The sequence below is a fragment of the Zonotrichia leucophrys genome, chromosome 7 (genome assembly GCF_028769735.1).
Source record: "Zonotrichia leucophrys gambelii isolate GWCS_2022_RI chromosome 7, RI_Zleu_2.0, whole genome shotgun sequence".
NCBI lineage: Eukaryota > Metazoa > Chordata > Aves > Passeriformes > Passerellidae > Zonotrichia > Zonotrichia leucophrys.
The window spans coordinates 36,450,254-36,590,879 of record NC_088177.1 but is presented as its reverse complement, the minus strand read 5'-3'; the positions used below and the strand labels follow the sequence as shown (position 1 = coordinate 36,590,879).

Sequence of the window (140,626 nt, the reverse complement as noted above, 5' to 3'; positions counted from 1 at the left end):
GCCTCTGGAAAAGCCCAGACACTGCCGGCTGTGGGTCAGCCAGAAAATAGGTTTTTTTCCTGGCTTATGTGCCCAGAGGATTGAAAAATGCTATTTGTGGCCATCTCCCGCCTTTTCTATTAAAATTAAAGCTTGAGTGCTGCTCAGGGCTTTATGGAAAACCATCAGGAAAGCACATGCAGCAGGAATGAGGAGGGAAGCAGGCAGTGTCCTTCTGGTGCTTCACTCCTGTTTCCATTTCCCCTCACATTTGTGAGGCAGGAGCCTCCAAGGCTGGAATCCAGCATAGGGATGCAGGGACAGGTCCCCATCACAGCCACCCCGTGGGACACATGGGCCAAGCCCTTGCTCTGAAGGAGACGTGCCAGCACGGGCAGTTATTCCAGACCAGGCTCCATAAAAGCAATTCCAGCTTTATTTCCTCGTGCATGAGCAGGTTCCCTCTGCCCTTTGGCCTCCCACAGAGTTTGCATTTTTATGGTAAATCTTAAAAAAAAAAAAAACAAACAGTTGCACAACCTCAAGCAAGGGCCCCCAGCTGGCTCAGGGATGGCGTGGCTGGTTATCCATACAGAGGCTGTGGACAATTCCTGGATGGACGGGTGGAGGATGGACACAGAGCCACACAGGCTTTCCCACCACTCATGGAGCCACTCTCCACGATGGATTGGGGGCCAGCAGTGGGGATATTTTGGCTCAGAGGTCCCCAGTTTGTGCACACTGCAGGTTCATGGTGGGTGTGTGTGACCGTGTTCACAGGGGTTTTTGGATGAGGGAAGAGATGAGGATCTGACTCCATGTTTCAAAGGCTGATTTATTATTTTATGATATATATTACATTAAAACTATACTAAGAGAATAGAAGAAAAAGTTTCATCAGAAGGCTAGCTAAGAATAGAATAGCAAAGAATGATAACAAAGGTTTGTGGCTCTGCTCTCTGTCCCAGCCAGCTGACTGTGATTGGCCATTAATTAGAAACATCCAAGATGGGCCAATCACAGATCCACCTGTTGCATTCCACAGCAGCAGATAATCCATGTTTACATTTTGTTCCTGAGGCCTCTCAGCTTCTCAGGAGGAAAAAAATCTTTAAAAGAAGATTTTCCATAAAAGATGTCTGCGACAGGTGCGCTTCCGCAGGATCACGGAATCAGTGATGTTGGAAAAGGCCTTGAGTCCCACCATGAATGATCACCACCATGTTCACCAATAAACCACGTCCCCAAGTGCCACATCTGCTCCTTTTCTGAACCCCTCCAAGGAATGGTGACTCCATTCCAGGCCCTGCATGATCCCTGCGTGCATCCCCCATGTAGGAAGTAGGGAAGAGGCAAAGCCCAGGGTGGAGAAATCCAAGCAGCTGGAGCAGAGGGGAAAAAAAAAAATCTGCCCTTTTCCAACCTGACTGCTCTTGTATTTGTTTATTAAACACAGGTCTGGGGAGGAAATGCCTTGCTCTGGTGACAGGCCACGTTTCCAGGGTTATCCCAGAGCACAAGGCAGCACAGGAGCCATTTGTCACCCCCATAATTAGGGAGAGCACGTGTGCAGATGGGCATTAAGTGACATTGACATGCTGTGATGTCCTCCTAACCAAATGAAGGGCTTTCCCTGCCACCCTCCTCAGCACCTTGCAGCAGGCAGGGCTGTGCTCACAGTCCTGCATCAGGCCACCAGGTTTATGGAATTTGCCTTCCCTGCTTCTCATCACAGGGAATTTATGAAATTCGCCTTCCCTGCTTCTCATCGCGTGCCAGAGCGTCCTCCCAGAGGTAAATTTAAGAACAACCCCCCTCCACCACCCAGGTTTCCTTGGGTTTGCTCACAGCTCAAATCCCAGGCCGGGATGCGGGGCAGGGACTGGGCATGGGACGGTCACAGAGCATTCCCGGCTTCCTCAAACCACCTTCCATGGAATGCTCCGCCTCCCCTTCCCCTCCTCCCCCTTCAAAAAAAAAAAAAAAAAAAAAAATCCAGCCACTCCCAGCTCCTCCACAGCCATTTCCCAGGTTCCCAGACTTAACTGTCGAGGCTGCAGACACATTTATTATCTTTTTTTTTTGCCATGCCATCTGGCATTTGTGTATCAGAAGAAGATTATATCTGTGTCAAACAGGGGGGAAAAATATCTCTCCCTGTAACAGTTGTAGAAGCAAGGGGGAGAAAAAAAAACACTTAAAAAAAAATTAAATCTCGTGGACCATATGGAAGACTCTTTCTTAAGTGATCTATCTTGAGCACTTAGGAGGTGTCACAGCCAATGTGCAGCTCCTGGGTTCGCTGGGAGAGAGGAGCAGGGTGGCAGAGCCTGGAATAGCCTGGGAAGGTGAATTATCCCCCTCTCCTGTCCCGGGATGGAGAGAGGAGAGGGAACAAAGCGGGACAGCTTGCAGCATGCCGGGTGAATCAGAGCAATGCCCTTTCTTTGCCTTTCGGGCTTTTATCAGCGGCGCGTCTTGCGAAAGCGAGAGGTGTGAACCCGCCGTGGAGCCCGGCCAGGCTCGCCGTGCCTGCTCCGCGCCTCCCCGGGCCGGCAGCGTGGAAAATTACCGGCTTCTCCTGCCGGGGCTGCCACACTGGGCCGGGGAACCGAGCCTGGCACGGCCCGGTGGGCACCGAGAGCGGCCGGCGCTGCCACCGCGTCCCGGGGTGTGCGGGTGGCACCGGGATGTGCCGTGGGCACCGGGATGTGCTGTGGGCACCGGGATGTGCTGTGGGCACCGGGATGTGCCATGGGGACCAGGATGTGCCAGGGGGACTGGGATGTGCCATGGACACTGGGATGTGCCCAGGGGTACCAGGATGTGCCGTCGGCACGGGGATGTGCTGTGGGCACTGGGATGTGCCATGGACACCGGGATGTGCCCATGGGCACCGGGATGTGCCGTGGGCACCGGGATGTGGCAGGGGTACCAGGATGTGTCGTGGGGCACCAGGATGTGCCATGGGGCACTGGGATGTGCCATGGACACTGGGATGTGCTGTGGGCACCGGGATGTGCCGGGGGCACTGGGATGTGTCCAGGGAAACCGGGATGTGCCCAGGGGGACCAGGATGTGCCCAGTGACACCGGGACTTGCCGAGGGCACCGGGATGTGCCCAGGGACACCAGGATGTGCCCCTGGCTGGGCAGGGTGGGCACGGCCCCTCCTGGCTTGGCAAGGTGGCTCCGCGGTCACCTCCTCACCCAGAGCATCCTCTGCAGCGCTCCGGCTCCATCTCCAGCCGGGAGAGCACAGGGAGGTGAAGCGCTGCCAGCAGCGCCCAGGAAAAGCCCTGCTGGGAAGGTGGCAGTGCCAGCAGGGCGTGGGCAGCTCCTCCTGTCCCAGGCCGGGGCTGGCAGCGCCTCCTCGGTGCCCCGATGGGAGCGGGGCTGGGAAAGCGGCTCCAGCCACGCCCTGGCAAAGCAAACGGGCCCGGAGCGGCACAGGCAGCCCGGCCCCATCCTGCTGGGACTCACGGTAAACAAAGGAAATACCACAAAATCAAACAGCATCACTGCCCAGGGCACAGCCAGCCAGTTTTCCCTCTCGGGAAAGGCTCCTGGCCTCTTCCCTTTTTCCCCCCTTCTGCATTTGGTGCTGTTAACTCTGGGAACAAGTTCAGCCCAGTATTTATTGCAGTCCGTGCCCCCCAGAAGTGCCCCTGGGTTTTGGCAGTGCCAGCCAGAGCCATTCCCTCATTCCCTCCGTGCTGCCATGGCCGGGGCAGATGTTTGCTGATGTGGGAGCGAAGCCCCAGCTGCTCCCAACTCTCCCTGCTGCCAAAGTTGATGCCGTGGAGTTATTTTTACCAGCAAAGCCAGCTGTGGTCAGGGCTCTTTGGGCAGCTGCCCAGCCCTGGGGGTGAGGAGCACCAAACCCCACTGTTCCAGCATCCCACCCCGTGCCAGGTACCATCCCTCTGCCCCCCACATCAGCATCCCTGCAGGGCATCCCACGGGGCAGGGCTGCCCCCAGAGCTGCTGTCCCTGCCCATCCCACTGCAAACACCCACGGTGGCAGCTCTGCCCTGGGCCCTGTGCCACTGACAACAGCCTGAGTCATTCAGGATGTCTCGTTGGGGCTTGACAGTGGCTCCCCGGATTTTGGGGAGAGGTGGAAAGCAGCCAAGGGGCAGAGAGGCAGCTGAACAGCAGTAGCAGGGTCATTTGGAGGGCTCCAGCCTCCTCTGCTCTGTGCCAGGAGCCCCACACTGAAGGGTATCCCCAGCCCAGCCCTCCGTTGCCCCTGTGCTTACAGGCACACAGAAAAAAAAATTCCATCAATGTCTTTTCCTTGTAAAAACCCTTTTGGAAATGCAGAATAAGTATGAAAGTCCTGGGCAAAAATTTCCATCGATGACTTTTCCTTGTAAAAACCCTTTTGGTAAATGCAGAATGAGTGTGAATGTCCTGCTACCAAGCCAAGGCTGGTTGTGATCCATGCTGCACCCAGGGAGAGAAGATCCCTGCTGGGGTGCACCCTGTTAAAGCTGCTCCCTGCAGGCCTGGGGCTGAGCAAGGGGCTGGCTTAGCAAAGCTGGTAAGAAAACACTCAAAAACAACTTTTTAGAAAACGGGTCCCAGCAGAAATGTTCCTGAGGTGGCTTTGTGGCTTGCTTGTTTAGGCTTCTCCATCCTCCCCAAGGGTGCACCTGGAGCCTGCTCCACGCTCCAAACCCTCCTCTTCAGGGTCACTTGGAAAGCTCTTACTGTGGAGAGCAGGACACTCATTCCTGCCTTGAATCCTCTCCAGATTCACCCATTCCTCTCTTTGGTTGCCTTCACGAAAATTTCGGACATTTCCCATCCCCAGTTTGCTCTGGCAGCCCCAGCAGTGAGTCCCCTGCCTTTCTTCACCCAGATTCTCCTTTTCCCACCTGGCCTCTCATTAGAAAAGCCCTCTCCTCTGGAAAATCCCAAGCTCAACAATCCCTGACTCCATCTCCAGAGGATTTCCTGCAACTCTGGAGGTTTGGGCAGGAGATCTCCTTCCCCACCAGCATCCTTGCTCTGCATTGGAGCTCCCCATCCTGCACAGCCAGGCCTGTGAGCTGCTGTTCTGCAGGAAAAGAAGGGGATGAGGGAAATGAAGAGGGATGAGGGGAGGATGGATGTCAGCTCTGAGTGGAAATGAGAGCTGGCAGTCGCTGAGGATCACAGCTCTTTTTCTGTTATCTGTTTCATTAGGTTTTATTTCTGTTCCAGGAAAACTGGGGGGAAAAAAATGTATCTGAAGTCAAACAAAACATTTTCTTTTGCTAAAAGGGAAGGATTTCATCTCTGCCTCAGCATTAGAATAATTTCCATTTCAAAAATGGGCTGTGATTTTGAAATGAAAAATTGAGACCATCCCATCCCCAAAGGCTGAAATGGGATGTTTTGACAGACCTTTCCTTTTTTTTTTTCTTTTTTTTTCTTGTCACCTCTAGGGCTCTTTTGCCTGGAATCAATATATCCCTGTAGTGAGCTCTGCATTTGACAAGCAGCAACTTTTCACCAGCTAAACATCCCCTTAAATCTCCATCAGAGCAGGACAAGGTGCAGAGGTGCAGGGTCCTTGCTGAAGTCCCTCTGCCCTTGGATGCAGCTTCCTCCATCCCCGCCATCTCCTCGGGGATGTCACCTGGCAATCCCCACAACTCATTAGCACTTAATACACAGCGAGAGGAGCTGGTACCTATCCCTCCCACCCAAAACAATCTCCCAATGTTTGGAAATAAACGGCAGAAATATGTCCCAGCAGGTGTTACCTCTTCAATGTTGTCTTGTTTGCAGCCAGCCACAAGACAACATTCCCACAACACCAGAGGTAAGCAGATGGCACTTATTAATTTACATCGTAAATACGCTCTAATGTGCGCACGGAGAAGCCGCTGCTGCGGGAGGCAGCCCTACCTGGCTCATACGGAACATCACAGCCCCGGCAGCTCACCTGAGAGGGGAACAGCGGTGCTGTGTCCCTGCCCTGGTTCTCCATGGAGCCTTTCCCAGTGGAACCGGAGCGGTTCCGCGGCATCCAGGGCCATCTGCACCCCCCCTTCCCCACAGCTGTCGGTACCCGCCCGCCCCAGGCGCCAAAGCGCAGAAAATTACACCCAAAGTTATTAGAGGCGGCAAGACTGCAGGCAGCATGCACACAGCATATGTCCCAGAGTAAACAGATTGCGTGGAACTTTCCGGAACGTGCCGAGGGCCCCGGCGGTGCCGCTCTTCCCAAGACACGGGGAGGGGGACGCGTGTGTGCTCCCACAGCTCACAGCCCTGCTGACCACCCCACTGCCAGCAGGAATGGGGAGCTGGAAGACCATGGAAGGGGCTCTCTCTGGGCCAGGCCACCTGGCACCCCCAGTAATGATCGGGGCTGGATGGAGAATTAGCGACGCAGATGGGTTCGCACTAAAATAGCTCCGTCCCATCTCCCCCCCTCCCAGCCCTCCCCTCCTCTCTTCTGCAAAGCAACACAGGCGAAAATTGGTGAGTTTTTAATTTTTTCGAGGTTGTTTTTTTTTTTTTTTTTTTTAATTCTGGAAAGAGGCTCAAGTAAATGGGCAGCAAAAGGAGCCCAACATCAATGAGAGATTTAAAAGATGTTCCTTTTTTTGCTGAAGGTGGGGGAGCACCAGCCCTCCCTTCTTGCTGGGGTCACTGTGGCTGCAAAGGGCTGTGGCACGGGACAAGGAGGGACACCTCAAGAACTGCAGTGCAGCCTCCAACTCCAACCTGCCAAGAGCATCCAGCCTGCCTGTAAATCCCTGTCTGTGCTGCCTAATGATCCCAAACCCAGCTGCCACCCATCCTGCTTGGAGACCTTGGCAGTGTTGCTCAGAGGCCTTGTCCCCAGTGTCACCTGTGTTCAGCAGTGGCTGCGAGCACTGAGAGTAAAAACCCAAGCAGACACATCAGGAGGCTGGGATAAAAGGTCCAGGGCATCACACCATCCCTGCAGGATTTAAAACCACCATGCCATCAGATCTGAGCCCCACAGCTGGCGCAGCACCCTGTGCTCTCCTGCAGAGCCCACGGCGAGGGCTGGATTCAGGGAACATCACCCACACTGCAGAGTCTGCACTGGGGAGAGGAAATTCACTCCAGCTGCCAGCTCTGCCTGATAAGACAATCTCCTTTCATCTCTTATTGCCTCTCACTCCACCCCTTCATTCTTTATTTTCTCTTTGGGTTGCACCCAAGGGCCCGTGCTGCCCTGGGTGCCCTGCGTCACACTGACGTCAGGGAGGCAGCCAGGGCCACGATCATGGGGCTTCTTTCACAACCTGCCTGCCCTGGGGGCTCCCATTAATCAAGATCCGAAGATAACAGCCCTGCAGAACGACTGCCAGCAGTCCCAAGGGAGCCCACACTGGTTTTTCCCAACAGCTGCCCTGGCAGAGCAGGAACAGGGCAAAGTGCTGGGAAAGGAGGCTGGAAAAGGGCAGGAACAGGGCTGGAGGGGCTCCAGGTGTGGCAGCACTGGGCTTGGAGAACCCTGGTCCAATGAAAGGTGTCCCTGTCCATGGCAGGGGTGCAAAATGGGATGAGCTTTAAGGTCCCTTCCAACCCAAACTCCTCTGTGATTGCTCCAGGGTTGGCACAGGACCTTCTGCATCCACCCTGGGACAAAAAAGTAATGGATTTGGCCACAGGCCTCTGGCTCGGGCAGTCCTTCTTGTTTATCCATCCCATCCTGCTGGCTCAACACTCGGCTGTGGATATTGAGCATCAGCCCTGTCAGGAGACATCTGAGTTATCTCATGGTAGTGAGGGGAACAAGTCTTCAGTTTTTCAATTTTCCCTTCTTCTCGGAGATCTTTACAAAAGAGAAGGGGAAAAAAATCTCTGAGAGTTTCCCAGCCCTACCTCCTTCTCCTTCATGCCTGCTCCTGGAAAACAAGGATTACCTTAGCTGCTGGATTTCTCTTGCTCAAGGATGGTTATTTGCATGGCTTTGTGTGCTAAAGCCCTGGTTTTGGGAAGAGGGCATGAATTTAGGGCTCATTTCAAGCCACAGCCCTCATTTTCAGAATGTGACCCCTCCTTCCTGCATAATGAAAATCCATTCCTTGTCTTGGGGAGGGTTCATTATAGGCAGAGGAGACCAGTGTGGTTTGCACATGGAAAAGAATTACTATGAGACACTTCTTAAAACATTTCTTTTAATTGATGTGCTCCCAGTCTCCTGCTTGCTGGTGGGTAATTAAGTCAATTAACAAGCATCTGTTTATTTATTTCCCTCATTGATGGATGCAAGCAGTTTGGGTAGCAGTTTGTAACAAGGGCCCGCTGCAGCTTGCCCGCCCGATCCATGAATATTCAGGCAATCTCTGCACTCCATCTTCAGGACCTGCTCCTCCACCTCCAGGAACCTGGGAACGAGATCCAGGCTGGGCAGGGATGGCACAGACTGTCAGCTGGGACTGGGATCCTGCCCTTGGTCGGACAGGGCTTGGAGCAACCTGCTTTGGTGGAAGGTGTCCCTGCCCATGGCAATGGGTGGAACCAGATGGGCTTTATGGTCTCTCCCATCCCAAAGCAGTCTGTAATTCCGTGATTCTAAATCCCCTTCGAATCTGCATTTTGGCAAAAGTCCCTCGGACACTCTCAAAGTCCTCTTGGGGGTGTTTTTGCATCCCTCCTGCAGACCAAGGCTTCAGCATCCTTCAGAAGGCGTTTGAGGGCAGCTTGTGGAGGCTGGAAACAGCACCCACCAAGCCTCAGCCCATAGGGAGATGTCAGATGTCTATCTTGGGACCATCCAGGTGGAACTCCACCAAGCCCTCTGACCCTCCTGAACCTTTTTGGGGTCACCAGAGCACCCTGTCCCCATGTCCTCTGTGAAACACCAAAGGGCCAGCTGTTCCCACGTGGAGCAAACAACTCCCAGCGCTGCCTTCAAAGAGTTCCTTAATCACAGGCAGCACAATTAAGGAGGCCTGGGAGCCAGAGAAAAAGGGATTAGCAGGCTCTGGGCAGAGCGTTCATCGCGGCAGCAGTTCTGCAGGGGCGCATCTGCTGCTGACTCCTCTGCTCTGCTCTGCTGCAGACGCACCGGTTTTATTGCCGTGTCAGCATCGGGGATGTTTACTCCCTCCTGCGCTGGTTTTCCCACCAGCTGGGGGGAAAGGGATGCTCCCAGCCCGGGGAATTGCCATCAGCACCTCGGGGGAGGCTCCACCAAAAGCGGTCGTGGGGCTCCCCGCGCCCTGTGCCCGGGAGAAGGGAGGGCGAGGCTCCCAAGCATCCTTTCAAAATTCCTCGGGTTTGGTAAATTAATTAGTTTAAATGAGCTCGATTTAGCGCTAGCTCGTTGCAGCTCTGCTGGAAGGCTGCGCCTTCCCCTCTCCTGCTCTTCAAATTGAGAGTTTTGGGGTTTTACAGGAAAAATCATCGGGGCTGGGAGTGAAGTCAGGCATGGAAAAAAACAGGGAGGGAAGGAGGGAAGGAGGAGGGAAGGAAGGAAGGAGGAAGGAAGGAAGGAAAGGAAGGAAGGAAGGAAGGAAGGAAGTGGCGGAAGGAAGGAAGGAAGTGGCGGAAGGAAGGAAGGGAAGGAAGGAAGTGGCGGAAGGAAGGAAGGAAGTGGCGGAAGGAAGGAAGGAAGTGGCGGAAGGAAGGAAGGAAGGAAGGAAGGAAGCGGAAGGAAGGAAGGAAGGAAGGAAGGAAGTGGCGGAAGGAAGGAAGGAAGGAAGGAAGGAAGGAAGGAAGGGGAAGGAAGGAAGGAAGAGGAGGAAGGAAGGAAGGCGGAAGGAAGGAAGTGGCGGAAGAGGAAGGGGAAGGAAGGAAGGGAGGAAGGAGGAAGGAAGGAAGGAAGGAAGGAAGGAAGGAAGGAAGGAAGGAAGGAAGGAAGGAAGGAAGGAAGGAAGGAAGGAAGGAAGGAAGGAAATTTGCCATCCAGTTTTGAGACAACTCAAAAAAGTCCAACAAGAACCCCAGGAAAACTCTCCAATTTACAACAGAGCAGGAGGCATCATAATAAAAATAATAATAAGAGTAATGATAATTGGATGAAAGTTTGCTCTAATGAACTGGCTGCAGCCCAAAGCTGCTTAATAGCAGCTCAGTTTCTGTGTGACAGCTCAGTGAAGGCGTTGGAGAAATTCACATCCCGTGGCTCTGTTGATAAATAAAAGATCCCTTCATGGCAGTGCAGAGCTGGGACCTTTTTTCCACCCCAGAGAAGCCAACTTGGTCATTGATGCCCCTGGATCCCTGGCCAGGTTGGAGAGAGCTTGGAGCAACCCAGGTGGAATGGGACGGGCTTTGAGGTCCCTTGCCACCCAAACCAGTGTGGGATTCCAAAATTCCACAATAACTGCACACTCCAAGCCCCCCTTTAACTCTTTTTGGAGTCTCCTGAAGACAACTGATGGAGACATCATTTTCCCAGGCAGATGAAATTATCTGCTGCTTTCTCCCGAGGAAATAATTTCTATTCTGCACCTTTTCCTTAATCCCACACCATTTCAGAGATGGTTGATTTATAGATTTTGGAGGCTCTCTTTTCTCCAGAAGGGAAATGGCCCAGGCACATCCAGCCCTGGCTGAGGTTTCCTCTCCATGTCCCCCATGGATGCAGGGCTGAGGTCGTGGAGGAGCTCCAACAGCACCTGGGACTCCAAAGATGGCATGGAGGAGGCACATCCTGACCAAAGAAAGGGATGCTTGAGCTGAATTCCAGGAAGGAGAAGGAAAAACAAAAAAGGATTTGGGGTTTGGGGGCCTTTCCAGGAGAGAAACAAGCCCAAACCAACCAACCAAACCAAACCAACAAACAAAAAGCCTGCTCCTCCAGACAAAACAAATAACTTTTTAAACTCCATTCTCCTCCCACAAAAAAACCCCAAACTCTAGCCCCCTCAAAATACAAAGAAACAAGCAAAAAAAAAAAAATTAAAAGCAAACAGTCAAATCGCCCCCAAGAAACCCAGCCCTCCCAAAAAAAAAAAAATTAAAAACCAACACCTCCAAAAATAAATCCCCTGAAAATGTCCCTAAACAAACCCACACTCAAAAAAAAAACCCTCCAAAAAAAGAAACAAAAAAAAAACCAAAACAAAACACAAAAAAAACCCCAAAACCCTAGAAACAAACAAACAAACAAAAAAATGAAACCAGACCCCACCCCAAAACCCCCTCAAAAATGAAAACAAATCCTTCAGAACCACCCCCCCCCCTCCAAAAAAGAATTCATTTCCTGCATCTCCCCCTAGAAGGAACTCGGGGAAGGGTTGGGGGGGCTAAAACTAAAAAATAAAAATAATTGAAACTCCTAATTAAGCTGGAGGCAGCAGCACAACAGACAACAGGGTCTCCATGCCTGGGGTTTGGGGTAGGTTAGGGGTACAATCCTACAGGAAACTCATCCTGCTGCTTCCTCAGCTCCTGCCACGGCTCTGGGCCAAACTCACATTCCCGTGGGGACAGGGGGACACCTTTGGGACTAACTGGGAATCATAAAATCATGGAATAGTTTAGTAGTTTAGCTTGGAAAGGATCTTAAGCCATCATGTTGTCCAACCCCCTGCCATGGGGAGGCACAGCTTCCATTATCCCAGGTGGTTCCAACCCCATCCAACCTGGCCAGGGATGCAGAGTCCACAGCCTGGGCTTGCTCCCCGTTTCCTTGGTGCCCAGAAATTCTCTCACAGAAAGTGTGGACTTTCCCCTTGAATCAGCACTACCGTGGGCTTTCCTCTCTCAGAGAATCTCCCCAGATCTGCTACTGCTGCTCAAGGTGCTGAGGCTGGACTGGTAAAGCCCCTGAGCTTGGAAAGGGGAGAGCAGAACTGTCGGCTTCCAGGGTACAACAAACAGAGATTCCTCCGGTATTCAGGAGAAAAAAATGATATTGAAAACGCCCCATGTCAGAGCAGAACTTCCAGAACAGCCCTTGCAGTGACTCTGGCACGGATGGGGGGTGGGAGCATCATCCTCACAAGGTTCTGAGATTCTGAGATCCTGTCTCCTCTTACCTCTGCACTTGTGGGGAGGGAGCTCCCAGCACTCCTTCCTTCTCCTGCAGCTGGGAGCAGGTGCTGATGCATCTCTTTGCTGCACTGGCTGCTCCAAGCTCCCTCCTCATCCTCAGGGATGAGCTTCGTGTCTGGCTGCAGCCTTCAGTGCTTCAGGGCTGGATCACAGGATCAGAGAATCCCAGAATGGTTTGGCTTGGGAGAGACCTTAAATCCCATCTCCTTCCAACCCCCTTCCACTGTCCCAGGTGGAGTGTGAGGCTGCCATGGTCCTCCCTCACACAAGTCCCTGTAAATGGCTGAGGGATGGAGCAGCCAGCGCTCAGGGAGAAAGGGAAACCCTCCCAGGACTGCTGCCTGGAGAGGGGCAGCCACACAATGCAGGGATGACAATAAACCCATAAATCAGCCCAGGGAAAGCAGGGAGCATAAACACCCCGATCATCCCTGAATACACAGGGAAGTGGACTCATAAGCAGAGGCAGGAGTTTTAATAAATACCCATTCCTGGGGAAACCCCGCCTCTGGCACCAGCAGAGTGGAACTGGTGGGATGTCTGCTCCAGAGAGGAGATGGAGCCTGTGACCCCCCTGCCTGGCGCTGGGGATGTGGCTAACGTGGCTTGGAGCACCCTGGCATAGAGGGAGGTGTCCCTGCCTATGCCAGGGGGTGGAACTGTGTGGTCTTTAGAGGCCCTTCCAACCCAAACCATTCCATGTGCAAACAGCTCCTGGAGCTGTGCCCACTTCCACTGCCCTCCCTCCACCCCGTGCTGGATTTAAACCAAAGCAGCATCTGAAATGATTGCCCTGAACCTCCCTCCCAGCTGCCGGCTACATTTTCTGGGCCACAAGCCCCTGTCAACCCATTCCCTGAAGGATGCAAGGAAACGTTCAGATGTGATGTGGCAGCCTTTCCTTCCTTTGTTACGGGCAGCGCTTCCTCAGGGATGAGCCCCGTATTTATGCCCTCGGCTAGAGGATGCTCAAGCAGCTTCCAGCTCCAGGGGACAGGCAGCATCTGACTCCATCCTCCATCATCCCTGACTCTTCAAAATGCCCCATCCCTCCAAAGCAACCTGCAGGGGACCAGGCCTGGGGTGAACTCCAGCCCCGACGGCCACAGAGGCAGCTCTTCCCCTGCAGCTTTCTGCTTGCTTAAGCACAGCTTCTGCTATTAAATTCAGAAAAGCAATAACATCCCCAGCAATAGATGCCACTCACGATAGCTCAGGGAGCAGATAAGGCTCCCAGGAATGTGTTATTCCTGTTCAAAGTCTTGGTCACGGTGACCTCCGCAGATACTTTCAACTCAAGCTGGTTTAAATTTGGTTCTTTGTCATTGCATCCACTTTTAAAGGAAACTTTCAGTGATCCTAAGCTCTGCTCATATCTGCTGTGCTCTGGTTTCTTTCTTCATTTAATGGGGCAAAGACTAGTTAATTAAAAAAATAAAAATCTCCATCTCCCAGCTGACAGGCTGCCCTTGGCTCTGGAGCAATCGAGCCCCCCACCCCTCTCCTCCTCCCTCCTCCCAGGAGATGGAAACCAGCCCTTGGATGGGATTTGTTGGCACCTTACAGGGATCCAGTCAATTTAAAGAAAAAAAATTAAAAAATAAAGAAGCAGAGTCAGTTTGCTCCCCACTGAACCCCAAAGCTGGGGAATGTTCCTGCTTTAGGATGCAACACAGTCCCACAGCATTCCCACGCTGCATCCCTGGCCCAGGAGATGGGACCTGCACCTCTCCCACTGCTTCCACTGAGGTGTCCATCCCCAGCAGGAGATGCAGGCAGCTCCAGCCCCAACCCTGCTGCCCACACCTCTGCTTCAGGCTCCTGAGGTGCAGATAGGAATAAAACTGGGTTTTTTTCCCAAAAACGGCTCCTTCCTCCCCTCGGATGGCATGGCCTGTTTGGCACCCCCACATCTCCTCCCAGCCAGGACCAGGCTGGCAGAGACCAGAACAGCCAAAGCCAGCTGGAGAGAGAGAGGGGCAGGGTGCTTTCATGGAGCCCCACATGGAAAAGCTCCCCTGTCCCTGTCCCCACACCATTTTCAATGCAGAAGCTGCAGGCACACACGGCTGCATCCCAAACCCGTCCGTGTAATCACAGATCCAGGGTTTCTTCTGGGCTCCCACTCATTTAATCATCCTCTCTCATCTGCCTCTAATACCCTGAGCTCTGTCAGAGGGCAGAAACGCAGCCCTTCCATCCAGAAGGACAAGAGTTCCCTGCAACAGCTGCTATATTTAACAGAAAAAAAAAAAAATACACTGGGTTGCCATGGCAACCCTAGCTTCTAAAAATAGCCCTGCCATATCCAGCACAGCCGAGAGAGAGCACAGGCAGTGCTGACGGAAGCTGCTTTCCCCGGGCGCTGGGGAATGCAAGGAAACTTTTATTCCTCGCTGGAATCGCCACGGAGCAAACCCCGTAACCAAAAACCCAAAAAAAAATAAAAAAATCACACGAGCCTTTGCTAATTAAAGCGTGGTGTGAAGGATCCCCTCTTCCCTCGGCTCAGGGACTGATCCCTGCAGTTTCTGGGATCAGAAGGGTGAAGGTGGGTGAGGATGGAATGATGGTGCTGGATGTGGTTGGTTTTCCTGCTGGTGCCGAGGCTCAGAGTGCCCAAGTGCCCACGGCTGACCAGCAGAGCTGCCAGGGTCAGGCTGGCTTTGGGCACCCTCAGGGAGCACCCAAATGACCTGCAGAGAGCCGTGGTGGGGATGCACAGCTTTCCAAATGGCCTTTGTCCCCATTCCACCAACAAAACCACTTCTCTGGGCATTGAATCAGGAGCATCCTGCTTCCCCACTGGAACACAGACCCTGCCACCAAAACAGCAGGAGCCAGCCGAGCATCCCAGCATCCCCTGAAACCTGATTAGCAAGGCTGGGTGGTCACAGCCTGCCTGGGAACAGCAGTGGCTTCCCGCTGCACTCCAAGCCTGCAGCCATGTCCCTAATTCTCCTTGGCATTTCTGGTTCTGCATGGAGGGCACACCCCTGACAGACAGCGCTGCTGCCCAGCGCTGATCCCGGCTGGGAGGGTGGCACTGCCCTCCCCACGCTCTCCCCAACCAGCCCTGGCTGCCAGGAACCCTTGAGCACGGAGGTGGAGGGCTGAGTGCCTGCTGGAGGAGGCACGGCACTGCTTGACTCCTGCTCTGCTCCCGGGAGGAAGGGCTCTTCAGGAGGAAAACACTTGAGCTGGCTGTAGCTCTCAGTGTGTGTGTGTGTGTGTGAGTGTTCTTTCTTTTTCTTTCTCCCCCACTTAAGAAAAAAACAGATTGCCAGACCTGATGGGAGCCCAGGGCAATCCAGTGCAATATTTCCTCTATTTCGTGGTTGGTACCAACAGCCTCAGAGCAGGGTCCAGAGGATGCTCAGGGAGCCAGGCTGGGAGAGCTGGGGGTGCTCGCCTGGAGAGGAGAAGGCTCCAGGGAGAGCTCAGAGTCCCTAAAGGGGCTCCAGGAGAGCTGGAGAGGGGCTGGGGACAAGGGGTGGAGGGACAGGACACAGGGAATGGCTCCCACTGCCAGAGGGCAGGGATGGATGGGATTTTGGAATTAGGAATTGTTCCCTGTGAGGGTGGGCAGGCCCTGGCACTGGTGTGGTGTGACCAAACACCAGCAGCAGCTCTGGTTGAGGGGCTCTTTTGACTCATCTCCCAGACAAGGGGCCGCGTGGACGTTGCCTCCCCTCTGTGCCAAGGGGAATGCCAAAGACACTGGAGGGGCCCTGCTGGAGCACTTCAGTTCTGTTTGCTTCATCCCTCTTCATCCTGACCCAGTTCCTGGCCAATCCCTGCTGGCCCTGAGCTCCCTGCAGAGAGGACAAAACACGGGATGTTCTCTGGCTCCCTCCACCACCCTGATGTCCTGCTGCAGCTCCTGCTCAGCACCTTCCCCCAGCCTCTGGAAGCAGAGCACACTTGTCCTCCTCTGTTTTATGTCATTCCTGGCCCACTTTTACACCTGTCCTGGATTCCCTTCCCCCCTGCAGGGCCTGGAGGGGTGTTTGGCTGTGTCAGCATCACAGCAGCACCTCCTTGTCTGCCACAAGGGCAGCGAATTCGTGCCCATATAAATCCTTACACTTGTGAAACCGTGTGAAAGGAAAGCCTTTAAATGGTGAATAAACTCCCAAAGTGGCCACATGGAAAAGGGAGTGGGTGAGATTTACATGGTGTGAGGGCAGGGGGTGCACTGGGAGCATGGAGAGAGGGATGTTTGCTGCTCTGCTTTTAGAGCAGGGCAGGGAGGGAAGAGCACAGAGCCTGTTGCTGCTAATGGTGCTTGTGTTCAGAGCCTAAACTCAGGTCATGGGGAGATGATTTGGAAGGAAATTCTTTAGTATAAGGGCAGTGAGGCTCTAGCACAGGGTGTCCATGGAAGCTGTGGCTGCCCCTGGATCCCTGGAAGTGTCCAAGGCCAGGCTGGATGGGGCTTGGAGCAGCCTGGGATAGTGGAAGGTGTCCCTGCCCACGTCGGGGGGTGAAACTCGATGAGTTTAAGGTCCCTCCCACCCCAATCCCATTCTGGGATTCCATGAAACAGGTTTCACCAGGGCATCCTTCCCTCACCAGGAGAGTTTCCACCGCTCAGCAAGGCCAGACCAGGTGCAGAGCTAACAGCAGCCTGCATGTCCAGGCCCAGCCACGCTGTGCTCATGGTCAGGTGGGTGCTTTCCCAAGGAAAGCTGGCTCCTGAGGGCTCTGTCCCAGCCCCAAGCTGCTGCCTCAGCCACAGGAATGCAGCAACAGCCCTGCACAAGCCCACACCGACCCGTGCAGCTCGTGGCCCACACGTGGGCTGCGCTCTGAAAGTGAAATGTGAGAGAGGTCATGCAAGGTGCTCAAGGCTTGCAGGGGATGAGGCAGGACAAACACAGTGAGATGATTAATTTTATGTGGATCTGGATGGATTTACCTCAAAGGTTTGCTGGGACCCTTGGGAGAAACTTTGTGGGTGGAACATTCCCGGCCCCAGAACGGATGAGACGCATCACAGGAGAGCCAGAGCAGCAGCACAGCCAGGCAATGACTCCAGACAGGAGGTGACATCCCAGAATTCAGAAAACCATAGCAGGACATTCCTGTTTCATCAGGAATCCATGGAGAACCCACATTACATGCCAAAGGACACCGTAGGTACATTCAATCTGCTGGAAATTATGATTTTTTTACTCCACTGCTGGCCCAGACCATAGAATCCCAGAGTGGTTTGGTTTGAAAGGACCTCAAAACTCAACCAGTTCCACCCCCTGACATTCCAGTGACACCTTCCACTATCCCAGGATGCTCCAAGCCCCATCCAGCCTGGCCCTGGACACTTTCAGGGATCCAGGGCAGCCACAGCTTCTGTGGGCACCCTGTGCCAGGGCCTCAGGGAAGCTTGTCCAGCCTTTCTTCCAGCAAAACCTGATTCAACCACACTGAATTTATCCTCGGGTTTCCTTTCTTTGCTCCAAGTCTAGCTGGGTCTCTCTCCAGGAGCCAGGAATTAGGTAGCACAGCTATTCCAAAGTAAATTGCCCTACAATTTCTTTTCCATAGCAAGAGGGTTGTTTTCTTAGGGCAAACCGCTTTTATCCTTGAGGAAAAATGTCAGCAGGAGGAATAGCCAGGGAAAACTCGGCCATGCTGCTGTCCTGGAGTTACTATCAAGTAAAAAAAATTCTAGAGTTTCCCCTCTACAGTTTTTGTGGCCAAGTCCTTTAACTTTTCCCCAGCTCAGCTGAGGATGTCAGAGCTGGGGTTCCCTATAAATACTCTCAGCCTGGGCTGGGGAGAGCAAACCAAAAGGGCACAGGAACCGTGGAGCTGCTCCAGCCAGGGAGAAACGTCTGTAATTAATGTAGTGGGAAAATTACACGTTTATATGGCCCCCCCAAACACAAGAGCAGACATCCATTTCCTGCAGGGCTGTGGACGCCTGCCAGCCCACAAATAAATCACAAAACCACAAAGCCAACAAGGAGGGGAAAAAAAGGGGAATTATCACAGAGGATGCAGCAGCCTTTTGTACCAGGAAAATCACCAGGGTCTCCACCAGACATCTATTGTTTATCAATAATATTCCCTGATGCTTTTTCAGGCAGAACAGAGATTTTGCAAACTCCAAAGGCACAGCCAAAGGGTGGCTTGGGGGATGCATTGACCTGCCCCAGAGGCTTTTGTGGGACCAAACCCAAACAAACCCACAGCAAACCTGGTATTAAATAGGCTTTGGCATGGCTGAAAAGATGGAATAAACCCAAAGCTGCCGACTTTCCTCCAGGAAGAGGGTGTCTGGAGGGCAGGGATGGAGCACTCAATGGTCTGGCAGCACCTCCAGAGGGATCACATCCAGTGATGCTGGAGATTAGGAATAAGAGAACAAACAATTTCAGTGAGGACTTGCAGCCCTACTCCCACGCATTTTCCCTCCCCTTGGCTGTCCCCATGGAGGTTTAATGGCCTGGGCTCCCACTTCACAGCACCCTGGGGTCACTGAGAGCCTCCCCAGTGCCTTCCAGCTGCCTTGGCTCCAGCAGGGGATCATGGCAGCAGCTTTGCAGCTTCCCCTGTGAAGCTGGGCTGTGTCAGCACCGGGACACTGGGGGAGAAGCTCCATCAGTGGGGTTCTGAAGGGCAGCTCCTGTTTTCTGGGCTTGTGAATGAACCATGGTGGGTGCCATGCTTGCCAGGATATATTGTGGCTACAGAAACCCTGGCAAACGCATCAGCACTCCCAAATGGGGTTTGTTTTTTTTTTCCACTCTGAGTTGAAGCGCTTTAGGGGGCACCCAAAACCATCCTGTGCTGCTCACAGAGAAGCTTCCCCACCACCTCCTTCCCAGCCACAGGAATCTCACGGATGGCAAGGGACCCTAAAGGCCATCCAGTTCCAGCTGGGCTGGGTTGCTCCCAGCCCCTTCCCACCAGCATGAGGTGGGTTTATCTCCCCAGACCTCCTGATTTCACTGCCTGGCCACCAGACCTACACCAGAACCAGAGGTCCCACTACCAGGCACAGCTGTGAAGAAATTCCTCCCCTATTCCAGACATGCCCATCCCAAATCCCCACCCTACAATGGGGAAACACAGGTGGCACTAAGCAAAGGCAGGGAATAGAGCAAAAAGCAAAATGCAGCTCAGGCACTTCAGCTTTTCCTTTCCGAAAAGGAAAAGGAAAAGGAAAAGGAAAAGGAAAAGGAAAAGGAAAAGGAAAAGGAAAAGGAAAAGGAAAAGGAAAAGGAAAAGGAAAAGGAAGGAAAAGAAAGGAAAAGAGAAAAGAAAGGAAAAGAAAGGAAAGGAGAAGAGAAGAGAAGAGAAGAGAAGAGAAGAGAAGAGAAGAGAAGAGAAGAGAAGAGAAGAGAAGAGAAAGAGAAGAGAAGAGAAGAGAAGAGAAGAGAAAGAGAAAGAAAGAAGAGAAGAGAAGAGAAGAGAAGAGAAGAGAAGAGAAGAGAAGAGAAGAGAAGAGAAGAGAAGAGAAGAGAAGAGAAGAGAAAGAAAAGAAAAAGAAAAGAAAAGAGAAGAAAAGAAAAGAAAAGAAAAGAAAAGAAAAGAAAAGAAAAGAAAAGAAAAGAAAAGAAAAGAAAAGAAAAGAAAAGAAAAGAAAAGAAAAGAAAAGAAAGAGAGAAAAGAGAGAAAAATTGTATTTATTCACACACACAACAGTGAAACATTCGTTTAGGAGAAAATCTCACTGATTCTTGGCAGTTATTCCAGACACAGGGAGAACAGCAGCCCTTAATGTCTGCCTGCTCCTCAGTGATTTGTGCTTTTGTGCTTTGAGCGACGTTCCCAGTTCTGATAAAGGCATTAGTGCATTTCTTGGGCTGAATTATAAATTATGAGATGCAAAGCCCTCTATTTATGCACTTCAGTGCTGAGAACTTACATGCAAAACAAGACACTCAAGCTCTCCAAGTTCCCACAGCAGCTCTCTCCACTCTGCACAGAGAAAGCACCCAAATCATTTGGCTGTGTTTATGAGGGACACATTTCAGGGAGCTCCAGGAGCAGGCTCTGGGCAATGGAATTCTTGTCTGACCCATGGGAGCTCCAGGAGCAGGCTCTGGGCAATGGAATTCTTGTCTGACCCATGGGAGCTCCAGGAGCAGGCTCTGGGCAATGGAATTCTTGTCTGGCACCCATGGGAGCTCCAGGAGCAGGCTCTGGGCAATGGAATTCTTGTCTGGCACCCATGGGAGCTCCAGGAGCAGGCTCTGGGCAATGGAATTCTTGTCTGACCCATGAGAGCTCCAGGAACAGGCACTGGGTAATGGAATTCTTGTCTGACCCATGGGAGCTCCAGAAGCAGGTTCTGGCAATGGAATTCTTGTCTGACCCATGGGAGCTCCAGGAGCAGGCTCTGGGCAATGGAATTCTTGTCTGGCACCCATGGGAGCTCCAGGAGCAGGCTCTGGGCAATGGAATTCTTGTCTGGCACCCATGGGAGCTCCAGGAGCAGGCTCTGGGCAATGGAATTCTTGTCTGGCACCCATGGGAGCTCCAGGAGCAGGCTCTGGGCAATGGAATTCTTGTCTGACCCATGGGAGCTCCAGGAACAGGCTCTGGGCAATGGAATTCTTGTCTGGCACCCATGGGAGCTCCAGGAGCAGGCTCTGGGCAATGGAATTCTTGTCTGACCCATGGGAGCTCCAGGAGCAGGCTCTGGGCAATGGAATTCTTGTCTGACCCATGGGAGCTCCAGGAGCAGGCTCTGGGCAATGGAATTCTTGTCTGGCACCCATGGGAGCTCCAGGAGCAGGTTCTGGGCAATGGAATTCTTGTCTGACACACAACACCTGAGCCTGCTGTGTCTCAGACCATTGCCCTGAATTCTTGCTGCTCCTCTCCATTTTCCCAGCCACGATCCGATCCCGGGGGAAATTCCACGTTCCCTGCAGCTTCTTCCAGTGCCCAACAATGTCTCAGGAGAACAGCAGCCTTTTTTGTGCTGCTACCCTCTGGGATCTGAAGGATACCCCTGAACTTTAGCCTGGCCCTTGCCCCTGAGTCTTTGATCCAAGGAAGCCTCTGGACACGTTCCCCTGGCTTCGCTGGGGAATTCAGCACTGCAGTATCTTGCATTGCAGATTATTTTTAGGGATGATCCAATTGATAAAAATAAGAAAGGAGCTGGAGAATCTTTGCTGGAGCTGACTGTGAGATGCTGTGGCTTACCAAAGCCTCGTGGCCAGAGTGGGGTTCCTGATCCAAGAGCACATCCCAGAACAGGTCAAGGTTCATCCGCAGGGCTCGATGGCCCAGTTGTGCTCCCACCAGCACCCAACAGACAAAAAACAGGGATCACCACAGATAAACACAGATACCTGCATGCCAAAATACCCAAATCACGTCCAAATTTCCTTTCAAAGTTGAGGAAACACCACCCATAGCTGCCAAGGACATCCTAAGTAAGAGTGGCCAGCCAGACTGGTGATGCACTCCTGAATTTCACTGAAAGCCCTTAAAAATCATTATCAGATCCTTAATAAACTCAGCTGGGCTGTGCAGCCACAGCCCTCACTGTGTGGCTCTCAGCTGAAGAGAAGAGCAGAAAGCAGTGAGAGACCTCCCTGTGGCATATGCCCAGACTCCAGAAAATGTTTAGGGCGAAATTCCAGAGCACAGTAAAGGACAAAAACTGATTTTTTTTCTCTTTTCACTGATGTGAAGAAACTGATTGGTCAGTATTGCCTGGGGAAAGAAAGTAAAATAAAAAACAACACCCTTGAGAGATGACATGTCTAAACCAGTCACTTAGAGGTATTTATTTTTTTAAGAAGGGAATTTTTCCTTTTTTTTTTATGGTCAGGTTGATTATTGCCAACAGTATTTTAACATCTGCTGTGCCTGCTGACCTACCACATTTACCCTACTTACACTAATTAAACTTTAATTAAGCTTACTAGATGTTCATCTAACATCAAAAGTAAGGCAAAGGCTTTGCCAAGCAAAGGTCTTGGCGTGGCCGGGCAGTTTGGGTTTACATCATTTTATTTATACATTCATAAAAAAGGGGGAGGGATTTTAAGTGCAGGCCACTTCTGCCCTACTCACCTGACCCTTCCAACACCTGCTCTGCAGCTTTGTTCTGAATCAGCTCCATGAGGACTGGCACTTGTTGGGGTAACAGACACCTCCAGGGACTGACGAGTGTTTTGGGATGCTCCCATGAGTCCAGGCCCTCAGGCACCTCAGGTTTCTCCTCCCAGGCTGCCAATCAGGTCTTGTATTTCTGTTTCTTAAAAACAAACAAACAAACAAAAAACACCAAAAAAACCCAGAGAAAAAGCAAAAGGGCTTTCCTGCCATCCCACCCTGGCAGTGCAGGGGTGCAGTCTCTGCTCCGTGCACACACAGCTGTTTTCCAGTCAGCCTCACTCAAACAAGTCCAGCCAAATTTCCTGACAAGTCAGTTTTCCTCTCCTCTCTGCCTCCAAAATAAATCCCCTCACATCCCAGGAAAGGTGCTGCCACAGGCTTGGGAAGGGAGGGAGAGGCAGCATCAGGAGTTCCTTGTGACACCTGGATCACTGGTGTCACATTCCTCACCAGCCAGGGCTGCATTGGCCAGTGCGGATTAAAACAGATCCTAGCGCTCTCCTCAGCTCAAAAGATTCACATAATCCTTAAGGCTGGAAAAGACCTCAAAGATTTTGAGTCCAACTGTTAACCCAGCACTGCTTTTCACTAATTTCAGCAGGATCAGCTAGGAAAGCAAAAGCCAGCTGCACATGCACACTTGAAGGATCAGCAATCGGATTGTTGGTGCCCAGAATTGTCCTCTTGCATGGCTCACTCCATTCTCACCTTCAGCAAAATGGCTCTGCCTTTGATCCTGGGAAAGCCACTTATTTTAGAGCTATTCCTCTAAAATTGCTTGAGCAAGACTCCCCCTTTCCTTTCCTTTCCTTTCCTTTCCTTTCCTTTCCTTTCCTTTCCTTTCCTTTCCTTTCCTTTCCTTCCCTTCCCTTCCCTTCCCTTCCCTTCCCTTCCCTTCCCTTCCCTTCCCTTCCCTTCCCTTCCCTTCCCTTTCTTCTCTTTCTTTCTTTCTTCTCTTTCTTTCTTTCTTTCTTTCTTTCTTTCTTTCTTCCTTTCTTTCTTCCTTTCTTCCTTTCTTCCTTTCTTCCTTTCTTCCTTTCTTTTTCTTCTTCTTTCTTCTTCTTTCTTCTTCTTTCCTTTCTTTCTTTCTTTCTTTCTTTCTTTCTTTTCTTTCTTTCTTCTTTCTTTCTTTCTTTCTTCTTCTTTCTTCTTCCTTCCTTCCTTCCTCCTTCCTTCCTTCCTTCCTTCCTTCCTTCCTTCCTTCCTTCCTTCCTTCCTTCCTTCCTTCCTTCCTTCCTTCCTTCCTTCCTTCCTTCCTTCCTTCCTTCCTTCCTTCCTTCCTTCCCTTCCTTCCTTCCTTCCTTCCTTCCTTCCTTCCTTCCTTCCTTCCTTCCTTCCCTTCCTTCCTTCCTTCCTTCCCTCCTTCCTTCCTTCCTTCCTTCCGCCACTTCCTTCCTTCCGCCACTTCCTTCCGCCACTTCCTTCCTTCCGCCACTTCCTTCCTTCTTTCACAAGCAGGAACTTCAAAAAGAAGGTTTTTTGAAAAGGATATTTTGGCAACAAACCTTTCAGTTTAGTGCTTGGCAGGCACCAAGCATTTAAGCTTTGAAAAATAAAAATTTGTTCAGGGCTTTGGAGTTTTGATGTTCTTTTGGCCTTTCTAAATGAAAGCGCAGGTTGGTGCTGTGAGTGGGGAGGTTCTCACACACACATACACAAAAAAACCCTCAACCCTCAAGGACTTCCAGTGATGTCTGCATAAAAAGGTCTGAATCCAAGTCCAAATTCCCAGGAGGACCACACATGGATTCATGGAGTGATTTCCCCTGAATGACAGCTCCCAGGTAGCATTGAAGGGTGTTGGAATCATGGAATGGTTTGGAAAGGACCTTAAAACTCTTCCCTGCCATGGGCAGGGACACCTTCCACTGGACCAGGCTGCTCCAAACCCTGTCCAGCCTGGCCTGGGACACTCCCAGGGATGCAGAGGGTGTAAGGGAATTCATTGTTCCAAACAATAACAATTTGTGGTGTTTTATTTTCAGCCCATCCAAGGGGAGATGCTCCTGGTGAGCGTTCTGTGCACGAACAGGGACTCCCAGTGAGACATCCTGTCCATCAGCTGTGCCTAGCAATGGAAACTCTCTGTGCAGGAATCAGATGGGTGCCCGTGCCACAAAGGCCTGGGCAAACAGGTGCCCTGAGCACACAGCCTGGAGCCAATGCCCCTGTTACCCCTCGGTGTACAGAACAGAGTAAGAACCTCTTTAAAACCACATCCTGCATCTCTCTCAGCAGCCCTGCAAAACCTGCTGCGAGCTTCCTTTCCTGGGATCCTGGAATGGCTTTGCTTCCAAACTCATTTGCTTCGTTGGACGAAAAAAAAAAAAAATAAGAAGAGAAAAGCACAGAGGTAACAAGAGAAACGGAGCATTTGGCAAATGTGCATTGAACTTCACACAACAAACTCATTAGTTCAGGCGGCCCCGTCTCTATGGCAACCAAACAGCACAAAAACAAGGCATTAACACCTAAATGTATTAGTGGGCAAGTGCTTAGCTTTTATCATTCCAGGGGTGAATTCCCCTCCGCAGCTCGCTGAGGTTCCCAAGGAAGACGATTCTGGTTCAAATGCCAACATAAACATCGGAACACCATTTACAGACAGCCGAGCCGGAGCTTTTCGTAGTTTCAATCACAGTTTGAAAAACAAACAACAAAACAAAACCGAGAAAAAGAGGCTCTATGTAGGGGAGTTACCCAATTTTCACTTTGCTTTGCGAAATTGTAAAAGGTTTGCAAGTCACGGGTGAGGGGCGAGAAATGTTTTCCATCCTATCCTAATAGCTCCGTGAGGATCTTCATCAGGAGGAGGAATGGGGGGCATAAACTGGTTCTCCCAAAATCATTTCCAAGTGCCCATTTATTTTAAATGGACATTATGAGCTCAAGGGAAATGTGTAACCCAGTCTCCACTGTGCCACAAGGCTCCAGGCCATGCCACAGGCTCTGTTTGGATTTGTTCCAGGAATACACAAGGGCTTGGGCATGAAGATGCTGGAAAGCCGCATTTCAATGTTTCCCATTTAAAGCATCTTCCCATTCCGAGGGCCCTGGGTGAATTCCAGCGGCCCCAAGAGTTCAGACCATGCTGGGACAGCTTGGAGAAGATATCAAGGTGTCAGCTCTCTCTCTGCAGGTCGGAGTGAGGCAGGAGAGCAAAGGATGTGTCCCAGCCCAAGGCACACCTGAAGCTGTGCTGGGGCTAACAATGCCCTCCACGTTTCCCTAAGTGCTCACTGAACTTCTTTTTTCATCTTTGCTCCAGAGTTTAGAACATCTTTCAGTAGGAATAAGGATCTGGCTTTCTTGGGGTGGATACTCTTAAAGAACCTAATCCTGGTCATTGTCAGAGAGAGGAAATCTCTGCCTAGGGAAGCTGTGGCTGCCCCTAGATCCCTGGCAGTGTCCCAGGCCAGGTTGGATGGAGCTTGGAGCACCCTGGGAGAATGGAAGGTGTCCTTGCCCATGGCAGGGGGTGGCACAGGATGAGCTTTGAGGTCCTTTTCAATCCAAAGCCATTTCCCCTTCCATCATGCACAGCTGTTTCCAGGTGAGAGGCACCTTGTCCTGGGGCTAATTCAGACCTAATCACTGAACATTCTGTGTCTCCACACAATGACAGCAAGGAGAACCCAGGCTACAGGCTCAGGAAAAACCTTTAGTGGGAAAAGCCATCAGCAGCAGCACCAACATCCATCCCGTGTCCTCAGGCAGCACCTCCTCCTGCAAGCACTGCCAGCATTTCAGCTGGCCAGGGCCCTGCTTCCCAAGCCCTTCAGGCAGGTTGCAAGAAAGCAAATTAACAGGTTGAAAGCCTGACAATTTTCCTCTGAAACAAGGTCGCTGAGGATCTCTCAAGTCCCTGGCTGGCTGGCTATCAGCTCAAAGGCATTTCAAGAACATTAGCACTGGTGCCAGAAATATCTGGGCTCATCCCTGCGGCAAAACAGCAGCAGGGAGGAGGATGGGATGTAATGGCAGTGTCTGAACAGGCAGAGGGATGGGGAAGCAGAGATGTTTGGGGGGTGTTTTTTGGGGTGCCTTCACCACTGGGAAGAGTAACAAAAGAGTTTTGAAGTCTGCTGTCAGCCAGAACTAACTCTGTCACCACGATGACCCCATGGTTCATAGCTGGACTCCAGGATCTTGGAGGTCTTTTCCCACCTTAGTGATTCCACATTTCCCTCTGGCAATAGATGTCAGCACACAGCAGCAAAGCCAACTCAAAATAAACCCTCAGCATGTCCAGTCCCCTACAAAAGGCACTACAAAAGTGCTTGCTGACATCATGCCCAGCTCACCAGTGGTTTTCCTCTACTGGAAATTTTGTTTGCAGTCTCCAGTCTCGCCTTACGGTCTTTTCAAAACGAGGGGCTTTGGGATTTACCAGTGAAATCATTGCTGTGGAACAAAATTCAGTAATCAGAACAACATTTAGCAATCAGAACAACATTCAGCAATTGTAACAAGAACCATACCTGCGAGCTTCAGTACAAACCCAGCTCCAGATGGACCTGGAATAAGATCTCTTATTCCAGAATAACAACCCTCTTTCACAGCGTTCACCATTTTATTTTTGGATTTGATGTCTAAATTAAGCATTTAGAGGCCTCCATGCTGAATCCTGGGGCTTTTTTCCCCAAAGCTCTCCTGGCTGACATACCCTTGGGTCGAGGTGGATGCTCTGCTCCTGGTCCATGTGAGCACAGACCAGCTCTGAGTGCTCTTGTCAAACACAGCAGCATTTCTGGGCACGGGGGCAATTGGGTTTGAGCTGAAAGAGGGCAAGTATTAGATGGGATATGGGGAATTAGGAATTGTTCTCTGTGAGGGTGGGCAGGCCCTGGCACAGGGTGCCCAGAGAAGCTGTGGCTGCCCCTGGATCCCTGGAAGTGCCCAAGGCCAAGTTAGACACTGGGGCTTGGAGCAGCCTGGGATAGTAGAAGGTGTCCCTGCCCATGGCAGGGGGTGGGATGAGATGAGCTTTAAAGGTTCCTTCCAACCAAACCATTCTGTGATCTGACCCCTAAAATTCACACCTCCACACATCTGTCCTGGTGGGCAAAGCCACCCTGGGACAGCTGCAGATCCCGGGAAGCAGCTTCTGGTCGTTGCTGCAGATTGTGAGCTGCAGATTGTGCAACAGCTCTGAGGAGCCACCCAGCAGGCCCTGCAGAGCTGGTGCCATGCTGAATGCATTAGCTGTGCTAGGAACAAATGAATGAACCAAAGCCAGCTCGGGTTTTGTGCTGGGGGCAGAGGAGCGCGGAGCGGCAGAGAGGCGGAGCGCGGTGACACCGCTGTCCCCAGCGTGACAGGCCAGCCTGGGTGCAGCCACACACGACCCAGAGGTGCCCAGATCCAGACCTGCAGGCTGTGGCTGCTGGAGCAGTGTTTATTTCAGCCCCGCTTCCCTCAGTGCATGCTCCCAGCAGGAGGGGATGTAAACTGGCTCAGCCGTGCCTGCCCAGCCCTCCATCCTCCGCCACGTGCCAAAACTCTTCTGCTCACACTCTGCGAGGTCACATTTATTGGCAGAGAGCTCGGCTCCTTCTCCCCTCTCCCTTCCCCCATGCTCCTGGTGAAATATGAAAACAGCCTGCCACCTGCCATTTGCCTGGCCTGCTTCTCTCCGTGTGCCAAAAATTAGCAACATACCCCAAAATGTAATTGGAAACACTGCACAGCACTGCAGGGGTCCCACTGCTGTTGCATAGAAGAGGCTTGACAAAAAGCCAATTTAATTTCTAGATTCCCCGGGCTGCGTGTAGCCGCTAAGTGAGGAGGTAAAAAAAAAAAAAAAAAAATTAGAAAAAAAAATCCCTTTTATCAGGCCAATTCCTATTAGTAGATTCAGATCTTTTAACAAGCCATGCCGGAGGAATCAGCGAGCTGTCACTGCCAGCAGATTTAGGGCATCATTTCTTGGAATTGGAGTCGTGTGGGAGGTCAGGAGTTAGAAGTCGGCATTCCCAAACTTCAGAGCCGGGAGCTGGGGTGTGCAGGGCAGAGCTGGAGGGGGCAGAGGATTCCTGAGGGCTGACATTAACCCCGGGAAGGAAAGTTCCCCGCTCCCCCTCCTCCCCAGCAGAACTTGCGCAAATCCCGGTGGGTCCCGGCAGGAGGGATCTGGAGATGCTCCCGCACCTCGGCGCTCAGGGCGGCTCTGAGAGCGGAGCACAGCACCACTGCTGCTGCTGCCAGCCCTGCAGAGCCAGCAGTTATCTCCTTTTTGCAGGAAAAGGGCAGGACAGGCGAGCAAGAAAATATAGGGCACCTCATTCACACCACGCCTTGGCAGAGAGCTCGGCCAGCAGATTTGTGAAACTGAAAAGCAACATTTCACCCCCAAAGAGCTGTTTACATTGTCAGGGTCGACTTGCCAGGCTTAGGAAAGAGCTGTGCCAAACTGGCTTATTATTATCTCCCTTCCCCAAAATACTCAGGGCCTGCTCCTTTGTTCTGGGATGTCTGTATCCATGGAGCTGTGCTGAAATCCATGTGCCTCGGGGGCACCTGTACACACAGACACAGAGAACTCAGCCACTCTGATAGCAATAAGGATGGATTTTGGGAAGGAGTTGTCCCTTGTGAGGGTGGGGAGGCCCTGGCACAGGGTGCCCAGAGAAGCTGTGGCTGTCCCTGGATCCCTGGAAGTGTCCAAGGCCAGGTTGAAACATCCTGGGCTGGTGGAAGGTGTCCGTGCCCATGGCAGGGGGTGGGTTGAGATGAGCTTTAAGGTCCCTTCCAACCCAAACCACCCTGGGATTCTGTGAAATTGGAACTAAAGCTTCACTGACCTCATGTTTCCCCTAGAATTGTGGTCCCTCCTCAACCTTATACCAAGGCTGTACAGCACACTCAGGAGATCCAAACAGGAACAATCCTTCCATCTGCTCTCAGGGAGAAAAGTGCTTAAACCCAAATCACAGCGCTATTAAATATCTCCCCACATCCTCTCTGGCCGGGTTCCTTGGAGAAGATGCACAGGGATGCTCGGATCGGGCACCCTGGGGACACTCAGGTGTGGCTGAAGGCCCAAACAGGACACTGGGACAATGGAATGCCTCTGGGGATGGAGTCTCCCAGCCCATCTCACAGAATCCCATCATTCTGAGTGGAAGGAACCCACCAGGCTCATGGAGTGCCACCCCTGGCCCTGCACAGGGCAGTGCCCAGAATCCCACCCTGTGCCTTAGAATGCCGTGTTTGGGACTGGGACACCCAAACCCCACCACGGATCTGCTGCCTGGCACTGTGGGCTGCCTTCATGTCGGCCTCAGAAGGGCAAGGCAAGAGGGAGCCCTGAGGAAATTCCACATTCCTCCTCATCAGGCTGATTACTGAATAGGCTTTAATAGATCAGGGAATGAAGAATTTGGTTAAGCCTAAATAACTGCTTTGAAATTCTTCAAAATTAGATTAGTTTTTTTTCTCTATAGCAAGCATGTTTTGGAATACTAGGGAGATGACCCCACGTTTCCAAACACTAAATTACAAAAAAAAGTCATCACAAAATCCACAGCTGCTCCCCATTTGCAATAAGCTGTATAAAACAAAATAAACCAATACATTTTGCTCCAAGAGACATGCATTAGGCACTGGCAGCTTGCTTCCCTCATTCCTCTATCCCCAAACACTTTGAATGGAAGGAGGGGGAAACCTTGAAGTGATACATATGTGAGAAGCCCTGAGAACAATAGCTGCTCCCAGTTGCCTCCAGAGCTGTTATTAAACTCGAGGTTCCCGTGCTAGAGGAGCACAGCTGGAGCAGCACCAGCACCAGGCTCTGAGAACACCAGCAAAAGTCATATTCCCACCTACAAATTCCTGGAAGTTTGCAGCCCAAAGAGCAAAACACCACAGATTGATGTGGGCAGGCTCAGAGGGATGGCATCCTCCAAGAGCAAAATATCAGCAGGCGAATCCTCAGATCAGGAGGGGCAGGATCCTGCTTGGAGCCCAACATCACCTTTATGTTTTTAAATGGAATTTTACTCACAATGAGGTGCAGTCAGTACAAAGAGGCTACAGTAGATTTGTCACACCACGGTGTCTGGAAGTAGCAGCTCAGTCCCTGGATGTGTCAAGCAGGGGAGTGCCACAGACAACTTTTATGAAAAATCTTTTTTTAGGATTTTTCCTCTTGAGAAGCTGAGAAGCCTCAGGAACTAAATGTAATCATTGATTATCTGCTGCTGTAGAATGCAACAAATGGATTTTTAATTGGCCCATCTTAGATGTTTGTAATTAATGGCCAATCACAGCCCAGCTGGCTCGGACAGAGAGCCGAGCCACAAACCTTTGTTATCATTCCTTCCTATTCTATTCTTAGCTAGCCTTCTGTTAAAACCTTTTCTTCTATTCTTTTAGTATAGTTTTAATGTAATATATATAATAAAATAATAAATCAAGCCTTCTGAAACATGGAGTCAGATCCTCATCTCCTCCCTCATCCAGGAACCCCTGTGAACATGGTCACAGGGGAGAAGCTGAGTGCTGCTCTTTGCAAGCAGCTCACAGCTCTTGCCCCTGCTGAAAATGAGGGGAAGACTTGGAGGGTGCATCGTGCTTCTCTGGACACCCACAGCTGCAAGTTTGTGCTGCTGTTCCCTCTGATTCCCTGGACACGGAGCAGGCCCATGGGAAATAATGCCATGGAAGTTTTCCCTGAGTTTAAAAGCTCAGAGATGCCTCTGAAGCACTGCCTTCAAATGAAGCCTTCACCAAGGGACGCTGTCAGGAAGAAGGAGCAGCCCAGTCCAAGAGAGCCTCGCCCCAGGCAAGAAACAGAGATGAGGAAAGAGCTGAGGGAGGACTAAACCACTCTGTTCAAAATCAGATCTTCAGGCATCAAGGACTCAGAAAAGCAGGTGAAGGAAGGTTTCAAAGGCTGCCTGAGACTCGTACACTTGTACCCCCTAGCAGGCTTCTGTGCCCACATTAATCTCTTTTCTGCAGAGGACACACAAAGAGGAGGTTTCAGACCTTACCTGAGTTATGCATCCAATACCTCTCCACTGCCACTGGATCCCAGTCCCTGATTCCCAGAGAGCCCTGATAAACCCCCAGCCCTGCATTAGGGACTCCAAGCTCAGCAGCAGGATCTCTCCATCCAGCACAGCAATATCCCCACTCCAAGATTTCCCTGAAGGCGCATTGCTCTGAGCCACCTCTCCTCCAGCCTGATGTTCCCAGAAAGGCTGAGGAAGGGACCTTAACATTCCAGCCATGGGCTGGGACACCTCCCACTATTCCAGGTTGCTCCAAACCCCATCCAGCCTGGCCTTGGACACTCCAGGGGAGCACAGGAGACTTCCCAGAAAGTTTCAGGTGTGAGGAAGCACCTGGGTTCTCCCCTGAGTGCTGGGATGCTAACACAGCTGCCCAGGAAACTTTTCATCCGGGCTGTTCTGGATTTGGGTCTTCTGCTGCTCCAGTGTGGCCTGTCAGACAGAGAGATCCAGGCTTGGCATCTGCCACTCTGCTGTTTGAAATTTAGAGTAGGGATAAAATGATCCCTCAGCATTCCTGCACAATGACAAAGGGCAGCTCTGCCCCCTCCCTCTCCCCAGGCTCTCAGAGGCAGTGGTTTGCAAACAGCCTGGTGACAACACTGCTGAGTAACACACAGGGTGTGAAGAGTCAATTCAGGATTTATTAAGAGAGGGTCCACAGGAGCTGGACGTGAATCCAGCTGCTGCACCTGACCTGGATCCAGCTGTCGCACCCTTCTAGGGGAAAAAGTCAACTGGAGCTTTCAGACCTTCCACAGGGAGACCAGGAACAAACACTCCAATGAAACAGGAGGATTTGTTGTCTCACAAAACCCCTCTCCCTGCCAGCTGTGCTCCAGCCCCTCAAGTGCATCCCATCCTTTGCTGCTAAGCACTTCCAAAAGCTCATTGCAGTCTGTGGTCATTCTAAAGGGGTCACCCAAGACCAGAACTGCCTGAAGCCAAGGTGTGAATAACAGAAATCAGCTGCCAGGACCAGGCTGTAAATCATCTGAGACCTCTGATGGAGCCCAAACAGGAAAATATTTTGACTTTTGCTGCTTGGGTTGGATCAAAAACATTTAAAGTGGCAAATGCAACATCTGCAGGGAGCTTCAGGAGAAATCCTTGGCACTGCAAGGAGTTCAGTTCTCTCAGGCAGAAATTCTTCCCTGCAGAGGTTGCCCAGAGAAGCTGTGGCTGCCCCTGGATCCCTGGAAGTGCCCAAGGCCAGGCTGGACATTAGGGCTTGGAGGACCTTGGAACAGTAAAAGATGTTCCTGCCCCTGGCAGGGAGTGGCCCAGGATGAGCTTTGAGGTCCCTTCCAACCCAAATCGTTCTGTGATTCTCTCATCTGGGTGGGATTTGATTCTGGACAAGGTCTGCAGGCAATGCTCCTCTTCTTCCCACTGCCCCCACTCCTGCAGCGGAGCTCTGACACCTGGAGAGGACTCTGTGCCTTCCCCAGTGAGTGTGCAGCACCTGGCACAGCACTTTCCCTAAGCTGGAAAACCTTCCTCTTGGAACTGTTCCGGAGAACCTGGAGTAGGGTGATGCTTCTGCTGATGCAGAAGGTGACCTTGAGAGGCTCAGAGCTGCCTTTAGGTACCACAAGTACCTGTGTCCTGCCACCCTAACCCTGCTGGAAGGCAAAAATCCCAGGAGCTGTGCTTCCAGCGAGAGCAAGAACCTTTTCACCCGGCATCCCAGCAAAGCTGCTTTCACAGGAACCCTCGCCAGGCCTTCTGCAACATTTCCTCCAGCCAGGCCTGTCCCCTGCCTTCCACAGGAAGGAACATTTTGTTCGAAGACAGCTAATGACCCATTTACATTTGCCTATAAAACCATGTTGGGTTGTTTGTCCCTCCCCTCCCGCCTCTCGGCTGCTGCCGCTGGCCTGTAGATCCTGTCAGGGCTAATTACGTTGGCTTTTCGGTGAAGGGAGTTTTCCCTCTTGCCATGTGTTTTCTGTTCAGGGCATAGCACAGTTTCAACAGGTTTTTGAAGCTGTTGTTGTTGTTGTTGTTCCTGACAAGAGCTGCAGTTATGAAACACATCCTCATGGCCCCGCCGAGTCCCCAGCCAAGGCAGAACCAGCTCCCTCTGACGCAGGAGCAAATTGAGACCATTTGGTACTGGGGGGCACTGGACATCTTATTCCATCTGCAAGGGAGCTGCGAGAAGCGCTGAGCTGCTCCTCCCTCCCCTTCCCTTTCAGCACACTCATTTATCCCTGCCAAAATGCAGTTTCCCTTCCAGTCTCCCCTCTTCCCTCATTTTCCACATGCTGTCAGGGTGGACACGGAAAACCACCTGCCCATCTCCCTCAGCAGGTACCTGGGACAATCCCTGAGCTCTGGGGACACAGTGCTGTCCTTCACACCCTTTGCCAGGGGAGAAACTCCTGGCACAGCAGAGCAGCCCAGGCCAAGGCGGGCAGGGAGCTGGAGCAGGATCCCAGGATGTGCTGCTGGAGCCGGGCTCTGCAGGAGAGCAGCCCAGGCAGGAGCTGGGCCCTGCCCTGCCAGCAGGGCTTTCTCCCCAGGCCGAGGGGCTCAGCCCAGGCTGATGGAGCTGGCCAGGCTCTCCCTTCTCCCCACACAGAGGGGCCCAGCCCAGGCTGATGGAGCTGGCCAGGCCCTCCCTTCTCCCCACACAGAGGGGCCCAGCCCAGGCTGCTGGGACTGGCCCAGAGCTCCCTTCTCCCCACACAGAGGGACCCAAAGCTCCCTTCTCCCCACACAGAGGGGCCCAGCCCAGGCTGATGGAGCTGGCCAGGCTCTCCCTTCTCCCCACACAGAGAGACCCAGCCCAGGCTGCTGGGACTGGCCCAGAGCTCCCTTCTCCCCACACAGAGGGGCCCAGCCCAGGCTGCTGGGACTGGCTTAGAGCTCCCTTCTCCCCACAAAGAGGGACCCAAAGCTCCCTTCTCCCCACACAGAGAGGCCCAGCCCAGGCTGCTGGGACTGGCCAGGAGCTCCCTTCTCCCCACACAGAAGGACCCAAAGCTCCCTTCTCCCTGCACAGAGAGACCCAGCCCAGGCTGCCAGGCTGGCCCAGAGCTCCCCTCTCCCCCAGGCCGCTCCCCAGGGTGGCAGCAGCTCGTTTGTCAGGAGAGGGGCCAGCAGCAGCCGGGAGGTGGCAGAGCTGGAGCCCAGCTGTGCTCCCGGCAGCCTCACCCGGCGCCATGGCCCCACAGGCCCCATGGAGGCCATGCAGGCCGCACAGGACATCCACAGGGCAGAGTGCACCTGACAGAGGAGGACAGAAAGGGACAGAAGGGATGCTCTGGGTGCAGCACAGTGCCAGCACAAACCACCCCACAGGCTGCAGAAGGTGACAAGGTAAACCAGCAGAGTCTCCTCGCTGCCCTGGCACAAGGGATGGCAGCACAGCTCCCTGCCATTTAGGGCATCCCAATGGCTGTCCCCGAAGAGAGGCTGCTCCCTGTGAGATTCCCTCCCAGCAGCTGGGGTCACAGTGGCCTTGTCCAGCCCTCAGCACTGCAGAGCTCTGAACTGCTCCTGGAGACCTGGACACCACAGAGTGACCCCAAGGAGCCCTTGCAGCCTATAGGAGGGCAGGCATTGCTGACGCTGGTTAGTGAGGAGATCCTGTTTTACCACACACACCATCCTGCCAATCTGGGAAATGAAGAGCCATCCACTCAAGGAATGGCAACAGCAGCACCCTCACACCTCTTGGCCTTGCCTGGAGAAGACACAAGTGCAAAGGCTGGGTTGTAAATCATCTTCACATGTTAATCCAATTGGTTTTGCCAGGGAAGAAGGGAAATAAGGCAGTACATATATCATGCTTTTAAACGCTGCATAATGGCTTCAGATTGAAAGGGAGTAACTTAAACTGGATTTTGGGGAGAAATTGTCCCCTGTGAGGGTGGTAAGTTACTGGCACTGCCCAGAGCAGTTGTGGCTGCCCCTGGATCCCTGGAAGCGCCCAAGGCCAGGTTGGATATTGAGGCTTGGGATAGTGGAAGGTATTCCTGCCCATGGCAAGGATGGAATGAGATGAGTTTTAAGGTCCTTCCCAATCCAAACCATTCTGTGGTTTCATGTTTCTATGACAAAGGGAGCTCCAGAAGCCCTCCCTTTTCAGGGAGGGTCTGAATCTGCCTGTTGCCATGGGTGGGAGCAGCTCTCCCTGGACAAAGCTCTCCAAGGATGCCCACTAGCGCAGCTGCCCTGCTCTCCCTCAGCCAGGAAGGCAGCCTGGTTTCAGTGGAAGGCTCATTAAGGAGGAGGAGGAGGAGGCAGAGTTAAGTGACAAAGCAATCAGGCTTATCAAGGTCCAGCTCAGGCTTTGGGAGGAAATGCAGCCGCCAGAGCACATGCCAATATTGTTAATGCCTTTTGAGGCTGCATCTGAGACTGGATTTGTTTTGGCAGCTGCAAAGCCTGATACAAAAACATGTCCTTGCTGCACAGAGAGGCAGAGAGAGCCAAGGCTGCTGAGCAGGGCAGCACAGGGATGCTCCAGCAGCAGAACCTGAGCCCCACCTGGCAGGAATCCACCTGGCTCCAGCCAATCCATTCACACCAACAGAGCAGCTGGACCCAGTTGTTTGTTTATTTGTTTGTTTGTTTGTTTGACACCTCCTTAGGGCTTCTTTTGATGAATCTCCAGAATGGTGGGGTTCGGATGCCACAGTGCCACGTGGCTGTCATCAAACCATGTCCTGCAGCAGTTCAGCAAGGTGTGATGGGTTCTCCTGAAGCCAAACCTTCCTTGCAGTTTCAGGATGGCTTCCTCAGCTGGGATTACCCCAAAACTCAGGAGGGGTCGAGCAGTTCAAACAGTTCCAAGAGCAAAAACTGGGAAGTGAGAGGTCTCTGTGTGTCAACAACCATGCAAGCGAGTTTTTCCCCCCTCTCCGGGCACTTCTTCCACAAAAACACGGGTTTAGAGGGCTAAAACCAGAACTAAGGGGGTCTCTCTCCTGGTTCATGGGCAGTGGGTGACAGTGACTCCTTGATTCATCAGTACAATGAGGGATTTGGGTAGATAACCACATCTGAAGCACATTTGCATCCTGCAGGCCCGAGAGGGATGGCTACAGCCCATGGGCCGTCAGCGATGGCATCCCAAAGGTGTCATCCTCAGCAGGATCGTGGATCACAGGATGCTTTGCATTGGAAAGGACCCGAACCACCCCTGATGCCACTTGAGGTCATTTCCTCTCCTCCTGTCCCTGTTTCCTGAGGGCAGAGCTGAGCCCCCTGGCTGTCCCCTCCTGTCAGGAGCTGTGCAGAGCCACAGGTTCCCCCCTGAGCCTCCTTTTCTCCAGGCTGAGCCCCTTTCCCAGCCGCTCCCCATCAGCTTTGAGCATCTCGGGATTTCTTATTTCAGCAGCGGAGCCGAGATCGCACCCACCGTGCTGCCATTGGTCGCTCTCTGCGCGCTCCCTCCGCTTTTCCTCCCGCCGCCCCCACTTCATTCCACATTTTTCACATTTCTGGGGATTGTTTTTCACCTCCCAGCGCTTTCTGGAGCGCGCCCAACAGAAATAAACGCAGCCTGACCATCGCTGGTGGGGCGAGGGGCAGGGGGTTACGCTCTCGGTAAATTTAGCCCCTCACTGACAGATTTATCTTCCCTAATCAGAACCAAGCGTAGTTGGCGAGGTTTGTTTTTGTAGACTGAACTTCCCCAAAGTCAGCGCGCACTCACCTCCCCCTCCCTCCCCAATTACATAAATGCTTTTAGTTAAGAGCTGATTTCCTGGAGTGTGTGCCAGCGCTCTCTCCAAGCAAACAAAGCAAAGAGACGCTGCAAAGAGCCCGCGTTTGGCATTGAAAAGGAAGATTATCCTCACAAAAGGTGAAGAATGAGCTGTCCAAGGGTCTCTTCCCCGTTTCTCCTCCTTCATTTGCGCACGGGGGATAAAGTACAGCTGGGGAGCACCTTCCCAGCCCGCAAACTCGGGTTTGCCCCGGCAGAGCGGGGTTTGGCCAGGAGCTCAAACACACCTCTCCTTCGGCACATCCATCAGTGCTCCATTTCCATCCGGCTGCCCGCTGCCGTCCTGTCCTCGCCCCGCGTTCCCAGGCTGGCACCAAGGCATCCATCCCGCCCTGCCGCAGCTCGGAGCAGCTGTGGCTGCCCCGTCCTCTCCCGGGAGCAGCTCGGAGGATGTGTGCCTGGAGAGACACTGTGGGCATCTTCCCTGACGGGGCTCCTCCTCTGCATCTCTCCACGGTCCCGCTTTAACATTCCCCTTTCCTTTGCCTTGCCGCCGCGCCACTAATTAAGAACATCCCTAGCACGTGCCAGCCTGGGATGTGCTGTAATGGCCATTTATTTTCTTCTTTTTCAGCTTAAACGATTGCTTTTACTGAGCTTTCCCAGCAATTAGGAGCTACGATGGATTTTGGGAAGGAATTCCTCCCTGTGAGTGTGGGCAGGCCCTGGCACAGGGTGCTCAGAGCAGCTGTGGCTGCCCCTGGATCCCTGGCAGTGCCCAAGGCCAGGTTGGATCCTGGGGCTTGGAGCAGCCTGGGATAGTGGAAGGTGTCCCTTCCAGTGGAATGAGATGACTTTTAAGGTCTTTCCCAATCCAAACCATTCTGTGGTTTCATGTTTGTATGACAAAGGGAGCTCCAGGAGCCCTCCCCTTTCAGGCAGGGTCTGGATCTGCCTGTCTCTGCCTCCTGCCATGGGTGGGAGCAGCTCTCCCTGGACAAAGCTCTCACAGGATGCCCACTCACAGCCCCAGCAGCCGGGAGAAGCCCCACACATCCCAGGGCACAGACAAATTTCCCCGGAGCCGGGTTTCCATGTAATACCATGAACACTTTCCCCCCACTGGTGCAATAAGGATGGATCCTTCTGTTCCCTGGTAGTTAAGTCAGCCCTGAGGCATTGCTGAAGCACCGCGAGCTGAGCTGGGCAGAAAGGAGAGAAATTCCCTCTGCTAAGAGAAATTGCAGGAGAGAGAGGCAGCAAGGCAGAGGGGAGAGGTGCACTGACACATTTGGTGGATGAGCACAGGCTGAGATGGACTCCCGACCCCGATATCACTGATCCACTTCTCCCCCACCTGGACACAGCTCCCCTCCTCCAGAGGGCGAGCCGGGAAAATAAATTCAGGTGGTTTTTTTTTTTTTTGTTTGGTTTTTTGTTTTTTTGTTTTTTTTTTTTTTTTGCTTCTCCTTCAGATGAAAATTCCCCTCATTTCCCCTCAAAAGCGAGCACACGTGGGACTATTTTTACCCAGGTTTATTTTTAGCTCCTCTTGCCTGCGTTGCCTCTCACATGGCTGCACGGGGAGGGGTGGCAGCGGCTGCAAGGACACGTTCTCCCTCTAGAGCACAGCAGGGCTGGGGGCAAACACGCCGGCAGTAATTACAGCACAGCCTCGTTAATCAGTCACCGCTCCCAGCCTCGCTCGGAGCGCAGCGAGCTCGCTGCCGTCCAACACTGCTGCCCCCAGTGCCAGGGATATCCGCACCAAACACATCCCCTTCCCGCTGGTGCTGCCCCAAGGGACCCTGCTGTCCCTCTCTCTGCCGGGCTCACGGGAAGGCAATGGGGGCTGGAGCAAGCAGGAAATCCTGGGAGCTGCCTGGGAGCAAAGCTGGCACAGCCACCAGCAGGGCAGGAACTGGGGCACTGCCCGGCCCCTCTGGGACAGAGCTTTGTGTGCCTGGCCCTGCCTTCAAAGGAAAGCCTGGCAGCTGGGAAAAGGGGGTTGGGATGCTCAGGAGCTGCTGTGGCCAGGGAGGAGGCTCTGGGTGCTGGCCCACAGGAGCCTGCAGGACGCTGAATGGGTTTGGTTGGGATCAGACACATACAAAGGGTTTCACTCTTCAGGGGAATTCACACACAGCCCGAGCCTCCTCGGTGCTTTTTCCCAGAGGGAATCCCTGCTGCCAGCAGCAGGACTAACCTGCCCCAGGGGCTGTGTGCTCACCCAGCACTGCGGGCATGGAGGGCAAAAGGGAGGCACAGGAGGCTGGATCCTGCTCAGGAGAGTCTCGTGTCCCACTGCTGCCTCTCTCTCACCCCGCCACAGCTTCCAGAGCATCTTCCCAAGGCCTCTGCTGGCTTCCAGAAGGGAAAGCACAGCCCTCTCCATGGCAGCAGCCCTCTCCATCCTGGATCACAGCATGCCACGGTGCCCACAGTGCCATGCTGCCTGTGCCAGGCTGCAGCAGGCACTGGCAGGTCCCCCGTTACCATGGCAATGCTGCCAAGGTTCACATCTTTTCCTGAATCCCAGTTTATCCTGCTGCTTTATTTCCTCCCCGCTCTCCACACCTCAGGAAGGGTCAGGGTGCAGCTCTGCCATCAGGTCACATTGCATGAAGTCCTTGCTCAGGAGTAACAGCCTTGGATCTCCTGCCAGCACAGAGGGAAATCAGGGAGCAGATACTGATAAATCCTCTGCTGTCTCTTCTCATTAGACTTAGTCACAGGGAAAAACCCAGAAGGTCTGAAACGTTTGTGTTAAGTGACAGGGATTTTTTTTCCTGGTCATTATTTTCAAAGAAAAGCTCCCTGTGCAGAGGGGACAGCTGTGGATGCAGATCCTTGTCACAGTGCTGGTCCCCCCACCCACATGGCCTTGCCCTGGGCATCCGGCCCATCCCAGTGTCCAGCAGCAGCCACCTGGGCAAGCAGGAACTTCATCTGGAACATCTCCCTGGGGCAACAGCCCCTCTCCAGCCATGTGCTGTTCCATGGAATCACAGAATCATCAGGGCTGCAGGAGACCTCCAAGATCCTTGAGCACCACCAAGGCCACCACCAAATCGTGTCACCAAGTGCCACATCCACACATCTTTCAGACATTTTCAGGGATGGGGACTCCACCAAGCTCTGGCCAGCCTGATCCAGTGCCTGACCACCCTTTTGGTGAAGGAATTTTCCCATCATCTCCAATCTAAACCTCCCCTGGCACAGCTTGAGGCGGTTCCCTCTCCTCCTGTCCCTGATCCCTGGAGCAGAGTCTGACCCCCCTCCAGCTGCCCCCTCCTGTCAGGAGTTGTGGAGAGTCAGAAGGTCCCCCCTGAGCCTCCTTTTCTCCTGGTGGCCTCCATCCAGCTTCTCCATAGCAACATCAAGACATTCACTATAGATCCCAAAACTGCCTCTGCTAAACACCACCTCTCCCTACCCCAGAGAAGCATTTCCAGGGAAAATCCTGGCTGCAGGATGCAGCAATGACAGCCACTCACCTTTAGCCGGTATTTCCAGGCTCTTTCCTACCTGACATTCTCCTATGTGCACCCAACTCCTTTTAGCTTGTGGTGTGACAGGAGAGGGAAGAGAGACCTACAGGAGCTCCAGGAGAGCTGGAGAGAGCCTTTGGACAAGGGCCTGGAGTGACAGCACAAGGGGGAATGGCTTCCCACTGAAAGAGGGCAGGGATAGATGGGATATTGGGAAAGAATTCCTCCCTGAACTAAACAGAGAGCTCAGTCACCTGGAGTGATCCCTTATCCACAAACTGAACCCCTTGGAGCAGATGAGCTGGGGCTTCGATTGCCATCCTGCCCTGCTCAGGGATTTTCTCCTCACCATCCTTGATTTACAGGAGTGGCACTTTGGCTGAGGATGCTGATGAGCTGAGCTTGGGACACGGTTCCAGGAAAGGCAAATCCATTTATCAAAGTGCTTACGGCTCCCAGTTCAAGACGGGTGAAGCACCAATAAATATCGAACAAAGCAAGGGAATCAGACTCCAAAGTAGCTTCATAAATAAAAGGCTATTAAAAAAAAATATATATCTGCAGATGCTCGTGCCAACCTCCCCAGAGTCCCAGCCCAGGTCTGAATCACTGAGAGGACCTAGCTGAGTCCTCCTGAGCCGACATCCCAGAGGAGAAAGGTCCAAGGCACATGGCAGGCTGCACAGACGGGTCAATGGGAAGGGAAGTGCTGTCTGGCAGAGGAACGAGCTGCTAATTTATTGAAATGCTTTGGAAAATAATTGAATTTGGAAGCCTTCAGCTGTCCTGGGTTTGTGCCTTGGTGCAGGACTGGAATTTCAAGAGATGGGACTTAAAAGGGAGTGGAAAAGCAAAGAGAGCTTTGAAGCTGGAGCAGGAGAGCACTCGATCAAACGCCAAACAAAGCGCAATTCCCAGCTCCCACTCCACTCCCATGGACAAGCAGTTAGGGAAAAAATCAGCCCTGTTTGTTTTCACTGAGGTGAGAAAACACCTCCAAACCTGGAAGCACCCTCTGCTCCTTCAGACAACTCCAGGGATGGGGAACACATCCAGCATGAAGAAAAACAAAGGGCAGAGAGCAGCCCCAGGAAGGGCTGAGGAGGGAATGAGCACAATTCCAGCCCCACCACCCCCAGGCCCTGCTCTGCCAGGGCTTCCCAGGCACTTGCACTGAGGCAAGGGCAGAGGATGGATGGGGTCACTGCTCCAGCAGCACAAAGAGGGGTTCAGAGCTCTTCCCACTGGAGCTGGCTGGCTTCCCTTGCTGCTCCCAGGGTCTGCTGACTGCCACCATCACCACCTTCCTCTTGGGCCATCTCCTGGAGGAAGGGTGTCACACGAAGCAAGAGCAATGGCCCTGCCTTGGAGGGCTCCTCTGAAAAGCAGCACATTGAGGGAAAATCTCCTTGGGGTCCTCTGGTGCCCAGTGGATGGGGCCATGCTTGTTCTGAGACAGAGCTCGTATTCAGGCTCTGCACACAACGGGCCATTCAGAGGCAGTGAAGGGACAGCAAACCCAGAAGTGATGGACAAAAAAAAGAGCATCTTTTCACACAATTTGCCTCAAGGAACTCCGTGTCATATGACATGGCCAAGGGCAGAGACTTGTGGGATCAAACAACTGCTGAGCCAGCCCTGGCTATTGGTATTGTTCAAACTGAAAAATAAATTATGTTAAAGATGGGGAAAACTCCCTGAGTGTAAGCAGCAGAAATCACTCAGGCTGTTGAAGGACTACGCTGAAGAAGACTTCCTAAGGACCTTTGCTGGGAACAGGTCCTTGGGAGAAGCCTGGATGAAGGTTGCAGGACATCCTGCAGCTTTCCCTGAGGTTCCTGGCAGCAGCTGCCAAGCCAGTAAAACCCCTTGGCTAGCCACAGTGGCAAACAGCCCTCTCACCACAAGGATTCTCTCCTTCCAGCCACTCCTGGGAGATTTTCCTTACACCTGGCTTGACCCTCCTCTTCATCTCTGCATGTGCCATGCAAGGAGCTGCATCCACTGATCAGACCATGGAACCATGGAGTATGGGTTGGGTTGGAAGGGACCTTGAAACTCACCTCATCCCACCCCCTGGAATAGGCAGGAACACCCTCCACTGTCCTGGCATGCTCCAAGCCCTGACACTTCCAGGGATGGAGATTCCACAGCCTCTCTGTGCACAAAGACTTGCCCTGGGAACTTGGAATAAAGCAGGTTGCTTCCCTTCTAAACTGCAGAGGGAGGGAAAGGTTTAGAGAAGAGGAAGAGCTGCTACAGTAGAACGTTGCCTCCAAAATATGCCAGCAAATATTTGCCAACAAAAGCCTCCAAACACCTTCAATTATTGAAGTTTCCCTATTAGCACTCACAGCATGTTAATTCTCCCCCTGGGTAGCGGTGATGCAGATGTGAGAGCACAGCCTGGGAAGGATTTGGGATGCTCTTGGAGCTTTCTTTGCTGGATTGAGCTACCCCAGCACATTCCCAGGCTGAGGCTTTTCGAGCTGCAGAGATGGGGAAGAGAGTGAGATAAGCCAACCCTGCAGCTCAGGTTTTTTGGTCTTCTGGTTTTTTTAAGCTGGTCAGATAAATGTTTTCAGAAGACACTTTAAAGGCACGGCTGCTCTCTCTGGGGAACCATCAGGCTGATTTCCTTTGGCCAGAGCACAGTCCCAGGGTCAGGCTGTCAGCTCTTATTAAGATTTGGATGTGTGTCACTGAATTGAAAGCACTTGGCTCTATTGCTGCTCATTAGATCACTTTATGATAAATCTAATCATTAGCCTACTCCACTGGCCCAGCTGAAGGTGATAAGGCTGCAGTCATCCCAGAGGAATCCAGACCAAATGGCATTCCCAGGAAAGGCAGCTCCATCACAGCCATGCCAGGTCTCCCTGCTCCCATGTCCCAGTGGGATGCAAATCTGGGTCCAATCCCCAGATTTGGACCTAGGAGGATGGGTTTGGGTAATTAAGGGTAATTAAAGTCTGGCTATGTGTCACTGCTTCACATCTCCTCCTGCTGAGCTCCAGCACTGCTCCTTGGGTATCACTGGGGACAGAGGTGAAAGCTTTCCCCTCTTTATTTAAGGCTCGTCCATGGATCAAGCTCCTTGTGCCTCCTCCTATGCCATAGCCAGGGGGTGGAACCCCACTGCAGGTGGTACCCACAGGTGTGACAGAGCCATCCCTGGGTGTCACAACAGGGTCTGGGCCGGTGGCTTTCTCCCTGGGCTGAAGGTTTGTCTGCTCCTCATGCTTTAACACATCCAGAGTAATGACTCACATCCCCTATCATCCACCATCATCATTTACAGAAACTGAGCAGCTCTTCAAACTCCTGTGACCACCTCCTCTGTGGGCACATGGGTGGGCAGAGAGGTCCAGAGCAGCAACAGTTCCCTGCTCCTCTCCTCAGGGCACCCAAGAGGACAGCCAGCCCTTTCCCAGGGCATGGGAGCACTCTGAGACCTCTGATGGTGGCAGATGTGGCAGCAGTGCCACAGCTCCCCAGCCCTCGGCTCCCATGGAATGCTTCCCATCTCCCTCTGGCTTCATGAGCTCATCAATTCATCAGAGGGAATTAAGCTGCCCCTGGCTCAGGCATCCTAGAGAAGCTGTTGGGAGTCATTTTTGCTTTTCTAGAGCAGGATGGGAAGGGCTTGGCACCATCAGGCCAGGCAGAGCCTCTGCCTGGAAATCTGCCAGGCCATGGCCAGGCCATGTGTGCTGGGAGCCTGTGCCACCTCTCCAGGCCTGGGCTGCACAGGCCCAGCTCCATGGATCCTGCTGGAGATTGGAGATGGAAAGTAAACACAAACAAGCCTATTCTCCAAGGAATTTAGGGAGCTGGAGCGGGAAGGGTCTTGCTGGGAAACGCAGAGCTGTGTTTTGAGCCACTCAGGGGCATTGGTGGCTCCCCAAAAGCCATCAGATCATCAGGTCCTTGCTGAAGGCGGCCAGAAGGCAGCTAAGCTGAATTTTCTCTCCAACAAGCTGGCTGAAGTTTCACACCCTGCATTAATTTACCCACAGTATTTTGGGAAGACCTTGGGATGGCAGCATGCATTCTGGGTGCAGCAGGATCCATCCCAGCAGAGAAGGCTCTCCAGGTGGAGCCAGAGGCTCTCTGGGATGCCGCAGCAGTTTCCCATGCCCAGGGCTGATGCCAGTCCCTGGTGGGGATGATGCCAGCCCCAGCACTCGTGCCTGTGCTGACACGGCAGCCCAGCACAGCCAGCCCAGGGCTGGTCCCAAACCACACACGGAGCTGCAGCCACAGACAGCAGGAGCAGCCTCTCCTCCCTCCCAGGCACACAGGGCTGCGAACGCAGTTCAAAGTTCTCCTCAGTACAAAAACGGGCTTTGAGGGTAATTTGTTGCAGCTTGAAAGCAGCTGAAGTTAATTACAGAGCAATGAAATATTGCACTTTAATATTGCTTCATTCCCCGTGCCTGGGCTGCCGTGGAACGCTGCTCCGTCCCCAGATCCAGACCTGAGCGCTCCCTCAGCTCCAGGTGACATCCCAGGTGAGCCAGGGAGAGGCAGGATATGGGATGTACCACTCTGTCACTGTTAAACCCAGGAGAGGCAGGCTGAGGGATGCACGGCCCTGTCCCAGGTAACCCAGAGAGGAGGCTAGGCCTGAGGAAGGGACTAATGCACGGCCCTGTCCCTGTTAAACCCAGGAGAGGCAGGCTGAGGGATGCACGGCCCTGTCCCTGTTAAACCCAGGAGAGGCAGGCTGAGGGATGCACGGCCCTCCACAGCTCAGGAGGAGGAGGATGGAGCAGGGGCTGCATCTGGGGGCCCCCAACACGCACAGGGCCGTTCAGTGCATGCCTAACCCGCACTCATGGAGCCTCCAGCCCCATTTGGGAGGCAGGGCTGTTCCCCCAGCCATTCCCAGGGCACCCTCCATGCCCCTGGGCCCTGCTGCTGCCTGCACCACGCTCAGCACGGGAAGCCCCTGGCTGCAGGCCAGCGCTGCCCAGGTGAGCTCCTGACTCACTCAGCTCCTGAGCTCCTGGAGCACCGTGGCCAAGGGCAGTGCAGGTGTCTGCATCCTCTGCAGGCCTGGGAAATGCTGCCGGGAGCACAGGCAGCAGCAGCCTGGTCCTGCCTGGAGCTCAGGCTGGCTCTGGCAGGCAGCCACATGAGCAGGAGTTGTCCTGCTGGCTGGTCAGCCCAGAGAAGGTGCCAAGTGTCCCTCTTGCCATGATGGTACTTGGGTGCTTTCTCCTGCTTGGAAATGACAGGGAATAAAGCAACAGGGCAAAGCACTTGCAAACAGAACCTGTGTAGCCCAGGCAAGGGACAGAGTTGGCCCAAGCATGGCCACAGCCACCACTACACGATACAGGGCACCTTAAAGCCAGAAGGGCAGGAATGCCAGGGTCCTTCTTAGTGCCAGCAGCCAAAACAGAGTTATAAGCACAGATCTGAGAGCCCTTTGCACACACTGAAAAGCCCTGGCCACCCCAGCCCACCCCACGGAGACTGCAGCCCCTTTCTCAGTGCAGGCTGCATTGCCATCTAATGGGATGTGCTGGGAAAGCCCCGAGCATCCCGCTGGAAACCAGCGACACCGGGGCCCTGGGGGCTCTGCAGGTGCCCGGGCCACCCCCCGCTCTGTGACACAAATCAGAGGGGCCAGGCAGGACTGAGAGAGAGCAGTTTGTGTGCCCAGAGCTGTGCCACGGAACAAGGCAGCTGCTCCTGACCCAGTGGTATCACCACCCACATCTGGCTGGGCACACCAGGAGAAGCTTTATTGGGTCTCAAAGTCATTTTCCCCTCGCTGCCTCCCACAGCTCATAAAAGCTCCTGCCAGCAGAGCCCGTTGAATATTAAGCTCCTTGAGGAAGCAGTTGTCCAGTTAAAGCTGCCTCCTTGCCAAAATGCTGCATGCAGGCAGACACTGAAAGGAAAACCAGCTCCACAGGGACTCCAGAGATGGATGTGGGATGGAAACCAGCATGGCTAGGAGAAACAGGGCTGGTTGTGCCAGGAAAGCCCAGGGACTGAGGCACTGTGCCAAACCCCCAGCACTGACCACAGCCTTCCACCCTGCTCCTCGCCATCACCACCTGGAGAGCAACACCTGTGTGACACCACGGGGACTGTGGGAGCAGCAAGGGCCCCATGTCCCAAATTACAGAACAAGTGCACTGCCAGGAGGGTCTGCTCACAGCCCTGCTCCTCCCTGCAGCACCAGCTCACAACCAGCCTGTGGCCAGGGAGCAGTTCTCTTGGCTGGCAACACCTCAGGGAGAAGTCAGAGGGGACTAGAGACCCCTCAGAGTCTGTGGCAGCTTTGGTTTCCCTTCCTCACTGAAGGTACAGTCCCTGCCCATACCAACCTGACTTCCAGGACTGCTTCAGCTGCTACTGAGGGCAATGTGAGCTCGATTTTTACCCACACCCAAAGATAAAAGTGGAAATTGATTTCATCAAGTACCTCCCTCCTTCAGCCTCGAGTCTCTCCTGTAAGCAAGAGAAACCAAAACCCAAAAAGCATTAAATGGAGTCTGTGTCCTAATGGCAAATCCCAGCCCAGTTTCTGACACCCTCACCTTTTGTGACATAAAATGAATCAACCTTGTCTCCCAAAGCACCCAGAGGTGAAGGGAGCTGCTGTGGACCCTGCCAGGGCTGCACAGGTCATGCCTGCTGTGTCTTAGCACCATTTTGTGCCTTTTTTTTTTTTTTTGCATGCATTAACTCCTTTCATACACCAGACACTCTCCTGCGAGCTTTGTATCGAAGCACTTGGTTCCTGAGAAAGAAATCTGTATCAATGTTTGGAGCAGCCACGTTCCTGTAGGCAGGAGAGGAAGCAGAAAAGAGCACACTGGTTAAACCCCATGCCCTGCCCTGCAGAGGGGCACTGCTGGGCCACCCTGGCACTGCACCACTGCCCCAGGAGCTGTTCCCAGGCGTGCTCCCTGCGCCAGGAGCAGGTGGAGGGATGAGGAGCGGTGCCTGCCTCTCCCAGAGGGAACCGCAGCGCCCGCCGCCAATTCCCGCCCCGGCTGCCTTTGAAGGTGCTCAGCTCTGAGCTAATTGAGACAAAGCTTTCTCAGGCATGGGGAACTGAAGCCTCATTTGTAGCTGCAGTTTTGGCTCGGGAGGGTGGGAGCACAGCAGGAGTGGTCCCATCAGATAGCAGCAGCCAGGCTGGGCTCCAGCCCCTGCACAGGAATCACAGACAGCGGGAGGCAACGCGCCGCGCTGGGCTCGCTGGGAATGAGCCTTTGGCAGAAAAATGGGCTTAGGGCTGGGAACCAGAGCAAGCTCCATGGCATCCTGCCACCCATGGTGCCAGGTATAAGAGCTCAGCAGGATCACAGGGAGAGACGTCATCAGATGGGATCAGTGTTGGCCGACACGGATGGGAGCTCCCAGGCACTCCCAAGGAGCTCTGGCCAGTATCACACAACCATGGAATGGTTGGAGCTGGGAGGCACCTTAAAGCTCTACTCCAATCCCCTGCCATGGGCAGGGACACCTTCCCCTATCCCAGGTTCCTCCAAGCCCCATCCAACCCGGCCTTGGGTACTTCCAGGGGCACCCACTGCTGCTTTAGCAAGCTCTGCCCTCCCTCATGATGTCCTCTCCTGTCACCCTCACATCAAATGCAGATCAACAGCCCAAGGAGGAGAGTCCATCCTTTCCCTTGATCTCCAGACCTCCTTTTTTCCCAAGCCCTCCCTGAACACAGATGGCTTCTGGGGTTCTCCATAAACACTCAGCTCACACTAAACCTGCACAGACACAGTTTTGGGAAGCAGCCCATCAGGTGATATTGTGCCATCCCATCTCCCCTCTGCTTTGGTTGCTTCCACTCACTTCTGCACAAAACTGATTCATTTTGTTTTTGTGAGCAGCGCTGGAAGCCAGCTGGCATTTGCTGTGCACCTAAATTCCACTTGCTCAGCAGGCTCTTCCACAGAAGGGATTCACTCCAACCTTTGTCTGTGGTGGGGACACAACAGAACTGAGGCAGCAGGGCTAATACTGAAACCTCCCTGCTACTGCATCGCCCAGAGCACCTCTGGCTGCCACAGCCCTGGAAGTGCCCCTGCCCATGACAGGGGGTAGGACAGGATGGGCTTTAATGTCCCTTCCAGCCCAATCTCCTTCTGTCATATTTTAAAATATCAAAATTTCACTGAAGGAGGAAGAAGAAACTTGCTGGATCTCATAACTGCAGCCCCAGGCTCGCTGTCACTGCTGAGGAGCCAATTCCTCATGGATCGGCTTGGCCATGCACAGGTATCCCCACAGCCTGGATGGTCCTAGCCTGTCCCACCTGAGAGGGAAGCTGTTCACAGACACACTGGGACAGCACAGACCAGCCCCACTCACTCATCCCCTCTCCTTCCTCCCCTCCTGTGCACAGTGAAGCCAAGGGGGAGCTTCTTGCTGAACTGGAGTGACCACAGGGAAAGCTGGTGGTGGCTTTGCCCATAAATGTGACCTTCCCCAGAGAATTTGCCCTGGGAAAGCAGGCAGAGCCAAGCACAGGACAGGACAGACAAGAGGCAAAGCCCAGGGAATGGGAATTTGGGATAAGAGGACAGACTGCAGATGGTTTCACACATGCCCCTACACAGAAGCACGGAGAGGACTTGAGCTGTATTATCTTCTCCAATCTAAGTAAGAACTGGAGATAGATTCATCCAACTGGCACAGCATAGCATCCAAAACCCAAATCTTTACAGCTGGTTTGCTAAGAGATTTTGCTTGAGGTGTTGGAGTGGGAAGGAGGGAAGAGAAAAACACAGAGGAGGGAAGAGAAAAGCTAGCACTCCTTCCTACAGCAAGAGGAGAGAAAGTTATTTCCTTCACAGATTTATCTTATAAACAGTTTTAAAGCAGAGTTAAAGTCTGAATAACATTTTAAAAAGTGTGTTTGAGATGCATGTTGTCATTCCACAGGGCTTGCCAGCATTGCTTTTCCTGACTGGAATTAAAGTCTCTTATGTCCAAAGCTCAGCCCTCCGTGCTGCTGGAGCGGGTGGGGAGGGCTCCTAAAGCTGCTCTGCACCTCAGTGAGCACCCCCAGCTTTAGCCACAGCACAAACACCTCTCCAGATCTGCCACTGGGCTGCACACACTGCCAAGCCAATTCCAGCACCCGGAGAAGTCAGCAACACCAGGATGGAGGGACACGTGTACCAACAGAGCTGCACTCTCCAGAGGAATCCCCAAAGCACAGCAGGTGCTCCTTTCATCCCCTCAGAGCTGGGATCTGGTGCTCTGGGCAGGTGGAGGAGGCTCACACACTGCTCAGGATCTCTCTGCACTGCCTGGGAGCCCTGAAGGATTCAGGCATCCCTTCCCAGAGGACAGAGGGATGAGACATGAAACATGGAAGCAAAGCACTACAGGATCAGCAGAAAGAGCCCCAGTTGTGTCCCACTGCTCCTGCAGCAGCCCCCAGGCTCTCATTAAGGGACTCTCCAGACTGCTTTTGATACAGGAAGGGGCACAAGCAGGACTTGGCTGCTTAACTCCAAGGCTCTGCCCTAAATTCTGGAATGCCTGGCAGCCCTTTTCCTCAGTGACTGAGGCAGTGAGCCCCGTGCTGGAAATGCAAAATTAACTGCAGCCCAAATCTGGACAGTGGTGCTTGAACCAATGCCAAGGCACCTCATTTCTGTGACTAGGACTAAGTGAATAATTTCTTCTAGAAAAACCCTTTCAACTTGGACTTTGAGGGACTTGCAAAAATTATAATTACACTCATCTTTTATAACCAACAAATATTTCACTCTATAGTGGAATCAAAGCAAGAAGCTGCAAGTACAACTGCTGGCAATTATTTTGACTGTTTTTTAGAATTTTAAGCAGAGATTTTTGCTGTATTAACTGAGATAACTTATTTCTATGTCTCACTGAACTTTTTATGCTTTGCTGAGGTCCAGTCAGTGCCTTTCAGAACACAATGTTGCCTCTAATGAACCTCACAGAACACCACACGTGACAGAATAAGAAATGAAGTTTGTGAGAGCCAGGAGGGTACAGGTTTAATTTCTCTTGAATCAGCAGAATAACACCAATCCTGGATAATAATGTGCCACAGCCTTGAGGAAGAGACAATTCAGCTCTGATGTTGAGCCTGCCCCAGCTCACTTGGCATCCCCCACACTGACTATCCAACATCCCTGAGGAACTCAGGGGAAAAACAAACCAGAATAAAGTGATTTTCCTTCTGGGAGTCTGCTCCCTTCTGCTGGGGATGGGAAATGATTTAAGCAGTGTTTCCTTGGTGCTCTGAACGTGGCTCCTCTTCCCTCAGGTCCTGTGGTCCATCCTGGCCAGGGCTCCAAGCAGGACAGGATTTCATTTCAGCCAGATCCACTTGTCCCCAACGTCCGCGTTGTAGCCTGGCCCGTACTTGCGCCCGGGGAGCTGAAGAAAGCAGAAAGCTCAGTCACAACTCTGCCCACTCCCCTCTAAAATTCTAAAGTGGGATCTACACAACATGAAATACTCTTTTGACATTGTATAGTGAAAAATCAGGCTCTCAGAAAAGGAGGGACTGCAAAAACCACTATACAAAAGCCATAATAGATGTATGAAAATGAGGCCAATGAGCTCAGCACCACATTCCACCTGGATTCATCCAGCCTCTCCCAGCCTGAGTGAGATGGCTCCCCAAACTGTATCATGGAGGAGAGGAACTGAATGTCATTCCAAAATAGGCACACACATTATTAAATGTATGAAATACTTCATGCATGAGATACTGAGTTAATTACCACGTTAAATTAAACTGTTCAAATGAAACTGCAGATTTAGCCTTCAAGAGCAGAACTTATCTTCATTAAAGCAAAACCAGTATCTGCCTGCCTTCATCAGCAAAGTCAGGAACCGCTTTTTGATGGAAAAACCCAAAGATTTTTGTAGCCTTTACCCAAATTTCAAGGACCCTGGGACCTAAGCAGCAGCCTGTGAGTCTCAGTGCTGAAGCAGCAACCTTTGGAAGGTACTGACCATGACCTGGAATGCCAGAGATGGTGAGATCCTGGTTCCAAAAGCAGAATCCACCTCCAGAACATCCATTCCTACCTCCAGGAGCCAAAAAAGAAATGGAACAGAACACCTCAGAGCTCCAATACTGGACCCAGGAAGCAAAGCACCAGAAACACCCAATGAGTTTGGTGAGAAAGGCTGAAGGCAGCAAAGATGCTGTAATCAAACCCTTCCTTTAAAAATAAGCTATCTGCTGGCAGCCTCTCCAAGTAATTAAGCACAGATCATCTGCTCTGTCTCCAAACAAACACTGGTTTCACACAAGACCCCAGACTTGTCCTGAGGATTTTTCCTTTCCAAAAAAACATGTAAGAGGATCCTATCGGGGAGAGCTGCCCCTGCAGAGAGAAGCAAGATGCACTCTTGATAAAATCTGTACTCAGGCCACAAAAATGAACTATTTAATAAAAGATGAAGCCTGTTGTTTTGAGGAAGGGGAACTGTGTTTATACTCACTTGAATGTCAAAAAACAAGACACTTCTTTCCCTAAAAATCAAGCTGACAGAAGACCTGACCTCCTCCACAGGACACTCCCCACCCTGCCTTGTCACAAACCGTTTGTGAGCAGTTTTTCTGAGCTTTTTCAATTAATGCCTTGTCTAAACATCTGCAGAAACCACACAGGCCTGTTGAGAGTTCCCCCCACTGAGCAAAGAGGAGATGGGAGATGAAAATAAATTATTACTACCTCTGCCCCACGGATTTCCAGCAGTGAGCCAGGGAGGACATGAGACCTCCTGTGACACAAAAACAGCTCTCCCTGGTCCTCTCCAGGCAGCACATAATTGGCCCTTTGATACTTGAAGAGATTCCCAGATAAGTAGATTATTAAAGCAACAGGAGATCTCTGGGAAAATACAGCAGTTTACAGTTTTGTTTCTGGGTACATCTGCCCTCTTTAAAAAGCTACAAGATCAACCCCAACAGAACTCAAATTCATTGTCCAAAACAAATTCCCTGTGTGCCTTTGGTTGAAGACATGCAAGACATCAAAGCAAGTGTTGTAAGTATTCATCCATAACTCCATCATTCGCAGTGGGCCTTGGCAAAGGCAGGAGAGTTTGGGGATTTGTTACAGCTAAGCTTTCAAAATAGCCAAAAAGAAGGACAAAAAAAAAAAAAGAAGAAAAAAAAGGGAAGAGGAAAGTAAACAACTCCCATATTACCTAGGAAGCAGAAGGATGGGAATTGATGACACAGGCCACTGCTCTTCAAAGCCCACATTTTCCAGCTGTGACTGCAGTAAAGGTTGGAGCAGGGAAGGATTTTGCAGAGAGGAGTTATAGGAGCAGCAGGGAAGGTGTGGGGATGCGGGACAAGGAGGAAGATGTGCTGGCTCTGGGTAGGCTGGTGCTCCAAAGTGCCCCCAGCTGAAATTGCCAGGCTGCTCCTGGCCAGCACAAGGGCAGATCCCTGGAAATCAGGCAGTTTGGGTTTGTCCAGGCTGGGCAGCCTGGCTGCAAGCTCTGTGGGACTTGCCAGCAGCTGAGACAACAGAGAGGGACTGAATATTCACCTTCTCTTGCAGTACAAGCTCCCTGCAAGTGTCCCAGGCCAGGCTGGAGGTGGAAGGTGTCAGCAGAAGGGCTGAGATCCTTTAAGGCCCCTTCCAACCCACCCCATTCCACAATTTTCTGATCACACAGGTCCCACCAGGCAGCCCCAAGAGCTCCCCCACATCCCTGCAGCAGCAGGCAAGGCTGAGCTCCTGCCAGGTCACCAAGGAACAGATTTTTCCACTCCATGGAAACTGAGTGAGAATGAAGCCTTGGCCTGCTGCATTACACTCCACAGAACCCAAAAGTTGGCAGTGAGGATTATTTCCAGAGGGATGGGATAAAATCCACCACACAAGAGCACACAAAACTCCTGAAATGAGCTGAACCCAAAGGCAGAGCCAGCTCAAAGGCATCAAACTGCTCAGCTTTAAAAGAGCATGAGGAAAAGAGATGAAAACAAGACCCTCACATCACTTAAATTAAGAACCTGCCACAGAAGCGCCTGTCAAAACCATAAACATGATGAAAAGCCCCATAAAGCAGCAGAGGCTGGGGAAGAGCAGCTGGAGCTGCTTGCTCCAGACCTTTCCACAGCAGGCACGTGCAGGTAGAGCTCTGGAGGGCTCTACCCACCTGGAAAGGCTGTTGAGGAGGAGCCTGCCTTGTTTCCCAGCCTTTGGGGAGCAAACAGAATTGCCATTATTGCCTGCTATTCCTGCACTGCTCTGTGCTGGTGGCTGGGCTCCACAGCTCCAGGAGCTCTATAAATAGCCTGCTTGGAGCAGCACTGATCAAAGAGCTCTTAAAAGCAGAGTCATTGCTCTGGGAGCTCTGGCTCATTCATCAATATCCCCAGGCTGCTTAGAACAGCCACAACAACAGCCCCTGCCATCCCTGCTGGGAGCAAATTCCTGCTTCCTACAGGAGAAATCCTCCCTTCCAAAGGGTTGACAGTGCTGTGGGCACACAGCTAAAATCTGAGAGAATCTGAGAGCATGGAGCTGCAGGTATTGGCTGGATTCTGGGAGGGTTTTGGTTCCTGACTGCTCCTTATTATTCCTCCTTTGGTTCCTCTCTGCAGCCAGGGGGGGCCAAGTCTCTCCTCCCAAATTACAAGAGGAAACAGCCTCAAAATGCATCAGGGGACATTGAAATCGGGTATTAGGGAAAAAATTCTTCGTGGAAAGGGCTGTGAGCCTTGGCACAGGCTGCCCAGGAGTCCCCATCCCTGGAGGGATTCAAAAGCCACGTGGATGTGGCACCTGGTGGTGGCCTTGGCGCTGCTGGGTTTAAGTTGGACTCAATGATCTTCTCCAACACCACTGATCCTGTGCTCCAGAGCAGCAGTTAAAGCAAGGAAGGGAACAATTTCCCCTCCAAACACACACCTGAGGCTTGGTTCACAAAGGCCTGGCTCAGATGTTTGTTACAGCCTCACTCCTGCCATCCCTCACCCAAATAAAGCCCTCAATGCTGTTAACATCCACCACAGCCCCAAAAATCAAGAGCACCCAAAAGTTTTGCTGAATTGAGGCTAAAACAATTCCAGTTTGCTGGAACTGTTCAATGACTGCTGTCCTGCCCTTCATTCATTCACTAAAAAAACAGACAATAAAAATCCTTTGGAAAGAGAAGTGCCCATAAGAGGATAAGTTATCCACTAGAGAGTGCAGGGAAAAGCCAAGGAACTAATCCAAGCCACACAGCACAGTTAAACACCTCAAACTGACTCTACTTCACAGTGTGAGATCCATGGAGATGCTACCCCTCTATTAAATTATATTCCAATTAATTTTAATTTAATAGAGATCTACCCTGGGGATCACATCCCTCCACAGGTATGGGATTAAGAGGGGTTTGGGAAAGGGGGATGTGCTCCCACATAAAAAAAGCGTTTCCTTTCACAGGGACAGACTATCAAGTTGAAAATGGATTATTTTAATGCCAGTGAGATTTGACTGTCTTTTTGATTCACAGAGACACCCCTAAAATAAAACAGACACAACCACCAAACCCAAGATTTGTTACAAGGTCTGTCAGGCTCCTTCCCTACTGTTTCTGGGATAGATATCCCTGCCAACTGTCCATGATACTTGTCAGGGCAAGCAGGGTGGAAAAGCTGCCTGTTCCTAAAGAGGGGATGCTCTCACACGCTCCCCATATGGACAGGATTGGTGAGAGCAGAGGACAAGTGGGAAGGTGGGAAGAGGAGCAGATCCAGGTACCCTTGAGCAACAGCTTTGGTCTTACTGATACCTAGCTAGGCAACATTTTGGTACTTTAGAAAGGGCTAAAAATATTTCTGCAGAGATAAAACAGAAAAAAACCCCAACCCTTAAATGAATCCTCTTCTAATTTATTGTGTGTCTGTTTTCATTCCTTCCTGGATTCAAGAGCAGATAAGGCTGGGCATTACAGCTGCCAAACACCTCCTTTAAAACAGAATTAGGAAAGGAGATCTTGATCCTAAAAAGAATGAAAGCTTCCTCAAGCCAAGAAAAAAATGGCAGGAGAGAGAAAACAGAAGGTTCTATCAAAGGCAGCAGCTATGGCAACGATGGCAAACATGGAGAATGAGAGATATGCTAAGCTCCCTGCTCCTGCAAAGGCAGGAGTTGATCCTGTGGTTGATCCAGACTCTGGCTTTCTGAAAGCTCAAGCATTCCTTTTGTAGCTGCTTCAGGAGATTTTTATGTGCAGAGGTCCCTCAGCAGAGATGGGGAGCCAAGGGCCCTGTGCTTGCCAGGGGCCACCCTCAGCCCCACAGCTGCCAGGAAGGGCCAGAGCACCTCTGGGGCCCCTCAAACCTGGAGAGCCTTCCCTCAACACCCTCCCTTTGGGGCTGGTTGGGATTCCCACTGCAAACACCAGCTCTTCCAGCACTCCCAGTGCTGGGCTGTGGCACAGAGCTGACTCATGCTGCAGCCTCACCTTCCACCACTCAAAGCTACTGCCCTGCAACCCCTCCAGCCTGGAGGCACGGCAGACATGGGAGGATTTTCCCTCCTAAGGCTGCATCCTTATGGAAAAGAATGATGAAAAGCCTGGGAAAAGAGTGTGGGATTCCCTTCTTCCCTGCTTGGTGCTACCCAGGACTGCAGGGCCCTGCCAGCCACACGGGCAGGAGGGAGGAGGATGAGGAGCAGGGCACAAAGAGGAAGCAAAGCAAGGCAGCTGAGCTGTGCAGCTGCTGTGGAAGGAGCTGGACTGCACCTCCCAGCAGCAGCCAGAACTTTGATCTGCTCAAGCTCTCCGTGCCTCATACTCAGCATCCCTATATCCCAAAAGCAGCCTTCCACCAAGGAAAACAGGGAGGGAATTAAAATGAGAGCCTTGTCTTACCTTGCCATGGCACAGGACAAGGAGGAATCCCCTCACACTGCCAGAGGGCAGGGATGGATGGGATATTGGGAAGGAATTGTTTCCTGTGAGGGTGGGCAGGGTGCCCAGAGCAGCTGTGGCTGCCCCTGTGTGATGTTGTTCACAGGGGTCTTATGGTGAGGGAAGAGACATAGATCTGACTCCATGTTTCAGAAGGCTGATTTACTATTTTATGATATATATTACATTAAAACTATGCTAAAGGAATAGAAGAAAAGGTTTCATCTCAGAAGGCAAGCTAAGCTAAGAACAGAATCAGAAAGAATGATAACAAAGGCAGCTGTCCCAGCTTTCTGTCCCAGCCAGCTGACTGTGATTGGCCATTAATTACAAACATCCAACATGGGCCAATCACAGACCCACCTGTTGCATTCCACAGCAGCAGATAACCAATGTTTACATTTTGTTCCTGAGGCCACCCAGCTTCTCAGGAGGAAAAATCCTAAGGAAAGGATTTTCATGAAAAGATGTCTGCGACACCCCTAGATCCTTGTCCAAGGCCAGGCTGGACATTGGGCTTGGGATAGTGGACGCAGGAGCAGCCTGGGATAGTGGAAGGTGTCCCTGCCCATGGCAGGGGGTGGGAATGAGATGAGTTTTAAGGTCCCTTTCAACTCCAAAGCATTCTGTGATTCTTTGATTCTGCAAATTCCAGCAAACAGCTGCACTTTTATGTACACAGAAAAGCACACGCACGTCAGAGCCGCCGTTCTCCCCACTCCAGGAGATGCAGCAGGAGTGTGAAGTACATCAGCACATTATTTAAGTACACTGATTCCATTAAACAGAGCCATTTGTTTTCATCTCCACTGCAAACACATCTGCCTAAGTGCTCCAGCTCTCCAGCTCCACAGGGCGCACACACGGAGTTTGGAGCATTATCCCTGGGGATTGTGTGCACTTGGAAGAAAGGCACAGAGATACAGCAGTTGTTAAGGGAAAAAAAAAAAAAAAAAAAGGGTAGTCAAGCCTTTACTAGTCTGACAGTTCCTAAAATAATGCTTGTGCTTATCTCTATCTACAGAACCTGACTGATAGGTTGCTTTTCCCTTGCCAGAAGAGCATCCTTAGAAGTTCCTGAATGCCTGAGCAGAGCTGCTGGACCCTGCCTGAGGACTTCATGGTATAAGAAGGCTGCAGAAAGCCACCTCCTCACACATGAAAAGAGCCCTTACAGAAGAAATTTAGAGGATATATGTTAAAAAAAAGTGAGTTTTGAGTATTTGGAACTGTATGTGGCCATCTCATTATTCTGTGGAAAAGCACACATACTAAAATCTTGAACTCTGAAGAGTGTTCCTTCCTCCTCCTCCTTCTTCGTTGCTTCTAATGAATATTTTGAACAAAACCCAGCTTCTACCTGGAATTTGTAACTCTCTGAAAACCACCATTATTAGGCAGCATGAATTGTGTGCATGGAGCTCTGAAAAGCACAGCAGTTTGCTGCCTATTGGAGAGATCAAGGATTTAGGAGTAGTTACAGGGGGAAAAATCCCCTATGCAAATCATTGTATTTATGTGGTAAACATCATTACACCAACTTTAAAAGCAGGCATTTCCCACAAGGAAAAGTTAAACTTCTGTAATTATCCCATAATTAAGCCTTTGCTTACAACTCAGCCTAAACTTTTACTTACAAGTGAGCCTAAACCCTTTATTTTCAAGTGCCAAAGCAGCACAGCTGTGACCATTCCTGCACAGCCATGGGCAAGGCAGGGGCCAGTGATTCCCTCTTTACAGACCAAACAATCTCCCAGCCCAAATCTGTGAGTCTGGGAGCTCATCTGCTCTCTGTGCCTGTGCTGCTTGGCCTCTTGTTGCATCACCTCTGCCTGAGAAAAAAAAATTCAGCCCTTCATTTGCTAAACAAAGTTGGAAGGTAAAAAGAAAAAAACAAAAAAACCCCAGATCTTCAAAGTTTCAGCAGAAAGAATGCGATCCTCAGAACATAAAACAGCAGGTGGGGCTGGCTTTGTGCTTCCCCTTCCAGTAGCTGATGGAAAACAGGAAAACTCAGCATCTTTTGCATTGTGCACCATCCCTGCACACCCCCCACAGCACTGAAGGAGTATCCAAGCATTTAGGAGAGAGAAAATGAGTATTAAAGTAGCCTAAATTTAACAGAATACTTCCTGAAACAAGCAACTCCTCCTGATTCCAAAGGACATTATCACTTTCCACAGCACTTTCCTGAATCAGGGCCTACAAACAAGGCTGCAGAAGGGAGATTATATTTTGGCAATGGTTTTTTTTTTGCTCAGCTTCAGCTGTCAACTAACTGGCATGGAGCAGAGCCATCCAAGAGCACAGCTTTCCTTCCCAGGTACCCAGATTCCCAACTCCCAAGCATCCCTTTGCTACATCTGCAAGGCAAGTAAAAAAAAATTTCTCCTGGCAGCCAGTTAGTGGATGAGCCAGGACATTCTCAGTTTCCTGCCAGCACAAAGAGCATGTGCTGCTGTAGAGGCAGAGGAAAAAAGCCTTTCAGAAGTCTCACCCCAGGCTCTCAGCACACAGCACCGAGGTCACATCTGGCTGTGTGTCAGGCAGCCTCAGTAATTCCCAGCTCCACTGCAAAGGGACATGTCAGCCCCAAAAAAAGCCCTCTCATCTCAGGGAAGAAAGGCACAGGCAGTGCAGATGGATGCTGTGAGCTAGAGACGAGTCATGCAGCAGATCCTGCTCAAATCTGTGTGCACAGCACAGGCAGCTCCTGGAGGGAAGGACTCCAACAATCCCGAGCTTGAAGTTTTGGATTTAAGAATGTGACAGCAAGGAGGAGGAAATTCTGAGAGCAATTTCTCAGCTGGACCAGGGAGTTTTCAAATCCATTAGATAACCTCAGATGTTTTCTGCTACTTTAACCTTTAGCTTTAGCCCCTTTTACAAGCTGGAAAGGTCACATCTCAAATGAGGCAGAACAGTGTGAGCCCAGGAGCCTCTCCACTACACAGCCAGCCAAGGAGGAACAAATTACTGGAATATTCTGTCCATTCCAGAAGAAAACATTGGTGCATCAGTTCCCAAACAAGTCCATAAATCTGTAGCTTACATTTTCATCTCAGTAAGAGACTGTATGATACCAGGAAAAGAAAAATGATAGGGTTTGGATGATGCAAATCATGGCTTCTAACAATTTATACTGTATACTCCTCCCTTTGTCTTCAGGACTGCTTGGAAAATAATAAGAACAGAGGCTCACCTGTAACTCTGGCCACTCAGCATTAATTACCATCAGCTCCACAACTTCTCCAAGGAGCTTCTCCAATACCTGGGCCTTAGGCAAGGGAGAGGAGCACTGAGCAGCACGAGGGCAGAGCTCCGGGGGGATTGGAAGCTGCTGTCTCCAGAAGCAGCAAGGCAGGAGCTAATTAAAACCCTGTGTGGGAGCCTGCATGAGGTGTATGAGAGCACTGGGCACAACAGGCTTTGGATGTGTGCCCACGTGCAGAAACACTCTATTTAAAGCAACAGCACTTTGGGGAAGCGAGGCAGCATTCATTCCTCCTCTGAAAAAACACCCCCTCCCTCAGCATTCGATAAGGACTCGCCATGGGTTCCCACTTTTCTTGTTTGACTTAAGGGACTCTAGGATTTCAGAGGTCACAGACTCATCAGGGCACAAGAAACAGAAACAAATGAAAACCATTTATCCTTTAGTCCACATCTAAAGATGAAAAAACCCCAAAAAACAAAAAAATCAGCTTATGAAACAAACCATTTGTTTCATTGTTCCCCTGGGGGGGGGGAAGCCAGACTTCAAAAAAGGTGGGAATTTGGGCAAAATGCACAAGTTCCCAGGAGCAATGGGAGGGTGGCAGGCAGGGTGTCCCCAGCAGTGAGGAGCCCCCTGGCTGCTACCAACCTCTAGACAACAGATAATGCAATGGTTGCTGGACATAATTATTTTATCATTTATTAGGAACTAATATTTAAATCCCATTTTACGCATTCATTTTTTTTTATCTTGACATTTTTATTTTTTTATTAAATAATTAAACCATACATCCCTACATTATCCAAACCATTTATCATCAACACACTTTCAATTAACCTCCCTCTGCATTTCCTAGTATCAAAACCAATAACCAACCGCCATCATCACTCCATAACCACCCTTAAACAAACACAGAATTAACCCCAGAACTGATTTCCCCCCCCAAAAAAATCCAAACAAAAACACAAACCATGATCATAAATCATCAATCAATCATCCACCAAATTTTATGTGCATGTAGCTTATAAAAAGCATGACACTGCTGTCATCAGCAGCGAGGACCCCCTGGCCATGTCCCCTGGCTATCCCCAGCAGCGAGGAGCCCCCTGGCCATGTCTGCAGCAGGGAGGAGCCCCCAGCAGTGTCCCCAGCAATGAGGAGCCCCCAGCAGTGTCCCCAGCTGTCCCCAGCAGTGTCCCCAGCAGCACTCACCGCCCGGTACTCGTAGTAGATCCTGTCGAACTCGGTGCCGCCGATGGTGATCTCGGGGATGAAGCGCGGGATGGACACGGTGTCCATCACTGCAGCCTTGTCCTGCACGCTGAGGGGAACAGGAGCACTCAGGTCACACCCTGCCCCACCAACAGCCAAGTGCTGCACCCACCCCACCACTGGAAATATTCCAGGCCAAGCTGGATGGAGCAACCTGACCCAGTGCAAGGTGTCCCTGCCCACGGCAAGGGGTGGGCGGGCAGGGCTTTAGGGACCCTGCCAACCCAAACCATTCTAGGATTCATTATCATCATCTATGATCAAAGAGCTACTTTTGTGTTAAATAAAGCTTCCAAAGATTTGGGCTGTTTTCCAAACACGTACTGCCCCTCATCCTTGCCTCCAGTTTGCTCCTGCTCCAACTTCCTGCTTCTCCATTTCCCCTCCCAGGTTCATCGTCCATCATTCCTGGGACCCTTCTCCATGAATCCCCCTCTGGCTTTTTTTGCTTTCTATCAAAGCAGTGTAAAAACCAGTGGTTTTACTGAATGCCACACACTACCCTGCTAAATTCCCATGCTAAATGGAGCAGTACTGAGACAGAGAGAGGGTCTGGAAGGAGGCAGCATCCTGCCTTGGAATACCTGGAGGAAGCTGCAGCAGCTCCAGTGATGGATCTCAGAATCCACCACTTTGCACAGCACCAGCACTTCAGATATCCCAAATTTAAAATGCCTGAGAAACTGCTAGAAAGCCTCCTGCTGCCTGTGGTTATCCACAGGCCGACAGTGCCACCTGCACGTGGCTGGCAAAAACACATCCCAATCCAGTCAGCACTGACCAAACGCTACATCCAACACCAGAAACCCTGCAAATGGGGTTGTTTTCACTGAATTACACTGCTCAGCAAATGCTGACATGCACATCAAACACACGTCCTGAGCAAAGCAAAGTTCATCATCTTTGAGCAATTATTTTTACCCCCCAAATCATAAATTTTGGGACCTTTCCTCCCAGCAGTGAAGAGTTCCAGCAAGTGAAATGGTTTGCTTATATACCCTGATATTCACTCTGTAAACTATCCCAATACAGAGAGACTTGTAAGGAAATAAAATAACCCAGTGGAAGTTCAGATGGGAGAGGTGAGGATAAATGCCCTTTTCCAAGATGAGGATCAACACCAAAGATGCTTCCTATTAACTACAACAATATTTAACTTCTACAACATTAAATGTGTATTTCATATGCTGAGAGGCACAAAAGAAATAAGGTTTTGTGGTCATCCACTCTGCACTGAATCCACTCCTTGCCAGATCTCAGCCAAGTGGCCATTTGGAAAGGACAATTCCCAGGCACAATTCATTTTAGTTAAGGGCCAAATGACAAACTTGCTGCTCCCAAAATTTCTTTGCACAAGAAAATAACGAAAGCTACTGATGGCTTCTCTGTGTTCTCTGCACCTTCAGAAATAACGTGGAATACTAAGCAACAGCACACCCAAAGACACCTGCCACAACAATGTCTAACTACAAAACCACAGCCGCTTGCCAGGACTAATTCCCTGCTCAGCAGGAAGCACTTACAGACACTTTTTATGTTTCTTTCTTTTTTTTCTGTCCCTCAGCAGAAAATTATCACTATTTGTTCTTTTCTGACCCTTTACCAGACTTTCCTGAAGGAGCTCTCAGCATGCAGCACCTTGCCAAAGGTGCAAGGTGGGGTAAGGGAAGGAAACTGGTTAGAAAAAAATAAATAAGCCAGGCAACCCAACAAAACCACCTGAGTCTGCATAGCCTGGGCTGTGATTTCTCAACGCTTGATGTTGGCACAGTCACAAAAACTCAAGTGACAAGAGAGACCTAAAAGCATTCACTGGCCTAAAAGCCAACATCACAAAACCATTCCAGATAAGTTCTGTGTTGATAGAGGAAATTAACATTCCTCCTTCTGCCAAAGGGACTCCAATTCCCTCATTTAGCCAGGCAGAACAGATATGGCACGGCCAAGGTGAGGCACAGCCACTCCCCTGGTGAGCAAACACTCAACATCAACATTAAGAACCAAAAAAAAACTTCCAAAAAAAAGCAGGTCTGCAAGAAAAGGGGAGAAGGTGCAACAACAGCTCTTCAGACCTAGAAAAGCCACTGCAAAGCAGAAATCACAAAATAAGTGTTTTAACTTATTAAAAAAATAAGTGTTTTAACTTATGCAGCAAAAAGATGGGGTGGACAGGGCTTGGAGCAGCTGGGATAGTGGAAGGTGTCCCAGCCCATGGCAGAGGGAGGGATGAGATGGGCTTCAAGGTCCCTTTCAACCCAAACCATTCTGGGATTCTGTGATTTTATGGTGAAGAGAGAACCAAGGGTGCTAAAGAAAACAGCTTCTAGCACCACAAGTTCCACAATTCATTGTCACAGACATCTTTTCATGAAAATCCTTTCCTTAGGATTTTTCCTCCTGAGAAGCTGAGAGGCCTCAGGAACAAAGTGTAAACATTGATTATCTGCTGCTGTGGAATGCAACAGGTGCATCTGTGATTGGCCCATGTTGGATGTTTCTAATTAATGGCCAATCACAGTCAGCTGGCTCAGACAGAGAGACTGAGCTACAAACCTTTGTTATCATTCCTATTCTATCCTTAGCCAGCCTTCTGATGAAATCCTTTCTTCTATTCTTTTAGTATAGTTTTAATATAATATATATCATAAAATAATAAATCAGCCTTCTGAAACATGGAGTCAGATCCTCATCTCTTCCCTCATCCTAAGACCCCTGTGAACACCATCACAATTAATAGTTCATGAGACTTTTAAAATCTCCACGACAGAAGTTTCCAAGCCAGGTCCAACACATCTCTTGGCAGCCCCTCTAGTCCTGCTGTTTGCAATCAGCCATTTAAACAGGGACACTTCTTCCCTTTGCCAGGGAAAACCACACTGGGGAGCAGAGCTGCCAGGTTCTGAAGGAGCTGCAGGGACAGATCAGCTTTAGTTGTCTGAGGCAACAAGCACAGCAAGTTCCCCCCAGGAGCTGATCAGAAACACAGGCAAGGCCACCCAGCCTGCAGCTCCTCCTCCCAAATGCATTTATTCTGCAAAAAGTGCAGACAGACAAATGTCACTGGGAAGGGCCCAGACAAAAAACATGCCTGAGACAGCGCAGTGGCTGCAGAGGAGCTCCCTGAGACATTTAAAAAGCCAGAAAGGTTTCTGTTGGACTAGGCAGCTGGAGAGGAAGGGAAGATGTGTATCAGACATCTTTTATGAAAAATCCTTTCCTTAGGATTTTTTCCTCCTGAGAAGCTGGGAGGCCTCAGGAACAAAATGTAAACATTGATTATCTGCTGCTGGGGAACGCAACAGGTGGGTCTGTGATTGGTCTCATGTGGTTGTTTCTAATTAATGGCCAATCACAGCCCAGCTGGCTCAGACTCTCTGTCCAAGACACAAGCCTTTGTTATTCTCTTTTTCTATTCTTAGCTAGCCTTCTGATGAAACCCTTTCTTCTATTCTTTTAGTATAGTTTTAATACAATATATATCATAAAATAATAAATCAAGCCTTCTGAAACATGCAGTCAACATTCTCATCTCTCCCCTCATCCTGAGACCCCTGTGAACACCGTCACAGGGGAAATTTCCTCGCTGGAAGGGTGGTCAGGCATTGGAACAGGCAGTGGTGGAATCGCTGTCCTTGGAAGTGCTCCAGAGCCGTGTGGGTGTGGCACTTGGGGACATGGGCTCGGCAGTGCTGGGAGAATGGTGAACTCCATGACCTCAGAGGGCTTTTCCAACCTAAACGATCCTAAGTGGCTGCTGGAGCCGGCCAGGAACACCCAGGAGAGGGCAGCATGTGCCTGCACACCGGGAGCCTGCAGGAAAAGCCCTTTCCAAAGGAACGGTGCACATGGGCTCGGGATATCTGCCCATCTGAGGGGATCACAGGCTCCCTGGGCATTGAAAAAAGGGAGAAAAGCATCACCTTTAGGGCTCATGGACCCACACCTGGGCTGGGCATTGAATCCAGCACAGCTGGCCTGCAGCAGGCTCCCTGCCCCTCTGGGGTTACCATGGGGAAAGAGCAGGTCCAAACACACACCTGTACTAAGAGGCTCTTCCAGGCTGCCCGAGACACTGCCCAGGATTCCCTCACTCTGCTGAGCAAAGCATGAGCTCAAGATTGGCACAGGATGTGCTGTCACCACTTTATCCATGCTCTGGCAGCCCAGCACAACAAAGATTCAAAAGCAAACTGCAGGAGCTGGGATCAATGCTCAGTGTAGGTCCCTTCCACACAGGATATTTTATGATTTTGTGGTTTAAATAAGCAGCTTATTGCATTCTGGGATCTTCAAACAACCCCATGTGTGACCGTGTTCACAGTGGTTCAGGGATGAGGGAAGAGATGAGGATCTGACTCCATGTTTCAGAAGGCTTGATTTATTATTTTATGATATATATTACATTAAAACTATACTAAAAGAATAAAGGATTTCATCAGAAGCCTAGCTAAGAATAGAATGACAAAGAATGATAACAAAAGCTTGTGGCTCTGTCCGAGCCAGCTGACTGTGACTGGCCATTAATTAGAAACAACCACATGAGACCAATCAAAGATGCACCTGTTGCATTCCACAGCAGCAGATAACCATTGTTTACATTTTGTTCCTGAGGCTTCTCAGGAGGAAAAATCCTAAGGAAAGGATTTTTCATAAATATGTCTGCAACAGCCATGTTTTTGCCAAAGGAATAAATAATTTCTTATTACCTTCAGTGACAAGAGCCTTGTGCAGGAGACTCACCCCCCTCCAAGGTTTAATGAAAAATTGAGTCCTTAAAGCAATTTATTCCCTTCTACAACTGTGAAATAGAATTTTCATACAGTATCTTAACACACTGCTCTAATTGTAAGGTTTCCTTCAACTCCCTCCTACTCATCACAATTAATAATTCTTTCCTAATACCTGCAGTAGTAGTGTGGAGCTACAGGAAAACAAGCAACTTATTTCTTCTTTCAAAGGAAGTCTGATTGTGATCATTTTTTAGGGCCTAAGTCACCAGATGTCATCCTACTACAAAAAAACCTCATCTTTGACCCATAAAATGCACCCAAATCATGACTTGTTCCTCTCAGACACCACCCAGCACTGTTCTTCTGCAATCTAGCTTCATTCCTTGATAGAAAAACCATACAATAGGAGCATTATCTCTATTTTTAGGAGTTATTTAAAGTAATAGCACAGAAAAGTAAAATGCAAGAAATATCACAATTCTGCAAAAAAAAGTTTAACTTGCTTCTCTGATGCCTGTCACAAAGACACAAACTTAAGGGCACATATTCAATTTAAAAACCTGTGTTTCTATTAACCTGTGAGATGACCAGGAAATAATGAAAATAATATAACTCTTACATTTTGTTTTAAAAATTTAACTATACTGAAATTTCCACCTGCACATTCAATATGGAGATGAAGTTGCAGCAAAATGGAGAGCCTGTCTCACTTCTGGCATTAACAGCCTTAAAAGTGCAGCTATATTGTTTATATACATCTTTGTATTTTATATAAATAAATTCAACATGATGCATTTGCAAAGAATTATTAAAATCAAATTAAATTCTATATAAATACAAGTCATTTTCCAATGTCTGAGTCTGATCTCTTCCAACTGGGCAGACAGGGATCTTTGACAAAAACCACTCCTAAACTTGTCTGGAGTCTCTTGTCTCAACAATCAACAGCAAAAATGCTACACCATGATCCAGTGCAAGCACCAACATTACAAAATGTAACCCCACTTTTAAAAACTCATGGTTTTGACCATTCTCCCTGGGATTTCGTTGCTCAGTGGATGAATGACATCTTACACAAGTCACACTTACAAAAGTCTCAAGTGATGGAAAGAAACATCATCTTGCTCCTCCCATGGCCCCTTGTCAAACTTCAGGTACTCGATGTCTTCAACGACCTGGAATCAGAAAAGAAAGCTCACTAAGGGGTGAAAAAAAAAATCAATTAAATAATCAGAACAGGTTATTAAACAAATGAGGAAGGCTTCACTGCTGGAGCTGTGGTAACAAGGCAAATGTCTAGAGATAACATGATCATCTCCCAGTTCTACTCCTGGAGGCTGCAGCCCTGCCAGGAGCACTGGGCACACACGTGGGCATCTCCTGACATCCTGTGCTCTTTTCAGCTCTGGATGGCAGGGAATCAACTGGCTGAGAGGTGCCTTGCTGCCAAATTCTTACCAGATCCAAGCCATTCTTCCTTAACCTGCCACTGGGGCTGAAAAGCCAAGAAGGTACAAGTTCACCCCTGAGGGAGAATGAGGAGGAAATGGAGCTAAGTCTAAATTTGACTCCTTTTTGTTACAAAACTAAAGTTTGGTCAGTTTTATTCCCAGTAACACATTCTCTGAGGCAGGGGAGCAGGTGTGGCATCTGCCTCAGTGCTCTGTGGGTCACAGCACAGAAACAAAGGCACATTTCAGGCTGGGAAACTCAGGAGCTGCAGAGAGGAGTCCAAGGGCTCAGGATTTCACCAGCCACCAGGACCCAGCCACGCATGAAAGGAAAGGTAACACTCACAGCTCAAGAACCCTTCAAATAAACAATGCCAGCTCAGCAAACCATTCCTTCAGCATCCCCAAACTTATCAATCCCTGGTTTGAGCTTCACTTGCAGCCTGGCTCCACTTGGAAACAGATCTTTGCTGCTCCAGGAGGTAATTGCTTATCACACCTGGCTGCCTGGAGCTGAGGGAAAGCTCAGCCCCAGTGTCAGGAAGATGCACTTCAGGTGCCTGATGAGGTGGAGACGGCACCTTGGAGCAACCTGGGAAGGAGTGGATTGCTACAGCTCCAAACATCCCTTGCCAGAGACCTTTTCCATGGGGAAAGGATAAAGCTGAGGTCGTGGCCAAATTCCTCATGGCACATTGTCAACCCAGTGACAGGTGAGCACATGTCACAATGAAGTGACAGAATGATCAACATCATTGAGTTCTTTACATTAAATGCACTGTAATTATTCCCTGCAAACGCTAAATCCCAGCTATTACCACTTCAAAAATTATAACCACGTGCTATTACAAAGTAGCTTTGACTGTAAAGATCCACTCTTAGCAGAATTTTCATGGTAAGAAATAATTATTTGGACAAGAGTGAATAAACACTTCTGAGGCACAAACTGCTGCAACATAACTCCAAGATAAGAGGACAAGAGGTGTAAGTTAAGTTTGTTCAAACAGCCATTATTTCTTGGAATTATTTAATTGACAAGCTGAACAAAAGCAATTCCTTCTCCACTCCACAGCAAAGCTTTGGAAACTCTGAATCTGGTCACAGCACTAATCAGAGTTGCTACAATGGGCTCACAATATGCTACAGGGGGAAAGGAATCTGTATTCAAATTAGTTTTGCTCACTGTTACCATCACATCAGAAGATCTCTCTCCCAGCAGCTCCTTAACAATGGCATCAGTTTCCCAAACAGGACAAAAGAACAAATTCTTAATTTATAAGGAATGCCCTGCCAATCCCCAGGAATTATCAGCAAATATCCAAGGCTTTAAAAGAAATTAAACATACAGCTAACTTTGTATTCCCAGTTTTACCCTCAAGCTAAACAAGTGTGAAACATCCTAATGAAGCTCATTTCAGCACTCATTACCCCTTCAGCCACCACAACCAAAGTTAATTACAACTGGAAACCCCAACTGACCCTTTTAGGACACTTAAAAAGTCATTTCCAAGCTGTGTATGTGTGCTCTGAGCAAACCACAAGTTATTAAACTATAAGGCCATAAAAAAATTCAGTTCCCAAATCCCTAAGCAAACAGATTGGAGTGGGCTGATGAACACTGCTCTCTGTCAACCTGTGTGAACACACACCTTACAAGCCAAAGCCCTTATGTCCAAATTTCTTCTGTGTCATCCCAAAAGGAAACTGAATCTGAACAGAAAAAGCAGAAAAAACAACTGAATTCTTCCAAGTATCAGAATCTACCACCAACACCCAACAATGACATCATGGGCTGGATAATCTTACAGGGTCTTTTCCAACCTTAATCATTCTGTGGCATTTTACTTTAACTTCCAAATAATAATCCTTCCCCAAGTCCAGATTTGTCCAAGCAAATTAAGGGCCCACTGGTGCATCTGATGAGCCTATTTAGAGCAATGACAAGATTGCTGAGCTCAGGAGAGTCACTGCTTGAACAGTAAGAGCTTTAACTGACTTTAAACCCTGATTGAAAGGATTAAATCAAATCTCTAGCAATGGGGTTTACTACAAAAACAATCTGAGGAGGAAACAACCTGCTTTATTCTGACCACTTGGAGATATGTCCAGAGAGAAGGACAGGGAAAAACCAGGCATTTAACCCCCATCCCAAATTTCCTTTCATTCACCAAGTACCCATCTTGAAACACCACAGCTCTCAACTCCTATCCTTGCTTCTAAGTTGTTATCCAGAAAAAGCAAATTAATTGCTCTAGATTCTCCATATTCACATCACAACCTCAGCATTTTGTTCATGCCAGCCTGATTTTTTGTGTATTTTTTCTGTTTATTATCTGCTGTCACACTGAAGCCACCAGCCCTTTTTTAGGGGTATAAACCCACACTGTCCCACAGTGTGGTTTATTAAAGGTTATTAATGATAACCTGCACTTGACAATAAAGGTTACTAATGATAACAATAACAATGATTAATGATAATGATAAAAAAAAAATCCATCCACAACAGGAGAGGACCCAGAATGTGGCACACAACCCTGTTCTTATAAAGGGAGCAAAAGGGAACAAGCAGCAGTGCACCTAAGGGGGAAAATGGAATGTTAATTTTAGCACCAGGGAAGTCCTCATCAATATTTTCTGCTTCACACAGTCACATAACCAGAATGTTGAAGGACACTTCAGGCAAAAATGTAGTTTTAGTCTGTTAAGGGGCAGTTAAACATTAAAATGCATGCTCTGAAAATGCTAATAAGCTTAATGAGGTACAGGCTACCACACATATGTATAAATTACTCAACTCTCTGCCAAGATCACAATGCACATAACATAGGAGAGGGAGTTTGGACTGTGTACAAGTAGGGTAAAAATGCCACCTCATTAGGATCAAGTCCCAAAAAGCCCTTGGAGACAGCCCATGTGCAAGTCTGCTCTCCCTCCTCCCAAGTGGGGATGATTCCTTGGCAAGCTTCCATGGAGGATAACTGTTATTGTAACTGTTATTATCCAGCCAACATCATATTACTGCTCTTAACAGACATCTATCCCTAGAACTGAAATGGGCCCAAAACCTGTCCAGAGTCTCAAAAACCTTGGTGTTCTTTCCCTCAGGAACAACAGAGAGGAAAGTTAATAATAACCAAGCAAAAGGCTTCTGTTACCCTGCCAGTAATCTCCATGAGGGGAAAAGTTCACTGAACTAAGGGAAATATTTTAAACTTACTCCCAGAAATGCAAAACTCACCTTCTCCACATCCTCAGCTGCACTTGCTGTGTACTGCAGAACTTCACAGCTCTCACTGCAAAGAACACAGAAATTTAATTCCCCTGATAAAACTGCTCTACCCATCCTCCCCCCCAGCTCCAAAAGGAACAGAAATGAAGTTAAAAGGCATAAACACTGAACCAGAATGATTGCAAATTTTTAGATTGCTCCTAGCTATTGCAATTCAATTCCTGTTGCACCTGTGAGCTGCTTCTTTGCTGCTGGAAAGTTGCTTTTAAAAGGCAAATGGCCTGAATATCAACATAACTTCAGTTGAAAAAAAATTTAAAAAACTACACACATGAATTTGTGTTCATTTAATTAATGTGGATACTTGCCCCTATTACCACTGCCCAATCTACCTGAAAATAAGTGAAATTTTCAGTCTAACCCAAAACTGTGGTAGATTTTCTTTTTTCCAAGTGCATGACTAGCTGTGAGTCACCTCAAGAGACGAATGCATTCATTTATCACTATTTACTCAGGTTGAGCTAGCTGAATGAATACAAATGCAGGCAGCATGGTCTGTAAGTGTAAAAACAGTTTTAAAAAAGGTAATGTTTCCTGGTTAGAAGATTGGTTTTTTAATCAGCCAGCTGCCTTCAGAGAAAAGGCACTTGCAGAGCAGAACTACAACAGGAGCTCCTACATGAACCTTTCACACCTCACATATTCAGCAAGAGCTGTTTCCAGCTGGAAAAACTGGAAGGCCCTGGAATAGCTGCCCAGTGTGGACACTAAATCAAACATCACACAGCAAAGTTAAGAGCATGGAGAAAAATTCACAGAATCCCAGAATGGTTTGGGTGGGACAGGACCTTAAAGCTCATCCTGCTCCAGGACACCTTCCACCATACCAGGTTGCCCCAAGTCCTGCAGGACCTGGCCTTGGACACTTCCAGGGATGGGGCAGGCACCTGGAATAAGAGATTCTCCTCAATATCAGCCCAAGGGAGAGGTCAACCTTCACCAACAATTGCCTCAAGGATGCCCATCAAATCACTTCATCCCATCTCTTGATTTGACTCTGCAGATTATCAGGGCTTCATTAAGAGAAAACAGCTGCTCAGTGACTCTGCAGATTATCAGAGTTTTCCTTAAGAGAAAACAGCTGCTCAGTGGAAGCAGTGTTGGATATGAAAGAGAACATTACCAATCTCAAGGCTCTGCTCCAGGAAAAGAGAAAAATCAAACAGAACCCAAACACTGCTCCAAATCACCAGGCAGAACCTGCCACAGCACCCAGCTCACAAATCTCACCACCAATAAAAACATTAAAGACATTCATAACAAGTCAACTGGAAAGAAAGCCTCCATTTTAAAGCAAAAACCCACTATAAACCACTTTAGGCAGCACCAGGCTGCTCCAGTTGAACAGCACAAGATAACAGGAGTTTTGCCCAGTAACAAACTGCTTTTCAAGGAGCAAGCAAACAAACTTCAACAAGGAAAGCATGCAAGAGTTTGCTCAGCAGTCTATAACAACTCTTTCTAGCCTGTTTGGACCAGACTTTGGGCATCACCAGGAGTCAGGGAATCAAACTAGGCAGGCTAAGAGGTAACAGCTAGGCATGAACACAGCCCCTGCAGCCCTGCCAGCACACAAACAGTTAATGCAGCTGTGGCCTCTGCATTTACCCCAGACAGAGCCACCCTGAGGAGCACAGAGCTGGATTCACACACTCCCAGCTCCCCCAGGCAGGGCACAGAGACACAGATCTGTCACTGTCATATTTCCTGAAAAATCTCTCTGCCCAGGATTTCTCTCCTGGGAAGCTGAGAAGCCTCAGCGGAAAAAGAAAAACAATATTATCTCATTTGCTTCTCCTGTGTTTTGCTGCTTTGGAATGTGGTTGGAGATTGTTTATCCAACCTGTGAATTGTTTTTACTTATTGGCCAACAACAGCCAAGCTGTGTTGGACTCTGAGGAGTCATGAGTTTTCAGTAGTATCTTGCAGCCTTCTGTCTGTATCCTTTTTCTTTTCTTTATATAGTTTTAGTATAGTATTCTTTAATATAATATAGATCATAAAATAATGAATTAGCCTTCTAAGAACATGGAGTCAGATTCATCATTCCCTCCTTCCATGGGGGTCTCAGGAAACACCACACAGCTCACTCCAGGCTGCTGGGAGCCCAAACCCTGCCAGGATGCTGAGGTTTGCCCATGCCCACACAGAGGGCAAGGAGGTGAAATCACAGCAGGTTCAGCCTGGCTGAGCACCACGAGATGCACGTGGGGCTGGCTGTGCTCCAGAGAACAGCAGCAGCTGGCTCCCACCAGTGACTGCAGCAGCTTGCCCTCAGGGAATGACATTCCCAAGGCTTCCCATTGCCTTCCAAGAGCCATGTGCTGGCTGTGGGGACACACAGAGAGGCCACTGACCATCTGTGACAGCACCAAGCCCTGCCTGCATGAGTGACAAGCTCAACATCGAGTTACTCACTTCAGTAGCTGGCAGAGCCACCCACTGATCCACCTGTGGAGATGGAGCAAGCACAGGGGGACACACAGGCTACAAAGCACCTGGGAATCCACTCTGATTTATACCAGCCTTCTGCACACATCACAACACAGCTTCACAGTTAATTCATTCACAATTAATGTCACAGTTAATTCACCTGATACCCGTTGAGAGCTTCCCTCCCAGAATTATGAGGGACCACAATTCTGCTTTCAGATTTTTGGAACAGTTTTAATTTTCCTAGAGCTCTTTTGTAAGAACTGGGAGAACTGGCAAGCTCTGCTTCATCCCAGCTTTACAGGGCACATGTTTTTGCTTCCCAGCTAGAGGAAGCCAGCGGAACCCAGTGAGAGACAAGACACAGGGAATGGCTTCCCACTGCCACAGGGGAGGGTTAGATGGGACATTGGGAAGGAATTGTTCCCTGGGAGGGCATTGAGGCCCTGGCACAGGGTGTCCAAAGAAGCTGTGGCTGCCCCTGGATCCCTGGCAGTGTCCAAGAGGGCTTGGAGCACCCTGGGACAGTGGAAGGTGTCCCTGCCCATGGCAGGGGTGGCACTGGATGGGCTTTAAGGTCCCTCCAACCCAAACCATTCTGGGATTCTGTGACAACCGCAAGGAATTTCTGAGGAGAGAAAAGCCCTAAAGCCTTCCAAAAAGGCCTGAGAAAAGCTTGAATTGCCTCACTCTCCCCTCAGGCTGTGCAGACACACAGAGCCATAGCTGTGGCATTGCGCACACCACTCCTGAACCCATTTTCATCTTCCAGCACTGGCATCAGGCTCCCGGGCTGGCAGAAGTTAACCACACTCAGTTCTCATGTTGTGACTGCAGCACCCCTTCACTGGGGCACACTACTGTACCCTGCAGCACAACAAGGATTTTTCCACATGATTTGTTGATATTGGCACAGATTTTAAGGTTTGCACACATTTTTGCTCAAAGACCTAAGAGGCAAAGCATTTTTCTTTGCTAACCTGATCATTGGTAGGAAGGTCTTCTTGTAAGCATCCTCAATGCTCTGGAGATAGGAAGGAGACACCTTCTTCTCATATGGCTACAAAGAAACAAACAGAAAAAGCTGTGGAATTATATTCCTATCTTTTCCCACCAGCACAGACCCCAAGGTCTGCTCCACCACCTGCCAAGGGCTCATTCTGGGATAAGCAGAAGAGAACCACATGCACATCAGTGAAAGTTTCAAAGAATTGAGAGTGTGATTTGCAGTGTTTGGAATTCCTTACATGCCATGAAATACCTAGAGCAGGCCCCAGCTATCCAAGGACTGATTCATCCCTGCTAACTCCACATTCCAGGGAGCTGTAATAGCCACCCAGAAAACAGGAGAAGATTGTCTGAGTCCACCTTTTCCACAAGGAGGCCAAAATTGCACCTCTCTATCCTCCACAGTTTCAGACAAGTGCATGGGCAAACAGCCACTCCAAACTCCTGTGGAATTCCATGGATATCATCCCTGCTGTTAACCAGCTTGCCTTCCACACAGTGTACTTGCAATGCCACATTTGCAAAACACCAGGAATTTCTCTGATCTACCCTGTGTTCCCCAATACAGAGCTCAGCACTGCCACTGACCCAAAAAGGCACAAGTTACATCAGCAATTTCTGTCCACAGGTTTCAAAAATGCCACTGATTTTCATGCTCAGAAGGGCTAAGAACTCACAGGCTCTCCCAATACATTAAGAACTTCTTAACTGAGAACTTTTTTCTAATCAATCAAAGCTTTCCTTTCATCTGTCAGGTTTTCCAGAGTTGAACTGCATTTCCCATAGCCTTTCAACAAGGCAAGACAAATTGTGTTATCTTTGAATCCTCACAACACATCTGCAAACACCTATGTATCAAAGAAAGAGGGTAAAAAACCCCAAATTACAAACCTTACTTAGATTAGTCATTCCCCAAAAGCACCCTGCAGCTCTCCAGGGCCAAGAGCAGCTCAATAAAGCAGTCACCCAGCAGTGATTTGCTGGATTTCAGGGAGATGAGTGAACCTGCTGATCCCAGGTGACTCACACATGAACCCCAGCAGAGGTGTGAGGAAGCAGTCAACTGGGAAGCAGGAGCCAGGGAGCCCAGCTGGGCTCCTGGCACTCAGGAATAAGAAATAAATCACCTCTAAGTGCATTGCAAGCAGCACATCACCTGCCCACAGCTCTTCAAGTGGCAGCTACACAGCCAGGTATAAAAATCCACCTGCTCTTAAAACAATTTCTCATCCCACAAATGACAACATATTGGTGCAGTCACACAAAAAAGTTCTTTTTTTGTCTTTTTTTTTTAATGCAAGCAAAAGAGAATACCCACAGAGTCACCACCACCACCCAGATCTCACAGCCATTAGCAGGCAGCAATTGTGAGAGACAAGTAACAATAAAGAGATAAATAGGCAATAATCAGAGATCAAATTACCTCGCCCTTCTCTTGAATCCTCTTCTGCACGTCTGGGACAGGCACATCTACATAAATGACCAAGTGAGGTGGCAGGAACTCAGAAATGCTGATCTCCTTGATCTCTTTGTAGTGATCAAGGCCTGTGTGAAACACAAATAAATCACATTCCCCACGTCTGTATCTGCAGTCTCTTCTTCTGGGTTTACAGAGCAAGTTAAGGTCATGCTTAATGCTTTTCCTCAAACAGAATTCAGGAAGTTTACAGAAAAACTAATCTCCAGAGAAGTTCCATGCACTGAGATCTAAGAATCTCAACCCAGTTGTATCAAAGAGGGACTTTATTCCTGGCTCAGGTTTACAGGAATCTCTGCTTCTCCTCCACTATTTAGAGACAATAAGCAGCAGTAGCTCTAATCAAGACGTTTGCTCCCTAAGGATCCCGGTAGAATCCAAACTGGGATTTTGTATTAAATTGTGGGTTGCTGGGCTTTGCTGTCTTAGCAATGCAGACACATGTCATTATAATCAGCTCTCAAAGCCATCCAATAACTTAGAGCAGGTGGCAAAAAACAAATACACACCTCTTAAATCCAACAGCAAAAACAGGAGGCAGTACAGAAAAGTTACATCCACCTCAGGAGCAGCCAAAAGAACAGATTTACTAAGAACAGGCAGGAGCTCAGTGCCCATAACCCCAAACCAAATCACTCAGGTTGGGAGGAACATCCCCAAATCACTCAGTTCAACCACTCTGCTGAGAACTCCACCCACAGCACTGTAAGTATCTCCAAGGGGGAGATCCCAGGTGATTTGCTCCAGGGTTTGACTCCCCTTTGAATTTCAATTCATGCCCTTTTATCTTCTGTCCTCTCACTGCCACCAAAACCACCCCAGCTCAACCCAGCAACATTCAAACACCGAACACTTAAAGGAATCCCTCCTTCCAAGCAGGAATGTTTTGTTTCTTTTTTAAAGCAAAGTTAACTACCAGACTTCTGAGAGATTATGGCCAAGCAGCTTCCCAGTGCTGGCAGGAACTCACATCTCTTGTGCACGTATCCCTGCTTCAGCATGGCCTCCAGGAACACGAAGTCGCTGTAGGGAGAGCGCTCCAGCACCACGCCCTGACCTGCAAGGGAGAACAGGCTCCAGGTTGGAACAGAAGGAGCTGCAAGGTCCTTGGTTACTGTTGTATTCCCTGAAAAACCTATTGCATCTATGTCCACAGTTTCAGACAAGTGCATGGGCAAACAGCCACTCCAAACTCCTGGGAAATTCCATGGAGATCATCCCTGCTGTTAACCAGCTTGCCTTCCACACAGTGTACTTGCAATGCCATATTTGCAAAACACCAGGAATTTCTCTGACCTACCATCTATCCCCCCACCAGGATTTCTTCTCCTGGGAAGATGAGAAGCCTTTGCTTCTCCATGTTTTGCTACTCTGGAATGTGGTCTGGAGATTGTTTATCCAAACACGCGTCGCAGACATCTTTTATGGAAAATCCTTTCTTTAGCATTTTTCCTCTTGAGAAGCTGAGAAGCCTCAGGAACAAAATTATGCTAAAAGAAACATTTATTTAAACATTTATTATCTGTTGCTGTGCAATGCAACAGGTAGATCTTTGATTAGCTCATGTTAGATGTTTGTAATTAATAACTAATCACAGGTTAGCTGGCTCAGACAGAGAGCCCGAGCCACACGCCTTTGCTATCACTCTTTGCTATTCTATTCTTAGCCAGCCTTCTGATGAAATCCTTTCTTCTATTCTTTTAGCATAATTTTAATGTAATATATATCATAAAATAATAAATCAGCCTTCTGAAACATGGAGTCAGATCCTTGTCTCTTCCCTCAACCAAAAACCCCTGTGAACACCGTCACACATGTGAATTGTTTTTAATTAATGACCAATCACAGTCCAGCTGCGTCAGACTCTGAGTCAGCCACAAGCTTTCATTATCATTCCTGCTGAGCCTTCTGATGTATCCTCTTTCTTTAGTATAGTTTTAGTATAACATCATTTTAATATAATATCATAAAATAAAATAATAAATCAGCCTTCTGAGATCATGGGGTCAGACTCTCATCTCTCACCTCGTCCTGGAAACGTCACAAACACCTTCCACCCCATACCCTCCCCTGAGCCCAACCTGTGCTGAGCAGGTGCTCCAGGGCGTCGGCGTACTGCAGGACGCGGCTGCTGAAGAGCCACGACTGCAGGCGGTACGAGTGCCCGTCGGGGGCCTTGGGCTCACTGTAGAACTTCTCCAGGCTGCAGAAACCACTGAACCTCTCAGGCAGCAGCTGCCCATCCCCTGAGAGCCTGTCCTGGTAGTGGATGTCTGCCTCAGGGAAGTACTTCATTCCTGAAAAGGAACCCACAGCGGGAATGAGCTGCGTTTGTTTGCAGCTAACGCCTCTCCAGCTGCTGAGCACACAGCTGCTCCTTGCCTGTGGGAATCCACAGAATCAGAGGGGTTTGGGAAAGCTGCAAAAGGCAGGCCTCAGAGATAACAGAACTGTGATTAGAGCTAAGCAGCAGCCATGAGATAGGTCAGCAGAAAAATTATGTAAAAAGTAGAAAGATAAGGACACACAGAACAATGGTCTGTGTATTAATGCTTGGCTAGAATAACTCATTAAGCTACAGAAAAGTATGTCTGAGATACTAGGAAGTTCTAAGCTTAATAATGGAGCTCTGTGCACTGTGTTTTAATGCTTACAAGCAGGTATTGTATCCAAAATAAGCAATATTGTTTACTGAAGGTACGTGTGCTTACAGTGGTCGGATAGAACTACTGTCAACGTGCTTTTGCTTTGTGTGATTGGTCAAAAAACTTTTAAAGTAAGTTGTAACGTGAAGTTCTTGGTCTGGTGTCAGGGCTGTGAGCTGCTGGCATCTTCCCATTGCCATAACCATGTAATGAGACTGATGCTGGAAGATAAAACAGCTCAAGGCACGTTCCACAGCAGCCCTGTCCTGTTGGTGATTTGTGCAGAGACCCCCAGGCAGCAACACTTGCCCAGCTCCCACACAGCCCCAGCTCCTTGCCCAGCTCCCACACAGCCCCAGCCCCTGTGCCCACCACAGCAGAACCCAAACTCCGAGCTCTGCCCCAGCCCAGGCAGAGCTGAGCTGCTCCAAGCACATCCACGTGGAACACCCACGCTCTCCAGGAGCACACAGGCTCCCTCAGAACTGAAGCCTCACTCACAACAAATCCCCATCCCAAGCCTCACCAGCACCACCCACAGACCCTCCCCTCTCCCTCCAGCATTCCCCAGGCAGGAGCTGCTGCTCTGGTGAGCTTCCTCTGCACAAGAGCCACGATCAAACCCTGTCAGCCCTCAGGGAAGCAGCCACAGTGAGACATACCCAGTTTGTCTGCTAACTGCTTGGCCAGCTGGCCCTTCCCAGAAGAGAGGTTCCCCTCCACTGTGAAGACTTTGCTGTGCTCTGTGAACTTCTTGGTGGTCCTTTCTCCCAGGATGTAGGACAGCCACCCATACTGCCTGCTCTGCTCAGGGCTGGTGTGGATTCTTGCCTGGAGGAAAAACCGATGGAAATCAGCAGATTTAGATGGATTCTTTAGCTAAGAACACACACAGGACACGCTCTGATATATCTAATACAAGGAATTGTTACTCAGTAACCTTGGCACTGTCATTTCAGCTTAGCAGCTGCAGCAGTGCTTAGACTGGGAAGTCGTTCATGAAATTAAAGGCTGAGAAGACAGAAAATACGGAACAACTTCCAGTCTGAAGGCCAGACGCACAACACCCCCAGAGTTCCCAAGAGAGATCCCACACAAAACTTTTGCTTGCATTTTGTGTGGTTTGGGGCACATAATAACACAAAATTCGCTCTCAGGAGAGTTACAGCTTCATTTCAATATGGCTTAGTGGGCAAAAGCTTGGACGCCGCTTCCAGCCTTAACTATTCCACGATTTCTGAGAGGTGGCTAGAGGGACCCACCTGAGCTATGAGGTGAAGGCAGGGCCTTTCTGAGAGCTGCTCAGAGCCTCCCTCAGGGCACCATAAACACTGCTTATCTATCTAACTGTACAAACCTCATTCCGAGCGGCGCAGTGACCTCCCTCACACAGCGGCGTCCATTCCTGTCTAACACTCCTTTCCCCACAGCACCGCTGCCCAACGCTGCCCACAGCCGCCACCGAAGCTCACCGCACTCCCCTCCCCGGCCTCTGCTCCAGCCTGCCCCGCATCCCGCCGCCACTCCCAGCCCCGGGGTGAGGCACCTCCGGCCCCAGGCTGTGCTGCCCACCCACCCCAGCAGGACAGCGCTCCGGACACAGCCCTGCCCAGCCGCCGGCACTCACCCTCAGCAGGACGGAGCCGCTGTCCGGCGCGGAGCTGCCCCGGCGGCCCCGGGTGGCCGCGGCCCGGCCCAGCCGGGACACCCACAAGGACATGGCGGAGGGCGGCGGCGCGCGGCGATGACGTCAGCAGGAGAGGCGGCGCGCCGCAGTGATGAAGGCGCCGTTAGGCCACGCCCCTTGAGAAAGGCCACGCCCACGATCCGTGAGGGCTCTGACGGTAGCGGGGACAGTGACAGGCACAGTGGGACCGGGAACGGCCCGGGTTAGGGATTAGGGGGGACAGAGAACAGCCTGGCCAAGGAACAGGGCTCAGGGAACAGGCGGGACCAGGGACAGTCGGGTCAGTGTGCAGGTGGAACAGGGAACAGCCGGGTTAGGAACAGGGAACCGCGGGGTTAGGGAATGGGAACAGTCTGGTTAGGGAATGGGAACAGCCTGGTTAGGGAATGGGAGCGGCCTGGTTAGGGAATGGGAATGGCCGGGCTAGGAATGGGAACAGCGTGGTTAGAAAAAAGGAACAGCCTGGTTAGGGAATGGGAATGGCCTGGTTAGGAACAGGGAACAGCGGGGTTAGGGAATGGGAACAGACGGGTTAGGGAATGGGAACAGCCTGGTTAGGAATAGGTGGGAATAGGGAACAGCCAGGTTAGGGAGAAGGTGGTGTGAAAAACGCCAATCAGTTGTTTTTAAAATTTTAAAAGTTTAATAGTAATAAAATGGTTTAAAAATAGTAATATAATTAGATTAATAATAATTTGGACAAATTTAATTAGGACAATATGTGACAATAAATACAAAGAGTTACTGATGGTCCGGGTACCTTTTTCTGGGCAGCACAAGCCCGAAAAAGGACCCACGTTAACAGAGGATTAACCCTTGAAAACAATGGCCTGTTGCATATTCATACACCTCATACATGATGCATAAATTCTATTGAAACACAGGATTCTGTCTGGGCAGTGTCAGCTTCTTCCTCCAAATCCTGACAGTGTATTTGCAATGGGAAGAAGTTTGTTTCTTCTGATAATGGAGCAATAAATTCTCTCTCTGAAAGATTCAGGTGTCCTGTCACTGCTATCTCGCTGCGCGTCCTTTCTTTAGAAAAAAAGTATCCTAAATAGCACAGTTTCTATTTTAACACTTTGTTATGACCTAAAACTATATTTAACACACTACTTAAGAAAATACAGCATAACTTTCTAACACAACGCATACAATATTCATTTGAATATTTGCAAAAAGCCAATCATAGAATATGCATTTTTTCACAGTGGGAATAGGGAACAGCCGGGTTAGGGAGAAGATGGGAATAGGGAACAGCCAGGAATAGGGACAGACAGGATGCCTGCACTGTGCCACCCGCAGGTCCCCACAGGAGGGAGCCTGGGATGGGTCTCTTCCCAATACCTGCACATCCAGTTGTCCTAATTCCCTCCACACACTGCTCCAGGTGCTGGAGCAACATCTCCAGGCTTGGAGGCTGGCAGCGTGTGCAGTGACCCGAGCCCTCATTTAAACACATTAAATTAAATTCCTGGGCCTGGGAAGGTCGCAACCAAACGTTTTCCACATTTCCCATCAAAGTGACGTCGGCTCTGCTGAGCTGGCACCTTTGTGACACCATTAGCGGCCTCTGCTTTGCCCCCTGGCAAGAAGCAATCAAGTTGCACGTCAAGGATTTATCCCTGCAATTTGCAAACAGCTTGAAAAACCCAGCCAAACAATCCACAAAGGATGTGTCCAGCTTTCCTTAACAGCTCTGGCTGCAGCCAGACTCGTTGGATGCTCCAAGACCTGGCCTTGAGCCCTTCCAGCCACAGCTTCCCTGGCCAGCCTCAGCACAGCAGCTGGAGCTGGTTTTGGGGGAAGAACAAAAACTTTGGGTGGCATTAACTCAGGGAAAGGAAAAAAGTGAGAAAAAACAGGCTGGCTTTTCCTGAAGGGCCATCAGGCTCTGGAATGGTGATGCATGGACATGGTGTTTGCCAGGATTCCGTGTCCCCTTGACAATGGCCCACAGACACGGTGATCCCCACGTTCCTGGAGCATGGTGGCCCATGGATCATCCTGAGAAAAACTAAATCACAATAGCGTGTAGAATTGTGACGTAAAGATTGGGACTAGAAACAGCTGATAAATAAAAATTGGGAATAGAAACTGCTGAAAAAGCTTATGAGTGCCCCTATAAATACCTGTAACCTTCAACTATCAGTGTGCAGCTGGAGGGAAAACTTCCCCTGCTGTACCCAGCGCTGTATTGCTCATACTTTACCAAAATAATTAATAAATTGACTGCTGCTTGAATAATGACCTAGTCAAGCTTCTTATTCATAACAAGTTCTACAATAGTAACCTTTTGAAGTATAATTTTAGAATATTGCTTGTATCCAAACTATAGCTTTGGAATATATATAAAGGAAATATGCTTATCTCACGCCTTAATAAAGCAGAGAAAAACAGCTTGAGAAAGGAAGATGAACATCAAATCAAGGATTAATAGTTTCGACCAAGGGAAGGTGGACATCGCTGTTATGGGATTTACAGTCCTTGTAATTAAAAGGTGGATACATGTGACCGTGTTCACAGGGGTTCTTGGATTGGGGAAGAGACGAGAATGTTGGCTCCATGTTTCAGAAGGCTTGATTTATTATTTTATGATATATATTACATTGAAACTATACTAAAAGAGTAGAAGAAAAGGTTTCATCAGAAGGCTAGCTAAGAATAGCAAGGAAAGAATGATAACAAAGCCAGCTGTGTCCAAGCCAGCTGACTGTAATTGGCCATTAATTACAAACAACCACATGAGACCAATCACAGATGCACCTGTTGCATTCCACAGCAGCAGCAGATAATCATTGTTTACTTTTTGTTCCTGAGGCTTCTCAGCTTCTCAGGAGGAAAAATCCTAAGGAAAGGATTTTCCATAAAAGTTGTCTGCGACAGACCCACATCTGGGGAGCTGGACTTCACCAGATAGGATTCGTCTTTCTTCTCTCCGAAACCGGACCACCACCATCTGTGGATGCTCCTTTTGGGATACATCCTGAGACAAATTAAATCACAACAGCATATAGAACTGCGATGTAAAAATAAGGAATAGAAACTGCTGAGAAAGCTGATGAGCACCCCTATAAATAAATACCTGTAAACCTCAACTATGGGTGTGCAGCTGGAGAGGGAAAACTTCCCCCGCTGTACCCAGCGCTGCATTGCTCACACTTAACCTTGGCTGCTTGAATAGTGCCATAAATAAGAAGTGTCAAGCTCCTCATTTATGACACTAGGCACCGCGCTCCGTGGGTTCGGTGTCCCCAAGGGCGTGGTGTCCCCAAGGGCGTGGTCGGGGCGTGGCCGGTGCCGGTGGCCGGAGCCCCGCCCCGGGCGCGGTGCCGCTGTCGCCGCTGTTCTTGCCGGTGTTGTCGGGGATGTACGCGGGCAGGAAGAGGAGAAAGCCGGTGCCCAAGAGGTGGGTGCGTGGGACGGGGCAGTGAGAGCCCGGCTGGGCTCTGGGAAGTGCCTTTGGGGGAGCCAAAGGCAGCGGCAGCAGCAGCACGCTTGGATTGCCGGGTTTTAATCAGGGTTAATTGGAGCTAACGCGCTGCCGGCTCCGGCACGCTGGTGGGAGAGCAGAAATCCCGAAGATGCTCGTCCCCCGTAAGCTCGCCGCGGAGTTTGAGCCGCTCGGCGGTGATTTGCAGGCTGGGTTGTTTTTGGTGCCCGCCTAAATCAATCGTACAGCGATTAGTAATTACCAAAACACCTGGATTCTGTAATTATTAATTACCACGCTGCTCAGTAGCCGTTGCATAACATCCCCCTCGGTGTCGCCGGTGTTTCCTGCCTCCCTTATGCCTTCCCTAGCTCCCAAGTCCCACCAGCCTGTTTAAGCTCAGCTTTTCCAGGTGTGTAGGAGCTAAAGGTGGGTGTCTGTTTCTGGGAGGCTGTGGGGAAGGACATGGATGAGCTGAGTTCAAGCCCAGGATGAAGGAGGGAGCATCAATACTTTAAACCTGTGGTGAGGTGACCCTGAGCCTCTCTTGGGTATTTAATTGAGAGTCTTGTTGTGTAAACATGAAGGATGGTTGTTTTGCCACAAACCTGTCTTCTGGTCATCTCGGAGTGGTGATTCCAGCCCTCAGCACACCAGCCTGAGGGTTTGGGCTGGATTTGTGCATCTCAGGGTGCAGGAGAAGGTGTCTCTTTGGAGCAGAAGGGCCTTCATTCCCTGAGTTCTGCAAGGTCAGCCTTGGGAATGGGAAGAGATTCATTTTCTCCGTGCTGGGTCAGACCTTGGAGCGGGATCCTGCTGGGAGCGGCCAGGCAGAGCAGGGCTGGTGGCAGTGGGACGTGACAGGGAGGATGGGCTGAGGGGCTTCTCCTTCTTACTGACTTCAAAAAACTCTTCTTGAGAATTAATAGATCAGCTCAGGCAAGTCCCACTGTCAGGAGTAATCTCCCTTGGTACTTGCCAGCTTGCAGAAGGGATACACTTCCCCCGTTCAAGGAGCAGCTGGGGAAAAACAAACCAGTCCCATTTTCTCTTCTTTCTGTCTGTTTGGAGCTGGATTTGGATGGTGAGTGGCCAGAAGACTTTAAAGGATATCTGAGGAATCTCAGACAAATTTTCTGAAACCTAATTTAATTTTTCCCCTTCCTGGTGCATGACTGTGATTTCAAAAGTGTTTCAGCTTTGTAAACAGTTCCAGTGTGTTTTACCCAGCTTGTGTGGACTAGTTTGGAGCTGGGTTGTGCCAGCCTCCCTGCGAGAGGGGATATCCCTCCTGATGCAGCTCTTACAACCCAGCAGGCTCCAGCTTTCCTGGGGAAATGCTGCAGTTTTCCATTCAGCCTTAAAAGACCCCTCAGTCTCTCCCTGAGCTGCAAATTCAACAGGCACTTCGGTGCATTTCATTTAATGCTCATTTCCTCTCGTGTCACACATGCGAGCAGCCCTGCCAGATGAGATTGGAGAGTGGTGGTAGAGGAGGGAGCTTAAATTGCTGCTACACACTGGCAGGTCCTGTTATCCAAAGCTCCTTCCTGAAGAGAGGCTGCGAGTTTGTGGTTAGACAAATTACATCAAACCAAACGAGCTGCGTGTTAGGGGTTGCAGATCTGGGTTTGCCTTTGAGCTGTGAAATTCAGATTGGCGTTAAAAAATGAAGGACACAGGGCGAGATCCAGGACTTGTTAAAGTTATTAACTGAGCTCTTATTGCTGTGCTGGGGTTTTGGCTAGGGTGGGTGAAATAAGTGCAGCTCGCAGAGATGGGACCTCGTGTAGGCTTCAGGCTGCTCTCCTGGACACTGTTCCTCCTAAGTTTGGCATCAAATGCTGGTTTAATTTGGAAATGCCTATCTGAAAGGGACAGAAATCAGAATATTGGAAGAAAACAAAACTTTTTTTTTTTTTTTTTTAAGAGAGGCTCTTTTCACAGTGCAGTGCCCTAAATCACCCTATGCAATTTCCCTTTGTTTAAGTCCCAGAATCCCAGAATGGTTTGGGTTGGAAGAGACCTTAAAGCTCATCTCATTCTGCCCCATCCCTGGAAGTGTTCCAGGCCAGGTTGTACAGGGCTTGGAGCAGCCTGGGATAGTAGAAGGGGATGGAACAAGATGAGCTTTAAGGTCTCTTCCAACCCAAACCGCGCTGTGATTCTGTGATTTCTAAGAGGAGCAGTGTGTGTCTGTGTGTGTGTAAAAATCTTAATAATTTCACTGTTGCGGCTGCAGCAAAGCCAGTGCTGGGTTTGAAAAGAGCCTGCTGGACAATCCCAGTTTGATTATCCTCTCCTGTGCCTCTTGCAGCCCCAAAGCCCCCCCTGCCGAGGGTGTGAAGTCCAACCCCTCCAAGCGGCACCGGGAGCGGCTGAACCAGGAGCTGAGCAAGCTGACGGGGCTGCTGCCCTTCCCCGAGGATGTGCGCTCCAGGCTGGATAAACTCTCCATCCTCCGCCTGGCCGTGGGCTACCTGAGGGTGAAGAGCTACCTGAGGGGTGAGTGTCCGTGCTGGGAGGGGGGAAAGCCCCTGGGATCGATCCCCACTGCACAGCTTGTGTTCCACTGTGACGGCGTTCACAGGGGTCTCAGGATGAGGGGAGAGATGAGGATCTGACTCCATGTTTCAGAAGGCTTGAGTTATTATTTTATGATATATATTACATTAAAACTGTACTAAAAGAATAGAATAAAGGATTTCATCAGAAGGCCAGCTAAGAATAGAAAAAGAAGGAATGATAACAAAGGTTTGTGGCTTGGCTCTCAGTCTGAGCCAGCTGTGCTGTGATTGGCCATTAATTAGAAACAACCACATTAAACCAATCACAGATGCACCTGTTGCATTCCACAGCAGCAGATAATCATTGTTTACATTTTGTTCCTGAGGCCTCTCAGCTTCTCAGAAGGAAAAATCCTAAGGAAAGGATTTTCCATAAAGGATGTCTGTGACATTCCACCCCAAGCTTTGAGATGGGAGGTTGTGTTTCCTGAGAGAAGCGTGATGGTGAGTTATAGGAGCAGGCCCTTGGATGTTGATACTGGCAGGAAAATGTCACCATGGATGGTGGGAGACACTTGGGGGCCTGCTCTGCAAAGTTCCTCCATCTCATTAGCAGCCATTCTTTATGTCCAAAAATCCAGCCGGCCTTTATTTTATGTCCTTTATGTCCAAAACTCCTCCTGTGTCACACTCCCAGCACCCTGTGGGGAAGTAGAGAGAGGTGGGTAAAGCATTGTGTCTTGCTGAACTGCAACAATTCCCTCATCTGACTGGAACGGCAATTTAAAATGAAATTCACTAAATAATTGAATGTTCATGATATAATACGTATTACATGTTCCCTTTTACTGTATTTCATATTCTGTATTTCCTTGTTTATTCCATATTTGGTATTCTTATATTTATTCCATATTCCTTCTCCCTCCCTCCTTCTTCAACTCTTTATTATTATTGCAGTTACAGTGTGTGTTTAATAAATTTTAACATTATATATGGTGCAGAGCCTGGGTGGGGGCAGTCACCACATTCCCAGGAGTCACCAGCACACGTGGATATGGACATGTCCCCTCTGCAGTGACTTGGGCCTGATGGAATGGGAGCTGGACACTGGGGAATGCAGAGCATATGGGGCAGGAGGGCAGCAGCAGCTTTTTATATTTAGAGGCTCCTATTGTGTCTTCTCCCCACGGCAGATTGGCTAAACTTGGCTCCCTTGGTTTTTCCCTCGTGCCCACTCCTCTGGGCTCTCCCAGGGCCCTCTCCAGCTGGGATGCTGGGCTCCAGGAGGAGACTCCTGTGCCAAACTCTCCAGATGGGACCTGTGCCTCCAAGCAAGAGCTGGTTCCCAGTGGATGTGCTCAGCGTGTGCTTCCCAGCGAAGAGAGCAGCTCTGGAAAAGCCTTTGGCATTGCAGGGGCTCTGCAGCCCCATTCTGCCAGGCCAATTATTCCCATCTGGCCACTTGCCTGTGATTGCCAGCTCCTTCCCCTGGCTCTGCCCTGAAGTTCATCTTGTGTGACTTCAGATCATCCCAGATACATCAGGCTTGGCCTGGGTCTCAGGTGTGCCTGGTGAAGACCCGTGCCAGCTGCAGGTCACAGCAGCCCCATGCTGCTGGTGTGTCCTGTTGGGAATTTTGGGGGGACGTGCTGGCACCCCTTGTGCTCTGCTTTCTGCCTCAGGTTTGCTGTCCTGTGCTTTGTGCTGGCTCTTCTGCAGCAGGCATCATCTGAGGAGCATCCCTATCCTCACCCGCAGTCCAAGCCTGGCCTTATCTCCAGGCAGGATAGAGATGGATGTTTTGATAGAGTGGTAATTGCCTTATCTCCAGGCAATTGAGAAACCAATTGCACAGTAGGCTCAGGGTGATGCCCTGAGGCTCCTTTTCCCCTTGTGCTGCATTTTCTCCAGCCCTAGAGTGGAGCTTCCATGTGTTGTCTGCATCTTGTCTGGCTGCTAACACCAGGAGAAATCTGAGAAGGGGCTTCCAGCCTTCTCCACCTTTTCTGGTATTTCTGAAGCATGGGTGCTGTGGAACAGACCTGTTTAATGGGGTGTAGGAGCCTGGGGCAGTGTTTAGGGTGGGACAGAGCAGAAGACAACTGTGACAGTGTTAAGGTTAAGGGAAGAGACAAGGATCTGACTCCATGTTTCAGAAGGCTGGAGTTATTATTTTATGATATATATTGCATTAAAACTATACTAAAAGAATAGAAGAAAGGATTTCCTCAGAAGGCTAGCTAAGGATAGAATAGGAAAGGATGATCACAAAAGCTTCTGTCTCGGACAGAGTCTCCAAGCCAGCTGACTGTGATCGGCCATTAATTAGAAACAACCAACATGAGACCAATCACAGGTCCACCTGTTGCATTCCACAGCAGCAGACAATCAATGTTTACATTTTGTTCCTGAGGCTTCTCAGCTTCTCAGGAGGAAAAATCCTAAGGAAAGGATTTTCCATAAAAAGATGTCTGCGACAGACAACCACAGTGGGTTTGGGTGCTGGTATCTGTGCCTGCTTCCACAGGGGATACAAGAAAAGGACTTGATATTCTGCATGGGATCCTGGTTTCCATTGCAGGGTGGTGACTCACTGCATTGTCCTTTGAGTCTGCTTTGCTTTTAAATATTCTCCTCTGTCTGTGCTTTAAGGAGAAACCAGACTAATTAGTAGTTTTCTGGAAATGCTAAGCCTCGGGGCTAGAGGGGGAAGCTCTGGGAGCTCCTTCCATGCTTCCAGGAACTGATTCAGGGTGTGTGTCGCAGACATCTTTCACGAAAAATCTCTTTTTTTAGGATTTTTCCTCCTGAAAAGCCTCAGGAACAAAATGTAAACAATGATTATCTGCTGCTGTGGAATGCAACAGGTGGATCTGTGATTGGTCTCATGTGGTTGTTTTTAATTAATGGCCAGTCACAGGTAGCTCAGACTCTCTGTCCAAGACACAAGCTTTTGTTATTATTCATTCTTTGTTATTCTATTCTTAGCTAGCTTTCTGATGGAACTTTTTCTTCTATTCTTTCAGTATAGTTTCAATGTAATATATATCAAAAAATAATAAATCAAGCCTTCTGAAACATGGAGTCAGATCCTCATCTCTCCCGCAATCCAAGAGCCCCTGTGAACGCCATCACAGGTGTGCACGCTGTAACTCCCCTGTGCCCCAGGGCAAACACTGCAGGTGATGCACAGCTCTCTCTTGGGATCTCAGCCTTCCCTGCACAAAACCAGGGGACTCGGGGCTTGGTCTGCCCGAGCTCTGCCCAGCCTGGGTAGCGGTGACAGCTCTGGTGCTATCGCTGCCTCTGCCTCAAAGGCGCTTTAAAGGTTTTGTCACTCGTGTCAACAGTGGCTGGGCCTCACTGCCAGATTTGTGCTGAGCTCTGTCTGCAAACCAATTTGCAGTGGTTGCTACTTGGACCTGTGTGTGACAGCCTCCCAGACAGATCTGGAGTGACACTGCTGACGAGAGCAAGAGCCCAAGGAGAAAAGCTGGTGTCTCTGCTGCCAACTGCCACGATGCTCAGGCCCCTCTGTGCTGTGACTGGCTGCAAAGAGGGAGATCTCATAAAAGCCTGGATGGATTTTAGTGGCTTGCTAAAGCTCCAGCTAGCTGGAGAGTTGTGTGTCCTACGGTTCCTGTAGCAAAGGAAGCAGATGTTGGGATTGCAGATGTGGCTCTGCCAAGGGTGAGCGAGAAAATTGGGCTTAAAATGCTCTCTGAGGTGGAGAGGGTGTGATTAGGAAATGTGCTGCCATGTCTTCTTCCTAGGAGAAGAGAGGATCAGAGTCCCACACGGATTTGGGTTGGAAGGAAGTTCATCCCATTCTACCCCTTCCATGGGCAGGGACACCTCCCACCATCCCAGGGTGCTCCAATCCCTGTCCAGCCTGGCCTGAAACTCTTCCAGGGATGGAGCACCCACAGCTGCTTTGGTAATTTGTGCCTCACCACCCTCACAGGGGAGAATTCTTTCCCAGCATCCAACCTAACCCAGTCTCTTTCAGAATCCATGGAAAACCCTGTCCTGGTGTGAGACCACACTGGAGTCTGGCAAAGCTTGGGATATCTAAGAGCTCCTAGCAAACAGTGAACAGTGGGCTGCCTCCCCATGCAGCTCACCTGGCTGGCGCTCAGGAGGCCTCACCAGGTCCTTTCCCCACTCTGGTGCTGGTCTCACCAGCTCCCTCCCCAGTGCTGTGCTGCAGGGCAGCTGGCAGCAGGTCTCCCTGGGTAATCTCGCTGCAATCAGCACTAAATTAGCTTTTTTTTATTCATCTCCTCTTTGTTTGTTGTTACCAGAGCTGGCTGTTGGGCCGGAGCTGCAGGGGTCTGAGGCAGTGAAAGGAGTCAAGCCCAAATCTGTCCCTGGGCAAGATCCTGCAGGAGTGTGTGGAATGAAGGTTTGCAGCAGCAGGTTGGAGAGGCTGGTGTGGATTTGGGGATGCCAGCGCTCCCCAGGGCATTTCTGCGCTCCTCAGAAAACGCTGAGTGACTTTTCCACGGAGTTTCTAATCCGTGGGTTTGGCATTTGTCTGTCTCACTTGGATGGCATGAGTCTGCTCTGCTTGGCACCGTGCCTTTGTTCAGCAGCTGAGGAGGCAAAGGTTGGTGCTGATTTGACAGGGTTTGGGATTGGATCCAAGACAAAAATGGTTGTGTGTGGCTCGGTGTTGCTGGAGGAGCTCCTGGTTTTTGGATGCCAGGCACCTCTAGGGCCTGTTCAAAGAGAAGTGTTTGCCATGGGTGAAGCTTGTCAGTGTAACCCAGTCTGAGAGAGCAGATCTGGCTCTGGGGTTGTTACCAATAACCTTTTATTTTCAGCACCAAATCTATGCCAGAGGCAAGGGATGTGTTCTAGCCTCCATGGCTGCCTTGTCACATTTTCCTTTGGGAATGTGATGGGCGAACAAGTGAAGAGATTAGATGACTCTGCTCCTTTTTGTTTGTCCTGCTGGAAGTTTTTCCTCCTCTGCAGGGCTTAGGAACCTCCTTGCAGAGGCAAGAAAGCCAACCCATAGAGGGGGTGTGTGACCGTGTTCACAGGGGTCTTAGGATGAGGGAAGAGACGAGGATTTGACTCTATGTTTCAGAAGGCTTGAGTTATTATTTTACAATATATATTACATTAAAACTATACTAAAGGAATAGAAGAAAGGATTTCATCAGAAGGCTAGCTAAGAATAGAAAAAGAAAGAATGACAACAAAGGTTTGTGGCTTGGACTCTCTGTCTGAGCCAGCTGACTGCGATTGGCCATTAATTACGAACAATTAACATGGGCCAGTCAAAGATCTGCTTGTTGCATTCCACAGCAGCAGATAACCATTGTTTACATTCTATTCTTGAGGCCTCTCAGCTTCTCAGGAGGAAAAATCGTAAGGAAAGGATTTTTCACAAAAGATGTCTGTGACAGGGGTGCTCTTGGGGATGTATGGGGCCCATCCTGATTCATTGATGCTGGAACCTCTGCTGATCCTGTCTGGCATCTTCCCTGGCTGAGTGAACACCTTGCAGTCCTTGGGGATCACACCAGCAGCAGGAAACCTGCAGTGCTCTGGGTGGTATTGGGGTTTGAAACAGAGCTGGATTTTTCCCTACTGTCTTAAAAATTACACACAGCCCCAGCACTTTGAATATGTAAGTGATGACCACACTGCCCCAGCAGATGCCTGGGACTTAGCTGGTAATGCAGATGGCTTTTGCCACGGTCTTTTTCATGGAATTATGGAATCACTGAGCTTGGAAAAGACCTCTGTGATCAAGTCCAACCATTAACCCAGCACTGCCAAGCCCACTACTGACCCATGTTCCTAAGCACCACATCCATGTGTTAATTCCCATTAACTGTCCAAGATGCACTGCAGGAGATTGGAAAAACTGGGCAAAAACAGCAAAAGGGAATTGTCCTTTTACCCAGTTACTTTTGTTGTTGTGGGTATATTATAGATTGGATACACGTTGGACCTGTTGCCTTTAATCCCATTAATTTGTGATCTCAGCTGCTTGGTGTGGGAGTCTGAACTGCTCCATTAGAAGGAGTGTGTTAAATGGGATGAATTAGCCAGCTTTTAATACAGCTTCTCACCTGCTTTGTGCTGCCTGGCAGCCCGTGGGGGTCTCTTCTCCTAGCCAGCCACTGTTTCCAGTCCATCTTAGCCCTTGGCCCCTTGCAGACCTGGCTGCAGCAGGCTGGGGGATCCATGGCTGTCACAGACATATTTTCATTAAAAATCCTTTCCTTAGGATTTTTTCCTTCTGAGAAGCTGAGAGGCCTCAGGAACAAATGTAAACACTGATTATCTGCTGCTGTGGAATGCAACAGGTGGATCTGTGATTGGTCTCATGTGGATGTTTGGAATTAATGGCCAATCACGGCACAGCTGGCTCTCTCTCTGTCCGAGCCACAAACCTTTGTTATTCATTCTTTTCTATTCTTAGCTGGCCTTCTGATGAGAACTTTTTCTTCTATTCTTTTAGTGAAGTTTTAATGTAATATATATCATAAAATAATAAATCAAGCCTTCTGAAATATGGAGTCAACATTCTCGTCCCTTCCCTCATTTGAAAACCCCTGTGAACATGGTCACACATGGCTCCAGGTGGGATTCCAGAGGGTGTCATCTCCCCATCTTGTCTCAAGCAAGGGGCTGTTTCAGGAGTGACCCCCTCCCTCACGTGAGGTTTCCTGTGTTGTAAGTCAGCTGGGATATGGTTAAAATGTTGGGGTTTTCCCTTCCAAGTCAAAAAGTGTCGGGGGATACACTATGGGTGAATGAAGGTGGTATAGAATGCAATCTTATCCCCCGACGAGTTGTAGCTGGACCAATTACTAAAGATTAGGAGCAGGCCTGATGTTAACAGGTCACAGCTGTAGCAAGTAAGAACAGTGGTATAAAAGAGTGGATTGGTGGGATCTGGAGTCAGATGATGACTACTGCAAGGACCAGGAACAGTCAGTGCTGAGAGGAGCTGCATACAAGAAACATCGAGGAGTTACGAAACTCTGGTGGTATGGAACCCTTTCACCATAATGATAATAGAACTCTTGATATGTAAGACAACAAAAAAGTGACTGGGAATAGCCTCTGTACCCTTGGTGGTTGCATGGGCCTGGAGTCCTCTGCTTGGGATTGCTCCCAATCCCGATGGTTCTTGGCAGTTTGAGTGAGGATGAGTTCAGAGACCTGTTTGGAGGAGGAGAGCCACAGGAACAGCAGGGCCCCCTGGCTGTGAGCACCAGCTGCTCCACACCGCCAGCACTTTGGGGGCACACAACATCTCTTCGAGTTTTCCTGCCCTCTCTCCATGCTCCAGACCTTCTCCCCAGGTCAGGTGTGTCCCATGGGAGACAGATTCTGGAGGATTTTTGAGCTCAGCTGTGCAGAAATGGACTGCTCTGTGCTTGAGAAAAGGGGAAGCGAGCACCTTTGGTGGGAGATTAAAAGCCCCTTCCTGAGATCAGTGGGAGAGGTGAAGAAATTTTGCTGGAAAGCCCAAAATGGGTATTCCCTGCTGGATTCTGAAAGCCACAGCAGCTCTCCCCAGCTTTCCCTGCAGATGCTGCTGGTGTACACTGGGAGAGAGCTGGAGGCCAGATGCTCTCAGGATGTGCATGCTCTCAAAAAGTTCTGTGCCCTTTTGGAGCTTTATTTTGGGAGAACTTGTTTCTTTTTGAAATCCCCTGCCAGCCTGCCTCATTTCAATGCTTTAGAGAGGAGTGAGCCCTTCAAAAGAAATCAAATTTTAAATGAGAATCGATGTTTCATTTTGAAACTATTAGGCTCCATGAAGTGCAAATTGAAGCCACGTGGTCCAGATGGGATTTTTTCCCTTGGGGATCACATGGCAATCACACTTTTTGCTTGGTGTCTCCAAGCAAAGATTCTGTTGAATCTCATCTTGCCCAGAGGTCTCACATGCCCTGAGCAGGCAGGTCTGACAGCACAGGATGGAAAAGAGCAGAGGCTGTGGCTGATGGACAAGGTGGGGATGCTGCCTGAGCATCTCCAAGGAGTGCTGAAGGTCAGAGGGAGCAGGAAGTGTCCCAGCTCTGGCAGCCATGGAGATGAGGGCTGACTCTGCTCCAGAGCACCCTCTGCACTGCAGTTTGTGTCACCTTGTGCAAGACCTGCAGCTGGATACCCTCACCCTGCTGCATCCATGCCCTGCATGATGAAACCTCCATGGGTGGGTGCTTGTTGGCACTCAGGCTCCAGGAGTGAATACATCCCAGCGATGCTTTCATTTCAAATTAGTTTTGAATTCAAACGTGCCAATCCATTTTTTTTTTTCTGCAGAGCAAAGTGTCCCAGATCAGCAGTTGCATGTGAAACTTCTTTAGATTCCAAATTGTTTTGGTTTTGGTTACCAGAGAAGAAACCAAACAAACATTTAAAGCATTTCAGTGTTGTAGTGAGAGTTTCTGCCATGGAGAAAACTAAATGTATGGATGGTTTGAGGTGCCTCCTCATATCCAGAATTCAGAGGATCTTTTCCCTTTGGATCCAGCACCACCTGACACCCAGGGCTGAGCTGGGCAGGCAGTGCTCTCTGTTGGGATGTGAATTACATAGGGTATCAGACCTCAGGGAGCTGCACAAGCTGCTGGTGGTGGCAGGGGTGGGGTGGTTCCTACACAGGAGCAGGAGCTGCTTTGAGCCTTTCTGTGATTTTCTCTTTTTTTTTTTTTTTTTTTTTTTTTTTTTTGTGTGTGAGCTGGTGCAAAAACATGCCTTGAAAATCATCCTTTTGCTGGTTTGAGGTTTTTTTTCAGTGATAATCAGCAGATAAAGGATCGTGCTGGAGATGTCCCTGGGAGCCTTTGTGCTCATTCCTGTTCCCTGAAGAGCTGGTTCTGTGGGAGTCCTGTGGTGCTCCAGGTCACACAAACAGGGCAGCAGGATGGCTGCACCCAGGGGTGTTACCTTGAAGGCATCCAGTGCTGAAGCATGAGGCAGCTCCTGAATTGTCACAGCCAGAACTCCTGCCAGGGGTCTCAGAGCCCAAAATGCTTGTGGTTTTGATTATGACTTGTGGAGCAAATTACTAACTTTGTATGAAGATCAGCAAGCCACAACAGTTCAAGTAGAATGTTAGTGAAGTTATCACGGAGTGGAAAAGTAGATTTTAGGGTTTTAGGTATGGGAGTTCAAGAAGCAAGATGGAGGGATCTGGGTGTGTCCAGCCTTTCTCCTTCTTCTTCTTGGCCTCCAACTTCTGCTGTGATGTTAGAGTTTGGTTTAGAGTAGAAGCAAGGAGTTGCTGCCATGAGCTCCCCAGGCTGATTCAGTGTCGGGATCTCTCACTGCTCACAGTGACCTTGAGAAAAGTTGGAAAGTCTCTTTTCCCAGCCTGGCACTTGAAGAAGGAGTCAGGGCTCTTCGTTTCTCGGTCTCAAGGTTGTTTATTGTATCTTATCTATAAAAAATTTTCTTCTCCCCTGCCGAGGTCCACTCAGCAAGACAGTCTGATGCACTCTGCCTGCCCCAGGGCGGTGTTATCTTTTTATACTAAAAACAACTACACGTACAATATTTACAATTACTTTCCAATGCCTATCACCTATGTTAGACAGTGAGCTTCTACTCTAAACCAATCTAAAAGTGCCAACATCACAGCAGAAGATGGAGGCCAAGAAGAAGAAGGAGAAAGTCTGGACACACTCAGTTCCCTCCATCTTGCCTCCTGAACCCCCATACCAAAAACCCTAAAATCTACTTTTCCACGCCATGATAACTTCACTAAGATTCTACCTAAACTGTCGTGGCTTGCTGATCTTCATACAAGGTTGGTAATTTGCTCCACGGGTCATAATCAAAACCACAGGAATTTTGGGCTTTGTGCCAGGGTCTCCGAGACCCCTGGCAGGAGTCTGGGTTGCTCAGGACAGCCAGAGATGTTCTGGCTCTTGACATTCTCCAGCCTGGGCAGCCCAGAAGCTGGGCATGGCTCTGTGAGTGGGCTCTGTGCCAGTTCCCAGTGATGGTCACTCCTTCCACCCAGCAGCTGTATGAGCAGCCCTGGGGTGGGGAGGAGGAGCGGGAAGCTCCTGGCTTGCCTCTTCTGTCGCAGACATATTTCATGAAAAATCCTCTTTTATTAGGATTTTTCCTCCTGAGAAGCCTCAGGAACAAAATGTAAACAATGGTTATCTGCTGCTGTGGAATGCAACAGGTGGATCTTTGATTGGCCCATGTTGGATGTTTCTAATTAATGGCCAATCACAGCCCAGCTGGCTCGGACAGAGTCCAAGCCACAAGCTTTTGTTATCATTCCTTTCTATTCTATTCTTAGCTGCCTTCTGATGAAATCCTTTCTTCTATTTTTTTAGTATAGTTTTAATGTAATATATATCATAAAATAATAAATCAAGCCTTCTGAAACATGGAGTCAGACCCTCATCTCTTCCTGTCATCCTCAGACCGCTGTGAACACGGTCACACCTATTCCACACTGATTTCTTGCCTTCTCACTTGCAGCCACAGCTTCAAACGTTGGCAACTGCGTGGATCAGCCCAGACCTCCAGGAGGGGACAGATGGACAGAGCTGCAGGGTGACAGGGAGCTGTTCCCTGAAGGAGAGCTGCTGCTCCAGGTATGGCTTGGTCATTTGGGGTCTGCCCAAACTGCTCTGGAGCTTTTTGTGGAGTGGGAAGAGACCCTGCCTTGCCCAGAGCTGCTTCACTGTGATTCCAGCAGGCACTGAGTTCCTGGGGACAGAGATCAGTGGCACTGCCTGGCTGGGATGGGTCCAGATCCCCATTCCCAATGTTTCCTCTCATCCCACTGCAATTTGCTGCCCCTTTGATTGTGTTACATCTCATGGACACGAGCTCCATCCCAGCCAGGAGGTTCAGGGATGTCATGTGGTGGTGTGAGGATGGATCCCTGAGTAGTTCCCAAGGTGCTGGGTTGGTTCATTATCTTTAGCAAAGGGCAAGAGGAGAATGTTGAGAGTGTGGGACAAAACATCCCCCAGGAACTCCTTGCCCTACCTGGGGCATCGTGTGAGCTCTGTAGGGATGAGTCTGGCCAAGACCTTCAATCATTCCATGCTCTTGCCATCTCCTGTGCCTGGGCTCTCGCAGAATCCCAGAATGGTTTGGGTGGGAAGGGACCTCAAAGCTCATCTTGTGATGAGCTGCCATGGGCAGGGACACCTTCCACCATCCAGGCTGCTCCAAGCCCCATCCAGCCTGGCCTTGGGCACTTCCAGGGATCTAGGGGCAGCCACAGCTGCTCTGGACACCCTGTGCCACCCTCAACTCTCCTGTAGGCTTTCTGGGCCTTCAGTCCTCTTCTCCCACCTCTCCAAACACTGGCAGATGGATGCTTGGCTCTCTTTAAGCCTGGCTTTGGTCGCTTCAGCCCTGCTCCTGCAGGACCCTGCCTTCCAGGCAGCAGGCAGTGTGAGCAGACCCCCAGCAGGAGCCTCCATGTGGGGTTTTGGCGAGGCAGTGACTCCTGGGAGCTCGGTGTGACTTTTGGCAGTGAATCCTGCACCACACGAGGTCCCCCAGGGTCCCAGCTGTGTGTGAGTGTGATGGTCACAGAGGAACAGCTGGATACCAGCAGGGAGCGCGTGGCTGCCCCAGCCTGGAGCTGCTCCTGAGCACTCCCCAGGGCTTTGGGTTTGGACCATTTGATGGCAATTTGTTGAGCCATCAACATCAGAGCATTGGCAGGCTGGGGTGATTGAAGGCATCTGGAGAGCTTATGAGATGTTACTGTGACAGAAATCCCCCTGCTGAGCTGTCTGGTGGCTGTTTTTTCCTCCCCACGAAGATGATTTTAAGCATATATTGTGATTTGCAGAAATCTCTGGCTTGGGGTCCTTCAGGGGGCTGTAGCACACAAAGGGAAGGGACTAGTCCCTCAGCAAGCCGGATCTGTATGCTAGGTTTCCATTTAGGGTGTTCTTTCCCTAATTTCTCTCCTTCCATTCACTAATAAATTAAACATATCACAGTCAAGAACAGGAGGTATGAGTTACTATCTAGTGCAGTGCTTTGCTTTTGAGGGAAATCAGCCTGAAATGGTCACCAGAATCATAGAATATCCAGAGCTGGAAGGGACCCACGAGGATGATCATGTCCAAAGCACAGCCCTAGGAGAGTGTAGCTATTCCCAGATGGAAAGGAGGACTCCAGATCCTCCACGGAACCTCTCCTTAGCTGGTCCCTCCTGATGCAGGAGCTGCCCTGCAGTGACAGGGGGTTCCATGGGGGGTTTGGAGAAAGTGGTCAGTCCAGCTTGGATCATTGCTTGTGCTGAGAACAAGAAACTCCACTGAACTGGACCTTGCATGGCTACCAAGTGCTGTCTCTCTTTGTGGGGTTCCTTGTTGGGGAAGAAGGATGCTGAAGGAACATCCAACAAGCTGGGAGGATTTCATGGTTCAGCAGCTGGATGGAAGCTGGGCAGAGTAAGTTTGGACTGAACTTTTGCTTTCAGGCACTCAATGGATTTGTCATTGCCGTGACTGGGGACGGATACATCTTCTACATCTCCCCCACCGTGCAGGACTACCTGGGCTTCCACCAGGTGAGCACCGTGTTCTCCTGGCTGGAAACAGATGGATGCAGTCCTGGTGTGGGAAGGAGGTGCAGATGGAGAGCAAAGCTTCCCAAAGGCGGCCAGCTCCTGTGGCAGGGGAAGGAGCTGGAGTTTGCCTGTTCTTCACACTCAATCCTGCACTTTTAGTACTCAGGAAGGGAAACCTTCTGCCCTGTCCTCCTCCTGACACGTCTGCCAGGCTGTCCAGGAGCAGACGCTGTTCTGTTTTGTCATTCCAGTCGGATCTCATCTACCAGAGCGTGTACGAGCTGATCCATGCGGACGACAGGGCCGCCTTCCGCCGCCAGCTGCACGGGCCCCCGGTGCATGCTGCTGACTGTGAGTGCCAGGCTGATCCTGCAGCAGGATCACTCGAGCACCTCTGATCCAGGAGCTCAGGCTGTGCAGCACAACTTGGAAAACTTCCTGTTGCCTTTTCTTTTCCAGCTTTTCCCCCTGAGCAGCCGCTGCTTGCCGGCTCGCAGCGCCTCCGTGCTGAGAAGCAATCCTTTGTGGAGAGGAGCTTCACCTGCCGCTTCCGCTGCCTGCTGGATAACTCCTCGGGATTCCTGGTAATGCTGGGACACCCCTCTGCTCCTCCTGTGCCCGCAGAGCCTCTTGTGTCCTATAGGGATGAGAGCACAGCCAGTTCCCACCACCCTGTTTGCTTCACACCCATGTTTTCTAATCCATGTAAGGCCTTGAATTTCCGTGGGCGCCTGAAGTTCCTTCTTGGGCAGCAAAAGTCAGCAGCAGACAAGTCCCCAGTTGCTCTCTTTGCCATTGCCACACTCCTCCAGCCTCTCTCCATCCTGGAGCTCCGGACCAAAACGCTGATCTTTCAGACAAAGCACAAGCTGGACTTCACTCCCATGGCCTGTGATTCCCGGTAAGGCATCTCACACTTTCCCTGTGGCAAAATCCTGGTGCTGGACAGAAAACTAGACCTGGTGGGGATGAGGAACACCTGACCCAGCTGCCATGGCCTGATGTATTTGTCCCTCTACTGCAGGCCCCCAGTAACACGGGGGGAGCAGGTTAACTGGGCACCAGCACTTCTTGTCTGCTGTGGTTTGGGTGCTTTGTGGAACAGGGGATGCAGCTCAGCCCAGGGTGGAGCATTGCCCCACCAAAAGTGGGGTCTGGCCAGTGGGGTGCAGCTGTGGGGGATGCATCCCTGGTGTCACTACATTGCTGTGCTGTCTCCAGGGGGAAGGTTGTCCTGGGATACACGGAGGTGGAGCTGTGCAGGAGGGGGTCCGGATACCAGTTTGTGCACGCGGCCGACATGATGCACTGCGCAGAGCACCACGTGAGAAGTGAGTGCTGGGGGGGTGTTTGTGGGGTGCCTCAAGGCTCTGGCCTGGGTGTATAATTGCTCCTTGGTGCTGTCTGTCCTGGGGCTGGAGCAGCTGTGACAAAGGCTCTTCCTCCTGGATGAGCTCAGGGAGTTGGCAGAGAGACAGCATGCTGCATCTCCTGCCCCTGTAGCACGGCCATGAGGCAATACCCAACCTCGTGGCATCTTGCACATGTCATTTGTCTGCCCCCATGGAGGATCTGTGTCTGTGGCACTTCTTTTGTGTCCCTGCCCCAGTGATGAAGACGGGCGAGAGCGGGCTGACGGTGTTCCGGCTGCTGACCAAGAGGGGCAGCTGGGTGTGGGTGCAGGCCAACGCACGGCTGGTCTACAAAGGGGACAGGCCCGACTGCATCATCGCCCGCCAGCGAGCCCTGTCGTGAGTATTGCTGTTCCCCTTCAGCTGCTCTGGGCCTGGGGGGCTGCCCGAGGCATGAAGAGGCCGTGGAGGTGGAGGGAAGGGGAGGTGAGGTTGGCACTTTGCAGCATTTGTCCTCCTGAGCGATGCAGACCTCTCTGTGGGCTCCCCAGAGCCCTCTTGTAGCCAGCCCAATCCAGCCCCCTTTTCCTCTAGAAAAGCCAGGGCAGGGCTGTGAGTTCTCCACCCCCTTGCTGTTAGAAGGGTGGTTTTGCCTGGCCTGGAGGAGCTGCTCATGCTGTTTTTCCATCCCTTTTTGCCTCCACGCCGAAGGAATGAAGAAGGCGAGGAACATCTCCACAAGAGAAACCTGCAGCTGCCTTTCAGCTTTGCCACGGGGGAAGCAGTCTTGTATGGGAATGCCCTTCCTGGGTTCTTGGACTCGTTCCAAGCCAAGGAGGAGCTGCAGGTGCAAGCAAACTCCAACTCAGAGCAGCGCTTGGTAGACCCCAACTCTCTCCTTGGGGCCATGATGAAGCAGGATGCATCCATATACAATTCCCACATGGATAACGTGCCTCAGTTCTCCTTGCCAGGTTTCATCCCTGAGCCTGATGGGCTGACCCAGAATGAGGACACCAGCAGTGCCAAGGAGGAGAGCAACTCCCTCCTGGTGGTCATTGAAACCCTCTTTGAGAAGAGTGAGGTGGATGGAAACGCCTGCCAGAGCCTGAACGCGGGCAGCACGGAGCTGCAGCAGTGGGAGGAGGCTGTGCTCAGCCTGGGGGCACAGGAGGAGCCACCAGCTCAGGGGCTTGGCACCAAGGTGCCATCCTGTGTGGGGCAGGTGCTCCTCAGGGAGGGTGCTGGAAAGAGCCTGGAGTTCCAACGCTGCCATGAGGAAAGCAGTGCTGTGGCTGACTTCCAGCGCTGCTGGGCAGCTGGCTCAGCATTCCCAGCAGAGCCCCAGGCAGCGGGCACATGGGGAGGCCAGGGGGCTCTGAGCTCCATGGGCTCTGCTCCCTCTGAGGGCAGCTTTGCCCAGCCAGAGCAGCAGGTCCTGTTCAACCCAGCCAGGCTGGTGGCAGGGACTGCGCTGGGTGTCCCCATGTCCAGCAGCAAATCCTCTGCAGCACTTCAGCTGGCAGACCAAGCCCTTCAGGCAGAAGCCACCCTCTCTGCTCCTCTAGATAACACTCTTCCTGCTGCTCAGAGCCAGCCTGGGTGCCAGCTGGTGGGCTCAAACACCTTGGGGACTCTGTGCCACAGTGTCCCTCTCCAGGCAAACCCAGCCAGTTGCCCATCAGAGGCTTCACTGGTCGTAGCTCCAAAACAGCTGGAAGCTGCAGGAGCATACCTGGAGTCCCAGACTCTGCCAGGTGGCAGCCCTGAGAATCCCCCAGGGGCTGGGCTGTGGCTGCCAATCCCCTCCCAGTCTTTTCCTTGCCCTGCCCAGGGCTTGCATGAGTCCCTGTTCGCTGGGGATGGGAAGCTCTGTGATGTGGAGGTTGCTCTCCCTGCCCCCTTAGGAGCCAGGCAGCTGCCAGGGCATGGTGGCTTCCCCAAACAGCCCCTGGCAGGCCATGCAGAGCCCAGCTTTTCCTGGGAGGGGGAGCAGGCAGTGCCCCGAGAGGAGAAGTGGTTCTCACAGCCGTGGCTCCTGCAGGCTGGGGCAGCTCCAGTGCACCACAGCGGGCTCCAGCCGGGCTCCAGCACGGATCCCAGTGCCCACCAGATGGACTGCATTGTGCTGTCCGAGTGCCAGTATGGAAACAGCCTTTTCAGGCATGACAGCACCTTCCTGAGGGATGCTGCTCAAACACCCCTTCCCCAGCAGCCAGGTGCTTTGCCTTGCCCTGCTGAGACCCGCCCTGGAGCACCCTGCTCCTCACCAGGCTCAGTTCCAAGGTGCTCAGCAGCTCTCCCTGTGAAGGTGGGTGCAGGAGCCCCCCTGTGCTCCGGGCAGGGCCCTGGCTGCCCATCAGTTCCCCTCTCAGCTGGGCGGCCCCTCTGTGCCTGTGAGATCCAGCTCAAGGTGAGGTGTGAGGGCTGCAGGACCTGAGGAGGGAGCAAGGGGTCTGCCAGGGGTGCAGCCACGCCATCCTCTGTGGGCAGCCTGGTTTGGAGCTCACTGTGAACCGGGAGCCCTGTCTTGGAAAGCCACCAGCAGCTGTGAGCTCTTCTTGTACCTGCCTGTGGTGCCTCTGGTATCTCAGGATTTTGTCTTCCAGTGCTGTCAGGCAGTCTAAGATTGAGTGGTTTGTTCCATGAGGAGTCTTTCAGGGAGATGCCGCTGTGCCAGGGGCAGCCTCTTGCGGATGGAGCTGCTGCCTCACAGGCAGGTAGCACTGAACTGCTGTTTCACAACAAAACAGCGTGGTCTCCTCATCTCCTGTGTTGGACCACCCTTGACATGCTGCTGTTTAGTCCCCTGCATCATCTCTGCCAGCCTGAGCCTCTTTTCCTCCTGTGCTCTCCATCTCCTCCAGAGACCCTTCCGAATCCTTTGGAAAAGGTGTTACCAAGCACTTCAAGAAGCTCAGCAGCACTGAAGGGTCTTGGTGGGAGGTGGAGTTGGTGGGAGTGGAGGCAGCTTGGGGATTTGGGCTCTCCAGCAGCCTCCCAGGGGAATTTGGGGGAGGTGGGTACCAGGCCATTGTAACCTCTCTGGGATGCAGGGTGGGGAAGGTCCAGCCAAGCTCCGCTTGGATTTATCACTGGCTTGTCCTTGTCATCCTCTTCTCTGCTTCACGGTGCTGTGGGACAGAGAAGGGTGGGGGCTCCCCCTGTGGTTTTGCCAAAGCAGTGAGAAGGAAAGGCAGGAAGGGATGCAGTGACCACTGGCTGCCTCTCCACTTCAGACCCACTTGATGCCCCTCAAACCATTTTTTCTGCAGCCCAGAACAACCACTTTGTTGAACTCTCTTCCTTTTCTATATATATAACCTAAAATGTGAATGAATTGTTTTTTTCCCCACCATGAGTGCAAAGTCTTGCAGATCCATCAGGGAAACCCACAAAAACAAAGCAATGACTGGGGAGGGTGGGGATGATTTGAGACCACAATGACTTGCAGCATTGGGTCAGAGAGACCAGAGTGCTGGGGGACATTCACACCTTCCCCTCATGCACCCTGAATATCACATCTGCCTGGCACACCAGTATTAAGCATTTAGGGATCAAATTAAATCAGGTAATTAGTGCAGGGCCAGCAGCAAGCCCACATGTCCTGGTGTAGAGTGGCCTCATCTCCCTGGGTCTCTTCCTTCATGCCCAGCTTTGCCTCTGTTCATGGGGCCTGGGAAAGGTCAAGTTCCTCTCTGCAGGCTGGGAGCAGAGCAATGCTGAAACGTGCTGGACCACTCTGAGGTGGCTTCAAGGAGCACCTTGGCCGGGCAAGGAGTTGACTGGCCATGACCCAGATCCAAAAAGCAGCAGGATGGACTCTGCTCACCAGCCTCTGTTGTTCTGGCACTGGGGAGATGGTTTTGGGGGCATTCCAGAGGCTCCCAGTGCTGCCAGCAATGGGCCTTGGGGTGGGGCACTGCTGCTTGGGGCCGTGACAGTACCCCCCTGTGCTCTGATCTCTCTGTACCTCGTGGCTGTACAGATAAAGTCTGTTCTGGTGGCAGCGTCTCATTTTCTGCTCTGTGATTTCTTTGTGCTGCTGGTGGCAGCTGGAAGGTGCTGAGGAGAAAAGAGCTGTCCGTAGCCTGTGTTTGGTGATGGATTAAAGGGTGATTTGCTTCGTGCTGATGTTTGTTTTGACCTGAAACTGTGAGAAATGACTGCTCACTTTGAAAATTTAAAAAGGTTTATTAAACCTTGACAAAAATACAGCAAAGGACTACATAAGGGAAAATTTGCAGTGTTGGGAACTGCCCTTCGTCCATACCATGTGGCCGGTTCATCTTCAAGATGGGTGCTGAATCTTTTATACCCCTGAGGGTTGCATCAGCCAGCCCTGGCCCCACCCAAAGTCTGTCAGTCGGCTCTTCTTTGCCATTTATCAGTGCAGACTGCTTTATAACTGGATTGGGGGTCAGGTGTTGTCATGCTGCACCCCCTAAGCACCAAGCTTTTCCATTCCCCACTGCCCCATGCAAGGGACACATGTGCAGCCTTCTTTGTACCTGTCCCAGACAGCCCAGGCTGTCTGATGGCAACAATACAGGGGGGAATGGGAACTGTGGGGAGAACAGAGGGCATCTAAACCACAATAACATAGTTACACATCACTAAAGCCTTTCTGAATATTCACACAATAGTTATCCCTTTACTGCGAGAGCCAATCATCTCATGATCCATCTATAGCAAAACCTTGTCTCTCCATTTCTTCCTTGACTGAGCAAGTGCTGGGAAAAGCCCAAGCACACACCTGGTGCTGGGTGTGTGACACTCTCGTTGTCACTGTCCCCAGCTACTGTGGGCATGCATGGCAGCAGAGGTGTGACAGTGTCCCCCCTTTGCACCCCCAAACTGCCCTGTGGGGTTGTGGGACTCACAGGCAGGGTTACTCTCGGCATTGACACACGTGGTTTTAAATATCCGACTATGAAAAATTATTACAGAGATGCCTCTGCCCAAAATAAGGTGTAAACGACACCATATATGAATGCCAATAGCATGGATTTTTATTTAACAGCAAACATGAGGGCGGGGAGAGAGAGGGAAAAGATTATAGGGTGGAGAGAAAGTGACTGCAGACTACACCCATCGAGTGGTGAAGGGAAGGAGTCCAACACACATCACATCCATGGGGTTTATAATCTGCTGAGGCCAGGTGGGAACATCTCCCTGGGGCGGGGAGTTTCACACTGGATAATACTGTGGATCACGGGACACCTGGGGACTCTTTACACCTTCTGAGATGTTGCAGCTGTCTACAAGTGAGAGTAGTTAAATTAATTATGGCCCATCAGTCGGGATGGGCACCTTCAGCTTGTGTGTGAGTGTCCCCGGACTTAGGAACAGGAGTTCTCACAGCTGAGCCATGACGTGAGGGAGAACATTGGCATGATAAAGCCTTACTGCACATCGGAGGATTTGCCTCTTATCAGCCTCTTCCCTTACCCGCAAGCCTCAGGTGTGCGCCCTTCTGCACCTGGCAGAGCACCAGGGGGATTGTTCGAGCCATCGGCACCCACGGCCCGGTCCGCACCTGCCCTCAGCGCCACAAATCTCCACCTACAGCCTGCAATAATCCGCTTCACCATCCCCTCCCACAGCCCCTTCACGCCCCAAATCCTCCTTCAGCCCCCTTCACCATCCCCACCCACAGCCCCTTCACACCCCAAACCCTCCTTCATGCACCTTCACCATCCCCTCCCACAGCCCCTTCACGCCCCAAATCCCCCTTCATCCCCTTCCCTATCCCCACCCACAGCCCCTTCACGCCCCAAATCCCCCTTCATCCCCCTTCACCATCCCCTCCACGCCCCAAATCCTCCTTCAGCCCCCTCCACCTCCTCGTTAAACCCCGCAATCCCTCCCGCCCATCACCCTTTCCCTCCGCCAGCTCCCACTCCCCCTTCAGCCCCCAAATCCCTTCTCAGCTCCATCATACACCAACCCCCCGCAGGCCCAAATCCCCGTCCATCCCCCGTCTCCCCCCTCGCCGGGGGCGGGCCGTTCCCGCTCCCCTTCCCGCTGCCCCTGTCGCTGCCTCTCTCCCTGAGGGAGCGGTGGGCTCTCGGGCGCTGCCGGCCCGGCCATGTACGCGGGCCGCAGGCGGAGGAAGCCGGTGCCGCGGGCGTAAGTGAGGGCGAGGGGGCCGGGCTGAGGGGTGTCCCGGTGTCCTCGCTAACGCGGCTCTGCCCGGCAGGACGCGGCCGGGCCCGGCCGAAGGCGGCGGCTCCAACCCGTCCAAGCGGCACCGGGAGCGGCTGAACCGGGAGCTGGAGCGGCTGGCGGGGCTGCTGCCCTTCCCGCCCGACGTGGTGGCTGGGCTGGACAAGCTCTCGGTGCTCCGCCTCAGCGCCGGCTTTCTGCGTGCCAGGAGCTTCTTGGGCGGTAAGGGATGGGATGGGATGGGTTGGGATGGGCGCCTTCCCCGCTTCCCCTGCCGCAATTCCCGCCCGGAGCTCTGTGCTGTCCCTCCTCCCTCACGGCCGCCTCCTCCTGCAGCCGTGTCACCCCTCCCGGGATGTTGTTACAACCAAAAACTTGTTTTCTTTCCCTTCCAGAATCGTGCTTTTTTTTTTTTTTTTCCCCGTAGTATTTTGAGGTTTCCTCCGCACTTTCAGGAGTTTCGTGTCGATCCCGCCTTGAATTTTGTGGGATTTTTTTTTCCCCCCTCCTCGAATTTTGACGGGTTTCCCCCACTTGAATTGTGTGGGTTTTTCGCCCTCGAAGGTTTGTGTCTCTAACCGCGTCAGTGATTTTTGTTTTCGTTTGTTTTGTATTTTTTTTTTTTTGTTTGTTTCCCTTTGAAATTGATCCCCTCCTTCCGCCTCGAATTTTGTGGGATTTCCCTCTTCTCCTGCAATTTCGGGTTGGGTTTTTTCCCCTCGAATTTTGGGTTTGGTTTCTGCCCTCCCCGTCCCCCTTGGATTTTGGGGGCTCCCTCCCACCCTTATTTATTTTTTCCACTTCAAATTCTGGTGGGTTTTACCCCCTCGAATTTTGTGTCGTTCCTGCTTTACACCTCTGGAATTTTGCCGTGCCCCCCATGAATTTTGTTTTCCTGTTCCCCGCGAGTATTTTGTTCTTTACCTGCCCTAGAATTTAATCTTTTTACCCCTCAGAATTTTGTTTTCTTTCCCCTGGAATTGCTTTTTCCCCCTTTTCTAGCCCACATTTCATTGCTGTGCCGTCTCCAGCTGCCGGGCTGGAGCTGTGTTCCACCCTGCCGTGGGATCAGAGGGGTCTGGAGGGGTGAAGTTGATTATTTGTGGGTTCTCCTGAGATGAAATTCTGGTTTTTGTGGGAGGGTTGAGGCAGAGCCAGTTCATCAGGAAACTTACCGTTCTGAGAGCGTCTCATTTGTTCTGGGTCCTTTTTCCCCGCCTTGTCGTTCCACCTGGTTTAATTCCATGACACCGATTTCCACTTTGTCCGAGGCTGTGGGATGGCTTTGTGGCAGGGAAGGAGGAGAGCTTCAGCCTTTCAAATGCTAGCTGAGTCCTTTGTGATGCTTGATACCAATTAAAAAAGAATCCTTAAACGGAACTCTGGGCAAGCTTATCAACAAAATAATTGATTTTAACTGACTTTATTTATCTATCCACCCTGCTTGAGCGCTCCCTAAGAGAAGATTTCAGGAAAGCAAGAGCAAAACCTGGGATGTGCTGCCATGGATTGTGAGGAGAAACAGCTGGAGCAGGTCTCAGGTGTTGCCCATGATTGCTGACAGCAATTCACCCAGCAGGTGTATGCCAGCCCATCCCCAGCCAGAATAAATAAATAATCAATGATTTATTAATTATTAATCGGTTTAATAATTAACAGCACATAATGTTACTTCGCCATCTCGATTTATGCATAGCTGATATGTGGGGAAGTTTGTATGGGCTTGAAGGTCTTTGAGCTTTATAAGGATGTGTTTTTCCTGAGGACATGAGGATTTTTATTCTTTCTATAGCCCCAAGGGAGCTGTGCCTGCGTGGGGGCATCACTCAAGGCCTGCAGTTCAGTGACAGGAATCGGAGGATTTAAGGCTGCTCAGTGTTGTTTAATCTCTGGAGTGGTTTAGGATCATCAAGCACTGCCTGTGCTGAGCAGGGTCATTTACCCAAACAGACCCCAAAACATCCCTCAGCAGGCTGATGTGCTGGGTTGGTGGCTCTGGTGCCAGCTTTCTGCAGGGCTTTGGGAGAGCAGCGGGCAGGAGCACCCTCTGTGTGTTTGTGGGCTGATTCCACTCCATTTTTCCCACTCGGATCTCTCCAGTTGAACAAAGCAGGAAGCAGCTCAGTGCCAGCTGTGTTCGGTGGCTCTGGGGGATGTGGGATCTCAGCCAAGGTCTCCTCCTGATCCATGCCAGGTGGAAGAGGCTCCCTTTGGGATGGGGCAGCAGTGCTGTCCTCTGTGAGATTCCCAGGCACCTCTGCCTTCCCCCATTGCCTGACTTTGCAATCCCAGGTTCACACAAGTGCTTCCTTGCCATGGAAGAGGTGAGCTTAGGAGGGATGGAGACATTGGGAGAGGCGTCCTCCCAGGGAGCAGAATATCCAGCCCATCTGACATCCATCCTGCTGGAGAAGCAGCACTGACCAGAACCCAGCACCTGGACCAGAAGGGCCAAAAGGAGCTGAACTGGCTTCCAAGCTGAGGCTCCTATCAAAACATCAGTGCCAGCTGATTTAAAGGCTTGTCTGTCCTCCTTTCCCATCCAGGTTTCTTCCCTTACAGCAGCCCTCCCAAATGCCTTGTTTCTTATCCGCCTTAGTGTCGCAGACATCTTTTATGGAAAATCCTTTCCTTAGGATTTTTCCTCCTGAGAAGCTGAGAGCCCTCAGGAACAAATTGTGAACAATGGTTATCTGCTGCTGTGGAATGCAACAGGTGCATCTGTGATTGGTCTCATGTGGTTGTTTCTAATTAATGGCCAATCACAGCCCATCTGGGTTGGACAGAGAGCCGAGCCACAAACCTTTGTTATCATTCTTTCTTTTTCTATTCTTATCTGGCCTTCTGATGAAATCCTTTCTTCTATTCTTTTAGTATAGTTTTAATGTAATATATATCATAAAATAATAAATCAAGCCTTCTGAAACATGGAGTCAGATCCTCATCTCTTCCCGCATCCAAGAACCCCTGTGAACACCATCACACCTTGGTTCACAACTATTTTTAATTCTCATTCACTGCCTTCACCTTCCTCCCTTCTCTGCTGGAGGCTCTTTCAGCTGGTTGGGTTTGGTGGAGGTGGGGCTGTGCTGCAGGGCCCCTCCCTGTCCCCTCCCAGCCCGTGTGCTGCTGTTGGTGGCTGTGCCACCACTCCAGGGGGTGCACAGCTTGTCACACCAGCTGTGTGCCAGCAGCTTATCCCGCTGGTGGTGCCTGGCCGGGCTGCTCCCCTCTAATCCCTCCCTGTTCCGCCTCCTGGAGCAAAGCCCCACAAACGCTGCTGGGAGAGGAGGAGGGGTCCCTGTCTTTTCCACCCCCTTCACCCTCTGGAAATGGAGAGAGAAGGAAAGGTGCTCCAGGGGAAGGTTTGCTGTCTTGCTCTGCCAGAGGATTTCTTACCAAAAAAAGAAGATGCCTCAAAGGCACCTTGTCGTGTGTCTGTCAGGTGCCATCTGTGTGTCTTGGGCCACTTGAACTCCTGGTGGGAGGCCAACTGGCAGGCGTCACAGTGGTCAAGGGCTCACTTTAGAGAAGCCTCTCTAGCAGTTTGTTGCTGCAGAGTGCTGGGAAGCTCATCCAAGCTGTGCTTCCCATCCTATAGCAAGACTGGCCCTTCTGGTGTGTGAGTGTAGCCCCTGCTGGGCACTCACCTGTCCCTGGGTGTCCCCAGGGTGCCCTGTGCCTGTCACAGCCCTGTGCCTGATGCTCAGTGATTCATCTGTGGGATTTGATGCTCTGAATCAAGTCTAGGGTCTATGAGCTGTAGGAAGAGGTCAGTCTGTGGTGCCAGGAGCAGTTTGAACCCCATAGCAATGGGCTAGGCCTGCCTTGAAGTGGGAATCCTCAGGGATGCAGATGCACCTCTGCCTGTGTGCAGCATCCTGCCTGGCTCTCTGTGCATCACTGGGAGGTGTTGGAGATTTTTTCAGAAATGGCTTAGAAGGCAGCTGTGAGGAGCAAATTCTCACAGCCTGTTTCTGTAAACAGTAGAAGTTCTCAGGTTGTTTTTAATTACAAGTGAAAGTGACAAACATGAAGGCCTTGAGAACCTTGCATACCAGAGTTCTCAGGCAGCTTTCTCATAACAAGTAGATATTCTATCTTTAGCTGTTTTGGGAAAGTAAAAGTAAGTTTTGAGAACACAAATCTTGGTATTGGAAACAAAAGGAGGGGTTGGTGTGTTATCTCTGACCTGTTGTGAGCTCGGGTTTTGCAATATGCGTGAACTTAATTAACACGGTTATAAAAAGTGACTGATTGAGTCAATAAACGGAGTCGATGCTGAACCAACAAAGGTGGGTCTTCTCCCTCCAATAGGGAGGAGAGGGGGAAACACTTCACAAACTTTTGGCTGGGCAGTCTGTGATTGTGGGTCAGAGTTGTTCTGGGCTCTGTGTGGGTTTGAGCTCTGCATGGGTCTCTTCCATACGGAAGCTTAAGGTCGTGTATCCAAAACTTAAGCAGTTTTTCTCTCCTGTGTCTTTAAAAGATAACACTCTTGGGGATGTTGGGGGCTTGGGATTTTCCCAGAGTCCTCTTACAATCGTTGGTGGCTGCTGTAGGATCAATGTGCAGCCTCTGGGCTCAGCCTCACACTGTGATATGTGTGATATGAACCCAGATTGTTATTGCTGGAGCTGTGGTGGCCCAAAAAGTGGCCGAGCTGCAGTCAGGTCAGGCTGGAAAAGTGCTTTTAATTATATAATTATTACAGGCTATATGAGTGTGCCCCTGAAACCTCTGCCTAGGGATGAGGGCTCGAGATGGGGTGTGTGGGACTGAGGCTGCTCATCCCTTCACTTGTGAGCCTTCCCTCCTCCTGAGCTGTTTGTCAAACACAGCAGAGAGCTGTAGCAGCGAAGCCTGAGGGCTGGTTTAAGAAAAACAAAGCCTGGTCCTGTGATCACTGTGCTCTCTTAATTGCCTGGGTAATGAGCTGACCTCGGAGGTGCAATTCAAGGCAGAGAATTCTTGTGACTTCCTTAGGTAGGCAGTTTTCCTGCTGTGTGCTTTCCTGGCCAGGTGTTTCCCCCTGACTCTCAGGGAAGCTGTTGGAGCTCACAGCGGGCTCCTGGGGGCTGGCAGGGGAGCAGGATTGGGAAGAAACCCCAGGCTGAGGCTTTGGGCTGGGATGATCCTTCCTGGTCTGGTGGAAGGGGTCCCTGTCCACAGGAGGGGAGTGGAACCAGGTGGTGTTTAAAGTCCTTCCAACCCAAACCCTTCTGTGACGGACACTAAAGCTCCTGAGGGAGGAGCAGTGGGAGAGGGAGGGTTCAAACAGTTGGTGATGCTGCAGGAAGAAGGAAAATCTGTCAGGTCCTTGTCATCTTTGTCCTTGCTTCAACTCCCGCACATGCTTTTCTCCCTTTGAGACCCAAGTGACACAACCAAAAGCTCCATGTAGCCAAGGCCTCCTTGCTTCTAGAAGTGCAGTGAGATCTTTTAAGAGGCCATCCATTATTAACCACGAGTGTGGTTCTCGGAAAGCAGGGCATCCACACTGTTCAGGCAGGGATAAATAATGCATCTGTTTAATGAAATTTTTGCCAACAGGGAACTGTGGCAGGTCTGAAGTTAAGTAAAACCCCGGTATCCATTATGAATTAACAAATGGAAAGTCAGGAACTGTTTGCCAGTGGCTGGAAAATGGGATTTGAGCAGCACTGATGAGAACCCAGCTGATGGTTCAGCAAGGCAGAGAAAAGATGGCTCTGACGTCACCAAACCTGTGCCCACTTCCCTCACCATTTACATGATGTTTTCTGAATTTCCAATATTTTCTCTCTTACTAACAATAAAATGTAGGAAAAAGCAATGTTGAGGGGGTTATTTGATGTGAGCAACAGAGCTGCAGGTCCCTCTGCCCATGAGCAAGGAGAAGCTGGAGAAGTGGATGGAAAAGGGAGATCTGGAGATGCACTTGTGGGTGTAGAGACTTTACTGTGAGGTAAGACCAGTTCTTCAGGGGATTGGCACAAGTCACAGAAGGAGAGAGGTGGATAAAAGGCAGTTTTGTTAAGAAATCAGTCAGTCCTTCCCCCAGAGTGGTTTGTGCATTCTGGGGTGTTTGGCAGAAGGTTTGTAGGGAGCATCACTACCAAAATCCTTCTCTGTCCTGCTCTGTCCCCACTGTATGTCTGCTCAGACTGACCGTGGCCATGCAGATGGCCCAGCCCTCTCCTGCAGCTCTTTGGTTTCCTTCTCCTTCATCAACACCTGGAGCAGGTTTGGGATCGAGTTGTTTTCATTTTTCTCCTTTGCAGTCAGTGACTGATGGAAGCCCTGCTCCCACCAGGAGCTTTTGCTGTGTGGAGGGAAGGGGCCTGGGAGATATCCTCTCAAAAATGTTAATTCCTGCTTGGTGCTGCAGGGATTTCCCAGGTCTGCAAAGCCCTGGCAGGTTCAGGAGTTCACTGGCAAACTCTGTAGGCAGTGAGGTGTCCCTGCAGCACCACATGAAACAGATTCCCAGGCTCAGAAGCATCTGGAGATGGAGCTCTTTGTGGCCAAATAGCCTGCAGGGCCTGGCAGGAGCTGTTTCTTGGAAGAAATAGCATTATATTTGTGCAAGCCTTGCTGCTTTCAGGTGACCAACTTCTCACCTTTCTCACCTCCAGCAACAAAGGTGTCGCGTTTGAGGGGTGTTCAGATGAAGGCAGAAATGATGAATCTGACTCTGTGTTCTCAGAAAGCTAATTTATTATTTTATGATGCTATTTATATTAAAGAATACTATACTAAAAGAATACAGAAAGGATACTTGCAAAATGCTAAAAAGATAATAATGAAAACTCCTGACTCTTTCCAGAGTCCCGACACAGCTTGGCACTAATTAGCTAATGAATGAAAACAATTCACATCAGAACGTAATGAAACAATGACTTTTAGTAAACAATCTCTAAACACATTCCACATGAACAAAACAGAAGAAAATCAAATTAAATAATTTTTTTTTTTTTGCTCTGAGCCTTCTCAGCTTCCTAGGAGAAAAATCCTGGGCAAAGGGATTTTTCCAAAGAATGTGAATACCACACAGAGGTGACACTGGTGGCCAGAGGGAGGGAAAGCCACTTCTCTTGTTTTTATTCTCTTTTTATCCCTGCAAGTGCCTGTCCCCAGTTGTGCAGGAGGGGCAAAGGCTGCACCTGGTCTTGCTGCCGTGGGTGAAGGAGAGCCCTGTGCCTGGGATGGATCCCCCTTTCCTGGTCCCAGCTCCAGGCGGGATGCACGCAGCAGAGAGGATGTGGCGGTTCCCCGGCTCCTTCTGCTCCGTCAGCCTGATGTGCTGTGACAGTTCTGCTGCATTGCTGACCCCAGGGGCTGCACGGGGCTATTTATGGACACACAAAGCCGGGGGACACCGGGCAGGGTGCCAGCCTGCTGTGGCCACAGCCAGGAGCCTGTCCTCTTTGGGGAGCCTCCGCTGGAATTCTGATTTATCCCTCACACCCTGGTGGTTGGATTGTGTTTGGTGGCTGTCTTGGTTTGGAAAGACAGGAGTCTGCTAAGGAGGGCAGGAGCCTCCCCTGAAATGGAGAATGTAAACCCTCCCCACCCCTCCCAATTGCTATAAATTTTAAATTAAGGGGCTTCCAAGTAAAAAGTATGGGAGCAGAAATAACAGTTCTTTAATAGGGAAGAAAATAAAAGGATAAAATAAACAATGCAGTACACTAGAACAACAGTGACAGAGTCAGAACCCAGCCTGACACCCTGTGGGTCAGGGTGTTGGTGGCAGTCCCATTGGAAATGTGGCTGCAGCCCTCCTGCAGTGTCAGGGGTGGTTCTGCTAGAATAAGGGGGATCTGTAGAGAAAGATGCATTCTTCCTCTGAAGATGCAGGGGCAGAGGCAGCTGCTGTTCCTCTGGGGAATCCCGTGGAGAAAGCCGTGCTGGTGTCTCACAAACCTCTGGATTATATCTGGGTAGCAATGCTTGGCTCCTCCCTCTGGGCTCCCATCTCCCAATGGGATGTTCTAGTTCTTATCAGCCATGCAGTGACATTCAATAGTCTGTTATCAGCAATGTCCCCTCCCAGGGAGGTGTGAATGTGGTCACTCAGAGAGAGAGATAAAGCAAACTGCCCACTTGGCAAAGGTAATCTGCCATACAGATGGGGATGGAAAACAACTTGCATTGCAATCTTCAGCAGTGGCAGACATCCCCACAGAGGACACAGGACTGTCCTCTGCTGTCAGTGTGTCTCCTCTGGCCCCACAGCCCAGATGCTGATAGCATAGCCTGGTTTTAGGCAGTGCTTGAGATGAATATTTTCGTTTGCAGGGGTGATATTGAGCCATTCAACCAGAGCCCTGAGCAGAGGGCAGCACTTCTAGCTGCTCTCCTCTCAGCCAGGTTTATTTTTATCTCTCACCTCCAGCGCAGCAGGCTGGCAGCTCACAGAGGAGACCTTTAATAATTCATAGCTCCCACATTTCGCTCCCAGCGACCAGAAAAGCGAGTTGCTGGGAGGCTGCTGGCACAAACCCGCTCCTTCCACACCACAGGGCCCTGCCTGGGTGTTGTGGCCTCTCTCATCCCAATGGCCTGTCCCTCCCTGAGGTTTTATGTGGGCTACAATCTGGACAGGGGACCCCAGTGGTCCCTCAGGGTGTGAAAGGGTGAGGCCCCAGCAGCCTGTGTGTGTGTGTCCACCCCAGCTGGCTCAGGCCCGACCCACAGTTGTACAAACACTGCTGTAACCTCAGTCCTGGTGTCAGCCCATCCCTGGCCAGCTCCTGAAATAGTCTGGGCAGGCTGAGCTCGGGGAGTTCTCCGGAGCTCCCAGAAGCAGTGGGATTGCTGCTGTGTCAGGTGTTTTTCTGTCAGTGGGCTGTGCTTTGCCTTTGGTTACAGAGCAAAGTTGATCTTTGGGATGGTCCTGTGCCTGGTGGAAGAACTTTGTCCCCAGAGCCTGACTCTGGAACATCTGCCTTTTGCAGCGTCTGAGATCCTTCAGGATCAGCTCTGTGCAGATGGAGGAGCTGAGTTTCAGCAGCTGCTTCAGCACAGCCCAGGGAGAGCAGAGCCTATTACAGAGCCTGGCTTTGTTTAAGTGCTGGTGGCTGTTGCCTGCTGACTTGCTGTCCTATTGCTTCCAGAATCCACTGGCTGCTCGCACGGCAGCCCTCCTCCTGTCCAGGAGCTGGCAAAGGCAGATCCAAGAGAGCTCTTGCTCCCTCTGTGAGCTGGCAGCTGGTGTTCCACATCTTTCCTCCCAGATCCCCGTGGGAGCAGCAGGTTTGCCAGCAGCCAAATGCTGCCCTCTGTCCTCGTGGTGCTGGCAAGAGACTTCCCAGCTTTCCTGTGAGCTCCTCTGGACGGGCCTGTCGTGCACAGGCTTGTTGACATCTTACCCTTACACTGAAATATCCCCAGGAACTTGTGACAGTGGTCACAAGGGTTCTTGGATGAGGGAAGAGACGAGAATGTTGACTCCATGTTCAGTAGGCTTGATTTATTATTTTATTATTTATATATTACATTATAACTATACTAAAAAGAAATAGAAAGAAAAGTTTCCTCAGAAGGCTAAGCTAAGAATAGAAAAGAATGAATAACAAAGATCTGTCTCGGACAAAGAGTCCAAGCTATCTGGTCTGTGGTTGGCCATTAATTGTAGACGTTCAAGATGGCCCAATCACAGACAAAACCTGATGCATTCCACAGCAGCGGATAATCAATGTTTACATTTTGTTTCTGAGGCCTCATCTTCTCAGAAAGAAAAATCCTAAAGAAAAGGATTTTCACAAAAGGATGTCTGCGACAGGAACTGTTCTCTTGGAGAGTACAGAACAAAATTTAGGGCGCATCCTTCAGTTCAGCTGAGTGACAGATTCCCTCATGCATGTGGATTGTGCATGGACCACTATTGGATCTCTGTGTCTGCATCCCTGTGTTTTCTGTGTTGTTTTTCTCCCACTGTGAGCTGTGGCTTGCCTTAATTTGGTTGAGTAAGCCCACTGGGTTGCTGAACTGTAACGAGACACTGACTGAGCTGTGTCCTTCAAAATGGCACATTCCTGATGCTGGGATTTGCTGCAGTGCCTCCTGTGCAGGGCAGAGTTCTGCTGCTGCTGCCAGCATGTGCCCAGGTGGTCAGGAAGGCCATGCTGTGGCCACAAGGGCAGGGCAGTGACTGTCCCCTGTGCTGAGCATTGCTGAGGCCACATCTGTGTGTGTTCAATTTTGGCCCCTCACAGTATGAAAGACATTGAGGGGCTGGAGTATGTCCAGTGAAGGGAACAGAGCTGGGGAAGGGACTGGAGCACACATCTGATGAGGAGCAGCTGAGGGAGCTGGGAAAGGGGGTCAGCCTGAGGAAAAGGAAGCTGAGAAGGGACCTTCTTGTTCTCCACAACTCCCTGACAGGTGAGGGCTGGGCTCTGCTTCTAGGGACCGAGGAACAGGACCAGAGGAATGTGACGGTGTTCACAGGGGTCTCAGGTTGAAGGAAGAGATGAGGATCTGACTCCATGTTTCAGAAGGCTTGATTTATTATTTTATGATATGTATTACACTAAAACTATGCTAAAAAAATAGAAGAAAAGGTTTTCATCAGAAGGCTAGGCTAAGAATAGAAAGAATGATAACAAAGGTTTGTGTCTCGGCTCTCTGTCCGAGCCAGCTGACTGTGATTTGCCATTAATTACAAACAACCACATGAGACCAATCACAGATGCACCTGTTGCATTCCACAGCAGCAGATAACCATTGTTTAGTTTTTGTTCCTGAGGCCTCACAGCTTCTCAGGAGGAAAAAATCCTAAGGAAAGGATTTTTCGTGAAAGATGTCTGCGACAGAGGAAATGGCCCCAAGCTGTGCCAGGGCAGATTTACTTTGGTTAGTGGGAAAAACTTCCTCACAAAAAAAGTCAGGCATTAAACCGGGCTGCCCAGGGCAGTGGTGGATGTACTGTCCTGGGAAGTGTTCAGAAGACCTGTGGATGTTGCACTTGGGGATGTTGTTTGGTGGTGGTCTGGGCAGTGCTGGGGAATGGTTGGGCTCTATGATCTTTCCTCAACTTTAATGATTCCATAGTTCCATGATTCTGATGCCTACCTGGCTTTAACTGCTTTTTACTTATAGGATGTTAAAAGAGGGACAAAAGGAGTGGGGGGGGAGAAAAACCCAGACTGAAACAGTTGAGGGGTGGGGAGACATCCTGTTAAAATCAATCTTGTGAGAGGCAAAGCAAAGGGCTGTGACTGCACGGTGCCTTCCCCTGCCCTGTCCAGCCTGCAGCATTCCAGCTGTTGTGGCAGTGTGTTCCTGCAGCGCTGATGTCCCTCCCTTCCCTTTTCTTGGTGCAGTTGCTCTGAAGAATCCTGGTGCCAAGGAAGCCCAGAGGGACGGAGCCTGTGGCGCTGGACCAGCTCTGGGCTCAGCAGCAGTTCCAGAGGGTGAGCTGCTCCTACAGGTTAGTGCTCCTCACAAATGCCTTCACGGGATCTTCCTCTTGTCCCTCTTCCAGCTCCTTTGAGTTGTACCCCAGAACCAGGCTGTTCTTTCACTCATGGCAGGTGATTTGTGATTTCATGTGGTGTAGCTCACTGTGCTTCTCACTGGGCAGAAGTTTAAGACCTCCAAAGGTCCCTAGTGCAGAAACGGTTGCTTCTTCCCTGCTTTTCCCATTATTCCTGGAAAAAGTTGCCATTTTAAAATAGTCCATATGTAAGGAACATCTTGCTGGATTTCTGAGCATGGTGATTTGTATTTTCTGCTTCTCTGCCCTCATGTCTAAGTGTACCAAAGGTACAATGTGAAAACCAAGCTGAGCAAGGTGCTTGAGTGCAGTTTTCAGTGTGGGCACACTGATCCTGACTCTCTGTGCCTGGTGGGAGAAGTGCTAAAGCCAGCCTGGTTAATAGCCAGAAACCTGAGGGTTTTCCCCTCAGGATATAACCAAACTGCTCAGCAGGGCTTGCTGGGGGTTGATGTCCTGCTCATCAGCTCCTCACACAGTTGGGTGCTGTCCTTTTGGAGGTACCAAACAGCACCTGAAAAGCTGGTGGAGCTCTCTCAGGCTCTACCTATGGGACCCTGGATGTGGCAGGAGCTCAGAATCTGTCCCTGTACCCCCGCAAGGAAACATTCCTCCATACTTACAAACGTACTTCCACCTGCTCTGTCACCTCTGATGGCCAAACTTCCTTTGTTTCTGATTCTTCCCCTTTCTTCCTCTGAGGCTGCTCGAAGGGTTAAAGTGCATTTGGCAGCACTAATTAACCTCTGCAGCAGATTCCCACACACTGAGACCAACCCCAGTAAATAGAGAGAGCGTTTGTGCCTGGAAAAAAAGGGAAGGAGAGGGGGGAGAAACTCTGACCTGGACCATGAAACAGGAGTTGGCAGCAACAATAGCTGGACTTGGCTGGGACTCCATGCCAGGCCCTAATTAATGCTGATGTCTGCCCATTATGAAGTGGGGGAAGCAGGCCAGGGCTGGCTGCTGTGGCTTCCCTGCCAGGTCAGTGCTACAGGATGGTTTTGGCTCTTAAAAGCCACAGCAAAAGAGCTGCCCTCCCAAACTGGTAGGGAAGCTCCTCTGCCCCTTCTAGTCTTCTGCACGTGTAAAGGACACTGTCATCCAGCACCCTGGTCCCTTCTCATGTGTCCTGTCCTGCTGTGGGGTTTTTAGCTCAGGGAAAACACCGAAATTACTTCCCCAATTTATGAAACCGGTAGCAATGAGCCCCTCTTGGGTAAGACAGAGGCTCTAATCAGCTCAGCCTATTCCTGCCAGGAAGCCCGGTGCTCCCTTGAATATTGACTTTGCAATCCTGGAGCCTGAGGAGTGGATGGAAGGGCCAGTGAACTGTGAAATGTCTAAGTGTGCAACATTAAAAATGCAATGGAAACTTCAGATTGATGGCTGCATTTGCTCTTCTCTGTGCGGAGGGCTTGGGGCTTCAAATCCACACAGGCACAAGAGCTTTGGGTGTTTATTTTGTGAAAACAGAGCACAGCACTCAGCCTAAGGGGGGTGGGGTCTGCATGAACCAGGTAGTGTTACAGAAAAAATGATCTTGGAGGTGGTGGTGATCTTAGAGGGATTCTCCAACCTAAATGATTCTGCGATGTATTGGCAGGAAGGAAAAGGTGCTCTGGGGTCACCCAGGGATTTTGTAGTTTTCCCCCAAGTTCAGGCAGCAGACTCAGCCTGAATTCCCTGCTGCTTTGGAAGAAACTGGCTTTTCAGAAATGAAGATTGTTTTTGCTGCAATTTCAAATCCAAACCTTTATGCTTTAGCTTTTGGCTTTTCCATTTCCACCGGTTAAGGCCCCTTCAGCATTGGCCACCTTGAGGAGGGAATGGGCAGCAGAGGCAACACCTTCCTTGGCCTTCCAGGCATTCCATGGTCCTTCTCCAGGCCACTCCTCTGGAACCTGGGATGGCCACACACAACTGCCAAGGCCCTCAAGGCTGTTGGAAAGGCTCATTTCCACCAGAATGGACCTGTTCCCCAAGGCCCTCGATGCTGTTGGAAAGGCTCATTTTCACCAGAATGGACCTGTTCCTGATGGTGTCCACTTTCGTACTGCAAGAAGTTCAGAGGCATTTACAGGCTCCCTGCACAGGATGAGGATAAATGTCCAAAGCTGAGTCTGAGTCAATGCTCCCAGGATGGAAGCACAGTTTTTCATCAGTCTGGATTAGGATGCTCCCAGGCAGCTATGTGGAAGAGCTGCAGGAGCTCCGAGAGGCCATCTGTGGTGGCTCAGCTGCCTGCTAGCCAGGCTGTGGGTGTCCTGCTGTGGAAGTGAAGTGGCTGTGGCCTGTACCTGCTGATCTCCTCTCTCCCACAGGCCCTCAATGGCTTTGTGCTGGTGGTGACATCAGAAGGGCTGATATTTTACTCCTCGCATACGATCCAGGACTATCTGGGATTTCACCAGGTTGGTGGGACTCTGACTCGCTGTGGAGAGCCAGTTTTTCCTTGGTGGTGGTGAAGAGCCCCAAATTCCCTGCAGGGAGGAGGCTCTGCAGGGATCACAGGCTCTCAGGGAGTTGTTTGGGGCTTTTCCTTGGGAATTGCCAGACGTGGTCACTTGTAGGTGACAAGGGACTTCATCAGCCCATAGACACTTCCAGCAGCCATGGGGTTCATGGCCATGGGGAGATTTCTGGGGTTCCTTGCCCAGTTTGCCTGGGACACCCACTCAAATCCTGGTAAATCCCGCAGGGCTCCAGCACTTCGGGCACCCAGGTAACCTGGAGGAGACACTGGATCATATTTACAGGGAAACTGTGGTTTGGTGTCACCCACACACAGCTGGCTGTCCCCAACACCAGGGTAGATGGCACCTGTCCACCTGGGCACAGGGAGCGAGTCCCAGGACATTGTTCTCTTGGGAATAGTGTAGGGATGGGGTGGCCTTGCTGCTCTTTTGTTCCAAAATCCATGTTTTCATCTCATTTCTTAAGCCAGCACTAAAATTTTGACTTATGGGGGTGTCAGAGCTGAGCTGTATTGGCTCTTTAAGCTCCTCAGGGGAGGAAGTCAGGCCCAACATGGGCAAGGAGTCCTTAAAGCCAGATGTGCTGTCTGTTCCCACCACCATCAGTTCTGGGGGAAAGGTTGCCAACCTCATTTAGCCAGGGACCCATTTGAGCACCGGGGAAACTGGGTAAGGTGAAACCAGCTGGGGCCGTGACGGGCTGTTCCCAGGTGGGACGTGAAAGCTGGCCCTGGGGACAGGCTGCAGAGCTTACAGATGGCGTGTCCCCTCCAGACAGATGTCATGCACCAGAGCGTCTTCGAGCTGATCCACACCGAGGACCAGCCGGAGTTCAGGCGCAACCTCCGCTGGGCCCTGGACGCTGGTGAGCCCTCTGCAGCAGGTAAAGGCAGGCTGCCATCCTGGGTGCCACCAGGGATGCTGGGACCCCAGCTGGCTGTCACCACTTGCCCCCGTGTGGCTCAGGCCACAGCTTCGTTCCAATGTTGTGGCTTTCCCCCCCAGTTTCTGTTGCTGTGCTCTGCAAACAGCTGCAGTGCCCAGTGCTGGGCACCTCCCGCCCTTGCTGGGGTGAATTCTTACTTGATTCTCTCAATCTCTCTCTTCCACAGCAGGGAAGAGTCTTAGCTCTTCTGCTGGCATCTGCAAGCCGGATCAGCTGCCCCCAGAAAACTCCTCCTTCCTGGAGAGGAGCTTTGTGTGCCGCTTTCGCTGCCTCCTGGATAATTCCTCCGGATTCCTGGTGAGTACAGACCCTCCACAGCAGGAGAGGGACAGACTCACCACAGAGGGTCACACCAGCATTGAAACCACCCCGTGGAAAGATCCTGTGCTCCTTTCTGCCATGTTGTCTTGGTTTGGAAAGACAGGAGTCTGCTAAGGAAGGCAGGAGCCTCCCCTGAAATGGAGAATGTAAACCCTCCCCACCCCTCCCAATTGCTATAAATTTTAAATTAAGGGGCTCTCAGGCAAAAATATGGGAGCAGAAATAACAGTTCTTTAATAGGGAAGAAAAAAAATAAAAGGATAAAATAAGCAATGCAGTACACTAGAACAACACTGCCAGAGTCAGAACCCAGCCTGACACCCTGTGGGTCAGGGGGTTGGTGGCAGTCCCATTGGAAATGTGGCTGCAGCCCTCCTGCAGTGTCAGGGGTGGTTCTGTTGGAGCAGGGGGATCTGTAGAGAAGGATGGATTCTTCCTCTGAAGATGCAGTGGAAGGAGAGGCAGCTGCTGTTCCTCTGGGGAATCCCGTGGAGAAAGCCGTGCTGGTGTCTCACAAACCTCTGGATTATATCTGGGTAGCAATGCTTGGCTCCTCCCTCTGGGCTCACATCTCCCAATGGGATGTTCTAGTTCTTATCAGCCATGCAGTGACATTCAATAGTCTGTTATCAGCAATGTCCCCTCCCAGGGAGGTGTGAATGTGGTCACTCAAAGAGAGAGATAAAGCAAACTGCCCACTTGGCAAAGGTAATCTGCCATACAGATGGGAATGGAAAACATCTTGCAGTGCAATCTTCAACACATGTGCAGCACTTGCCTGTCTCAGCAAGAGACTTTCCCCTGTTTTTCGTAGGTTTGGTCTGTACCTACAGCCTTTCCCTGTGAGTTTTGTTCCTCTCCTCTCAGAAATGCTGAATCTTGACCAAGCAAGTGCTTTTCTCCCCTGTGTTGTGGTTTTTCTGTTAAAACTGTGTCTTAAGATCAAGTAGGTGGTGGTCATCCCTCCTTCTCTCTGCACTGGAGAGCTGTGGCTGCCCCATCCCTGGAAGTGTTCAAGGCCAGGTTGGAGAAACCTAGGATAGTGGAAAGGTGTCCTGGCCCATGGCAGGGGGATTGGAATGAGATGATCCTTAAGGTCACTCCAAAGCCAAACCATGCTATGATTTGATGATTCTGTTCACACCAACTCTGTACACAGACGTCTTCCTTTCCATGTAGCTCTCTTCCTTCTCACTTTTCTGCATGACACTGAGCTTTTCTTCTCTTCCCAGGCTTTGAACCTTCAAGGCAGGCTGAAATTCCTTCATGGGCAGAAGGAAAGGTCTGAAGATGGCTCTGTCCTGCCCCCCCAGCTCGCTCTGTTCGCCATCTCCACGCCCCTGCAGCCGCCGTCCATCCTGCAGATCCGAACCAAGAACATGATCTTCAGGACCAAGCACAAGCTGGACTTCACCCCCTTGGCGTGCGATGCCAAGTACGCTGCAGAGCTTTCAGTGCTCCATTCCTGACATCCCCCCCAGCCTTGCCCGTGAGCTCGCTGAGCTCTCTGTGTCTCACAGGGGGAAGATCGTGCTGGGCTACACCGAGGCGGAGCTGCGGATGTGTGGCACGGGCTACCAGTTTGTCCACGCTGCTGACATGCTGTACTGCGCTGAGAACCACGTCAGGAGTAAGAGTCCCCTCCCTGCTCCCTTGTGCTGATGAGAGGGCTGGGACTGGGGCAGCTCTGTTGGCTGCTCTGTCAAGCCCAGTGGCTCTTTCCCCACAGGATGCTTTGCTGCAGGGAGCTTGGTGTGGAGTGCAGCGAGGGGTGTTCAGCTGTTCACAGGGGTCTTAGGATGAGGGAAGAGATGAGGATCTGACTCCATGTTTCAGAAGGCTTGATTTATTATTTTATGATATATATTATATTAAAACTATACTAAAAGAATAGAAGAAAGGATTTCATCAGAAGGCTGGCTAAGAATAGAACAGTGATGCTGGCAGGGGGGCTATTTACAGACCATGAACGAGACGGGGCTGCTGTGGAAAGCACCTCGAGCTGTTTTATTTTTCAGCATCAGTCTCATTACATGATTATGACAATGGCAAGATGCCAGCAGCTCACATTCTAGGCAGCAGACACAGAACTTAATGTTACAACTTACTTTATGAGCTTCTTGACCAATCACACAAAGCAAAAGCACATTGACAGTAGTCTTCTCCAATCACCATAAGCACACGTACCTTTGGTTAAAACAATGCTTGCTTATTTCAAATACAATACCTGCTTGTAAGCTTTAAAAAACAATGCTCTATTATTAAGCTTTAACCTTCCTAATATCTAGTTTAGATATGTCTAGTCTGCTAGATAAACTTCTGTAGCTTAAAGAGTTATTCTAGACAAGTGTTAATACACAGACCTTTGTTCTATTTGCCCTTGCTTTTCTATGGTTTAAGTAATTTTTCTGCTGACCTTTCTCATGGCTGCTGCTTAGCTCTAATCACAGTTCTGCTGTCTCTGCAGCCTGCAAAAACTTTCTAATTTTGTAGATTCTCACAGAATAGGAAAGAATGATAACAAAGGTTTGTGGCTTGGACTCTCTGTCCGAGCCTGCTCACTGTGATTGGCCATTAATTAGAAACATCCAACATGGGCCAATCACAGATCCATCTGTTGCATTCCACAGCAGCAGATAATCAATGTTTACATTTTGTTCCTGAGGCCTCTCAGCTTCTCAGGAGGAAAGGATTTTTCCTTAGGATTTGCCTAAGGAAAGGCAAAGGGGACTGTCACAGACATCTTTTACGAAACATCCGAAGGAAAGGACTTCTCCCAAAAGATGTCTGTGACAGTCCCCCGTGCCTGCCAGCCACGCTGCTGCCGTTTCCATCTGGGAAGGGCAGCGTGCCGTGGTGGCAGCTCTGGTGCTTCCTCCGGCAGTGATGCAGACGGGCGAGAGCGGGCTGACGGTGTTCCGGCTGCTGACCAAGGACAAGCGCTGGAAGTGGGTGCAGGCCAACGCCCGGCTCGTCTACAGGAACGGCAAACCCGAGTACATCGTGGTCACACAGAGGCCCCTCGTGTACGTGCTGGGCTGGCGTGGGCACAGCCTGCCTTTCTCCATGGCTCCGGGGTGTGCTGAGCAGGGCAGCGTGTTGGGTTTGTCCTTTGTTGCTGCAGCTGTGGGATTCTGTGCTCGGCGCTGTTCAGCCGCATCCCCGTCTGCAAGGCCAGCCCTCAACAGGGGTGATGCTCAGTCACGCTGCAGATGTTTGGTTTTTTTGTGTGTGTTTGTGTGTGTGAATGCATGCTGGCTGGAGCAAAGGGGCTTTGGCTTGCAGGGATCACAGCTGCCCATTACAGAGGCACTTGTGTGACGGTGTTCACAGGGGTTGTCAGGTGAGGGAAGAGATGAGAATGTTGACTCCATGTTCAGAAGGCTTGATTTATTATTTTATGATATATATATATATTACATTAAAACTATACTAAAAAGAATAGAAGGAAAAGTTTCATCTCAGAAGGCTAGCTAAGCTAAGAATAGAATGGAAAGGAATAAAAAACAAAGGTTTGTGGCTCGGACAGACAGAGAGAGCCAGCTCTGCCGTGACTGGTCACTAATTCCAAACATCCACACGAGATGGATCCAGTCACGGATCCACCTGTTGCATTCCACAGCAGCAGATAACCATTGTTTACATTTTGTTTCTGAGGCCTCACAGCTTCTCAGAAGGAATAATCCTTAAGAAAAGGGTTTTCACAAAAGATGTCTGCGACACACTTGTGGGGTGGGTGTGTGTCAGCCGCAATGTCCTCTTCCTGCCCTGCAGAGATGAAGAAGGAGGAGAGCACCTTCGGAAGCGGTCCATGCACCTTCCCTTCACCTTTGCTACAGGAGAGGCGCTTCTATACCAAAGTTCTCATCCTCTCCCAGGCTTCCCTGACCTTTTCCAGAGCAAAGGGAAGCTCAGCAAGTCCAAGAAGCCCCCCTGCAGCCACGCAGGGCGCTCCCAGAGGAACGGCATTGACCCCAGGTCTCTGCTGGGCGCTGTGATGCAGCAGGACGAGGCGGTGTACACCTCCCACTCAGCTCCCATTCCCAACCCTTCCTTCAGCAGCACTTTCCAGCTCAAGGGTGTGTCCTTGCCAGGTGCAGGAGGGGATGCCTGGGGTATGGGCACAGCTCCAGCTTCTTCAAGGGGCAACAGCCTCCAAGAGAAGCTGCTGGATTTGCAGCAGGAGGACCCTCTCTTGGCCACCATGGACTTGCTCTCAATTAAGAGTGACCAGAGCTGTTCCAACGAGCTCTTCAGTGCTTTGGAGGGCCTGGGCTTGAATGCTGAGGACCTGGGGCTCCTGCTGCTGGATGAGAAAATGGTGATGGTCAGAACGGACCCAGACCAGTCACCATCCCTGAATAACAGCCTGGCCAGCAACCAGATTCTTTCCCATGTCCCCAGGCCTCCCGCGGATGGGCATGAGGGAGGGCAGCAGGTCTGTCCCCTGCCAGGCACGCCCCCCAGCCCGCAGGGAGGCCCTGCTCCGTGCCACATGGAGGACGAGCACTCGGGGTGCCACCTGGCACAGCGTGCAGGGCAGCCACGCACTGCCCTGCCCCAGCCCCAGCCCCACACGCTGCTGTGGGAGCAGCCCCCCAGTGCTGTGCCAGGGCTGCTCCCAGAGCTGGCTGAGCAGGAGGAGCTCTCCAGCGGCTCCCAGTGGAGGCCAGCTGGGGAGGAGACTGTGCTCCACTCCTTCCAGCCAGTGCGGGGCACCCCATGGCACAGCACCCCCAGCTCAGCCCCGGGCGCTCCCTGCCCGCAGGAGCCACCCGGGGCCCAGCAGCTGCAGGGAGGCTGCTCACTCGTGCAGCCCCTCCAAGAGGATGCCCAGCAGTCCTTCTGCCTGTCCAGCCAGCGCCAGGACCACGCGGCACCGCCCAGCCAGCCCAGGCACCATCACTTGCTGATGAACGGGCTGTGTGGCCCCAGCTGTTCTCCGCAGCCCAGCCCTTGGCAGGACTGTGTGTGCCCTCTGCTGCGGGCTCCAGCTCAGCCTGGCGTTCCTGGCCTCAGCAGAGATGGGGCCTCCCAGCCCCAGGGCTGCCCGGGCCCCGGGCCTGGCCTGCCCCCACAGCAGTTTCACCTGGATGGATTGTGCAGCCTGGATGCTGCCGGCCCTGGGGACTCCTGGCAAGAGATGGCTCCATACCCCAGGATTTTTCCCCCTTTCTACCAGCTCGTTCCCGAGAAGCAGCTGAGCTCTGTTCTTTCCGTGCCCCAGCACTCTTCCCCCAGCTCAGCTGCAGGGCACTTTGGGAGCATCAGCAGCCCTCTGGAGACGCTGAATTCCTATGGGACACGGAGCCAGGAGGGCAGGCACAGGGTAAGGGCCTTGCTCCCTCTGGGGCTCAGTGTTTTCTGTGCAGGCAGTGCTGACAACCCCCTGCAAAGCTCCTCACCACTGTTCTCTCTCTCTCCTAGCCCCACAGCGGCTCTGGTTTGCCCAGCTCTGCCATGGCACTGCCCCAGGACCATCCAGTGCTGGGGGGAAGCCTGGCACTGCCCTGCCAGCCTCAGCCCCGGGCAGAAGTGCTGCCAGATCCCCCTCACGCCTCCAGGAGGGACTTCTATCTCTAGGAGAGACGGGAATGGACAAAGCAGGATTTTCCCTGGGGAAGGAGCTGCCTTCAAGCTGCAGAAGACAAACCTTCCCCACTGCTGGGCGCACCCTGATGGTGCCATTGATGAGGGTTGCTTTGGCTCACCTGGGGGATTTTTTCTCAGCTTCCCACCATCCTGCTCGCTGTGCTGGTGTCCCTGGTGTGGGGAGGGACAGCAAGGCTGGAGAACAGATTTCCCAGGGCGCTACAGCAGGCTGAGCTGTGGTTGCAGGTCACCCCATGGGTGCAACCAAAGCTTCACCAAAGCTTTGTATTTCAAGTTGTGCATGATCCAGCATGGATACCAGACTCATGAAAACCTTTCTGTGTCTTTCCTCAGGACAGGTTTTCATGAGGCTGGTATCCATGCTGGATCATGTGTCTTTTCACCTCTGGTATTAAATTTCCTGCCGTCCCTGCCAGGTACCTGTGGCCGTGGCCACGTTGTACAGATTTGTTGCCTGTTTTATAAGGAAAAGGAGCCTCGTGTGGTGTTCTTGTGCTGCTCTGGTCCTTCCCCACCCCAGCTGTCCCTGTGTGCCAGGTGTTCCCAGTGTTTGGGATCCAGGTTAGAGCTCCTGTGGCAAACACCCTGGGCTTTGCTGTACTGTACAAGACATGCTGAGATTGGCTGCTAAACTGATTTTCTCTGGGTGCTGGCCTCAGGCACCCTCAGACTTCAAGTCTCAAAGTTTTCAGTTAAAAACCAAAAATTTCAATAAGGTAAAGAAAATAAGTATAATGCTACTTAATTGTAAGTACTGAGAGAGTGATGTTTTCCCACAGAAAAAAAACAACCCCACAGCCCATATGTGTGTACATAATACAAGTTGACAGATTTATTTTTATGCCACTCCAGTGGAAGGAACAAACAACCTCTTACCATCCCAAAGCAGCATCCTGTGGAATGAGATGAAAAGGTTGTTTAAAGACCAGAAACACGGTGACCCTTTAAGAAACCTGACGAAGCTCATCCCTCCTCCTGCTCACCCAGCTTTGGATTCGTGTGAATTCCTCTTGGTTTTGTTTCAATAAATGGTTTTGGAGCTCCTCTCTGATGTTTCCCTTGCTGGTTGTGTCTCTTCCCAATCTGGAGCACATCAGGGTAGGCCGGCACATCCATAATTTATGCCCATCCTCATGGCAGCTGCTGCCTGCCTTCCCCTGGGCCTCGTGGCATTGATTGCTGACGCACCAGGGAGCCTGGCTGAAGGAAAACTTCCTTCTGCAGCAAGGGAGATGCCTCTGTTCATCACCCCAGCGTCCGCAGCCTGCCCTGAGCCATGGTGGTAGGAAAGGGGAGTTGGGCAGCTGTGATCTGGGCTCTGGTTTGAACATCTGCAGGGAGCACGGCCCCATGGGGCAGATCAATCCCCAAGAGCTGGATGAGGCCAAGGAAGGTGTGAGGAAATGTGACGGTGTTCACAGGTTGAGGGAACAGACGAGGATCTGACTCTGTGTTTCAGAAGGTTTGATTTATTATTTTATGATATATATTACATTAAAACTATACTAAAAGAATAGAAGAAAGGATTTCATCAGAAGGCCAGCTAAGAATAGAATAAGAAGGAATGACAACAAAGGCTCTGTCTCGGACTCTCTGTCCGAGCCAGCTGACTGTGATTGGCCATTAATTAGAAACAACCAACATGAGCCAGTCACAGATGCACCTGTTGCATTCCACAGCAGCAGATAATCAATGTTTACATTTTGTTCCTGAGGCCTCTCAGCTTCTCAGGAGGAAAAATCCTAAGGAAAGGATTTTTCATAAAACATGTCTGCGACACGGAAAGAGTTTGGACAGAATCATAGAATATCCTGAGCTGGAAGGATCACTGAAGTCCTGGCCCTGCACAGGACAGCTCTGAGAATCCCGTGGTGTGCTTGGCTTTGGGGATGTTTGTGTAGCTGTAGGCTCAGCTCCATGTGGGAAAGGGCAGGAAGAGCTGTGGTGCTCCTTGCAGCAGGGTAAGATGCACGTATGGAGGGGCAGCAGGAGAAGAGCAGAGGGCATTTATTGCTTGCCTCTTTTCCCTTTCCCTTCCTGCCTGCTGTGTTCCCAAATGCCAGCCAGGACAGGGGTCTGTGAGACACAGCCTGCGGCAGAAGGGGGCTCCTGTCCTGAGCCAGCTGGGAGAGCTGATATCTGGTTCTGGCTGCATCCGTGAGGCTGAAAGCCACAGTCCCCAGCTGGGATGTCTCCCTGGGCCCCAGGACAGCAGAGAGCAAGGTAAATATTTCCCTGGAAGCCCAGCCTGGTGTTTGCCCACACCACGGCCATGCACCATCCATTGTAGATGGGGCAGTGGAGCAGAACACGCTGTGGTGGCTCCTGCTTTGAACAGAGATAAAGGAGCACATCAGCCATCATCCTGGGGTGAAGGAGCAGCACATGGCTAGCAGGTACTGGAATAATGGCAAAGCTGTTGGTGGTGTTATCATCATCATCATCATCAGATACTGTTATCATTGTTATTTTCTGGACCTAGGAGAATTTGATATGAATGGGCCAAAACTGTCTGTGTGGTTTGATAAATGTGTGTGCCTCAAAAAATAATCACAAATCTGATGTGAAATCTCAGACTCGCAGAATGGTTTAGTCTGGAGCCTTAAGGCTCCTCCTGCTCCCCCTCCCCACCATGGGCAGGGACACCGTCCATTATCCCAGAGTGCTCCAAGCCCCATCCAGCCTGGCCTTGGACACTTCCAGGGATCCAGGGGCAGCCACAGCTTCTCTGGGCACCCTGTGCCATCTCTGCCCACCCTCACTGGGAGGATTTTTTCCCAATATCCCATCCATCCCTGCCCTCTGGCAGTGGGAGGCCATTTCCCCTTGTCCTGTAACTCCAGGCCCTTGTACAAAGTCCCTTCCCAGCTTTCTTGGAGCCGCTTTAGGCACTGGAAGGCTTTAAAATAAATGTTTTTAGCTCCCATTTCATTATTTTACACTGAAACTTACTTCAGTTTTCCTTGATGGTTTTAGGAAGGTTTATATTTTATATTCCTTACCTTCTGCTGACATATCCTTGCCCCTTCTCATGACGGGCTCTGAAGCTGTGAGCACTCCTGCTCTTGCTAACATATCTACCATTGCTACTACATTGCTGATGTCTCCCAGGTGCCTTTCCACTGAGCAGAGGAGTGTTTGGTGTCATGGTGTCCCATCTCTGCTTTAAATTTCGCCATCCTTCCCAATCCTTAATTCCCCTTTTCCTGGCAAGCTGTGGCTGCTAAACCCCCAAGTGGCTGCTAAACTCTCAAATGCATCTAGGAAGATTTCCAAGTTCTACAGGTGGACCAAGTGTCACATCTACCTTGCACAGCGCTCTGTAGTGGTGCTGGGTTCCAGCCCCGGCTGTTGCAGCCATTTCTGATGGGTTTGGCTCTCCAGAGGAGGAAATGTCCTTTTCGAGCTCGCCCAAGAACAGTTTGCACCTCTGAGCTTTTCGCTGCCTCCTCGAAGGATGTTTCATGCCAGAAACCCCCTTGGCTTGAGTTTGAAATGCCTCCAGTATCAAAAATCCCAGCCTGGGCTGATGGTGGCTGGGCCACACAAGGGGAAGGGAGCTCTTGAGGGAGAAGAAAATCCTGGCAGGGAAGGAGCAGACAAACAATGGGAGTTCTGCTCGCAACGTGGAGGAGCTCAAAGGTGGATGGAGCTGGGCAGCCCCGTGTGGAGAGGAACAGGCAGGGCATTATCCGTGCTGGCTGCGCTCCCGCGGAGGTAATCTCATAGTTATTTTAGCCTCCAGCTGGGATGCAGCTCTGAGCCCAGCTTTTGCAATATCCTGCCAAGCCCAGACTCCAAATCTGCCCTTGCTGGCTCTGAGCAAGGCGGGACCGCGTGGTGAGAACCTGCCAGCAGCAATCGAAGGGAAAGACCTTCACACTGCTCCCTTTTTCTGCCTTGCTGCCCATTTTGGGGCTCCTGGGAAGGGGCTCTAAACCTTGGGCTTGGTTGTTTGGTTTGGGTTTTTCCCCCCTCCGTACTATGCAGATTTAAAGACAAAACTGGAGCATTTGGATCCATGCTTCCCTCTGCAGAGAGGTTCCTTGCTCCCTAAAACCATCCCATAAAAACATGGGAGCTCTCTCTCCTGGGAGATGCTTCTTTTGGGTCTGTGTCCTGGAAATCCATGAGGAGACTGCAAAGAAACTTAAATCTGAGCTCCTCCCTGTTCATCAGCAGGGCTGGCTGCTCCTTCAGCAGTATTTCTGTAGCATCACTGGGTCTGTAGTAAGTTACAAGGACCATATCTCCTGGACACACTGGCTACTTGCTCTGGGTGGCCTCAACCTCCCTGAAAAGCTCAGCAATGCTCCTTGAGCAGAGAGGCTGGCTTGAGTCACTGCTGGTCCTCATACCCACAAGGATTTGAGCCCTTGTCCAGTTTCAAATGGACAGTGCTTTGCTTTGGTGAGTTCTCAGAGCTGGATCAACAGGACACTCTTTGCAGTTTGGTTTGCTTCTTTATTTTCAGGATGGAAAAGGAAAACCCAGCTGGTTTGGGGAAAAAGGGAGGATGGAAAGAGCCTGGTATAAAGCAAGCTTTGCTTTCCTAGCCAGGTTGTTTTGGGAAGTCACCACATGCCTTGAAATGGATTAAGTGTGGCTCCAGGGGCCATTGTGGAGAGTGAGCACTGTAAAAATGCAGATTTCAAGGAAAGCCTTATGCACTGTGACAATTTAAAGTACGCCCAAAGGGCATTCGCTCAGGCAGAAACACACTTCACTTGGAGCACATTATGAATGAGACAGGGGAACAATTTGTTTGCTGGAGATGGGCAGGGGATCAATTAAGCAGAGCAGAGGACACAGAGCAAGTCAATTTGCAAAAGGATAAAACACAGAGGAGGTGGCTACATCCTGTCTGGCTTCTGGGTGTTCTCTCTGCTGGGATGGAGCTGTGGCATCCCTGGAGGAGGAGATTTGCCTGCCCTGAGGAAGAGACTCAGTGTGGCGTGTTCTGGGCACTCTTACAGAGTCATTGGGTATCCCCTTGGCTCTGCTCTTCCTCCTGGTTATCCTGATCATCAGGGCTGGGGACATTTCCCCGTGGGTTGGGACAGTTGCTGGGACTCAGCTGTGCCACTCCAGGATCAGCTAACAGCTCACTTGGCTGCACAGAAGTACTGGGAAACCAAACCCTGAGCATTTTTGGAGACAGAAGAAGGAATGATGCCAAGTGCATTTGTGGTTTTTGGGTCGAAGGGGAAGGCTGACGCTTTGGAATTGAATTTATTTTCTTTTTAAAGGGAAGGGACTTTGCTTAGGTAGAAGGTAAAGTGTTCAGAACTACAGAGCCTATCTGGAAGTGACTGGGGAGAAAGAGCACGATGGAAGTCTTAAAACTCCTCGGGACTACACATGTTTTTGTGCTCCATGAGGTGTGCGTGAGTTAACATCACAACTGTGAGGACCACATATGTCCTTCTGAGCTTCAAATTTCATAACCTCAAAGCATACCCTTAATGACCAAAAGCATCCTTCTGAATTTTGCAAAACCATGAATCCTGCTGAGTGCTCATAAGTTAATTGGAATATGAGAAGAGAAAAAAATTTCCCTGCCCAGTGGGTGGTGGGCAACCTAGAATGGCCATGGGGCTCTTTGTGGACATGGTTTAGTGGTGGCCTGGCAGTGCTGGGGGAATGGTTGTGCTCAAGGATCTATGAAGCTTTTCCAACCTTAGTGATTCCCTGATTCTGTGATTTTACTGCCATCCTGTCACTTGGTGCAGGCCCTGTAACAAGCATGGCCATTCTGCTGCTCCTTATCTTTAAGGAGCTGTCCAAAGGGAACTGAGGGTTTCATTCAACAAAAAGAGCTCTCCGTTTCCCCCTGTGGCACCAGCCCCTAGCAAGAAGCTGCTCACAGTTTTGGGCAAGAGAGTGGGATTTTTGTAAAAGGACAGCTCTACCCACTCCCTGGGAGTGCAGGTCTTGGTGTAGATCCTTCCACTGATGAAAACATAATCATCATATTATTATGTTTTGTTCTGTGTTTGCTTTGGCCACACTGAGATTTCAGTCCCTAAAATTCCTGCTGTCTCCTGCAGTGGCTGAGCATGCCCAGCCCCAGTAACTGTCCCACAGGCTTCCCCTCCATCCTGGCCCCCTGTGTGGTTGGAAGCAGAGACCCACAGGCTGGAATCACAGAGAGCAGCACAGCAGCTTGGAGCAGTCTTCTCCCTGAGAGCCACCCAGATAATGAGCTGTGACACGGGCAAGTCTCCCTGTCTGCAGTAAACCCTGGGCAAGCCGCCAATTCCAGATTCTGGGGTTTGTGGATAACCTTGTCAGCAGGCTGGTTGTTCTGCTTGTCTGTGTTTTGTCACTGTCTGTCCTGACACACGGTGACATTGACGGCAGTGACGCCGTGCCTCGCCGCCCTCGCAGCAAAGAATCTCTTCCTAATATACCTGATCCAAACCTGCCCTCTGTCACTTGGGAGAGCTGCTTGGATTTCATGGGAATGAGGAGTTTTGGTGTGTTTGAACAAAAGAAAAGGCATTTCTGCATGTGGGAGGTGCATTCTGTCTCTGCCTTATCTCAGGTGATCTCTAAGGTCTGTTCCAACTGTAACCATTCCTTGATTCTGAGGTCCCTTTAGCAGGGAAAATTCTGATTTGCAGCCAACACTTAGCTCTCTGTGTTTGGAAGATGTGTATATTATACACAGGACTGGCAGGGTTAGCCAATGTTTTCCTTAAAAAAATAAGCAGAGAGTAAACTGGGTTTCAAGTGCAATGAACGTCGAGTGTTTGTTGTTTCCAGGAAAAATGCTGTCATTTTCACCAAAATAGCCATTTAAAATGTGCTTTGTATTGCAGAGGAAGGCTGGTTTGGGTTTCTGTGAAGAATTAGGTATTTGTTTATGATATCTTTGAGGTCCTGTGTTCTAAACATGGTATTTTCACCAGATGCAATCAAAGTCCATTATGGGCTTTTAATCCTTTGTTTCTGCAGAAGTGGTTTTCCTCTCCCAGCTCATGCAAGGTCCCAAAGCTCTTCCTGTGATTCCCTTGTGCAGTTTCCTAGAGTTCATTTTGTACTAGATGTGTTAGAAAGCCCCAGGAATGCACTGTTCCACCTTGGCAGTTAGAACTTCATGGAGTGTCCGTGGTATACCCAGATAATCTCTCATACTCCATTAAATATGTGCAGGGGTCTAAGAGAGTGGCACAAGCGTTTGATACTTGATTGGGTTATCCCCATAAGCTTTTGCCCTGAGGCAAAGTTCCCTCAGCCCCGAGACCTGCCATTTCCCTGGGAGTGCAGTCAGATCTCCAGGGTAAAATGCCACACGTGTGGCTTGGCCTGAAAGTATCACTAAAGGCATCCCCCTCACCGGGGAGGGTTGTTGATTGATTTGATAGCACTACCCCGCTGTTCAGGAATAGCCAAATTCTCCCTGATGTTGCTCTGGAAGAGCCTCTACAAATGCTCTTCTGATGCTTCCCACAGCAATACCAGAGGAAGAACAGAGGGTGAAGGAAAGCTTAGTAGGTATTTAGATAACCCACCCCCAGACACACTCCCTTGGCTGAGCCAGAACTTGGCATTCCCACCACATGGCTCAGTCACTGGAGATCCAGGGCTGAGCTTCAGTAGCTGGAGCTGAGTGGAGAGCCCAGTGGAGGGCTGGTCAGGGCCACCAAGGTTTATTAGTGCCCTCAGGGCCTTGACAGGGATGAGAAGAGACTCCTTGACAGCAGTTTTGGGATTAGCAGCTCCCTGACTGGAAGCTTTGCCTGAGGAGGGACGATTGTGAGGTGAGATATGAACTGATCTGTTCCACAGGAACAAGGAGGAACTGGCAAGTTTGGATGTTCAACCTGTCACTTCACTGGAGAAGCTGCTTTTGCTTTTCTAAAAACACAGCCTTGCAAAGCTTTCCAAATTGGGCAGCCAAGAGTAAAGCCACCCAGACTCACCAGTTACTTTGGAAAGCTGGCACTGTGGTGGGAAGTGCTGCACTCACTGTCAAGTCACACTGCCTCAGAGCTTCTGCAGCACCTCACCGCTTCATGGCCCTGTCCCCTGTCCCCTCAGGGGCTGCCCCAGCCCGGCCAAGCTGCCCGGCAGCAGCGCCGCAGCCCCACAGCAGCTCCAGAGCAGCCCCATCCAGAGGCACCTGGGAGCCCTCAGCAAGGCAGCCAGCAGCACACGGGCAGGAGGACACGGATGGCGCTTCCTGCCTGGCACAGGGCTTGTGGCCATCTCCAGGCTCCGCTCTCACAGGGATCCCCGCAGCTCCGGCCCCTGCCCACCTGCACTGTGGGCAGCACAAAGGCTTCAGCAGAACCACCAAAGGCCAAGGTGCTTCTGGCCATTTCCCCTGCAGCACTGCACGCCTGGGCAGCTGGCTGAGCACGAACACTCTTTTCCCCCTTCAGGGCCTCACCACCCCTCAGCCTGCTGTGCTGCTGAGCACAAGCACCCTTTTCACCCTTTCCTGCCTCTTGCCCTGCAGATTCTGGGCAGTAAAGAAAAGCTCCTGGCAGTCTGTGTACACAGAATGTGTACCACAACACATTCTATAATTTATTTTACAATTATCTATAATATATAATAATATATATAATTCGATATAGTCTATAATTGATTTATTTACAATATAAATAAACATGGAAAAGAAGAAAAGAAAAATCTTAAAGGAAATGAAAAATCCCCACTGGCTCAGGTTGCCCCAGCAAAGAGAGCCTCCCAGATCAGCTCTCCTCAGAGCTCCAGCAGTGCAGCCAGCCGAGCCTTGACAGATGAGGTCGAGTCATCCATGCCCTGCCCAGCTGATCGTGCAGCCTCTGCATGGTGGAATATCACCCACGCTGTATTTGCCCGGAGGTCATGCAATGTTTCAAGTGCCAGCTGTGACACGGCACTGCTTGTGTCCTCTGTCAGGCGTTCCAGGGCTGCAAGAGAGAGGAACAGAGCCACGGGGAGAAGCTGGAGATGCGGGAAGACGAGGAGAGCTCCCTGCAAGGGCCATCCCAATCAGCTCTTTCCATGGCCAGCAGAAAGGACGGAGCAAGGGGTTCAGCACAAAGATGCTGGCCACGAATGGCCCACGTGGCCCTGAAATCTCACTGCGCTCAGCCAACGGGAGCAGAGCCCACTGTAGCCGGGGCAGGGCTTCCAGCTTCCCCCGCAGCCCCCGCTGTCAGCCCCGGCCTCCCCTGGCCGCAGAGCCCTGAGGCGCGGCCAGCAGCCGCTGGCCAAGGGCTCCCGAGGGCAGGGGGCAGAGGGCCGGCTGCTGCCCGGGGAGCCGCGGTGCCGGCCCGCAGCCCCGCCGGGCCGGGGCTCCATGGGCACCCGGCTCGGGCCCACGGGAGCCTGGAGAAGAGCCCGCGCGGCCTCTGGCTGCAGCAGCGGGCAGGGGCACAGCTGCCCGGCCCGCACACTGAGCACCGCCCTCAGGGGCCTTCTCCGGGCTGAGCCTGGGGCTTCAGGCCCTCCTTACCAGGGCCTCCTCGACATACATCGGTGGCTGCTTCTTCAACAGCTGTACGAGCCTCCTCCTCTTCAGGAACTTGGCCACACGAAGCAGCGTTTCTCGAGAGGCCTGGAGAGCAGCAGAGACCCAGAGGTGGCCCCACAGCCCAGGGCACCGGACCCACATCTCTGTGCCAATGCCTGGAGGAGGCGACAGCCCGCGAGGCACCAGGGCAGGACGCAGCCATGCCCCCTCCCAGAGATGCACCAGCATCACAGAAAACCTCACCTTTGCCACGTCCAAGTTCTTATCATGACAGTAAATGAAAAGTGCATACAGGCTCTTGTCCACAATTGTCTTCAGTGGCATTTTTCCCTCATCCACTACCAATTCCACCACCTTGCTGAAGAGTTCAATGGAGAGCACCTGCACATGGCTGTTGTCCTAGAGGAAACACAATCCCTGCATCAACTATTCCAGTCCCACCTGGGCAAAGGCCTGAAAATCCAGAGGGCACCAAGTTTCTGGGAAGCACCCAGTGCCTGTGACTCAGGATGCAGAAGCTTACATGATCAAAGAGCAGCAGGAGTGACTCAGCCAGCTTTGGGGCAGTGGTGCTGGATACTAGGATGTCTTTGTGCTGGAGCACATTGGTGAACACAGAGAGGGTCATGCTGACCACCTCTCCATCTTCATCAGCCAGAACATCCACAAGCCGTTGAGACAGGATGCACATTCTCCTGGCCTGTGTGGAACACAAGGCTGTGCTGGGAAGCCATGGACGGCTGCAGCATGGACCACCAACAGCACCCTGGCACTGCAAGGCCACCCTGCTGCTGCAGGGCCCACAGGCCAAAGGCCTGCCCCAAAGCACTGGGGCAGGTGAGGCAGGAGAGCTGGGAGCAGCTGCCTCAGCTCCTGAAGCCCTGCACGCCCGTGGGGCTGCTTTAACAGCGCAGCTTCAGCCGCTGCCCCCTTCTCACCAGCAAGGGATCCTTGCTGACCACCACGAGGCCTCTGAGCGCCAGCCGACGCTGCTCCCTGCACTTGCTGTGCAGGTGCCTTGCCAAGACCTTCAGGACACTGTCACCACATTCACTCAAGTCCAGGCACTCGAGGACCTGAAAGGCACAGGGCAGTGACAGGGGAGCCGGCCAGCAGGAGCCCAGAAGCGCACAGGGCTGGGCCCAGGCAGCAGCACAGGGCGTGGGCACCGTCCCAGGCAGCTGTGGCTGTGAGAGGGCAGAGAGCTGGGAGGCAGCTCAGCCAGGCAGCGCTGGAACCAGGCTCACCTCCACAAGGAATGCCAGGAAGGGCAGATCCCTGTATGGGTCCTCCCTGCTGAGCTGCCGGAGCAAGTGGAGTGCGATGCGAGAGCACAAAGGGACCAAGCGACGGCGCATCTCCCTGGCAGGGGGAAAAAGGCACCAAGACCCTGAGGTGGGGGACAAACCTCTCCCAGGACTGACTCAGAGAAGTCTGTGACCCAGAGTGGCAGACTGGCTCCTGTAATTCTGGATAATGAGGTGGTGTCTACGGAGCGCAAGCATGGCTGGGACACGATGCTCTGTGCTCACACCCAGCACTATGCCATTGGTCTGCTGGCCAGGTGAGACCTCCTTCTCCCCACTGCCCCCAGCATTTGTGTCCTGTGCCCCACTCAGTCCTTGTGGTCATGGCCCAGAGAGCCTCGTCACTGAGGGACAGCCAAGGAGACTGGAAAAGGCTGGGAGAGGAGGGTGCCCAGAAGGGGCCACCTCCCAGTGCACCCACATCCCCTCCAGGGATGCTGTGGAAAGGCCAGAGCTCTCTGACTCAGTCCTGGGAGAGGTTTGTCCCCCACCTCAGGGCCCTGGCTCCACCGTGTCCCACCCATCCCCGGGCCGCCGCAGCACAGCCCCAGCCCCGCCTGCTGCCCCGGCAGCGCCAGCCGCGCCCGGCGCCGTGGAGCCCCGCCTGGCCTGGGCATTGCTGCTGCCGCCCTCTGGCAGCCGTGCCCTGGGGCGGCAGCGGGCAGCAAGGGCCGGGCTGAGCCCTGCCGGGCCAGCAGCCCCTGCGGCTGCAGTGCCAGCAGCGCGGCTGGCAGGGAGCTGTGCCGCTGGGGCCGTGACAGGCTCTGTGCTCACAGGCATGGCCGGGCGGTGCCTCAGGAGGCAGCAGCAAGAGCTCCGGCTGATCTGGACAGGTGAGTGAGGGCAGCGGGCTGACAGCCTGGGCTGCCGGGGGTTCTGCAAGCGCAGCCCCGGCTTTGCAGGGCTCTGCTCCCTGTGCCGACGAGGGGTGATGTGGGCAGGGCACACAGAGATTTCAGGGACACGTAGGGGAGTCATGGCCAGTACCTCCCAGCTGATTCCAAAGTCTCCTACTCCCTTCTGGGTGCGATAGCCCTGTCCAGAAGGTCTTGTAGGATTCCCTCAGACCCGGGCTGTTGCCAGGGCTCTGTTCCTCTCTCTTTCAGCCCTACAAGCCCGGAGGCAACGTGCCAGCCCATCCTGCCGTGACCTGGAAAATCAAGCCGAGTTTCCCCAAAGAGCTGAAGAACTGGGGACGTCTTCTGGATCCAGTCAACCAGTGCCCCAAGAAGAGCACCAGGAGACACCCAAGTGGACGTCGCCTCCCAGCACTGCTGGAAGTCCTGGCACAGCTGAACCCCAAAAATTGGAAATCCTTGGTTCTTTAACAATGGATTTTTGCTTTACCTTTACAGCTAGTCATTAGCAAGAAATTGATCCTCCAAAACACAGTGTTACTCCCCATTATTTTGCGTACAGAAACTTAAGTTTTTGGTATAATTATTTAAACAGTTGGGATGTGCTTTCTGAGGCTGACCAATATGCACAACAATTGCCAAAGGGATGTTTGTTCATTTGTGGAGATAGGGCTTGGCTGGGCATTCCGTCACTCCTTGAAGGTGGCCCATGTAGCATTGGGATGCTCACTGTAATTGCGCCCGCAGCGAAAGCAGTCATGAAAAAGAAACAAAGGGGAACAATATCTGCTCGTCACTATGATGAGAACTGTAAAAGTGATTTCATGCCTTGGAAGGCTGCAAAAAGAGTTCCAGCAGGTTTGTGTTTACCCCAACTGGTTTCAGCAATGGCATTGAAATACTTAGATTGGGTTGGATGTTGGCTGAGTAAACAAACTAATGCCACATCCACTGCAATCAGTGACATGTTGACTGATGTTAATAGTGTTAGACATGCTACACTTCAAAATAGAGCAGCAGTTGATTTTCTTTTACTGGCACAAGGACATGGTTGTGAGGAATTTGAAGGATTGTGTTGTATGAATTTGTCCGATCATTCTGAATCCATCCACATAAACATACAAAAACTGAAAGATTTGACAGCCCAAATGAAAGGAGATGGTGGGTCCTGGTTAGATTATTTGTTCCAAGAATGGAGCTTTGCACCTTGGCTAAGGGAACTTTGCAAGATAGGTCTCTATGTATTGGGTGCTTTAGCAGTGATATTAATAGTAATACCCTGTATGCTTCAGTGTGTGTGACCAATGATGAACAAAACTGTCAAAGAAGTTTTTATCATACAAGAGAGAGAGATAGGAAATGGATTCACAGAAAGTGCTCAAAATCTCACTCAGATGGTGGATGAAGGTATAGAAATGGAAGAAGGTTTTGAATTAAGACCCTGGAACAGACAAGACTTTATTGGAACAATGATTTGTAACGATTGTCAGGCATAATTTATGCCCTTTCCACTGACTGGACCTTCACGGCATTAAGTTGCTGTGTTGTAACATAGCAATGCTTAGTGCCAGAAAGAACATGCTTTAAGCAGGTAATAAGCAAAAATATTATAGTAAGGCTACGAAACGCAAGTAATAAACGATACGACTGTGAAGGTTTCTTTTGGGTGAACAGAGAGGGCGAATTGTGGGAATCCATAAAATTACAGGGTTTGGGAAAGCTGCAAAAGGCAGGCCTCAGATAGAGCATACCTGAGAGTAGAGCTAAAGCAGCACTTATGAAATAGGTCAGCAGAAAAATTATTTAAACTGTAGAAAAAGCAAGGGCAGATAAAACAATAGCTTATGTATTCATGCTTGTCTGAATAGCTTTCTAAGCTGCAAAAACTTTATCTAGCAAGATATTAGGAAGGTTAAAGCTTGAGAATGAAGCTCTGTGCTTGAGGCTTACAAGTAGGTATTGTATTCAAAATAAGCAAGTATTGTTTTAACCAAAGGTACGTGTGCTTATGGTGATTGGAAAGAACTACTGTCAATGTGCTTTTGCTTTGTGTGATTGGTCAAGAAGCTCATAAAGTATGTTATAACATTAAGTTTTCTGGCCTGTTGCCTGGATTGTGAGCTGTTAGCATCTTCCCATTGTCATAATCATTAATGAAAGTCATGCTGCAAAATTAACAGCTCAAGAAACTTTCCCAGCAGTCCCGTCTCGTTCATGGTCTGAAAACGAACCCCCTTGCCGGCGTCAGACTGCCTGTCCTGAAAAGACCTGAAGTCATTCAGCCTTGCCAGCATTTCTTAAGGGTGTGTTGGTGCTCCCCAGGAAAGCCAGACATTTGGGGAAACACCTTTGGAGGAAAGGGGCTTGCTTCTCAAGGAAAGTGCTTGCCAGGGAGCTCCCAGTGAGGAAGTTGCGAGTGTCCCCCTTTGGCTCTCTGTGCTCAAATGACTCTTTGAGGCTGTCATGGTTTGGGCCTGGCACAGAGCCAGTGCCCCTATGAAAATGCTTTCACTCTGGTGTCTGCTGTGAGATGTGACCAGGAATAAGCAAAACAGGCTCCAGCTTAAACATAAAGAATACTTTATTTCTTAAACTACAGGAAAATAGGAAAAAAACTATAAGGAAAAGAAAAAAATTGAAAACCTTACAAAAAACACTTTCCTCCTCCCCAACAGCAGAATTTCTCAATCACATACATTCTCCCAAATCACTAACTGTCTAGCCTGGCACTACCTTTCAGTATACTCAAACTTCAGTTCATGAAGAGGAGAGGAGTCTTT

The 140,626-nt window shown here is 50.8% G+C and overlaps 3 protein-coding genes across 5 annotated transcripts; 2 read left to right on the top strand and 1 right to left on the bottom strand.

The window, feature by feature from the left end:
* Positions 1-50,231: 50,231 nt before the first annotated feature.
* Positions 50,232-79,448, bottom strand: NDUFA10 (NADH:ubiquinone oxidoreductase subunit A10). Its single transcript, XM_064718342.1, has 10 exons — positions 79,302-79,448; positions 78,337-78,505; positions 77,111-77,326; positions 76,000-76,086; positions 74,976-75,097; positions 73,525-73,604; positions 70,061-70,115; positions 66,461-66,546; positions 60,582-60,690; positions 50,232-50,647 (listed from the first exon to the last, which is right to left on the bottom strand). Exons 1-10 carry the CDS (start codon positions 79,392-79,394, stop codon positions 50,579-50,581), a joined length of 1,086 nt encoding a protein of 361 aa, XP_064574412.1. The 5' UTR covers positions 79,395-79,448; the 3' UTR covers positions 50,232-50,578.
* A 3,192-nt stretch (positions 79,449-82,640) lies between these two features.
* LOC135450705 (uncharacterized) lies at positions 82,641-102,657 on the top strand. Of its 2 annotated transcripts, XM_064719129.1 has the most exons (10): positions 82,641-82,770; positions 85,112-85,299; positions 95,784-95,899; positions 97,759-97,848; positions 98,100-98,199; positions 98,308-98,432; positions 98,559-98,749; positions 99,070-99,179; positions 99,458-99,599; positions 99,912-102,657. In XM_064719129.1, the coding sequence occupies exons 1-10, from the start codon at positions 82,730-82,732 to the stop codon at positions 101,638-101,640; spliced, it is 2,832 nt and encodes a 943-aa protein (XP_064575199.1). In that variant the 5' UTR covers positions 82,641-82,729; the 3' UTR covers positions 101,641-102,657. The 2 variants fall into 2 exon arrangements, with proteins under 2 accessions (XP_064575199.1, XP_064575200.1); XM_064719130.1 differs by lacking the exons at positions 82,641-82,770; positions 85,112-85,299 and adding an exon at positions 94,964-95,091.
* A 2,366-nt stretch (positions 102,658-105,023) lies between these two features.
* On the top strand, positions 105,024-127,250 carry LOC135450706 (aryl hydrocarbon receptor-like). 2 transcript variants are annotated; one of them, XM_064719132.1, is made up of 11 exons: positions 105,024-105,332; positions 105,403-105,590; positions 116,681-116,787; positions 119,178-119,267; positions 120,105-120,195; positions 120,443-120,573; positions 121,830-122,032; positions 122,118-122,227; positions 123,482-123,623; positions 124,372-125,926; positions 126,025-127,250. In XM_064719132.1, the coding sequence occupies exons 1-11, from the start codon at positions 105,292-105,294 to the stop codon at positions 126,178-126,180; spliced, it is 2,814 nt and encodes a 937-aa protein (XP_064575202.1). In that variant the 5' UTR covers positions 105,024-105,291; the 3' UTR covers positions 126,181-127,250. The 2 variants fall into 2 exon arrangements, with proteins under 2 accessions (XP_064575202.1, XP_064575201.1); XM_064719131.1 differs by having other exon boundaries at positions 120,105-120,213.
* The last annotated feature ends 13,376 nt before the right edge of the window (positions 127,251-140,626 follow it).

Excerpts from the sequence above, each read along its gene's own strand:
- NDUFA10 (XM_064718342.1), bottom strand. The coding sequence starts at position 79,394 with ATGTCCTTGTGGGTGTCCCGGCTGGGCCGGGCCGCGGCCACCCGGGGC. Across the intron at positions 77,327-78,336 it reads GCAGTTAGCAGACAAACTGG|GAATGAAGTACTTCCCTGAG; the intron begins GTATGTCTCACT and ends GTTCCTTTTCAG. Across the intron at positions 50,648-60,581 it reads TCTACTACGAGTACCGGGCG|CTCCCCGGGCGCAAGTACGG; the intron begins GTGAGTGCTGCT and ends TGCTTTCTTCAG.
- LOC135450705 (XM_064719129.1), top strand. The coding sequence starts at position 82,730 with ATGTACGCGGGCAGGAAGAGGAGAAAGCCGGTGCCCAAGAG. Across the intron at positions 95,900-97,758 it reads AAGGAGAGCTGCTGCTCCAG|GCACTCAATGGATTTGTCAT; the intron begins GTATGGCTTGGT and ends TTTTGCTTTCAG. Across the intron at positions 98,433-98,558 it reads ATAACTCCTCGGGATTCCTG|GCCTTGAATTTCCGTGGGCG; the intron begins GTAATGCTGGGA and ends AATCCATGTAAG.
- LOC135450706 (XM_064719131.1), top strand. The coding sequence starts at position 105,292 with ATGTACGCGGGCCGCAGGCGGAGGAAGCCGGTGCCGCGGGC. Across the intron at positions 116,788-119,177 it reads AGGGTGAGCTGCTCCTACAG|GCCCTCAATGGCTTTGTGCT; the intron begins GTTAGTGCTCCT and ends TCTCTCCCACAG. Across the intron at positions 122,033-122,117 it reads CCCTTGGCGTGCGATGCCAA|GGGGAAGATCGTGCTGGGCT; the intron begins GTACGCTGCAGA and ends TGTGTCTCACAG.